Raw genomic sequence first — 144,179 nt, forward strand, 5'->3', positions numbered from 1 at the left:
TTCACTTTAACTTGCACTTATATTAAGACACCGCAGAGCAGACTGCTGACTACAACAACTGGAAGGGCAGTAAATCATTTCATAGAAGTCAATAAAGCAGCTGTGGTGAGGATATTAAATTCAACAACTGTTGGTTTACTCACTGCATCACTCACAGGCCTGACTTTTAATGCAAACATTAAATTCTGATTTAACCAATATTCAGCTCAACATTAGGGTTTAAGGGCTAAACACACAGAGCACTTTGGAAAATTACAATAACAAAAGATGAAGGGTAGACCAGCTGTTATACGTGCACATTTCAAACCATTAAGTCTGACAGCTTCCTGGAGGTTTTTGAGGAAGCTCAACTGGGAGCAGACCCAGAAGTCATTGAGATCATATACCTCCTCTACGTAGCCAAACCGCAAACACAGAACTGCAAGTGCTATGTAACTTTTACAATAATAAAAACTGTGCTGCATTCAAATGTTTTAGGAGCATTTAGTGTTGTTTCATTAATCTTAACCAGCTCGCAATGTGTTTTTAATAGACACTTTGCTTGTGTGAGTTTTGCAAAGGAGATATTCCATATAGTAATAATAGATGCTCTGTCTATTAGTGTAAAATAGAAATACTTAGTACCTCAAATTCTAGTCTTTTTTGTTTGCTGTTGTTTTGTTTGTATTTGAATATCTTGCTAAAATCAAGAAAATGCACAACAATGTCAGTTTACTGGACTGTTTTTTTCTTATTACAAAGTACTGAGTTTGTACATTTTTTGTGAGCCTGTAAATAGAACCAATAAATTTAAAACTGCAAATGAATTAAGATGAGAAATAAGATGAATCCATCTCCTCAAACACCCTTATATATAGTGTAAATTTCAGAATACTATAAGGAAGATAACAGGAAATGAGAAGGTGACGACAGTGGGTGATAACATTTATTTGCAAACTTGTACAGGTGAACAGGAAATAAGAGATATCTGATTGGCTATACACAAGAACAGAACTGCGGACAGCTGGATGTTCCTTCATGGAGTCTGTTCAGCCTTGCCTGTGTGGTGGCTCGGCGGCGTGTATTTCCCCTCCTTAATCAGCTTGTCGCGCTGCTGACGGATGGCATACAGCCTTTCGTGCTGCAGGGAAGATGGGGAGAAGAGAGAGATATATAACAGGAATTCAAAATAAAGGGTGTTCTGCATCACCTTTCAGTTCAAAGTAAAAAAAATTTGTTCTTCTGCCACCATCTTTTACTCCTTGCAACATGCGTCACTGTTAAACACCACAAGCTTTAGCTCCATTGGCTCTACAGTCCCAACCACGGTTCTGTAAAAGCAGCATCTTCCTGTCCACATGCACTCAGCAGAGATGCAGGGATTCCTCTGAGTGATGTTCTAACATCTCAAACGGCCTGTTTTAATGAATGCTGATGTTAAAATTTGGCATGAAGATGCCGCACAGTTAATCTTTAAAACATGTCCTCAGTGGAAGCAAATCTGACGTGAAACCTTGAGGCCGAAGCGGACATGCATCTTGAATCAGCACTTCATCCCGCTCCATCGTGTTTTCAAATGATGACACACGGCTAACAAGCAAAGAGCGAGAGTCTGAACTTTGTGCTGCTGCTGCACTTCCACCCAGAGCTGTCAGTCTGTCCTCTGCTGACTCCTCCACTCTGTCAGATAGGCTGACTTCAGTTCAACTACATTACTTTGCAGATTTGAAATGGACGCTAGTTTTTCTTTCACTTTTTAAATAGTTTTCTTATTATTCAAACTCTGCATGACAATCAAGTCATTTAATGCCACAAAGGTTAACAGAGATGCCAACATGTCAAATACTCAGGCAAAATAGGCTGGTTTGTTGAATTAAGTAAGTAAGTAGAACTTTATTTACATAGCACCTTTCTAGATAAAAGATCACAAAGTGCTTCACACAAGGATAACAAAGTATAAAACAAAACAGACAACAGTTAACAAAATGCAATTCTAAAAAGATGTGTTTTTAGTTGTTTTTTTGAAAGAAGCTACTGAGTCCACAGATCTTATGCTCAGTGGGAGAGAGCTCCACAGCCTGGGAGCCACAGTGGCAAAAGCTCTGTCTCCCTTCACTCTCCACTTTGTATGGTGAATGATAAGTAGACCCTGGTCACATGACCTAAGAGACCTGCTAGGAACATAAGTCTGTAGAAGTTCAATGATGTAGGAAGGTGCTTGACCATGAAGAGCTCTATAAGTCAGTACTAGAATCTTGAAGTGGACCCTGAATTCGATGGGGAGCCAATGCAGCTGTATTAAAAACGGTGTCACATGTGAGTACTTCGATGTTTCGGTCAGAAGTCTTGCTGAAGCATTTTGAACAATCTGCAGACGCTGCAGGGAGTTTTTATTTAAACATGTAAACAGTGAATTACAGCAGTCCAGTCTTGATGAAATGAAAGCATGAATGACAATCTCCTGTCTTTGCTCCTACGCAGAGATTTATATTAATATTCCAAAAGGAGTCAAAATGAGGACAAATAATGAGAAAGCAGATGGCCACGTCACTGCAAGCATAATTGACTAATCCCCCCCAATATAAAGATACAGTGGGGCAAAAAAGTATTTAGTCAGCCACCGATTGTGCAAGTTCCCCCACTTAAAATGATGACAGAGGTCAGTAATTTGCACCAGAGGTACACTTCAACTGTGAGAGACAGAATGTGAAAAAAAAAAATCCATGAATCCACATGGTAGGATTTGTAAAGAATTTATTCGTAAATCAGGGTGGAAAATAAGTATTTGGTCACCTCAAACAAGGAAAATCTCTGGCTCTCACAGACCTGTAACGTCTTCTGTAAGAAGCTTTTCTGTCCCCCACTCGTTACCTGTATGAATGGCACCTGTTTGAACTCATCATCTGTATAAAAGACATGTGTCCACAGCCTCAAACAGTCAGACTCCAAACTCCGCCATGGCCAAGACCAAAGAGCTTTCGAAGGACACCAGGAAAAGTATTGTAGACCTGCACCAGACTGGGAAGAGTGAATCTACAATAGGCAAGCAGCTTGGTGTGAAAAAATCAACTGTGGGAGCAATCATCAGAAAATGGAAGACATACAAGACCACTGATAATCTCCCTCGATCTGGGGCTCCACGCAAGATCTCATCCCGTGGGGTCAAAATGATCATGAGAACGGTGAGCAAAGATCCCAGAACCACACGGGGGGACCTGGTGAATGACCTGCAGAGAGCTGGGACCAAAGTAACAAAGGTCACCATCAGTAACACACTACAACGGCAGGGAATCAAATCCCGCAGTGCCAGACGTGTTCCGCTGCTGAAGCCAGTGCATGTCCAGGCCCGTCTGAAGTTTGCCAGAGAGCACATGGATGATACAGCAGAGGATTGGGAGAATGTCATGTGGTCAGATGAAACCAAAGTAGAACTTTTTGGTATAAACTCAACTCGTTGTGTTTGGAGGAAGACGAATACTGAGTTGCATCCCAAGAACACCATACCTACTGTGAAGCATGGGGGTGGAAACATCATGCTATGGGGCTGTTTTTCTGCCAAGGGGACAGGACGACTGATCCGTGTTAAGGACAGAATGAATGGGGCCATGTATCGTGAGATTTTGAGCCAAAACCTCCTTCCATCAGTGAGAACTTTGAAGATGAAATGAGGCTGGGTCTTCCAACATGACAATGATCCAAAACACACCGCCCGGGCAACAAAGGAGTGGCTCCGTAAGAAGCATTTGAAAGTCCTGGAGTGGCCTAGCCAGTCTCCAGACCTCAACCCCATAGAAAATCTGTGGCGGGAGTTGAAAGTCCGTGTTGCTCGGCGACAGCCCCAAAACATCACTGCTCTCGAGAAGATCTGCATGGAGGAATGGGCCAAAATACCAGCTACTGTGTGTGCAAACCTGGTAAAGACCTATAGTAAACGTTTGACCTCTGTTATTGCCAACAAAGGTTATGTTACAAAGTATTGAGTTGTATTTTTGTTATTGACCAAATACTTATTTTCCACCCTGATTTACGAATAAATTCTTTACAAATCCTACCATGTGGATTCATGGATTTTTTTTCACATTCTGTCTCTCACAGTTGAAGTGTACCTCTGGTGCAAATTACTGACCTCTGTCATCATTTTAAGTGGGGGAACTTGCACAATCGGTGGCTGACTAAATACTTTTTTGCCCCACTGTAAACTGTAGTGAAAGTGCTCTGTCCAACAACACATGGGCTGTCATGCCAAGTGTGGTGTGGAGGAGGTGAGATTCGGGTGATGTGTTAATTTTTAACAGTTTGAGAGAAGATTCATCCTCTTAATGGAACTAGATATAACTTACGGTTCTAGCTTATTACAACTATCCTCTATAATTAGATTACTTTAGTATCTAATCGTTATTTCTGATAATGCAGCAGCCGTTAATTAAACCAGTGCAATTTGCACAGAAGCAGTCGAGTATGAGGAGTCAGATTACCGTCTTCTGCCTGTGCATGCACTCATAGAAGTCCTCAAACTCCAGCTGGCACTCCTTCTTGGCACGGGTCTGCCCGATGCCATGAGAACATTCGATCCACTCCTTCTCGAAGGCGTGGCAGCGTGCCGCCCGCTTGTTGGGCTGCTCTCCGCTCTGCAGCAGCAGCCAGCGGTCCAAGTTGATACCGAGCCGCGACTGCAGATCCACGAACGGCATGATGCTGAACGAGGAGAGGCACAGGACCGAGAGAGATTAAAGTGAGGCAGGACAGGGCAAATTTTATGCTTTTAATTTTAACTTAACAAATTAAAACTGGAATTTGTAAGCTGGTCTAACTGAACTCTAGACATATCAGTAACTGTAATCACTGAATAACTTATATCAGTATAAGTATACAGGTATTTGGATCTACGGTATTTTATATCTATAAAGGCAGAAGTAGGGATTTTAATAAAAACTAAGCACTCATGAGTTTTTAAATATAGCAAGCAAAAAAAAGCAAAAACTCAAAGTGATACAATAAAAAACGAGTTCAACTAAATCAACCTAAATTCTGCCCAAATCAGGGGGTTGTGATTTAGTGGTATTAGTGATGAAACTTACAATTACATTTCAAATGTAAGAATAAACTATAGTAAATAACAAGCTCCTGTAAAGTCTTTTTTATATACTTTTGGACATCATCCCCCTTCTCTTCAACTTCTCTCAGCCAAACTATTAAAAAATATATATATATACAGAAAAATGAATAAATTAAAGGAGAAATTAAAAAACAAAAAATTTAAATCCCAAAATTTTGTATGTTTGATTCTTTTGGCCACAGTTATCTTTAAAAATCTGCTACTATGACAGCACTACCCAGTTTAAAGGAGGACAGTAATTTAAGTATTTTATTTCTATATCAACAACAAAATAAAAAGCTGGCTATTTAACTTTTAGTGTTTCATTATCTTTCAGCTGTTGGATCATCTGTCTCTCTCTCATACAAGCCCTCTACATGTCCTCCTTTTACTACATTCGAGCTCCGTCTTCAGACAGCATATCCCCTCTCTCTTCTCTGCACATGCCCAAACCATCTCAGCCTTGCTTCTCTAACTTTGTCTCCAAACTGCTCGAACTGATCTGTCCCTCTGATATACTCATTTCTAATCTTCAACTCGACCACCTGTCTTTTTGATTAACCAACCATCGTCCAGTCACAGCAGGTCTCACTACATCTTGCAAACTTTCCTCTTCACTCTTTCTATCACAAATCAACCCCCGACACTCGTCTTCACCCACTCCACCCTGCCCACCTTAAAAATATAAATGCTCAGACTCACTGCCTACACTACAAGCAGACTAATCATCCTCACATCTCCACAGAGCCATGAAAAAAATCTGGACTCTTAGTAAACGCCAAACTGTCTGCTAACAGCTAACCGTAGACAGCCCGTCGTAAACATTACAGGAAAAACACATAAAGACGAAAATATTCGTATCTGTAATTAAAGTTAACAAATGTATGAAGTAGTTATGGCTGTTGAAATGAATCCGTTACATTACGATAATATAACCCGCTGCTGAAATCACCCTTCAATGACAGCCACCCATGCTAATCACGGACCGCATTTATTTCACAGTATTTGCTCACTGACGCAATTTTCAAACTTCATTTAAAATCTGCGGTGTAGCAAACACGTCCACAGCCTGTTTACGTGTCGCTATTTCCCGTTAAATGTTTGTATTTACCGTGTTTTCTTCAAGGCGTTTTAACCTTCCTCCGATTCTGCACGCCCCGCTTTACGGCTGCTGAACAAAAACACTGCCGTAAAGTGACCGACTGGGGTGGAAACACATCTGCCCTTCTTTTGCACCACCGCCATCTGCTGGTGTGGCCTCAAAAGTACAGTTACATTTTATTTAGCAATTTAACAAAGCTGTGTTGAAGCAGCACCAAAGTTTAGCGATTTTCAGAAAAAATTCGATGATTTTGATAATGTGTAATATTAAAGTATAATAAGATATAATAATCCCAATGCAATGTTGCTTTTAAGAGAACTATAGAGAAGATTATGAGGAGTTGCACTGTTTTTCTGTGGCTGTAGATAAAGCATATGATAGGGTTACAAGAGAGAATGAAGCTGCATGAGGAAGTAAGGAGTGGCAGAGAAGTATGCGAGGCTGGTGCAGGATGTGAATGAGGACAGTGAGACAGTGGTCAGATAAGCGGTAAGAGTAACAGATGAGTTCAAGGTGGGGGTGAGATTTTGGTTTGCAGTGGTGAGGGACAGGCTGACAGATGAGATCAGGCAGGAGGCTCCGTGGACTGAGAGTAGGGAGCAGGTAGAAGAAAGCCTGGCGAGGTGGAGGCATGCTCTGGAGAGAAGAAGAAGAGTGAAAGCCATTAGAAGCAAGACAGCATACGTGTCTGTGAATGAGAGGAAGACAGATATAACAGGAGATGCAGGGAGAATGAGTAGATGCTGGATAACAGTATTTTTTAGTTTTTCTACATAATAAAGAAATGTGGTAAATGAAAGAAATGTGTCAGCACAGCTCTTAAGGCTTAAATTGTAAGAAATAAATGCATAAAATGACAGAAATAGTTATGGGGGCTCATTGCCCAGATTGCACTTTAATTATAATTATAGTTTCTGGTAATTCACAGAAGATTTCCTTGTTTTTGAAACTTTGGACTCATTGTGGAAAAACAGAACTTTTTATAGCCAATAATGATCTGTTACTTAATTACTTTAGTGTAGTAGGAATGGCCGTGGGTTACGTCTCCTTATAAACAGGAAAAGCTGTAAAACTTCAAATAAAGGCTGAAATCTATGCCCTCCTTTACATTTTTCAAAGCCGTCCAGTGGGTTAGATTGGAGTCTTTGCCGGGCCGAGTCTGGCCCCCGGGCCTTATATTTGACATCCTCGATGTACGATTTGGACAATATAAAGGCAGGATGGGGAGCTCGAGCCAGAGCTGAAGATGGTGAAATTATAGTTGGCTTGATCAGAATGGACAGGATTAGATTCAAGTATATCAGAGACAAAATTAGAGAGTCAAGTGCATTTGAATAGCAGCACCTGGGTGCTTATCTTAGTCCCATGGTAGTAGCAAACATGAGCTTATTAATGTATAAAGTAAATAATGACAGGGTATATTATGTCATGTGGTGCTTGTTTGAAGTTGTATTTATTGATTTTAAGACCTGCTGAGGATCAGATTATATTTTACTATGTCTGATATGTAAATCTTGCCACAAAACGTCTTTAGTGATTTCACGTCTGACACATTTTTAAAATAAGTTAATTTGCTCTAATTGATTCTAATTCATAACAGATCAACAACAAGTCGCTGCATTGGTGCAACATCAGTTTGTGTTTATTTATTTTGTCCCCAAAGGTCCACAAGTTGTCTTTCACAGTCCTGCGTGTCGATCCCCACACAATTTCGGGGCTTTTAACAGTGACAGGAAATACACAAACAGTATAATAACACTTAAATATTGCTATCTATAAATGCTAACCTTTTCAAATAAGATCAGGACCACCTATATCCATCCTTTAACACTCATTCAGACTCTTTCAGGAAGTTGGGGTTTCCATCCGTGGTACATTCATGTGGTTTCTTACAGGCAGGCAGGCAGAAACTAGTGATAAGTGTAGACCAAACAAAGCACTGCCAAATCACATAAGCAGCTAAATCCATAAAGCTACTCTGAGATGAAAAGGCTCCCGGGTTGATTCCTCACAGGTTCAAGGAAAAACCTGGTGGGGAAACCTTTTTTTTTTCTTTTTTTTCTTTTTTAAGAAAACAGAAGCACAGAGGTGATACAAAGCTAAGAAACAAGTCAAGCTATGATTAAGAAAAGCTTATCGGCATCAGTATTTAAAGTGTTTGGCTCCAAAAGTCACAATGACTTGTATGAATGATTAGAACAACATAAATTACAGAATATTAAAAAAAAGAAACTAAAAAACTACAGTATTTTCATCACAAAATTGATTAAAAACACCTTAAATGTCATTGAAGTTAAAAATACTGAATGACAAATAAGACAATGAATAGATTTTTTTATGTTTTGGAGCCAAACTCTTCTTTAGTTACATCCAACATAAAAGGCCCTCTGGTAGGTGATTTATTTTGGTTGTACCACAGACTGAAGTAAACTCACTTTATCGCAACAGATCATGAATAGCAAAAAAGAAGATAAATACAATAATTCAGATAAAGTGCACAAGTGCTCGTTCAAAGAAATAAAATAAAATAAAAGTGGGACACACATATACATTCATCGGGAGTTCATTCACACAGACGCACAACACACAACGTTCAAGTGGGCCAGACAGCCAGTTAACACGTCAGAAACCAAAACCTCCCAAACGGGTGTGTGCTGTTGTGTTGGTCAGCGAGTGTCGATAAGGCAGGCAGACAGCCAATTGTAAAACACTAACTTGGTCATGTGACATACCTCAGACCCGACAGAGTTCTGACAACGACAGGAGAACGCCTTTTCAAGTGTCTGAAGTGAAGGTGAAGTCTTACCGATTAATAAAGTTATTTAATCATTTTTAGGTAAAAAAAAGTTCATATTATTTTGTGCTAGCTTTGACACTGTAGCGTTCTGCTGTTAGCTAGCTGCTAGCAGACTGTTAGCTGGATTTGCGTCGCTGCATTAGCATGTGTAACCTTAGAGACAACTTATCTTTGAATAGGCAGCCTGGAGGCAACTGTATCGCTTTCTGCATTAATGTAGCTTATAAATAAATGTAACTGAAAAAAAATGAAACCAGCAGGACTTTTTGGTTTTTCCATTTTTCCGATACATAAAAAAAAAAAAAGCTTCACAGAGCTTTATTCATGAAATGCTCAATGCTTTAGTGCTGATGTGTGGAAAGCAGACAAACCTTCACTCTGGGTTGTCTTTTTTTCTGCCCGTGCTTTTCACAGTCCTTCCAGGATCTGTCATGTCATTGTCAGAACTCTGTCGTTTACTTCTGTAACAGTGACCCTTTTTTAAAAATCTCTATGTCCATTCCCCTCCTCCTCCTCCTCTGTGCAGTGAAAGCGAGATTCAAGTGCAGCTTCATCCTCCAAAGTAAACTTTAACTTTCACAAGTGTTACAGAAACTTGCTGCCCTTTTACGACCGTCCACACAAGGAATGGCTCATGCAGACTCATGCACACTGCAAATAATACAATTTCAAGGTCGTCCGAATATAAATAGAGGAAAAATGTCAAAATAAAGCCACAATAACTGAGTACAAAGTCCACATTCATTCACACGTTTTTAAAAACACCCTCCTCATCCTCGGCAAGCATCCTCGGCAAGCATCCTCTGCTTTCCCAGCAATCACCATCTCTCTTGGTGACGTTTCACCGTATTTCATAATTTCAGTTCTCGTGGAAAATTTGTACCTCTTGTGTTTTTTTTTCTTGCTCTCTCTCTTTTTTTTTTCTTTTTTTTGCTTAAGTAGCCAAGGCATTTTGCACCAAGGAGTAAACATAAATCATCATCTTATAAATCTCAGAGGTAGAACCCTGACAATTTGCTCAGAGAGTAGATTGGCAGGTAGAAAGAGAAGACAGACCAACGTAAACAGATGCTGTCTGTGTTTAAGACGGTGTCTGTGAGTCGCAAAAGCAGCAAACGAGAGATGACACGAGGAAAAAAAAAGCTGTTACAAGTTTAAATGTAAATGTTCGGGGTTGTTTCTGTGCAATCCTGAGAGCTGCTTTTCTCTCAGACGTAGAGGATGACGTTGCTGTCTGCAGGACAGTGAAGGCCTTCGGCGGAGGGGTTCACAGCTCGGCACGAGGGGGGCTGGGGCTGCTGGCCGGCCGCCGGGTGACAGCTTTTCGGGTGAGGAGAGTCACAGTCGTCCGACGTCAGCTCTGCGATGTCGTCTGACTGAGTGTCTGACATCTCCAGGTCGCTGCGGATGCTCTCCGGCTGAGCCAGGGTGACGTCTCTGAGCCCCTCCCTGATTGACGTTCCCGGTGACAGCCCCAGTGCCGAGCCAGACAACGCCCCGCCCCTTCTGGAGCTGCAGTCCTGAGGCTCCTCCCCTCCTGAGGCGGTCGCCATGGCAGCACAGCCCGGATGCGGGGTTAAGTCCTCTTCGCTGGTCAGGCAGAGATGGCTGGGTTTGGTCTCAATGTCCACCTGGATCTCCAGGTTGGTGCACTCCCTGCAGAGTCACATGATTTAAAACACGTCAGTTGGTGTGAAAGAAGAAATATCAGATAAGACAACATCTACTGCACAGATTCAGCTCAAATAGGAAGCTAGTGGTAGGGTTCACCTGTAGATTGTAAATAAGATGGAAGTAGCCTCTGAAAAATGAAGCCCCTTTATGGATGTATGGTGAACCTGAAGTTCTTTAAACAGCCAGCAGGGGGCATCTAATCAGTTTCTTAAAAATGTGAGAAATTAGCTGCGCCTATCAGTTGATTTATGAGCTTGGTAAAAAAAAATTTATGAATACATCTCACCTGGTAAATTAAATCAAAATATGATTGAAACAGATGATAAAGTAGGGTATGCACTAGGAAAGAAAAGTGTTGCTCAATAACAATGAGGTTAAAAAAAGTTTTATTCTTTTCTGCCTTAAGATGAAAGACAATTTTGCAAATAACTTGCTGTAATTTTCCATGTTTTAGAGGCAAAATCCATCAGGTTACATCACCAGCTACACAAAAACGCCCGCACATAAATGCAAAGCTCAATTTCACAGAACCTGCATGCATGGGTTGTTAAAGAGAAAGATTAGAAACAAAAGGAACACCGTTGACTCTCTTTAAGAGCAGCTGCAGACCTTTCTGAAGCGATAAGATGTCATGATTCATTTCATGTTAGTGCCTGTTAAAGTAAAGCTCTATATAATCTAGAGAAAGATCGACACAGCTTTAGAAGACGGCAGCATGATATCATGGTGTAAAACTGCCAAGTCCACAGATTAGTTTTAATGCTGTTATCTCAACCACATCAAATCCCACATCTGCTGGAGCAGCAGAAGGAGAGAGAAGAGAAGTTTCCTCTCCTACCTGTCAGGTAGAGTGTAGGAGGAGATGATGGATCCGGCCATTCCTCGGGTGCTGGCACAGTCGCTCCCGGCTCCCAGGCTGCCCGTCTCTCTCTGGGCTGATTCTTTGGCAAGTTCCCCTGCTTGAACCTCCAGCCTGAAGCATTAAAATGCCCACATTAGCATTAAACATCAACCAGCATTTGCACAGCATAAATATAAAAAATTACATCCATTGGTACCAAAACAAGCCTTGTACTCTTGAACTCTTGAGCTTTAGTTACTTCATCCCTTATCCTCACCTGCTGTACTTGCTTGTGCGAGTCCCCAGAGCGCCACTGGCCAGGGTGTTAAAGTGTGGCGTGTCGCCCAGAGTCCCTGGGGCTACGGAGAGCCCCTCGCTGGGAGAGGTGGTGCTAAGACCACTGACCGCCCCTTCCAGACTGCTCTCACCGAGGCTCGGAGACTTGAGGGCTCGCCAGGCGTCCGCCACTGCGTGATTGTACAGGAAACATTAGCTTTAGTTTAAAGACGCCAGCAGCTACATCCACTTTGCTGAAAATGTTACCAGCTCAGCGTACCCACCTGTGATTGGCCCATCGTCCTCATCAAAGTCGATCCGCACACCACGCCCTTTTCCTCTGCTCACACCACAACCACCTCCTCTGCACAGAGAGATGGGCACGACTCCGTACACGTAGGCCAACATGATGGGCACACCGATGCCTGTGAGAGGGGCAAAGCCAAGCAAACACACGTCTAACACCCGTTTGTCTAATTTTAATATCACTCGACGTATAAAATTTCACAAAACAAAAAAAATGTGATTTATTGTGTCTTTTTCTTGGCTGTTATTTTGCTTTCACATACGATGAGGCACAAAGAATCAACTGTATAAACTGCAGAAAGACACAGATTATGCTGGTTTCTTCAAAACAGCTCTTGCTTGTTGTGGTTTTGTTGCTTGAATTATGACTTATGCAAGAATAAAGAAAGAAAAAGAGAAGGTGAAATAACACCTTCCATTATCCAGAAACATGCAGTACTTTTCATTTCGCATCAAAGCTCTTTCCTTGTTTGAGGCTATCACCAGTGATGTGTCTAGACAAACTGTCCTCTTTCCTTTTTTTTTTTCTTGGCCATCATCTTCAAACGATCGTGACACATAATATCTGACGGCCCCGTCGGGTTTCTTACCCACGCTGACGGCTGCGATGACAGGAGCGGTGATGATTGACAGGGCCACGCCCCCCGTGATGGCCAGATTCCTTCGGTGACGAGACGTCTTCTTCAGCTCGTAGTGGGCGTGGATCTGTGGGAGAGGAGAGGGACGCACGCTGTTTAACACAAACGCTTCATGACAAAGGAGGAGGTGGTGGTTAATGGATATCTGGCGTTTTGGTGAATCGAAATGACAAGAACGTAAACACAGAAATTATCGAATTCACTGTGATTATTTAATTAAATTTCAATTCAATTCAATTTTTTTCTTATATAGCACCAAATCACAACATAAGTCGCCTCAAGGCACTTCATATTTACAGGTTTTATGATCAACTATAATAACAGTGAATATGTTTTGGGATGTGTGCTGCTCATTTATCACTGTTTCTGTTGTTTCCTACTTATTTTCTTTATGTTTCAATAGATTTGTAATTGATTTTTAGCTCATAGAAGAGCTTTATTGTCTATGTTGCCATTGCTTGACTGGGATACAAAACAAGCAGCTCTTATTTCAAAATTATGTTGAAAAAAGCCGATCTTTGCCTTTCACTTGATATCTTTAGTTCCTCCTAACTCACACAGGAACTCGGCTACGAGTCAAATTTCCCTAGAATCCCCCAGATTTATGTTTCTACATCTACGTGCTTTTTCAGTGTCGGTGGTGTAACCGAGGACATGGCTCTTTTGTATTTTAGGCAAATTCAAAGTATATGAAATATCAGACGTGTAATTCTTGTGTTGCTGCCATGCTCTTCTTGTGGGACAAACACTTCAATCTGCAGCTGCTTGCTAACACAAACACAGAAAAACAACTATGAGCCCATTTCGCTAGGCCTCATTGAGTGACATTAAAGCAAGTTTTCCCTGCAGGGATTTGCCCCAAATTACCACAGAGGTAATATATTACTCTGAAACTTCAAAGTTTCCTTCTCAAGAACTGAATCTGTGTCGCGACTTGTCGTAGAGGAACAAAGACTTCCTGGAAGGTTATTAACTACCTGAGATGGCACGCCTGGAGAAATTTCAACACGAGGGAAAGAAACAGAGTGGGTGAGCCGCTGCGTAGCTCTCAAACAGGCTTTCATAAGTTTGCAGTTTCATTGTTATCCACAAGAGAGCGCTGTAGTATGTTAATGCACCACAAATCTCCTGACAAACGCCCACTGTCAGTTTACTTCACTCTAAATGAGGGGCTGTTGTCTCTTACTAAATACAATTTTTTCCTCTGACAATAGAAAAGTATAGCCATCTGTGAAAAAACATGACACAGCTGTGATTTACAGGAACAAAAGGAGACTTTAGAGGCTTTAAAAAAGCTGTTTTCTTTTTTTTTTAATATAGAATGAATGAGGTTTTTACTAAGAATAGAAAGAAAAAACAAAAGAAACAGAGTTTTTCTACATAAGAGGGAAAGCTTTGAACTAAATAGGAAGCAGAAGGAAATGAAATTCACAGTGTTTCTGTTTTACATCGTATGACGCTTTCACACAGCAGCCTAAGTTTAACTACATCTATCAAACGGGGACAGGACCGAGGTCTGTGTGGAGGTCAGTGTGAATGGAAAGTATCTGGTGATTCTGATGGGATCTGAAAGTGCTTTTCGTCATTTCTAGAAAACTTCTGACGCCGCGCTGAAACTTAGAAAAGATTTTGGTTCTGCAACGCTGTACATTCCAGATCGTCACTGAAGCAGGATTGTGAAAGAGTGACTGCAGAAGTGCTGCTAACTGTTTAAGTGTGTCGCCACATCTGTGTGGTTTGTGCTTCTGGTTTCTTTAGCTGTGCGGATGGTTGATAAACGTCAAGTGGCGAGACCTTACAGATTAAAAAAAAAAAAAAAGGTGCCGCTTGGCGTGAAAGACACTTAAAAATCCACTTTGTAGACAAAGTGCAGCTTTAGATTATAAACAGTTTCACAACATGTTGAAGTTTCCATTTAGAGAGCTTCTATTTCCTTTTATTGACTCGTCTATGAAATACTTCAAAACTGAGTGAGACATAAACAGGAAATTAATTTTATTTTGTAACTTTTAAAAAAGTATCTAAAATTAGAATACACGTTAAATACTCTGTAATTATTTTCTCAGATAACTAATTAACCATGTGTCTGAACAGTGAAAAATGCCAGCCACACGTGCCTGAACCCTCCTGGGCTGTGTAAGGTTAGCACTTAGTCCTGGCTGATCCTAGCCTCTCCCTGTCTGAGGAGTTCAAGTTGCGTCTGTCTGGCTGCCAACGTGCAAAACAAACAGACTTAGAAACTCATCTGTCCCAGCTGTCATCAGCCCTTGAAATGACTCACTATGTTCTTCATGTTGCCTTTTTATTCTGGATTCTGGGACATTTATTGTTTATTTAATATCATTGATACTTGAAAATCAGGTTCTGTAAGACTGCCACTGCTGATATAAATATATATATTAATTCAGGTTAAATACACTGTGTAAAAACCTTCTTCACAGTGAAGCTGAACGAGCACAAAAAAGTAAAAATCTAAAGAAAAGTGACCTCATTCATATTTCTGCAGGTTTCTCACCTTACGGCCGACGTAAACTGGGATGCCGATGACCATGGCGGGAACAGCGATGCCTGCAATGAGAGTGATGCCAACCGGAGCGCCGATCAGAGTTCCCAACTGCCACAAAATCTTCTTCTTCCTGCTCCACGGCTTCTTGCCCCAGAAGGTGCAGCCAGATGGACTGATGGAGGGAAAGAGGGAAGAGAATGCACAGAGTTAGGTATCTACATTTGAAGGATCAGACGCAGGTGTGTAAAGTCGAACAGGACGTGTGAGTACCTGAGGTAGTGCAGATCGGAGATCTCCTTCATGCAGAGCCAGCAGAACTCGCAGCCGCAGACGGCACAGGTCATGTGATTGCAGCTCCCGTCGTTCATCTTGATGATGTAGGCGCCACAGCGGGGGCATGGCTTGATGTCATCAGCTGGAGACAAAGAGATGAAATATGAGCTTAAGAGGTGCAGGGACGTTTTGTTTAGTGTGAGAATGTGTTTTTATTCAGTCTATTGCGAGAGGAAATTTTTTTATTAGAAGATGAGCTTCTAAGCATTTCAGCCTTTTCTAACGCTTCAACCATCAGTTAACCTTTAAGGGAAGAAACTGTGGCACCACAGGTGTGGATGCAAGTGTTAGCAGTTCTCTGTCTCTTTGTGTAAGCCCCGTCCATATCCCACTAAACTGCTAAGAAATAAGTTGGATGGACACCCATCCTGCGTATCAAAGTGTCCTCCAGTCGCCAGTCTTTTGAAGCTATTACAGGCATAGAAGGATTAAAACAATAAAACACAATATATGTTTCGCCAATAATGATGTGAAACTCTTGATCTTTGTTTTTACTTATTATTGTCTCTGAAGGAAATGACACTACACCCACGGTGTGGGTAGTGTCTGTATTAAAACAAAAATTCCAGTAAATCGTTTTAACACAATGTCAGGTGCAGTTTTTAACAGGAAGTGGAGCTGGTGTGTTGTTGTGGAAAACACCCTGGGAGGAAAACAGCAAACGGGACAAACTGAACGTAACACGCAAATGTGAGGTGGAAAACACAGACCTGTTTCATCTCCAAGCAAATAAGTCTCACTGGGATTACTGACCATCATCAAAGAAAGCCAGAGCAGTAGGACAGAAGCACCCACACAATAGCAGGAAATCACAAACGGTACTCGAGCTTGGCTTTAATATTCTGGCTTCATTTCATCATAAGGCCAAACTAGGAAGCCTGTGTGGGTGTCTGCTTCATTTCTGCCTGTCCAAACTAATACATAACCCTGGAGTTTCCAAACCAGTCTAAACAAGTCTCACTTTTCCACATTAGTTTCTCACATCTTTCAACTTTCTTTTTCTTGATGAAAAAGAAAAATCGAATTAGAACTTAAATAACAGAAAAACTCCAAAAGTGCTCTCTTTGGGTCTTTTCCTGAGGGTAATAAGCTCAAACCTCATTAGAGTAATGGATCATTAGGCTCGCTGCGGCACTTTGTCCTCTAATGCATTTTGAGTCAATTCGCTGTGAGTTTGAATTCTGGTTGCAGGGAACGCTCTCTGCTCTTTAAAGGGCATTTTGGCATTTTAACTTGAAGTGACTCTGGCAGATGTGGTTGATGTGTGCGTGTAGGAGTAGTTGTTATTGCTGCGCTCTGTATTCTGCTGACATCACTCTGCTGCTCACTCCTTCTGGTATCTCGCTTTCGTCCTCTCTTTCTTCCCCTCCTCTCTCTTCATCTTATCTCTATATATTTCCCTCCTTATCATATCTTCTTTTTCTCCTCCTCTCTGTGTTTGTCTGAATCCCGTTGACTAAGCAGCAGGTATCAGCAGACAGACAGACAGGCTGACACAGAGGGAGAAGCCTGGAGTTTTTTTTATGAGTCAGTTTCGGGTGCTTGGATTGTTGTCCGTCCTTCTGAAGCGTTGGCACAGAGAGGCGAAACTGGAAGTGGCGAATTAAAGAGAGAGAGATGAGGGCAGCTGGAGAGATTTCCCTAATAAATGTTTAATCAAAACAGGATTAAAGGCGCGCATGCAAGTAAGAATGTTTGCACACGAAGGCTGTTGTTTGTCTGTAGAGATTTTCATGATTGTATCTATTATCACTACAACAAGTATGTTAGGGGACAAAATATACAGTTTTCTTGCTAAGAGCTGGATGAGAGGAGGGAAAACCAGTTAAATATGAACCAGCAGCAGCAACGGGAATTAGCTTAGCACCGAAACTTCAAATTGACCAATTAGCATGTTCGTTGGAATATTTCTTTATTCCATGTAAAACAGAACAGCAGAAGTGAGTCTAAAAATAGAAAACTGGGAAATGAGCTAGCATTCAGCATTTCTAGTTCCCTTTTAGGACCAAATACGCAAGTAACATCCATTCTTTCAATGCTTTAACAAGCTAAATGTGGCTGAAAAAGCTGCTCTGAACATTCGGTTCAGCAGAGGAGTTACGCTGCACCTGTGGCATAGGTACACATTTCAAACATACGTCCTAAGGGCTTCGAAAAGCTCGCCAAAGGCTACAGATCGTCCCACTGGACGGTTTTAGGAAATGTGACAACTGGAAAAGAAATGGAGAACACTATTGCTACAATATTTAGTTATTTAAATATAAAAAAGAGACATGTTCTGTTTTTATTCACAGTAATTATGAATTAAATGAACTGCCGGTATATTTTAACTTGGGATTTCTTTGCTACAGCTATTTTGTTTTATCATGTAGAAAAACTGAGACTTTTCCTTGAATTAATGAATAATTGCGTAGTTAAACCTCTAGGGAAACAGGTGTGTCTTTTTATATAATGTTAGTATTAGGCAACACTGTAGTTTCACTGGGCTACAATATAAAAAAACCTAAAGATAAAAAACTTACTTCAACTTACAGCTGAACCGTTTCTGAGTCTTAAAAGAGAAATTATTCCAAAACTTTGATCTAATAAAGTTTAGACTGAGAAATGTTTTGGTGTTGTTTCAAATGCAGGCTGACAGGATGCACAGCACCGCAGTCTTGAAACTATCAAGTGAAGAAACTGTGATATAAATAGTGCCTCATGCTTGATTGAACGCTGAACACTTCCTCCAGCGGTGGGAACACTGAGAGCCTGGTACGACTGACGCGAGACGAGTTTGACTCAGCGCTTTGACAGACTGAGAAGAGATGTGACAGAGACAGACAGAGACAGAAAGTTCTCAGAGGTGTGAAAGTATTTTCAGGATGGAAACGCTGGTGAGAAGATTTTATCTGCCTGCACAAAGCGCGCAGACATCTGCACGGCGAGGGTTAGTCCCTCTTTGACTCTGTGTTGTGTCTGTGATTGACACTGGTTTGTGAGGCTTCAGGTACTCACCGGGTCCTTGCTCCTGCGTGTAGCTGGGCGAGTGGTTGCTGTGGGTGTGCAGAGATTGCGCCCTCTGCTGGCGGGCCGAGTCGCAGGTCTGGTTGGGGTGCCAGGCCTGTTTGCAGTGGTAGCAAAACTCCGCGCCGCAGCCTTCTCTGCGACAAACCAGCCGGGGACAGCTGGCACAGCCCGAGGCGATGACGGCGAACCTGAGAGGAACAGACGGAGGAGGGACGTTCAAACAAATGAGTCAAATGACAAAGTCAGAAAAGTTTTGAGGCCCTAATTGGAAAATAATAACGCTCAAGGCGGTGTTAAGAAGCTCAAACTGATTAAATGGGTTGCTGGTGCTGTTGATCCCACTGAGAATTAATGTCCCAAAATGCTGGGCCATATGTTTGAGTCTGAGCAATTCCCACACATACCATCCACACCTATAACTGAACAGCCATGCATAACCTGCAGAGCACAAAATCTGCAAAAACACAACATTAATACTGCAAGCCACACTTATCCCTTCGCACACCCATCCACACTTTAAGCTCTTTATCTGTCGCTCACAACAACACATTGAGGTTTATTTGGGGTACAGGATGTTACTCAATGACGCTTCAACTTTTGCAGACTGCTCACAACATCTCTTCGTGCTATCTGTGAACATAGAAAACTTGGTGCTAAACTTTGCTAAAAAAAGAATTACAGTGTGTTTTACAGTCAGCAGTAACAAGTGCTAAATGTGGCCATTGTAACACGTCACATGCGGTTTGTGCTCTTTCTGTCTCTTTCTGATGTGACAAACAAAAACGGGGACTCTGACTGAGAGACACTGCACACATAAGAGTCTGTTTGACACTAATTTAAACCATTAGGCTTTAATAAAGAATACTCCTGATTAGCAACTGAGGTCATAAACGGGTAGAAAGGGGATAAAAAAAACCTTAAAGAATCACACTTTTTGCAACACAAGTAGTCGCCCCCTGCTGGCCATTGAAAGCAGTGCAGATTTAACTGTCACAGAATCGCCATCAGGCTTTTCAATACAGTCCGAGGTCTTGATGCGCGAGCCATTGGTGCATTTTATTTTTGCAGAGATGATTTTATGTCTTATTGATCTAATTTAAATCTAATCTCTTAACAAAAAGAGCTTAACTTTTGCCTTTATTCTGAAATATTTAAATTGAAGTTGGCAGAAAAATCAAGCTGCAATTTCGCAGCGGCGACTAATGGACACATTACGTAGCCTAAAAGCCCTCTGTAGACTGAGAGGAGAGAGAAGATTTGATCAATAGAGCAATCACTTACTAACATCACTGAGAGAGAAGGGAAAAAAGATGGGATGAGGTCAATCGATACGGATTTCACAAAGTACGATAGTGAGAATAGAGACAGAGAGCAGCAGAGTGCTAACTGGGAATATACAGCTGTATTGGAGTAATGACACAAATGTGTTTCGCAGTAAGGCGGTCAGATTGGGAAACCAGCCGTTGCTTTGCGCTAATCAAGATCGGAACTTGAGGTAGAAATAAACCTCCTAACTTCTACAGCACAGTGCAGAAAACTTAAACCACTCTTCATTTCTTTATATCTTGCTAAGAAAAATGGGAAAGATGGTACAGAGATGAATCAAAATGTGAATACATGAATGGAAATACAGTATATGAGGCAAATTTTTCAGCCCAGCTCTTGTGCAGTTTGGCACACCTCAGCCTTTTCTCTCTGTTCCTTCCCTTTCCTTAAGAATGGCTTCCTAACAGCTAACCTCCCCGAACATCATATTAACTGAATAGTGAGATATATCACTCAGATGCTGTGTCGTTTTTTAGACCTGCTACTTCTTCTTTTTTACACCACTTGTCTAGTTTCCTCAAATTTCTTAAGGACACACTGCACACCCTGCTGAGATATGCCTACTTTTCAGCCAACAGCACCTCATTGGTCCAAAAATACTATTTTATGCCTGTCAGACTGTTTTTTTTGGCATTTTATATAGATTCAACTAAGGAAATTATAACATATTTTTCTTTTTGTTGAGTTTTGGGCCTTTTTTGTATTTGAATGATTCATCGATTAGTTTTAAGGAAGCTTAAGAATCATAAAACATTCCTCTAAAAACAGTCAAGTACAAGGATTGGACTGAAAATGAGTGAAAAAGTAGCCAATGTACAAAGAAATACTTTGATAAACTTTCAGAAAACCTGGAGAATTGTTATTCAAGACCACTTCAACACTTTATTCTAACTTAACCTTTCCCTTTTTATGTAATGACGGTTAAGCAGCACACGTTTAAGGAAATAATGTTAAATATAGCCAAAGCACGGCACGTTGGAGATGATGAGGACGGAAATGAAAGAAGAGTGAGATACTGAGATAGGAGCGAGCGTCAGTCACAGGAGAAATCACAAAGGATGGCTGTCATAAAAGACTGTCAAACAGAGAAGAGAAACATGTTGGGGGAGTGCAAACAAAAGCAAGCAGGGATTTTAAAATAATTCCCTCCCTGAGAAAAACAAAGGTTCTGCCACTTTTCCGCATGGTAGCTGTGCTTTTACGTCCCTCTATCAAGAAGAGGAAGAACGTGGAAGAAGCGATAATGCGACAAACTTGTAATTGTTTTGGCATGCCTCCAACACGCCAACTTCAGCGTGTCCCTCGTTACCACCTCTGCAAGCGGTGTGACAGGCCTGCTCTCAGGACTGAATAAATTAGCAGATATCTGAGCCGACAACAGCTCGCTTCCCCGGACAAGATCAGACAAGAAGTGGCATTTCTGCAGAACCGCAGAGACACTTCAGCCTGCATCTGTTGAGACGTCGGCAACGCTTCCATCTCCAAAACATTTATCCACAAAGATTATTCAGAGTTCATCTATAACAATAGTGCAATATCTTAAAAACTACCCACATTGATTTCATGCTGGTCCCTTAACTGGCTTAATGTTTAAACAAGTGCATAAACTTTGGATCTAAATCAGGGGTGCTCAATACGTCGATCGCGATCGACCAGTCGATCGCAAAGGTAGTATTGGTAGATCGCATGGCATTAAAAAAATAGATGCCAGCCTATCATCCATCCCGTCACTTGATTGATACAGGGAAGCCAGTCAGATGACAGCAGATTTTTTCTGACGCTTAGGTCGCTGCGCATGCGCAAACAGCGGCGCGAAGTGTAGTAAAACTGACAAGCTAGTCAGCGAGTTAACTCCAATTTTTAGCTCTCGGTTTTTTCTCTTAAACCTGGCCGTCAGCAGCTACTGTCCGGACTATGCATCCCTGGCTGATTCAATTCAGTGCAAGTCATCAGAGTAAACTCAGGTAATGACAAAAAATTTACATAGTTAATTGTGTTGTGAAATATTGGATATTGCGGTTATGCATGTATACATTGTAGATATAAAGAATCCTCAATATATTTATAAATAAGTATATGTTTTGGATTTTTGTAGTGGGTAGATCATTTTGACTTGGTCATTTTATAAGTAGCTCACATGCGGAAAAAGTGTGAGCACCCCTGATCTAAATGATGCAAATAAAAACACAGACATGCTGATTTTGCATTTCTTTCAGTAGCATCAGGACTCTGGTTCGAGGTCTCCTAAACAGCAGCAGAACAGCAGAGAATCACATGAGTAATAAACAAGCTCGATTTGTTTACATTTTTTATAACTCAGTCTAGTTGCTGCATGAAAAACCCCCATTTGTCCTCCACTGGGAACCTTCCTACCACTTCTATAATTTTCCTGTGTATTTTCAGTGGTCATACACAGAGACGTGTTTCCAGGAAGACAAACAGTCCAGAAACAAAGACCTGCTTTCACCTAAGTGCTACTGCTAGCAAGTATTTACAAGGACAAAATATTCCAGTTTGGAAATTTTTTTTTTTTCAGGCAACGTGATGAAACTGGGAAACGATTCCTGTAGAACCAACAGGTGGATGGTGGGGCGGTGGTGGAGTTTAAACAGCAGGCAGCAATGCAGGCAGGGGGAAGGATCGCCAAATTGGAGGGGTGTGATGTAATGTTATGTACTTGAATTGCATTGCAGCGATTTTCTAGTCTCATTCAAAAGGCTTTAACCGTACACTCGCACAGCTCTTGAAATACGTCATCTAGCTCACACCCACAGACTGTTTGAAATCAACATGCAAGTGTTCGGACTGTGGGAGGAAGTACCAGGAGGAAACCCACGTAGGCTCAGCAAGAATGTGCAAACTCCACAAGGAAAGGCCTGGAGGTTTGAGCTAGGAATTGTCTTCCTGTAATGCAACAGTGCTAACCGCTGTGCCGGCCCAGAGGTGTGTTTTGATATTTGATGTGAGGAGAGTGAGTGTGTTCAAAGCTATGCCGCTTGAGTTGACTGCTTGAACTAGCTTTAGACTTGCTCACATTAGTGAAGGAAGTAAGGTTGCTCGCTTATTTGCAGGGGTCACCACAGCAGATGGACGCATGTTTACATTTGGCACTTCCAGACAGCACGCTCCTATTTATCCAGGCTTGCATCCGGCACCAGGAGTATACTCTCCTCCCAGGGAACTTTCACGTGTAAGGGAAGTGTATTAACCTGCACACCACAGACCCATTGCAACAGGCTAAAATTGCAGTGGCAAGTTACTTTGTTGCCTATCAGTACATGAAAGGCACATGTACAGAGGTTACATGAACTCTGGATGATAAACTACATTTTGGCACTAGATTACAAAAGAAAGGCGTTGTGCGGATTTTTTTTAGTAGCTTGAGGCTTGTGATTTTTCATAAAATGAGAAATATTAACCTTATGATGGCGCTACAGTAGAAGGCAGAGCATCACCAAAGCTTTTGAACACAGCGAGCGTGTGTGCACGGCCTATAAAGCGTTTCTTTTTACAAGTAATTTGTCCTCGGGTAAACATCTCGTGCTTTAACTGCTAAATACAGCACAAGTCTAAACCTGTCCTTGACTCAAACAAGCCTACAAAACTGCTCTTTTTCTGGCTAACTCTGGACAGGCTGTGGCACAAAGTGCAATTTCATTTATGGGACAGATGCCACGCCAGCGCCGTCTTTTTATTGGTGTATTCTGATGCAGCGCAGTCAGCGAATCAGGACTCATGTTTCCAGGGTGGAAAATGGTTGGGTGGGGTTGGGGGGAAACCACAGACAGAATGGGACAAAAATAAGTAAAACAAAAAGGAGACGTGAGATAGGTTAAAGGGGGCATGTAAGATCACGAGCTGAGATGTAAATCTGTAATAACACATGACGGAAACAGAGGAAGAGAGGGAGGAGAAGCGGGGGAGTCATAGGAGTGCTAACATGCTGAAAGGAAACGTGCTCAGACACTCCTGTCAGTGTTCGGCTTCAATGGGAACCACCTGGGAGTGAAACCCTTAACCACACACGCAGACACATGCACAGCAGGAACCGGGATAAACCGACACCAGCATGAAGTCATGGCTCATCAGTCTGACTCACACAGATACACGAAAAACACGAGTGTTCGTTACATCTCAGTCCGAGACGAAGGCACAGAAATTCAGTCCGGCGACTATGTATTGATCGGTTTAATTAAGTCCCAACTCCTGTTACCCTTGGCAACGTTCCTTTTATGCCGCATCGATAGTCACCATGGCAACTGACAGCCAGGGACAGTCTTTGTTCTCACTGGATGCTGAGGTCTGACAATCAGACGGGTCGGGACCTCATTGGCCAGATAAGAAGAGCGGGTCAGAGGTATCCCACTGTGATATGACGGTTATTTAAAAATAAAAAAGATTCACTCAAAACCACAGACTGTGTGTAACAGACGGGTGTAGCCACCATGACATCACCCACTGATTTTAAAGCTTCAACATCAGCATTATAGTCACCCCCATCTTGGAGTTTATTAACCGGACCTGACACTGGAGGATGGATCCGCCTAAGAAAGGAAAGCGTACCCGGCTTTGTAAATGGGACCATCATTTTTTAAATTAACATCGCACCATGCTTATAAGGGCTTCAGACAAAAGCGTCACTGATGAGAGCTGCGAGACAGAAGATATTAAAAGATGTTAAATCAGTGCTCCATTAAAGCTGCCGAAACACTTCAGAGGAGAGGAGAAATTCAGGGTAGGCTTATAATTTCTCTACTGATACTCCTTCCTGTTACACGCTGTCATCTGATGCACTTTCATTTGCAAGTATTGATCAGTGCAGTTAGTTTTACTACCTTAATAGTTCAGAAAGACAAAACGGAAAAATCCCCTCTAGCCCAAGAGAAGAGCGAAAGTGAAAGCTCTTTTTTTTTTTCCTTTGTTGGTCTTCTAACCACAATGGTGACATTTACCAGCATTTTACTCACCTGCAGGGGGGTGAGGGAGGTTGTGAAAGTGTTAGCTGCAAACAACTGTCCCTTTTGACGAGGGTAACGGTGCATAATTTACACAATCCACACTGATTATTTGTTCACTTGTCACTTAGACCGTTAACTCCGATCAAATGTCCAATAGAGAAAAAGATAAGATAGAAAAACCAGGTCACATTTACATAACTTTCCCTGAAGACATAAACTCTCTCACACACACACGGTGCCCATTCTCAGTTATAAACACTCGATTAACAGCTACGTTCAAGAACTTCACACTTTTTTTTTTGACCGTTTTCGGTTGACGCCTCGTCTCCAGTGAGCAACAGTCTGAAACTGCCTTTATCTCTCAGGTGTGTGTTTGCATGTGTGTGTGTGTGTGTGTGGGTGTGCGCTGCTTTCTCCCCTCTCTCCAGCCCTGCTTGTTTGTGGTGAATAACAATTTGATCTCGTCTGATGTAAAGAAGAGGCTGAGTCACTGCTGCCGTCAGACAGCGGACTGTCCCTGTAAATATGTAGGTCAGCAGCAGTCGACCTCTCCTTTAGTGATACTGGTAATACACACACACACACACTTTGGTTTTGGTTTATTTTTACCAGCAAACTGGACTAAATTACGTCTGTCCCAACCTCCGTTAGCTCCTGCTGTTCTTTTTTCCACCAGGGCAGGCCAAAGTGTTCTGTCACAGCTGTCTGCATCCAGAGATACTAACAGGTCTATGCAGGTCTTCTACAGGAGACATCAGCCTCTCCTTTACTTTCAGAGACACAGTTTGAACAGGTTAAGCTAACAGGAGAGGCATGTTTCAAACAGACCCAGAGGGAGCCAGGAGACTCATTAAAGAGCTCTGCTTAAAAAGACATTTGCAATATCGATCAAAAAATGCCCGTTGAGGTTCATTTACATCCCCATAGAGAGTAAAACCATCCCACTCATGGATTCAGGCTCAGAGTTGAGCAAACAAGGTGCTTTGAAAACCTGAAGTGGTGAAGATGTGACAGCAGAGCTGTGACACGATATAATTATAAAGCAATTAATTCCCCACAAAGCAGCGGTGTTTCATTTGGCTGATAAAACTTTCCTTGAATATTTATTATAATCAGAGGGTGATTCATACACGTTTTCTGCTTTCTTAGCTTTTATAAAGTTCCCCAAGTTTGAGTTAAAATGTGTTATTCTGCATTTATGGTCCTCACAGGTTTTTATCTCATATTCTAATAACTTCCTGTCTGGGCAAAAGTAAAATCATGTTGAGTTGAAAGGCACAATGTGTGGCTGCCAGCAATCATGGATCTGCTTCCTGCACCAGCACAGATGAGCTATAGATTTACTAAAGTAAATAACATCAGTGTGTAATGGTCATGAGGTCATTCCTGACTGTAAAAGTAAAGCAAACAGAGCGTAATGAGAAGAGAAAGGGTGAAAATGAGTTCATTATCCTTTTAAACGCCACAAAGATTGATTTTAAAGATAAATGTTATCCCAGCTTTGTAATACATACAATTACATTACATATAAATGTAAGAAACAGCCAGTGAACTGACTGATTTCATGATGAACGCACAATATATATATATTTATAATAGTCTACAAGTGCTTGATAATATAATCCACCACATACTGCTCTAAAAGCTGCAAAGTCTGGATGAAAGTGCATGCAACTGCTTAAAATCTACTTTTAAAAAATTGGAAAAAGAAGTTTACATATGCCATTAATCCTTGATTATTTTACCTCTTTGAAACAATGCTATACTTGAACTTTATGCACGTAAACACACAGATTATGTGCATTTGCAAACTAAAAAAGGACATTAAAAAAGTATTAATCGTAGCACGAGATGCCTCATCGTTACAAATGTAATATTTCTGCCTTCAAAAGAATAAACTCGTTTTATATAAATGACTCATGACTCCCATGCACAGCTGTACTTTCACAGCCCACAGACTTTCTAAAGCTACTGAAATGAATACAAGAGTGAAAATACTGCATTTTGTTTTTAGATTGTGCCAAATCTTCATTTATTGGGACAAAAATCAGTAACTAATAAACAAAAACCAAAGAGAAACAAATGCACATAAAGGCCCATATAATCAGAGATTTATATAGCTTTGGCTTCCCTCTGTAACAATACCTGTGTTACTATACAAAACCAAAGCAGAAGAATATCACTGAAAATCTGCGTTCTGTCTTCCCACATACACAGACACGCACTCACGCACACAAACACAAACACAATGAATCACTCCTGCTTTCTATGATGAAACAAACGCCTCTCATTTGTTCCAGAAACCTAACCAGAGCAACGACGCTACCTCTAAACCCATCTGACGCTCCCCTCCTCTGACCACAGGGCCACCTCTCAGGCCTCTGACCCACTTACAGCTTCTCCTCTACTTTGAAATTTGAGCCCTCGCTCTGCGTCTTTCCTTCTCCCTCAAACTGGTCGGCTCAAAGCAGTTCCTGTTTAGTTTAACCCAGACAGAAAACTGACGTGAAATCTGAAGTAACACCCTTTATCTGAAATTGCAGAAGAAAGAGTGAGCAAATAACGTTTAACAGTAACCGACTGGGCAATCTCGCACGTCAGCTGTTGGCCGGTAATTATAGCGGAAATCCTTTCGTTGGAGATGCTAACGTACTAATATTTATGTATGCTTATCTGATGACTTCTTCATTCAAAACCAGACGTTAACTTGAAACTCCCTAAGTTTCGTTATGCTTCCAGCTTTGGAGAAACTGATCTTCAATTTATTCTCTTTCAGATATAAAATGACTTCTGGCATTACTCAAGCACCTTCACCAGTAAACTGAAGTGCCTCTGGCTTCACTACATTTTCACTTTGAGTCTCACTCACAGCCTCGTAGTCTAGTTTCTCTTTCTCACTCTGACTTTGTTTGTTTTTTATAAATTACGCAATGTGAATTCCCCCAAAGGCCGCACAGACTTTACCACAAACGGACCAGGGCTCTAAAGCTTGATTTGTATAATCGCCTTAATCCCCCAATCAGATAACTTGATAATATTACATAAACAGGAAGACGGAAACAAAGCTGAAACTGAAGCCGGAATTTCACCTTACTGTAACTGCTCAGTCTAACCATTAGAAGAGTCATTCATTCATTCAGTGCTATAAATGTTGGTTTTCCAACCCATTTTTCTTTCCACTGGTATCAGAGATATACGCATGGTATCCTTTGCCATCTGTGCTGCCACACTCCGGGTTATCACAGTAGTGCTTTACATCTCATACTCCCATTTCCTAACATTAAAAACACTATTATGTCATTAAGAAATCCATTTGAACGCAAAACTCAGCTTCTTCTCATCCTAACCAAGTAGATTTTAGTGCCTAAACATAACAGTACAGCGAGTACAAACGATACTTGTGTGCAAAGTGGAAAAAAGTCCCAAACTAGATGCAAATTGTGGTCTCCGGGTTGACAAAGTTGGGTGTTATGTCATTGCCACTCCTCCGGTTTTACAATGTGGACTTTATTCTGTCAAAAGGGACCGTTATATGTGGGCTGCAGACAGTGACAGCAAAAAACAAGTCATGCATATCTGTAGGACAGTAGTATTTGACTGCCTGGCAGGAGAACGTGGTGCATTTTACTATAAAGGATGGCACAGTGACCCACAATGACATATAGCTGAAAAAATACCATGACTGAGCGATTAGTTGAGGGACAGAGCATTAATGGTAACCACTTACTAATAAGTGAAAACTGTGGTTGTTAATTTGTTGGTTTTTGATTCCCAGTTTAAAGATCCCTGCTTCTTTATGACTGTACAAATATTTTGGGTTTTTGCTTATTCAAGAGAGAAAATAGGCCACTTAACTATGTCACCAATTTTCTGATATTTTTTCCGTCTACGACAAGAACATAGAGCTCATGAAGTGAAAGAGGCAGGAAACTGGTGATAATATCACATGAACAGTCAAACAAAAGCACCCAGAAGTGGAACCAAGCAGCAGCATCAGAGCAAAAATGCAGATTTTATCAGTGAGACGGGGCTGAAAACACAATTTGCAGGCTCTTACCCGCAGTCGGGCGCCGGGCACCATCGGCAATCCGGATCAGAAGCGAGGCACCTCCTCAGTAGGAATTCCTCATACTTCTCCATCAGGGCCGCATCATCCAAGATGTCGGCCACCTGCCGCGGGGCCAGCCTCTCGGCACACTCGGGGCAGCTGAGCTGGACTCGGCTCTCTGTGATTTCAATGCGGAGGTACTGGCGCAGGCAGCAGAGGCAGGATCGGTGGCTGCAGCCCAGCAGCTCGGGGAGCTGGTCAGCAGGCTGACGCACCAGGCACAGGGGACACTCCAGGAGATTGGTCTCCCCGGAGGAAGCGCCTCCACCCAGAGACGGCTGGCTGGAGGAGAGTGGCTTTGAGGGGGTGCCGGAGGCTGCATCCTGGGGGGTCGTGGCGGTTGTGGCCGTGGTGGTTGTGGTGGGGTTAGCAGCAGCTGCAGCAGCTGCAGAACTCAAGGCGGAAGGATGCAGCTGTTGTTGCGTGTGGTGATGATGAGATAAAGGGGTGGCCGCTCCTCCTTTGGGGGCCCTGGTTCCCCGAGAGCTCCGTTTACCGTGGAAGAGGCTGTGGAAGGAGATGCGGCCCGGGCGCTTGCCTGGCGCACGGCACTTAGGGTTGGGAACGCCACTAACTGAGGAGTGAGGTGACTCTGAGTCCTTTTCTGATCCCATTTTTCCTCGAAGAGACAGACAGGGTCGGTTATTGTCCCCTTGTACCGAGGGACTCTGAACTACTCAAACACACACTCTATCAGACACACAAGGGTGGATTTGTCCACTTGTGAAGCCAAACTGGAATGCAAATGCTACTCCGGTTTGAGGCTGAGAAACTTGAGAAACAGTCTCCCTCCTCTTTTTTGTTTGATTGGAAACAAAACCTTATCAGCAAAACAGAGACTGAGATAACAGATAACCACAACAGAATATGAAAAGTGAAAAAAAAAATCCACTTAGATTCCCACAGTACTTTTCAAACTTGGCAGTCAAAGCACTCGCGAAGAGAAAAAAGCCTCCAGCCTTTCATCTTTTAGGCAGATGTTAAGGTCCGACTTTAGTGTGACTCTCAAAAGATTAATGTCAGTTTCAATCAATTGCTCTCCAACAAAAACAGACAGGGCAAAAAAAAAAGATAAGAGAAGAATCCAGGGAGCCTGACTCAGTCCAAATGTTGAAATAATTCCTCCGTTTTCATCCGATTCTCTTGAGCTGTATTCAGAGCGTCTCCTCCGTTCACCCTCCTCTGCTTCTTGTTGAGCACCGGCTTCTCTGAACGCTCTTTTTCTGTCAGGAAGAAGAGAGCAGGAAGTTAGTACAAAGAGCATGCTCAGTATGACACACACCTCTCTTCCCCCCGCCCCCCCCGTCTCTGTGACTCTGCTTTGCTCTTCCTGGGTTTCGATCTGATCATTAACTCCTTAGATAATCTGAACCGAGTATCTATCTGTGCTAATTACATTTAAACCCACAAACACACACACGCACATTAATGAAATCAAATGTTTTTCTGTATGTGTTAAGTAACCATAATTGAGAGGTTAAACAGGACACATCTGGATGAGTTAAGCCACCAATTAAATCCATGACATCATCATCCAGCCCGGCCAATGGTGTGTCCTTGTGAAACCAGTCTCTCTATCGCTCTCCATCACGCTGAGCATCGCAAGCTCTTCCTCCACTTCACACTGCGCTGCTAGTGCCGTTGCCATGGCAATGCTCACTATGAGCGAGGCAAACAGCGACCCACTCTGTGGCTCTGGCACTTATGTACGCACACACAGAAACACACACGCAGCTGAGCATGAACTGCTAAATGGATTCACATCGAGACACATGTGATTGCGCGCGGGCACACACACTCAAAAGATGTTTTTTAGCTGTAATGCAGGTACAAATACACGTTGAAACACGTATGCATTCAGACTACACACAGGCACACATAAACAAGTAAATTTTTCCTATTGTCTAAAGACATATACAAACACACACACACTCATACTTAAACATCAGATATGAAAAAGCATGGACTCACATGTTCAGTCTTGTAAAACAACAACACACACACACACACTATAAATGAAAAATGATAATAACGCATGCACACAAACACGCAGAGTAGTAATGTAACTGCAGTATATACCAACACACAGGTAAACAGTTTTACACCCAATAAAATCCAACACAAAGATTGGCAAACTGGAGGGTTGAGAAATGAAAGCAGAATGGAAGTGATTGCACGTGAAGTTCCTCTAGTGGCCACTTGAGGCATCTAAAAACGAATTAATTCCCCGTGACTCCCGTGATCGATGCGGAAACAAACATGTTTACGGCCTTTTTGGGCTCTAAGACTAGATTCTTCCTTCATAATAACGGTGAATTTTTTTTAAACACAGCCAATTAAAATGTGTTCAGGCTTAAAATTAGTGGCACGGCTGCCTTGACCGACAGACAGAGAATCCCTCCTCTTCTGGATTGATTCAGGTCGCAGGAGTTTGTAATGGTAGCTATACCTCTCGTTTACACTGAGCTTGGAAAAATTGGATTTAAATACTTTTCTGTCTATAAACAGAACGAGTGACAAAAACTCTCTGATTTCTCTGGAACTTTTTTAAAATAGATCTTTTTATTAGCATTTTGTTCATGTAGAAAAAAGAAAACATATTGCAAGTAACAGGTCTAGTGTCCTTGGATCAACAGACAATATGTTTTTTTGCAATACTAAAGTCCGTTGACATCGATAACAATCTAGTAACTAGCAAAACAGCTTCTGACGATGTCTGCTGAGCCTGAATTATGCTATAGCCCCTCCCCCTCCATTCCCAACAGGAAAAAGAAAACCGGTACATTTTAAAGGGCTGTATTTATCTATCTGCAACGACCATTGCATTTCTCATCATGTATGATGTGCTGTTTTGTTATGTAGTTCTCTGACTTAGATTTTTTATTTCTTTTTTTGCACATAGGTGAAAAAAAACCCTCTGATTTGCACTCATATAGTTTATAAAATCAGCTTGCTAAACAACCTTGCTAGCATTAGGTGGTAACTTAGCACTTCACTGTCTTAAATATTATCACTTCCAGCTCTTCTGGCACTGAGCAAAATGTTAATACTGAGGTTTCCAAAAAAAACGTGAGCTGTCATGATGGGTATTTCCATCTTTTGCGTACAGTCTATGGAAAACACAGATATGCAAACTCATAAAACTCCCCACAAGCCTATTAAAGAAACACAACATGTATACAATGTCACACTCAAACCCGTAAATGAACATACACTAGCTCACAATCTAATCACCTATATGTCTGAATAACTGCCGCAACCTTAAACGTGATAATTATGTTCAAGGCGCACACACACACAAGTGAGCATACACCACCATCTGAATACACCCATTGTAATTATGTTCTCACTACAATTGCAGGCTGTGTGAGCTTGGATGTGTTATCACGTTGCAGATTTATTTGTGTGTTTCTACGCGTTTCTCTGTAACTACTAAAAGCTCCTGGAAGCTCTCCATGAGCTCCATGGAGCTGGGCATGGTTGGAAATGTCATGTGGCATTAGAGATAATGGAACAGACAATAAAGTGAATTAAAAAGACTCAGGAAGCACGGTCACACTTCCTCCTCAGCAGTGCAGACATTTATTGGTTTTCTCTCTGTTATCAGCAAATGGCTGACCGGCATCTCTGATTGCCTTAGCGTTAACAAATGTGATTATGAACACCAGTTTATAAGCTTTTAACACACACATAGACCCATGCACACACGCTTACATGCACTATATGTTGACCCAGTAAACATCACACCGTTCAGGATATTGAAACCTGTGGTTCTCTGTGGGAAGAGTGTGACGCAGGAGTCACGTGAGCAGCAGATAAGCTGATCAATCACAGCTCAGCAGACTGGCTGAGGGACGTGTCTGTGGAGCTGCTCCTCCGGGCTAAGCTGAAAGGTCTGATCCCAGAGTTTCCAGGTCATAAGCAAAACACAACTGATTATACGGGCCTGTATTGTATCTGCATTTTAAATGCAAAAAGCTTTTTAAAAACAAAACAAAATCATTTAAATATGTTTTGTTAAAGATATAAACAATTCTAAAGTTTAGTGGTTACATTTTATAGTCAAAACAGATCAAATGTTAATGATTATTATTAGACGTGGCGTGGACTTTCTGATACTGGCACGCATGACCGACACAGACTGAAGGTGAACCTCAGCAGTTTTGCAAACCTCTTACATATTTTTTCTTGTAAAGAAACTTATATAGTCAAACAGTCTGACCAACAGCTCGGAGCATCAACCAATCAGCTTCCTAGCTCTCTTATTCTGGCTCAGGACACTTTAGGAAAAGAGATCCTGAATCTCTGTTTCCAAGTTAAGTAAAGGTAAAAAAATCTGACTCCAAGAGTAAACTGTTAACAGAGAGTTGGAGGTCACATGTATGCCAGGCTTTTACAAAAATGTCCACATACATGTAATGAAAGTGATGAAATAACTGATAATTATGGTGTAAATGCTTAAGTGTTACAAGAGTTGAAAACCTTTTAAATATTCAATGTTTCTACAAATTTGCAGTGCACATTCATTCAGTCACAGAGTGGATACAGTGGTGCTAAAACACTGTTTTATTTATTTAGATGACTTCCTCATAATCTGTTACTGCAGCTGTTATACTGGTTTTATATTTAGGGAAATAAAACGGTACTATAAGATAGGTTAAGGTCAATGAGTGTCCTTGTTCAAATCCAGTACTAAAATATGTAAAAAATACAGGTGTGCATTAACCAGTGGACTGTGGAGGCTTTAACGGTAAATAACTGAGAAAGTCAAATGTAAACTGTCATGGTGGGAGTTTTTTGAATAACAAACAAGGAATAAAACAATAAAATGAGAAACTAGCTATGAAGTTATCAAACCGGTAAATGTCTGCAGAGCTTTATAGTTCAAAGCATGAACTATAAAGAAAAAAAAACTTACATGGTAATGGAAAAGGAAAGAAAAGGTCGGTTTCAAAGTGCATATGAGGGATTCATTTGATTTCCTACAGTATGTTTGGACATTGGAGCTATTTTAAGCCTTCTCTGCAGCAAGTGCATTCATTATCAACGAAACCATAACCTTCACAGTAACTTTCAGTTCCACAGCCAATCTGATGATTCACTGTGATTCTCTCAAACACTGAAGAAAAACACTCCTCAGACATTTTTCCAAGAAATGAAAAATAAAGTCTGGCCAGCTTTATTGTAGACAAAGTAAACCTCCATGTCCAGATGACGAAACAGGTGCGGAAACCAATTTTTGGTTTAATCTGATATGATCTGAACTGGCCTCGCCTGTCAGCACCAATCACTCTGAGAGCAGTCACTATAAAAGCCTAAATGTCACGCACTGTTGTTTTATCAAAGGAAGAAACAATGCAACAAGAAGCACACACGTTCGGCCAGAAGAATTACCTCAAAAACCAAATTCTAACAAACTGCAAGCTGCAGGAAGAGGAGGAAAATACTTCTGAGCTGTAGTCAGAAACCAAAACCAAAGGAGGATATCTACTATCAAAGTACATCATTAAACTTTTATGTGCATTTTTAACACATACCTACACGCAGTGTGCTAACAAAAATAAATATCTGCTGAAAGCGAGCATGGCGGTTCATCACTCGCCATCTTCTCTGGGTCAAACTGGGTCTTTGTGGAGATGTGTATAAAAAGCCAGCAGTTTCTAAATATACACCCCCAGCAGCTCTGCGTGTAAGAGCCCTCTCCTCTGCGGCAGCCTGAGCTTCACACGCTGTTTTTTTTCCTCTAAATGTGTGTTTTCATCCTCCAATGCAGGGTTCCCATTTGGCCCAGTGATCAGGGCTGCTGGAACTGGAATCAAACTGGTTAAAGTTTTATCATGCGCCTGCTCAGTGATGCTGTCATCATTATCAGATGTTTTTGATGAGAACGCACAGACACCCACTATCTGGTTTTCCTTTCTTTTCTTTTCTTTTTTTAGGAGATTCTCCAGAACTGATAAAGATTGTTTCACCTCTCAAAGGAGGAAACAACAAAGATTTCTTCATCTTGTGTCAAATCTCTTTATCTATTTGCTTCTTTGCGGAATTATCAATAACTGAAGACTGGTCTCCAAGATTTTTAAAATGGGCAATCAGAAAATTCCTACCTAAACAAACCACTTCAAAATTTGCTTGTAAGTTATAAAGATTTCAAACACACCTCCTGCCTCTATAAACAGACTTTAGGGGAGCGCCCTGCCTTCAAACAACACGATAACCGCAATAAAATGCAACATTCAAACAGCGAGAAAACGAAAACGATTCTGTTGAGAGGTACGAAGAAAGAACAATGTGTCACAAACTTGTTTGTTTGTAAAGTAACGCCTAGATTATCCTCTAATGCAGACGTGGACACGGATGGCTGGAGACACCGCAACGCAGCGCTCGTTCCTGTTATACTCTTAAAGATTGCTGCCTGGGGTGCGTGTGCACTTGTTGCATTTTTTATGCAAAGTCTCTGCTTACGAGCCTGCATGGTTTTCGTGCCCTCCCCCCCAGCAGGCAGGCACAACTTATACTATAAAATCTATAATTATAACATTTTCTGTTTATAATATTCTATTAGATTAGATTAGATTAGATTAGATAGAACTTTATTAATCCCTCGGGTGGGTTCCTCTGGGAAATTCGATTTCCAAAAAGCACAGCACCGACAGAAGTTACAGAGTTACAGAATATTATATATATATATATATAATACACACACACACACACACACACATATATATATATAAATACAGAGACAATATAAATAAAATATACGAAGGGGATAAATAGAATAAATAGGAATAAAAATAAAAATACAAGTGAATTGCACATTTCAAGTATTGAGTCTATTGCACTGTTGACTATTTACAAAAGTATTGCACAAAAGTTATTGCACAGTGAAGTGAAGAGGCACTACAGCTTAGTTGTTCCCCCCTCCTTTGTCCTCCTGTTTCCCCTCCCTCTCCCCTCCAGGGAGGAGTTAAACAGTCTGATGGCGTGTGGGACAAAGGAGTTTTTAAGTCTGTTAGTTCTTGTCTTTGGGAGAAGCAACCTGTCACTGAACAGACTCTTCTGGTTGTTAATGGCCGTGTGCAGAGGATGCCTGGCATTGTCCATAATGTCCATCAGTTTCTTTAATGTCCTTTTCTCTGCCATTGTCACCAGAGTGTCCAGCTTCATGCCGACCACAGAGCTAGCCCTCCTGATCAGTTTCTCCAGCCTGGATGAGTCCTTCTTTGCTGTGCTGCTCCCCCAGCACACCACAGCATAGAAAAGTACTCCAGCAACCACCGACTGGTAAAACATCCTCAGGAGCTTCCTGCAGATGTTAAAAGACCTCAGCCTCCTGAGGAAGTACAGTCAGCTTTGGGCTTTTTTATACAGGTGCTCTGTGTTGCATGACCAGTCCAGTTTATTGTCCACCCACAGCCCGAGGTACTTGTACTTGTTGACCACCTCCACCTCCTCCCCCTCTATCTGAACCGGCAGTGGACCTGCTCTAGACCTCCCGAAGTCCACAACCAGTTCCTTAGTCTTTGAGGTGTTGAGTTGCAGGTGGTTTGTGTGACTCCATGCGACAAAGTTCCTCACCAGACTTCTGTACTCCTCTTCCTGATCATCCCAGATACACCCCATGATGGCTGTGTCGTCTGCAAACTTCTGAATGTGGCATAATTCAGAGTTGTAGCAGAAGTCAGAGGTGTACAGGGTGAAGAGAAGAGGGGACAGCACAGTTCCCTGTGGTGCTCCTGTGCTGCTGACCACTGTGTCAGACGTGATGTCCTTCAGCCTGACGTACTGTGGTCTGTCGGTGAGGTAGTCGGAGATCCAAGCCACCAGGCAGGGGTCCACCTCCATCCTGTTCAGTTTTTCCTGAAGCATACAGGGCCGGATGGTATTAAAGGCACTGGAAAAGTCAAGAAACAGGATCCTGACCGTGCCTTTTCCCCCATCCAGGTGTGAGTGGGCTCTGTGTAGGAGGTACAGGATGGCATCCTCCACTCCGACACCCGCCTTGTATGCAAACTGTAGTGGGTCCTGGGCATGTTGTACCTGTGGTCGGAGGAGGTTGAGGAAGAGCCGCTCTAGAGTCTTCATAAGATGTGACGTCAGTGCCACCGGTCGGAAGTCATTCAGCTCATTGGGCCGGTTCTTTTTGGGGACCGGGACGATGCAGGATGTCTTCCATAGGGCGGGCACTCTCCCCAGTCGCAGACTGAGGTTGAAGACTCGTTGTAGCGGCTCCCCAAGTTCAGCAGCACACGCCTTTAGCATCCTAGGACACACCTTGTCTGGGCCTGCTGCCCTTCTGGGGCGAAGCTTCCTCAGTTGTCTCCTGACCTGATCCACTGTGACACTGGGAGATGTTTGGGAGGAGGGGAGGGGGGGAGATGTCTTGCTGCTGAGAGAGGGATTGGAGGAGGGGGGTGTCATGGTGTCAGGAAGGGGGGGAAGCGAGGGAGGTAGGAGAGTGGGGATTGGACTCTGTAGTGAAGGTGAGGGTGGGGGGGTTGTGGGCTGGTCAAACCTGTTGAAGAAGTTGTTAAGTTCGTTTGCCTTCTCCACAGTCCCCCCCCCCCCACTGTGCTTTTCTTGGTGTTGTGGCCTGTGATGGTTTTCACACCATTCCAGACCTCCCTCATATTGTTCCTCTCCAACTTCTGCTCCACCTTCCTCCTGTAGGTGTCCTTTGCTTCCCTCAGGCAGCGTTTCACCTCCCGCTGTGCTGCCTTCATCTCCTCCTTCACTTTGCTCCTGAAAGCCTTCTTCTTCATGTTGAGGACAGCTTTGACTTCCTGTGTTACCCACGGTTTGTTATTAGGATAACACCGTACCGTCTTAGCAGGGGCGACCGTGTCCACACAAAAGTTGAGGTAGTCTGTAAGACAGTGTGTCGCCCCCTCTATGTCCTCACCATGTGGGCTCAGGAGCACATCCCAGTCTGTGTTGTCATAACAGTCCCTCAGAGCATCCTCCTTTTCTGGGGTCCATCTCCGGATGGAGCGCCACAGTTATTAGGCGACACAGTTACATATTAGGGATTGAGGAATGTGCATTTATTCTCATTTAAATTTCACACAATTTTGGCTTCCACAGATTATTAAAACAGGATAATTGAGATAAAGCGATCACTTGTTGTTCTCCTAAATCACTTCCCAATAATGCGTTATTACTTCATTTTTTTGGCACAGACGGTAGAGTCGGGTGTTTTCCAGTCGGCAGGTTGGCGTTATGATTGGTCTTGTCGATAAGTCTTTGGGAAAGTTAGTAAACCCCAATCTGCCCCCAATGCATCCATCAGAGTGACTGAGTGTGTGTGAAAGTTCAATAGCGTTTAAAGGAACAGAAAGTGTATTTGTGTGTGTTTGCAGTGCTTTGAGGCACCATGTATTTGGTTATTTACAGTTACACTTAACAAAACAGTGCTCCTTTTCTTCTAATTGTGTTAAACAATTACAGAATTAGAAAATAATGATTATAATCGTGCCTGTTATTTTGCTATAATTGAGCAAAAAGGCTACTTACTAATACACATTAATTTAACCATTACGTGAAAATCAATACGCAGCTCCTTTGAATGACGACACAAACAGATGATGAGTCAGTGTGGAAAAAACATCTCCGCAAACAAAAAAATGAATGAGGAACTGATCTGAAAAACGGCCATGGCATTAACAGAAATGAGTCCGCGCACAGAGTATCTGCAGCCTCACCCAGAGCTAACAGCGAACATCATTCCCAGCATTCCCCACCTGGCCTCAGAGTCAGGTGGTGCACTTCTTTCAATAGGTGGAGTCCTACTCAAAAAACAGCCAGTTTCTGTTTGAAATGTTGATTTCTTTCTATCTACTTCTTTAAAGCACTCATTTGTGTTCTTCATCATTGTCACTGGTTTAATTGGTTTGTTTTGCACTGCTACCATCCAATTTCGTTGACATTATGAGCCAATAAAGTTTTAATTGGAGATGTTGTGAGAACGCACTGTTTTAATGGATGCACGCGTTTCACTAATTATTTATGAAACTCGGTATCTGGAGTCACGACAACTCTGCATTTCTAATTTGTCATGCATTTTTTAACCTCTTTAGCAAATGAAGTATTTGAATAAAACAAAATAAAAACAATAAAATGCAGTTTTTACTAGTGGGAATTTTATCAGTGTTACATTTTTAGATGATGTGAGCATCTACAGATCTGGTTGGTTTGGTCCTTGGAAGCTTTGTTAGAATGATGATGGGGTAAAGGGGACGTGCTGCGATGTTATGGTTAACTCAAAGGTAAGGGGTGTTGGAATAATTGAATGTCCTCACAGAGATAGCCAAGCAAACGTTTGTGTGTGTGTGTGAGTGTGTGTGTGTGTGTGTGTGTGTGTGTGTGTGTGTGTGTGTGTGTGTGTGTGTGTGTGTGTGTGTGTGTGCAGCGTTCGTGTCGTGCTTTGGCAGATGGGCCTGAACAGCCTGAGAACTTCACAATCTGGACTTGATTTGTTATCAACAGGCTCACACGCACTTTGTTCTACACTTGTCCTCCTACTCCACTGCTGCTCAATTCAACACACACACACACACGCACACACACACACACACACACACACTGCAGGCTGCTTTAACATGCAGCCTTCCAGGATCTACATGCCTGTAATAATATTTCTCTGCCCTGCTTTAATCATCAAAGCTTCAAAAACACGAGGTTAAGTAACTGTTTCATCTGAAAAAAAAAAAGAACTAAACTTTTTCTTTTTTTTTGTGGAAATTATTATTATAACCATCATGCATCCTAACTGCAGCCAAGCCACCTGACAGCGAGGGTCATTCCCACAGTGCACTCTTGTTTTATAGCAACAGTTCTCAAACTCGATTCTCATGACAAGCAGAGGTTGCTTTTCATCTTTGCCAGGACAGTCAGGTGAATGCAATTACCTGCCCGGTGGGCTGCATTTTTGCGACTGCCAAAGCCCGCTGCTTTGTAGAATGATATTTATTTCTCCTGCTCGCCTGTTCGTCTCTCCATCTGTTCCACATTTTTGTCCAAATTAAGGTTTTGACAGCTACTGGCCAAATTCCCATGAAGCTGTTCGTGGTCCCCGGAGGACTTTTTCTGTACTGCAACAACTAGATTCAAATGTCCTTCTGCATGAACAATTCCAGAGTTTTCTATGTGCTCTGGCTCAGTTTTGAGTTTCAGAGTGCAAAAACTCCAATGCTCATAACAAAACTGGTATGCTGACATACTGCACATTAGATTTACTAACACAAAGATAGCTGAATCAATGCATCACATATGTGTTTGTGAGCCTTTATTCTTATTTTATTATCACGACCCAAACATTTGAACATACATCCTGATGATACACATACATGCAGATTATACTAAAGCAATTTGTTTGTGGAGGCAGACTCCAGGCTTCGATAACTACTGCACAGTTACAGCAGTGTAACATCTTTGTTTAATGTTGATTAACTTTCTGCTGCAGATATGGTTTTGATGACAATCTGTGGTGACAACCGCGTTCATAAAGAGGACACATTATACTAATTTAGAACACCATATTTTGAATCTTGGACTCTAACAAAAAAGCTTTCTCTAACTCACAAATTAAAATAACCTTTATTCATCTTATACTGGGCCTTTGGGCCCCTCAGTTCATCTTCCCAGTTGTAGTTTACTTTAATCTAATTGGCTGTCACAAGATCAAGGTTGTAACAAGAGGTGGGCGGGGCTTCTGTGCTCACAGCCAGGATGCCCATATTAGCGATATCTTTCAGTCTATGACAACATACTGAGCCAAGGAACAAAATAACAATAATAATAATTATGATGATGGGGATTGTTTCTAACTTTGGACATGTTTTCTTTGAGTATTCAGCACTATGAAAGGTCTAAAGAAAAAACAGAGAGGTATACAGGAAAGTCTTAAAATGTAAGAAGGATTCAAATCCTTTGAATATTCTGATAAACTCACTTTAGTGCTTAATGTGACACAAATGTTTCATAATGTGAGATTTCAAAAATTCAGAGCATACTAATGATTCCTCTTGGTGTCAAACATATTAATGTGAATCTTTTCAAAATGTGTCATTCCACATTTTTATATCGATAATTTAATGTGGACGTGTAAGCTATGCTCTTAATTTAGATCCAGCGTGTCCCAGCAGGCAGCTTTAACCTCATTGACTCCACGGTGTCTCCTGTAGCTTCCGGCTCTCGTGGATTAACTAAAAGGAAAAATCATCCACGTGTTCTTCATTTAATTCAACATGATGTAATAATAACTGCAGCCTGTAAAGGCCACTAGTAGAACTCTTAATCATGTAGTTTACAAGACAATAAAACTATAATAGTCCAAGTTCCTAAACCGCCACAATGAGTCCTCACAGCCTAATTCTGGACTCGGTTTCCTGAATCAGAGCGAGAGACAAACAGACAGACAGAGTGAGGCCGGTGCGATCTGCAGGTAATCCGTCCTCAGCAGCTCGCAGACACAATGTTCTGTCTTAGACGGTGAATCTACACCTCAGCACTTTGGGATCCTCCAGTTTCTCCCTGCAGGGCATGAACTGCCTAAACTGCTGCAGCTCAGAGCACATACTCGCTACACCCATCCTACAGGAACATACGTTCACACAAAAACACTTTGTATCCAAGTTCAACTGGGTTTAAGTATAGTTAGAAGTAAAATCCAGTTTTGAGTTCTACTTGCGTGTATAACAACGATTTGATGTTTAATACTCAGGTGTCCTTGTGATCTTCCTTCTTTTTTATGACATCTAACTCAATATACTTTGGCAATAATCCTAGGACAAATTTCCCCTAAGGTACAATAGAGTTTATTTTACCTGCTCTGACTTGACTTGTTGCCTTTTACTGAATATATTTCTATTCATCTTTTTGACTCTTGATGAAACGGTGCAGAGGGAACTTTGGGATGGACATTTTCCAGCTAACTCACCATTAGTGCAAGCCCGGTATGCAACATGGATTGTAAGACTGAAATGATTCAGCTAGTGTGGGCCCTGCTAGCAGGTTACTCCACATTAGAGGCCATGATGAAGGATGATTGGACACACACACACACACACACACACACACACACACACACACACACACACACACACACACACACACACAATGACACGCACACGAACATTCACACCAACATGCAGTTCGGAGTAATCAGCTGTGCGCTACAGGTGTGCAGCTGTCAGAACTAATTGCTGTTATATAACACGACTCGCCGCCTGCCTCGTCATTGTCCGCACAGGGTTCACGCTACAACACACACGTACACACACAAACGCACACGAAGGTGAGGTGAACATACATGAACAGCTCACAGATTCGCGTTTAATGAAGTCCCTGTGGAAAAATCTGATACGATATGTGATAATAACACACCACTAGCTCTTTATCTATTAAAAATGATAACACATAATAGATGAAGCGGCTGAAACTGAAACTAATTATACTTTTTTGCTCGGTCCTGCTCTTTTCTCTTTGTACATGTTGCCGTTGGGATTAATTTTTAGAAAACATAACATCTCCTTTCACTGTTATGCCGATGATATCCAGATTTATTTACCTTTGAAATCCGATGTGACTGCTTCTTTGCAACCTCTGTTCAACTGTTTGCATGAAGTAAAAATTTGGTTATCACATAATTTTCTTACATTGAACGAGAATAAGACCGAAATCATAGTCTTTGGTAGTCACACTCCGCTAGACCAGTTAGCTGACGCCCTAGGCCCTCTCGCTAGCCATCTTTCGTCCACTGTAAGAAACCTCGGAGTGTTCCTGGATGGCTCTTTTAAACTCGAGAAACAGGTGTCCACTGTGGTAAAAAACAGCTTTTACCAGTTGCGTCAGATTTCCAAAGCAAAGCCGTTCCTTCCTTTAAAAGATCTTGAAAAGCTTATCCACGCATTTATTACATCCAGATTGGACTACTGTAACTCCCTCTACTCGGGCCTCCAACACTCCTCTCTTTGCCGGCTCCAGTTAATTCAAAATGCAGCTGCGCGTCTTTTAACAGGTACGAGAATTCATGAACACATAACTCCAATTTTAGCCAAATTACATTGGCTCCCTGTTAAATATCGTATAGATTTTAAAATTCCTTTGTTCACTTTTAATATTTTGAATAATTTAGCGCCCAGTTATCTTTCTGATTTACTCCATTCATACAATCCCAACAGGGCACTTAGATCATCCAACCATAGGCTCCTAGCACAACCTAGGACTCGAATGAAGTCGAGAGGCGACCGGGCCTTTGCATCCGTGGCACCCAGACTCTGGAATAACCTCCCCGTTCATATTCGCACTGCCGAGTCTATCCAGTCTTTTAAATTACGTCTTGAAACTTATTTTTTTACTTTGGCTTTTGATTCTGTCTAGTTGGCTGTTTTAGCTTGTTGCGTTGTTACCTATTGTTTGTTGTCCTCTTCTATTGTTTGTTTTAACTGTCTCATGTTTTTATTGACTGTGAAGCACTATGGTCAACACTGTTGTTTTTAATATGTGCTATATAAATAAATTTTGATTTGATTTGATTTGATTTTTGTGGTTTCAGTAGTTTAATCTACAACCGGGGGCAAACACATATACAATTAGGGAGCTTTGTACATGAAGGACTTGTATTACATGATTGGGGAAGTGTTCCCATTTAGAACATGTTGTGCACACATTTTCAGACGATAATTTACTTTAAAAAAAATCCAAATAAACTATTAGCCTGCTGTTGTATCACTAAAAAAACTTTAACTATAATAACTTTCAGCTGCTTTCTTAGCTCCCAAGGCTTCGCCACAGTGGATGGATCTGCTTGTTTGATTTGGCACAGATTTTATGCCAGATGCCCTCCCTGATGCAACTCTCCCATTTATCTGGGATTGGGTCCGGTGCTGGGAGAGCATTAGCTTGCAATCTCCTGAAGCTCATTATAATATCAAACACACGAGCTTTATCAACAATACAAAATTAGCTTAGAAAAAAACACTTAGTTTAAATGAGTCCTAGTGGTGTACGACGGCATGCATGCATGGGGAAAAAGCCGACTATTCAGCCCATGTTTATTTGTTAAGTGGGAACAAAATGAGTTTCTATACAGCACTGAGGTAAGTAATGATCTGAGCATGGCCAGTAAATTAATATCTACACAAACAACAATGGTGATGAAGCAAAATATTAATTTGACTCTATGTAAAGTAGTATTAAAAACCCTCCATTATTATATAAATTACCTTACTGCAAACCTAACCGCAGAGCTTTCTAAGTAATGACGTGACAGGCTGCAGCCTTTTGTGTTTACAAGACACATCTCTCCTCCACTCTGGGTTTCAGCCAAAGTGCCTAAACCCTCCCATTCCTAAGAACTTGACTGAAGTTTATTGTCTTTGCTGATTCCAGAGAAAAATGTCAGGCTGCTTTGACTCTGATCTTTCTTTTTCTCATTGGCTCATTCCTCTTGTGCAGCTGCAGATCTGCCTGAGGAACAGAGTTTCATCCTCTATGGATTAAAAATTGTTATATAGGGGCGATCTTATGGCAGCCCCTCCTTTGACCTTTGATGGATGTTTTCCTCCTGCTCTCCCAGATTCTAAAATATATAAACACACACATGCGGCAGATTCAATATGCCACCAAGCACAACCTCAATAAAGCAAACGCCACTTAACATTTCTTTCCAGTCTTTCACGAAACACATCAAATCAGCCTAAACTGATTATCCTGTTGTTGCGCTCAGCTCATTCGAAGGCATCTTATCGGTTCGGATAAAAGCGTCAGCTAAAAGGCTGCAGTCTAAACCGACTGATGACAACACGAGAAAGTCCGCAGAGAGCAAACAGCTCGGCTCAGGCTGTTATCCTGTTTGTAGTGATACCGAGTAAAGCCCTGCTAATCTGAGAGCGAGGTCCAGGAGTGGAACAGGTGGTCCCCCTTCTCAACCAGCAGCTAATAATGCACGATGTGTGTGTGTGCCTGTGTGTCTTCAGAGAAGACAGCTAATTAGAATCAATCAGCTAATAGGCTAGCTGGCCCTGTTGTAAAAATGCCTCTGTGTGTTTTTGCAGAGCAACTGCAGCACAACGCTGAATTTCTGTGAACTTGTGCAAGAACTTCTAGGAGGAACTTACGTCTTCATCAGTGTCTTCGAAGAATGCAGCTAATAAAAGCATGTGACCCATTATTTATTGTTTCATAAATGCTTTGTTGAACTTGGCAGTAAAGTGGTCATTCTTCTGTTGTTATGCACAGTTTGACCCTTATTGTTATTAATGGTTTGCACGGGCCATCTCGGGTCCCGCTTCACATGCCAAAATTTCCCAGGGTACTGGTAAGACAGCACTTTGCATGTCAGCTGCACAGCTGTATGGGCGAATGAGCGAGTGAGAGATCAACTGTAAAGCCCTGATGTCGAAAAAATAAAACACTTTAAACGTTTAGACCTCCATAGTAGCAGCACATGCATACCACTGTGGAGGGCCATGAGTGCCAAAACAAATTAAAGAAATACATCATTAAAAAATTAATTCAATGTGTTATTAATTAATAAAACTGGTAAATAATGAATTTAATTTAAGACATTTTCTATTCAATATTAAATCATTAAAAATGTATTATTTAATTAATTTTGGCGCTCGTGGCCCTCCATACATGACTAACGTCTAAATGTTCCTTCACAAGAAGAAGTCAAGCAAAAAACACCGTCACGGTCGATCGGCCAAGGCTGCTTCTTCGGAGCACGATTAGCACGATTAGATATCATGGCTGCTCATCAGGGTTATAATAATAACGACCTCATACTTTACTGCTGAATCACGGCCATCTGGTCATACTCAACTTCTTTCCGCTGTTTGCCTCATTGCACAAATCATTTCTTTATAGTTATTCACAACGGCCACTACCTGTTGTTCCCAATGAGCGTCAAACATTCAAGTATTCACACCTGCAACCTGCAGGAGGACGGTCATGGGAAATACAAGAACTAGTTTTGGTAACGACTAAGTGATTCCTGGTTGATGTTTTAAATGCCAACCATTTCTCTTTCATTATGAGCTTCCTGTCATTCACAACTATAAAAGTGTCTCATAAAATTCCAGTTAAAACACCTGTAAAAGAAGAAAATTATGTCTTTATCAGCGAATAGAAGTTAGCCTCACTGAGGTGAAGATCTGGATGTATTAAGGAGATGGAAATTGTTGGGTACGTGAACAAAAATATCACGGGGCAGAGCAACCATGACCACAAGGTGGCCGAGATAAACCCGTAAAACCTTTTTGCACAAATCGATTAACTTAATTGTGATAGCTTAGAAATATAACTACATATAAAAGATATAAAGGTTACGTAATATAAACTGACTTATATGGGTCATTACCATTTTACTTCATGAAAGTCATGCCAGGAAATTTATCTTGTTCCATGCTTGGTATGTATATCAGGGCTGGCAGCCTCCAGGGCTAAAAAACCAAGCCAACACGGAAGTGCCAAAAACTGTAGTGCCCCTGTGGGCCCTGGAGGCTGTCCCCAGAAAGAAGTCAATCCCCAAGATTCCCATGCTAACATGGCCAACTGTACAGCATTAAAGCGTGTTTACACTCCGGTACATAAACTGGTTTCGGGCCGTATGGATGGTCTCTTTTTTGTCTTTAAGCAGTTAAAGCACTACAGTTTGGTTCAGCCTCTCCAAGAAGTCGGGTTCAGGTTTTCCTGCGTGAAACTCTAGTACGTTGTTTGTGTGTTGAACAATAAGAGACTATAAATGTAGCTTGTTAACCAAGCATACCAGCAGTCACTTCTGACTGAAAAAAGCCAACACAGCGGTGTTGAAGATGGAGACTATCCCAGCTGTCTTGGGGCAAGGGGAGGGTCCACCCTGGACAGGTTGCTAGTCTGTCGCAGGGCTAACACATAGACACAGACAACCATTTGCACTCACATTCACACCTATGGGCAATTTAATGTTTCCAATTAATCTAACCCCACTACCTGCATGTCTTTGGAGTGTGAGAGGAAGCCGGAGTACCCGGAGAGAACATTGCCGCCACACAGAAAGACCTCGAATTTAAACTCAGGACCTTCTTGCTGTGAGGCAACAGTGCTAACCACCATCCTGCCCTCTTTAACTGTTAATGAGAAAATCATGCTTAAACCTAAAGGATCTGGAACTAGACAGTCTTGCTTTTAAAATCCTAGCATGTTTTGGCTTCATATATAGTACAAAAAAACCCTGAATATCATTTAAAAATGTACTAAAATGTTAACACCAATAAATTCACTGCTGCCAAAACTCTAGTCTGTCACATTTAGTGATTATTTCACACTGTTAATTTTATTTATGTGCAACTTTGTATCACTAATCATACTTTTATTTCACAATCAACCACGCCTCAGCAATTGCATACATCTGAAAGAGATTGTGCGCTGATAAGATTAGCTGGCAATTTTTTTCAGCGTGGGCTGAAAAAAAATGAAACTGTTTCGCTTTCATTTAAGTTGCGTTCAAAAGAAAATGAGCGCTTACTTTAAACACCTAGTTTTACTGTAAGGGTTTTAAGTGCAAAAAGGTCTGCAGAGAGACTAAGTCACATTTCTCTAAAAAGCATTTTCTGATGAAGATCACATGATTTTTATATCAGTTTTATTTTGTAAGCCAAGCAGAATGAGCTGGGCGATGATGCTGATAATGGATAATATTCTGTGGAAATGCAGCTCGTACAGCCTCTTCCTTGGAAACGAGCACACACACAAGACCTGCATACTATTAGAGTGTGCGCGTGTGTGTGTGTGTACACGTGTGTGTGTGTGTGTGTGTGTGTGTGTGTGTGTGTGTGTTTATATAAGCCTCTCCCCTGAGAACATTTACAAACAGCTTGTCAAATTTGGCTCACCCTAAGCTTGTTGCTTTCTTTTTTAATGACTGATATTTTTATTGAATTTTGGATTAACACAGAGAGTCAGAACTCTCAAAGACAAAGAAAGGAAACATCTTAAAACAGACGACAAACTCTGCATCCCGTGAATAACAGAAAGTCTGATTAATGAAGAGAGCTTCAGGTAAATTTTAAAAAGGTCATCTATTCACATGGCACCACAACAAGAAGCAGATTAAAAAGTTGAGCTTCCTTCCCTGTGAAATGAATTTGAATAGAATAAAATATTTGAATCACCCGCATGAAGCTGTGCCATCTATTTATTCTGTTCCCACTCCCTTTTTCTCTGGAACTGGACAACGCTGTTGGCCACTTTCCATATCAGCACTTTACTGCTGCTGCATTCACTCTGTGCCTCTAATCTTTCTATCAATCCGTCTCTAAGGCCTGTTACTGATTACTGAAGATGCAGAATAATTTGTTTCAGGAACTATTAGTGTCATACATTTGATAATTAACGTTAGGCATCAGTTTGGGACTTTGGTGCAGACATAACCTGATAATGAGAGCAACCAGGCATGAGATTCATTTTAATAGCTACTTGGTTTATTATTCTTTGTGGTTAAATGTTTAGATATGGTTTTAAGGTTAAGACTGTACAGTAAACCTGAATATTTAAAGCTGGTGTTTTAGCTTCTTTTTAGCTGCTGTTTTGGATCTGAAGCCTTCAGAGTCACTGTTTTGGTTTGACTTTAGTTGCAATTGGCTAGCAAACTAGCTAGCAGCCACACTGCTACCCATTCTCTCAGGAGGTGGTGGAGACCAAAACAGAGCCAGAAGGAGAAACGTTGCGAAATACGAACCAAGAGTGTTGGAAATCAGAGTTACTTAGTTTATCATTAGTTTTATGTCTTATATTTAGATTTGAGTTACTTTCCAGTGTGGGTAGTTTCAGTTTAGTTTTGCTCAGTTTTTAGTCTTTGTTTTAGCTTTATTTGCAAAGTGGGTGGTAAGATTTCTGAAGCTCAGATTAGACAATACAATAGAAATAAAACACTTCATGTAGATATTCCTGCAACAAAAAGATTTGTGCTTGGAATGGTTGACTATTCACCCTATATGACAAAAAATAAAACTACATTTTATTTTTGTTAGTTTTGTGAGTACATAGTAGTGTTTTAGTTAGCTCTCACTCTTTTTTTAAATTGTAGTTTGTGGTTTTATCTGTTTTGGATCTTTGCAACCAGACTAATGCCAAGGTGTGTGAGCACAGTCTCCCATTAGCACTCATAGGTGTGGCTAGTTTTACAGGTGAGTTTCAGAAGCTGCGCTGCTTTGTTGGCATTAAATATCGGCACAATTTGCAGTTGTAAATGTTAGTAAATCTTTTTGTGTGCTTGATTTAAATGTTCTCCTCTCTTTATTTCACACCTTCAGAAAGGAACGAAAACAAATCAGTGGCAAAAAAATCTCACAGTTTCCACCTCCTATACGCACTTTTTTTAAAACACCAAAACCCAGCTTGTGCTTCCACAACGTGCTAGAAAATGTGACCTATAGTGCCTTAAGGGCTATAGTAACAACGCTTTTCTCTTTATCTGCAGTATACTGTACAAATTAAGTGATTGATTGTTTGGCCATTAAATTTTTGCATTTTGATTTGATCATTTTTAAAATATTTGCCAGTTAGATTCTCTTCATGGACAAATTTACTAGCTAGCTGACTAACTTTGGCTCTACTTCACACTAACACCGGATATTTTCTATAAATCAGTCGACAGGCAAAGAACAGAAATCAGCAGTGATGAGTAATAACTGCAATTTATAAGAAATGACTAACGAAGAATTTGCCCTGCTCGATAAAGTTACCACAAATACTGTCTTAGTGACTAATATCTATCTATCTGGAAACACATAAAATGATATTCTTAAGGGATTCAAGCAGGGGAGGCAGATGGGTACACAAATGGAGAGTTTGAGTTTTCTCTCTCTCCCACTGACGCTCATTAACACCTCTCCCACACACACGCACACACATAAAGTACACTGAGAGTCCAGAGCGATGCAGTGGAAGGTGGAGGTAGAGAGAATCAGGCTGGGAGCTTCTATAATTAGAGGAGCATTCAGGAGCCATACTGCTGAGTTGTTGAATGTTTAATGTGAGGCCGAGAGCCGCTGCAGTGACTGAGAGGAAACCTCTGAGCTCCTATGCATCTCCTCATAACACACAAACTGAGACACGCACAGCGAGGGACGGGGCGAGCGGCAGTAGTAGTAAACTGAATGAGTGGATTCAGGTTTCAGAGAGGAAACAACAGCTCACACACACACACACAGTCCATCTGAGGGTGTAATTCCCGGCTATTGTCTGTAACCTGAAACTCGTAATGGCACAGAAACTTGAAACTCCTGTGGATGAGGTAATCCTCTACCACGTACTCCAAATATAGTCACTTGTAACACTTTTTAACTTCACTTCTTCGTACAATATGCTGTGCTTAATGCAGTTTGGTTCAGATGACATCATATTCCTTACCTATTGCTTTGAAAGGCTTTTTCAGTGAAAATTTTAAGACTGTTAAATGTTTTAATAATGTTCTATAACTGATTTTTTTTTTACAGCTGCACCTGTCCTGTAAAACGTCTCTGGAGATGCTTCCAGGCAGCTCAGTATGCAAATAGATTTGTTAAACAAAACATTTAAAGCTAACAAGCTGAAGACCGAGACATTATGGATGGAGTCACACAAACCACCTGCAACTCAACACCTCAAAGACTAAGGAACTGGTTGTGGACTTCGGGAGGTCTAGAGCAGGTCCACTGCCGGTTCAGATAGAGGGGGAGGAGGTGGAGGTGGTCAACAAGTACAAGTACCTCGGGCTGTGGGTGGACAATAAACTGGACTGGTCATGCAACACAGAGCACCTGTATAAAAAAGCCCAAAGCCGACTGTACTTCCTCAGGAGGCTGAGGTCTTTTAACATCTGCAGGAAGCTCCTGAGGATGTTTTACCAGTCGGTGGTTGCTGGAGTACTTTTCTATGCTGTGGTGTGCTGGGGGAGCAGCACAGCAAAGAAGGACTCATCCAGGCTGGAGAAACTGATCAGGAGGGCTAGCTCTGTGGTCGGCATGAAGCTGGACACTCTGGTGACAGTGGCAGAGAAAAGGACATTAAAGAAACTGATGGACATTATGGACAATGCCAGACATCCTCTGCACACGGCCATAAACAACCAGAAGAGTCTGTTCAGTGACAGGTTGCTTCTCCCAAAGACAAGAACTAACAGACTTAAAAACTCCTTTGTCCCACACGCCATCAGACTGTTTAACTCCTCCCTGGAGGGGAGAGGGAGGGGAAACAGGAGGACAAAGGAGGGGGGAACAACTAAGCTGTAGTGCCTCTTCACCTCACTGTGCAATACCTTTTGTGCAATACTTTTGTAAATAGTCAACAGTGCAATAGACTCAATACTTGAAATGTGCAATTCACTTGTATTTTTATTTTTATTCCTATTTATTCTATTTATCCCCTTTGTATATTTTATTTATATTGTCTCTGTATTTATATATATATATATGTGTGTGTGTGTGTGTGTATTATATATATATATATATATATATAATATTCTGTAACTCTGTAACTTCTGTCGGTGCTGTGCTTTTTTGGAAATCGAATTTCCCAGAGGAACCCCGAGGGATTAATAAAGTTCTATCTAATCTAATCTAATTAGAGATTAAAATTTAAGCACAGTTCCTTAAACAGATGTGTTCAAAGTACTATTTTACATCTCTGTGTTTTTAGTGCTGCACTAATCAGGTGCTTTGGATTCGACTCCATTCTACTGATCCTATTAAACATAGATTACATTTGGCACATTGGTCCAGTCCATTAAATAAAATGATAACAGCCCAGTTCCACTTATCCACAACCACAGTTAAAAACAGCACTCGGCTACACTACCCATGTACTTTTTTTTGATGGACTCTACATGTGAGATCCTGGAGAAAGCCCACGCAAACATAGAGAGAACAGAATGTGCTTCTCGAGGTCAATACAGATCTTTGAAATTTTAAAAACAATTAGACTGACTTTAAAACGTTTTACAGAAGTAAAAATACATTTGTCAGCGCACTCTAGTGGCCTCAAACTATGTCAAACATGCATTTTTTGGCATTTTCTCCTGCTATTAATTTTACAGGTTCACCGTAATAAACCTGTTATTAAATGATATTAACTGATATTTGGCCCTTTTTTTGGTTAACTGACAAAATTAATCTGATATAACATAAGGATTAAAAAAATCCTGGCTATATTGCCTTTTTCTAGGATGGGGAAAGGTATTCAAAATGTGACCTTAAAACAAAACAGCACTGGCCATTCAAAGGTATCATCACGCTCTGGGAGAGGTAATAATTGACTATTAATTGACTTTACGCATCCTCTTTGTTTTTATGCTTTTCCTTATTGTGTGTTATAAATATTTCGTTGCATAACAGACATGAAAAGAGTACAACTGATCCCTGTGAGCCAAAAGCTCAGGCTTCAAACTGCTCTAAATGCTCAGTTTATCATCCCAGCAGCTTCACCCACCTGCTGGTAAAACCTTCTGTTTACGAGGGCTAGCCAATCACAAGAAAGTTGTCTTAAAGGCAGATGATGGATTGAGGTGAAGCACAAAGGCTGCGTATTACGTGAAAATCATTTTGACATGTGAATCATACACGCTGAGAATAAAAACAATGTGCAGGAAATAGTTCCTGTTTAGTAAAAGGCCCGGTCAACACTGATAACAGGCCTACTTTACGAAAACCAGCCAGACAGATTTACAGACTGTGTCACGTCTATGCCACATTCAAAGAATCAAAACAAACTCATCATGCTGACTCACCTGCACTCCAGTCATAAAAAGATAAATATTAGTATTGGTTATTTAAGGGGTGACTTGGAATAAAAAAGAAACACCATCACAATCTGTAAATCTAAGCAAATCTACTATTTGATGTGTCATTCACCAAGACCAGTACGGCAGTTAAAGAGTTTTTCTTTAAGCCTTTAAACACTATTTACAAGGATGTCAAATAACTATATGGAAACGTGACACAAACGGGAACGCCTCATTAAGCCTGAGCTCTCATCCCAACATCAGAACTGAACCATGTCATTATTTACAACTCATTTCAACTCCTTATCTGATTCATAACATCTGCAAGGGCACCGGTTCGTGCTGGCTCGCTTGTATTTGGTTGTGCTGCTTTTAGTTTGAGCGTTTCAGAAAACCCTACACTGGGGTGCTGGTGATGGTCACCACACCCCGGCGGTTCAGAAAATCTGGCCTGAAACAGAAGTAAAAGCCCCCAAAACATAAATATTCATATTCCTGTGAGGAGTGTTTGAGGAGCTCTAAGCTTCTGTAACACCTCCTCTAACACTGCGTTTTATTATCATGTAAGGCTTCTGCTGCCAGCTTCGTTTTCACAGTCATGTTTAATGTATTTTTTCCCATCTTTTATGGAAAATACACAGTGTCCTTAGAGCAGAGTGACCGGGGAGTGGCAGAACAGACAGGAATGTGTTTTAAAGGCAAAGACAGGGCAGCGTTTTAACTCTCAGGATGACTTGGACATTCTGCTTCTATAGTTTAGGGTTACACTGCAGCAGCTGGGCTCGTCCTCGCTGTATTTAAACAGCCTACATGACTGAGATTTTTCCAAAAACGTGGATGGTTTGCTTTGAGCTCACCTGTGACTATCAGGCTTTTTGAATGACCATTCAGAAAACAGTTATTTTAGTGGCAAACAGATCTACGGCCAGTTTTGTTTTATTTATCTCATACATTCAAATATAAAGAGACACATTTAAATCCGTGACATGTCTGTTAAGCAGCTCATGCAGCAGAGGGTTCATCACCGGACACTCACCCTGCTCAGGACCGGATTTCTTCCACAGGAGAGGCTGGGGAGCGATGCGGCGGCCGTTTCGGTGCTCCTGTGCTTGGCTCGCTGATCTACAGTCTGGGTGTAAACCGTCCTCCGTTACCGTGCCAGCCTCTGTCTCTCTTCTCGGGCTCGGCGGGGGGTCTCCTGGCAGGTGACGGCGGACTCTGATTTTCCTGCGCCCCAGGAGCGCAGCGCAAAAACTCTAATCTCCGCAGCTCGCTCCGCGTCGCCTAGCGCTCTCTGGTTACCGCCCCACCGCCCCCTGACGTCATGGAGGAAAGCCCTGGCCGGTGACGTCACGTCACCGTCAATGTGGAAACCCCTCCCCGTGGCGCAAGGGCTAGTTTACTGTAAATGTGCAAAAATAAATAAATAAAAAGGACAGATTTGCTTTAGCTGCTTCTTAGATTACCACCTCTAACACAGCAGCACCATGTTTATCTATTAAGATATCTGTCGGTAATACATTGGGTCCAAATCCCAAACGATGGTGAACTCATTTTTATTAAACACATCAGTGATCAGAAGCAGAAATCCCTCCGAGAACAAAAGTTTATTGTGCCAAAATGTTTCAGATAAGACATATTTACAGCGCCTTTGAAGATAAATACCACAAAGTGCTTCACAACACAAAACAAACATTTACCCAAAACTAAGTGTAAAAAGATTTTAGGCGCTTTTTAAAAACAGATCATGGAGTCCACACATTTCAGAGTTTCTGCTGCTATCAAAGCTCAGCCTCCTAGTTCTCAGTCTTGTGCTGTACAGCCAGCAGGCCCTGGTCACATGACCTCTGCTGGGGATGAAAATTTAAAGTGTTGTACAGTAGTGCTGTTTCATGCAGGGCTCTAAAAGCCAAATCCGAAATGTTAAAGTGGATTCTGTAGTTAATGTGGAGCGTCAGTGACCTTTAGGTGCTTAGAAGACTCAGTGAGAAGTCTCACAGAAAATATGTCTCAATGAAGCTTTGCTAAGACAAATGAAAAATGAATCAATAACCCAGATGTGATGAAATATAGGCGCGACACGATGCTATCTCTATTAGTCATAAAAACAACACCAAGCCAGATATTTAACACAAGCATTCAAAGTGAAGACTGAGTCTAAACCTACACATAGAACTTTTAGTAAAGTAATTTAGTGGTAAGGAAACCTGAAGTTTCCATGAGCTTCGCTAAGTTGGAGAAAAGTGGCAGCCAGCCAACCTTTAAGTCTAGGAACACATTGTGGCTTAAGGGAGATATATATAGCGTAGATGTCATCTGCATAGTAGTGATAAGAAAGGTCTTTATATGTTCTCAAATGTCTATGTTTCTTATCACTCAAAATCCAGCAGATATAACAGAAACAGTACAATCAAGATGTTGCTGGAGACTCCAAGTGATAAAGTGGCGCTGCAACGCCTGCCTGAAAAGGATCAATTATTAACGGTTTTTAGGAATACTTTTGAGATGGATCTATAACTGCCAAGAAGAGACGGGTCGAACTTGGAGTTTTTAAAAAGTGGCTTAAAATTACCAGGGACCTGATCAGAGACCAGGGAAGGATTCATTACAGTGAGCACACAGGGAGCATTTAAAATGTGAAAAGAATAGGAGGATGCTTTCATCGAGTCACCTCAGATAAAGAAACACGTTAGTCTTTCTAACATAACAGACGGAGCGAGAGGTAGAAAGAGACACGATGAAAGAAATGATGTTGAAGGAAAATATTTCCCCAGACCCTGAAATGATTCCACTTTCATTTTAGAACAAAATACTAATAGTGAGTAATCGTTTCACCTATTAATAAACACAGCCTTGAATTCCAGCCACACTTCTTCACGTAGGAAACATGACTGGAATGTCATGTCTTAAATAACATCTTATACAAACATATATCATACACAAGCAGTCTGATACCAGGAGATAACTATGACATGCTTTGTTTGAAGGACACAATAGATATATACGCACAACTATTCAGAAATGTTGCAATCCCACATTACATACGTTACCTTACAAGAGAAACTACAGAGTAAACATAAATAATATAAACACATATGGATCTGTGAGGAAAAAATAATGTTACAATCAATTTAAAGCTTACAGTTCAGAAGATTTAAATTCCTTTCGATCCAAAAATAATTTGACCTTTAAAATACAATTTAGACGTTACCCCATACAAGTTAATAGTTTGTGTTTTATTAAAAAAAAATCCTAGATCCAACAAAGAGCAACCAAAGCAATGGCAAGAACATATAATACCAGGATAAAAATGCAAGAAAGTGTATGTTGAGGGGTTAACCGTCACTGCTTTGAGCCCACGTGCTGCTTTGCAATAATCCAGGGTGACTACTCTGTGCTCGGCTTTTCTAAAAGAACCTCTTTGTTCTTATTGGTTACTCTCCTTTTCCTACAATTAAAGGAGGAAAGGTTTTCAGTATGAGTCATGCCAGATGCGTGTCATCTTTTCCTGTTTCCAAAAAAAGTCTTTATTTGAGTAAAGACCAAAAAGAAAACCTTTTTCTTCTTTTTTTGTAATTCACAAGTTAAAGATATTTGATGCTTAGTCTAAATGCGAAGGATCAGTAACTGAATATTTTCAGTTTACAACAATACAAAAGGAAAAAACGCACTTTCACATTTGAGTTACAAGCAAATCTCAGAAACAGTGACCTCTAGAGAGGGTTAGGTGACTTCTGCAGGATGCAGCTGCTGCTTCAGACTAAGCTGCAGGTAAGCTGCAGGCATGACATTTGGGTTAAAGTGATCATGTGATTTTTATGCTCAGACAAGTTCACATGCCCTTATCTGCTGCTTATCACTGATAAAGCCGACTTCCAGGCTCTTTTTATTTTATCTGGCTGATAAAATAAAAGACAGCTTTGTGCTTCTTATCACTAGTTTTACTGAAAACCAGTAACATATACACAAAAGCTCCAAGACTGATACCATCATTGTGCTGTCTTTAAACCTCCAACTTATCCAGACATGTTCACACTGCACCAGTGAAATAATCTCAGACAAAATAACAGGTTACATTAAATATTTAAGACTAGAATCAATTCAATTCAATTCTTTATTTATTTGTCACATGTAGTTATAACTAGTACAACACACAGTGAAATGTTTTTTCCGGCTAAAAAGTACTCCCCCCCCGACTGTGCATCTTACTAAACTTATAATAAAAAAATATCTATATAAAAGTATAAAAATGTATAATATCGTGCAAAATATTACGCTGTAATAGTTAAGAGCTATAGTGTACGTATTTACATAAATACAGATGTAAATGATAATGAAGTCTCCAGTTCAATCTTTGTTCAAAGGTCATGTAAAAAACCTTTTTTTATGTGTGAGGTGTACAGGCTTCACGGTTGAGGGTTAAAAGGTAAACAGAAACAATTTGCTTCAACTTTTAAGTTTAAAATTAATTACATTTTAGCTTTGATCATGTTTATTGCTACTAACTTATGTGTTTAGTATTTTTTTGACATCTCAGTCAGACAACTCACATTTGGGATGATTCATGACGGCTGCGGATTACTATTAAGAGTTTGGTGTCAAGGCTCTGAGCTCATCACTCCCTACAAATATGATGACTAAACATCACACATGTGCAACTTAAATAGACCAACAAGTCTGGTATGTTTTGGGTGTAAGACGCAGTGCAGCTCAGTTAACATTTGCCTTAGAAATAGGGCTGTGTTAACCATCTCTGGGAAAAGTTTCACCATGCTAGCTCAAAGCGGAAACAGTGTAGTGACAGCAGCTTCATTATATTTTACACGAAGACTCGGAAACCTGTCATTTCCTTCCTGTGTTAGAAAAAACATGTTTTATCGCAACAAAAACAAATGGAAAACTTAACTTCAACAGTTTCCTGCTTAGATTGTGCAGCAGTGATAGGATCCAGGCATCAATCTCCATCTTAAGCAATCTTTTCCAGAATGAAAAAGCCCCCATCTACAGGGCACGAAAGGCCACTGAATGTTTTCATTCTTAAGAAAACCACAGTGAAATAATATGCAATGACTCAGCGGATCAACATGTTAAGGCAGTGCTCGCTCAGCACCTCGAGTAGAGTTCAGGGATTCAGACAAACCCTTCTGGCTGCAAGCAAACACCTTACAGTGATTACAATCCCTAAACAAATCTTTTAACCTGTTAAGGCCCCAGTGGTTTCATGATCTCCTCCCTTTTGCACCCATCTTTGGGTGCATGGGTGCTTAAGAGGTTAATAATCATTATCTTTCCATTTTAGATAATGCTAGTTCCTGTTTTATAATCTTTCTCTTGGATAATTGACAGTTTTATGATGAAAGCATTCTTGCTCGTGGAGATCGACTCGTTCACAAGTTCACTTTCTTGCTAACGTGTTGCTCTAAAAGATCTGTTAGTCTTTTTTTAGTGAGAGATGTGAGGCCGATGTTTCAAACCAGATTTCAAAGGTAAGAGGCAAACCTGAAAGGTTATTCAACACGGTTAGTGATATTATTATTCCTAACCCGCATGCTTACGTTCGTAATTTTTTCAATAACAAACAGAAACAGTAATGTGAAAAATATAAATTCTCCTTCACCATCTTTGGTGTCTGTTTGCTTTGTCTGTTGTTTTAGAAAGTTGGTAAAAATCACTCATTCAATAAAAACATCCTCGTGCTCTTTTGACCTTGTACTTGCACCTTTGTCCTGTTTTGGGACCTTTATCGTTTCCTCTTCAGCACATTTTGAGCATTTATCAAAATTTCCAACACTGCTATGCAGATGACATTCAGATATATATCACTCTTAAGCTCCAAGATGTTTTCAAGCAGCAGATGTTGCACACATACTTTAGCTCTATTAAAGGTTGGATGGTAAGTTTCATCCAACCTAATGAGGAGACGTCTTTGATGTGTCCCTGACAGATTTGCGCCTATGGTCATGGAAACTGGCTCCTCTCACCAAGCTGAGTTCCACTGTGCTGTGCTCTGAACTGTGGGGGGTGATTATTTATGCCTTGATTTCATCATATTTGGATTATTATAAGTGTTTCTGTCAATCACTTTTACGCACAAACTCACCGATTCTTACCAGATTTGTATTTCTTTTAATAAAAATAAGCCATTTTATGCAGTATTTAAATTTATTTTACTTTGACTTGTGGTCATTGCGCCGCTTTAAAAACAAACAAGCTTTTCCTCTGTTTAACTGAGGTCCTTTTACTGTATTGAGCAATTTTGTCATCCTGTATTTATTTTACTGAACTACCTTTAGGCTATTTTCTATATGTTGTTTTCAATTTCTGAACTTCTGAGATAAATTGAAAACATCTTATGAGCAAGTCCAATTTAGTGTATTTCTCATCATTCATATAGATCCTCGATCCTTCAGACATCAGTGTGTGATATGTGGAACTGTTAAATAGGAAGTCACTTCATTCCTCACTGCACACCATTACTGATAGCCTGACTTTAACCCTAACCTTTTTATGTGTCACTTCAGGTTATGATATGTCAAACGACAAGCAACAAATGTGCGGACACTCGATAGAAAATGTGCATGAAATGTCACGGTACTCATACACGATATTTTATGATTTTATTTCTCGGATTAAAGGCCAAGTGAATTTGAGACTGGAGTGAAAAACAAAATGCACAACATTTGATGATTGTAGAAAAGCAGGAAATTTATTAGAAGGGAAAACATGAGGATTGTGACAACAAGATGGCTTCGTTTATTCCTGTCATGATCTACTTGAAATAGAAATGTGCAACAAAAACCCCAAAACAACCTTAACTTATTCAGTCTAAGGAGTCCCCTCTTATTGCCTGCCCCTCCCCTCCGTTTTTCTGCCCACCTGAGCTGTTTGCCAGCTCCAGTCCTTCGCCTCGGTGGGCATGACGCAGCTCTGAACTCAACCAGCTGGAAGACAAGGGGGAGAAGGAAAGAAAAGTTTTGAGTGAATTTCTAGAGAAAACGTAACCAGGCATGACTTCAAAAACAAAGCTTCCTCGGTCAAACAAAATGTACCTGCCTATCTCACAAGCCCATAAAAAAATGCATTTAAGGTGGACAAAAACATCCAGACTTCGAATCAGATTAAACTATAGCACGTGTACATTTACAGCTTTCAAAGAGTGACAAAACGCATTGGAGGCATCACAAAGCACGGCATGGAATATTAAGGTAAATTTAGCATGAAATAGTCTCATTGTGTTGAGTAACAGTCTGAAATCTGCCTCCCGGGAGCGCCGAACATCTGTTGTCGTTTTTCATCACAACAGCCGGGAGAGACTAAAAATGCATCAGCATTCAAGGGAAAGAGGAAGGTAACACAGTCTGCATGCAAGAAGCTCCTACTGAACACCAGGTGACTACAGAGGAAGGAGGCGGCTCCAAAGGTCAAGGAGGAACAGAGGAGTGAAGGATGAACGCATCCACTTAACACACTGTTTGCTGCTACAACTACACATGTTTCTTTTCCAACTATTTATTTATGAGTGACTTATGTATGTATGTATGTATGTATGTATGTATGTATGTATGTATATATATATATATGTATATATTGTACTATTCTTAGTTAGTGTATTGTCTGTCTTGTCTTAATGTTGGTTTAAAATGGAGCACTGTAACAAAAAATAATTTCCCCCAGGGATCAATAAAGTATTCTGATTCTGATTCTGAACACACAAAGAGGATACAACAGGAAAACCTAAAGGCTTTGTTGTTTGTAGAAGAACATTTTTAGAAAAAAAAAATGTTTTACAGCTAAAACTGCTTCAGCGAACATAAAAATAAGTGGAAACTACAGAAACAAGATGAGATGAAACGAGATTAAACAGTATTCTTTGGAAGTCTCTATTTAGTGTGAAGGCGTTCGTTTCTTTTACTGGTTTTCCTTTTAGATCACAACTGTTTGATCTGAAACAGCCACCATCAAAACAAAAACAAAAGGTTAAATATAAAATACACCTTTTGGGAGCTGCAGAAACAAAAAAGACTGAACTTAAAACATTTCTTTGTAGTATCTACTGTTAAGGTTTTTGCAATCGTCCTTCAGCTTATGTTTGATCTTTGTGACGTCACACAAAGTGATGTCAGTGCTGAGAGCCTGAAGCACAGCAGAAACACAAGTTTAAAAAAAATAAAGTTCACAGTTAAAAATGTAACTTTTGATCTCCATTTTCAGACCTCTGAAGTAAAAAAAATAAAAATAAACAGGCATCTTTAGAGGGGAAAAAAGGAGCTTGAGATGGCTTCATTGTGTGTGTTTAGCTCACGACTCTTTAATGTGGAACTGCATTGTATATCAACCCTGCAATAAGTGATTTTGTGCCACTTAGGGGCAGCAGACCCAAGCTGAATCACTATACACACTGACATACAGTAGTGTCTTTTCCTCATTTTCTGTCACATATATACAGCACACACTGTTGCAAATACACACAGCAAGCTCATTAAATATGGCCCGAATTTCAACTACTGCACGCATGTTTCTCCACATACAGCACATATTCATATCTTTAAAAGTCCCCAGACTTCACACAACTCCAATTCAGAGATGTTTCTTTGTACTCCTGGATCTGTTTGAAGCCATTGAGAGGAAATGTGTTTCATATAGTCTTCTCAGGCACGCAGAAGCCCCACAAAACTGATGCTCAAGCCTTGATTATGAGCTGATAAAAAAAGCAGGAGATAAACCGGCTCAGTTCATTCAGTGGATGAACTGAGCCCAGTTTAAGGTAAATATGAAACTGGAAATTAGCACAGCACGTCCCCTTTTAAGTCGATACAGTGACAGTAAGAAAACACTTGCTTCTTTACACATCTTGCAGCCAAAGAACATTCAATCATTTTTTAAACTATATTTTGGTCTCGACCAACTCTAGAGGAACCATCTTGCTCTTTATCTGCTAAACATTTAATTCCAAGTCTTAGTTATCTGTAGCTGTACAGGTAGTAGGTTTTGCATGAACAGATCCCTGCTTTGGCTGAAAAATTACACCTCAAGAGTGGCAAGGTGATTGTGTTTTATCATAAAACCTAATCATAGCCGCTAAAAGTCTTCATGTCTTCCCAGAACTCTTAAAGTTTGGTCACAGTTATTTTAGGAACTAAACACCAGAGAAAAACCCCAAGAGTGCTTTTTTCTAATTACCCATCGGCAGTAAACATGCTGACTAAACTGAAATGTCAGTTATCTGGTTGCGAATCAGTCATCACGGATTCAGACGTGAAATTATCCGACAGATTCTTGGAAGCGGTTCGAACTATTAAAATTCCAGGATCAGCGTCAAGGAAACAACATGTTGGAACCAAAACTTTGTAAACGCTGCAAAAATATTACTGGTATTAACAGGCTGAGCTGACATCATGCCAAAAAGTGAGCATCCTGTTTCACAGTTAAGTACATAGTGATTAAAAAATTAAAGGTATTACGACGTATTAAAGATGAAGTGTGTTCTGGGAAACAACTTGGGGGAAGGAAGTGTCCACTTTCCACTCCTGATTCATCACTTCTGTAGCAAACTATATTAGGAAACACAAATGAGTCTTGTTCTACACTTTCCCACATATCAATAGATCGCTATTTCTGGATCCACTGTCAAGCTGTTTCCCAGCTACTGCAACCAATTTCTCTAGACCAGGGGTGTCGGACTCCAGGCCTCAATGGCCGGTGTCCTGCAGGTTTTAGATCTCACCCTGGATCAACACACCTGAATAAAATGATTAGCTCATTACCAGGCCTCTGCAGAACTTCAAGACATGTTGAGGAGGTCATTTAGCCATTTAAATCAGCTGTGTTGGATCAACGACACATCTAAAACCTGCAGGACACCGGCCCTCGAGGCCTGGAGTTCGACACATGTGCTCTAGACCCTGCCTGATAGTTGCATTCCTCCAGGCCTCTATCTTTAAGAGGGATAGGCATAACTACAAATCTTAGGACTACTGCTCATCAATCCAGTATTTTTATCATTACTTCCAACCACCAAATGATCCAAAACTGATAATGGTAATTTCTGAGCTGCAGATCAGATGATGGTTTCAGCATCTCAAGAGTTTAATAATGTATACACCTTTAAGACCTTTAAGGCTTTTAATCAGTAATCACATTTATATATTAGATAACTGATCATTTAGTTAGTGGTATGTGTGCCTCAGGCTGCTGGTATAACACACCTGGAGCAATTCCAAATGAAATACAAAACGAAAACTGTGCATTTCTCCGTGTGTGATGGACTTCTACTAAACATTTTGATAGGCTGCTCATGTTTTTGCCTTTAAAGGCAAAAGACTTGTGGTGACAAGTACTTTCCAATATCACCTCTAGTGAAGTGCAATCATACTTTTGAGCTTTTCTCTCTGCCTGCGTGCTGCACCACACCCACCGCGGGCAGCAATGTGCGGATGGGAGGCCAAAACTGAGAGAAAACGATGGTGTGGACGTAGCCTTAGGTAAAGCACAATGTCTTCTGCATCGAAAACAGAAGTGCATTAAGGATCTTTATCAGTAAGTGTGAAGATACAAGCTATTTTTTTCCTTTAAGCACTGAAAGCAATACCACTAATATGAGAGCAAACCGATGTTCCAGTCTTGATCTGCTGACTCTGTTTAAAAACATTTTAAGTCCGTGTGTGTCAGACTGAGCAGATTTGTGACTGGTTCAGCTAACATGCTGGTGTTTTCACAGTTAGCGACGGAAAAAGGCCCTCTGTGGAAAAATACGCTGACCTGACTGAAGTACACGAGGGAAAACAGCTTTAAACTCACACATAGGTGCATAAATTGTACTGCAAAACTCATTTTTGTATTTTTGGCAAATGTCGGCATTAAATTGATGCTAAACAATGACGCAACTTATGTCAGGTAAAGCTCAACTTATAAGCAGCGTTTATTTTTTTGCCATTAGAGTTAAGTGGAAATCTGATTACCAGCGAGTCTCAGAGACACAGATGGCCTTGACAAGTTAAAGCAATACTAAATATAAAAGTAGACTTTCAATCATACCCGTGTTTAGATCTGAGCGAGTTGTGAGTATCGCTGTTGATGCAAATTGCAGCAGTTGGGCACTACGGGGTTTTAAAGTACCTTAATTGTCTACTTGAGTGCGTCATTGGCCACGGGGCCAATCTGTGGCCAAGAACTCACCCTCCTGTTTTCAGAACACACCTGAGGCTGTTGCCACAAACATTACTGTGCCTCAACTTTCCCCCTGCACCCTGCTGCAGAGGTTCAGTCTGCAGACCTCTAACATCAGAATATAATTCATACTATGACACACTCCACTTCCGGTTTTGCTTTTTCTTGCACTTCAGATGCATTCAGAGACAAGAAGGAGCAGCAAGTACAGCTGGTTTGGAAAAACAGAAGATCTAATCTAACATTAGGAGAAAAGGTGAAGAAAAAAAGGCAAAGCCATTGATTAAACAAGAGCAAACCTGTCCAGCAAAGGCAAACAATATGCAACAAATGTCAATATTTTCAAAATGCGCTCTGGTGAGGAGCATCTATACAAACATGCACGGCGTTCTGCACTGCTTAAATGTCAAAACCTTCTCACATCTCTACGGTGAAAAGCAGCAGTGTGGTGCTAATCGATGAGCTCTATTTTGGCTTCTTCTGTGATGAAGAGTAACGAAAACGATTCTACATCCGCTCTGTTCCTGTAACATTGATGATGCATTGCTGCTGAATTTCTTGAGCCGTGACGGCACACCGAGTCTCCATCTTCCCCGTTTACACTTCAAAGTTACATTTTGTTGCCACTCTGACACTCGATCCACTCTTGTATAATCTCCACCACGCGGGGGGAAAGAAAACAAAACCAAAACATGAAAACAGTCAGGTGAAGGGCAATGCGGCAAAGAAGGAAAACTTTAAATGAAGAACACTTGGTCTTTACAGGCTGTGGCACGAGCGGGCATTTCCGTGGCGGCGGAGAACGCGGCTACGATGGAGGCGAAGACTACGTTTGGGTTCTGGGCAGCGTCGACGGCCGTGTGCAGACCCCTGGCACTGTAGTACTGCACCAGAGGGGACGTCTGCCGGTGGTAGGCTTCCAGGCGCGAGCGCAGGGTGTTCTCGTTGTCATCGCTGCGGCGGATCAGGGGCTCACCCGTCACCTGAGTGCAGAGTAAAAAAAAAGAAAACACATAAGACGAATCAGAAACTGTGTTCTTCTGAGTTCGCAGATCTTTATCCCTTCTGCCTTCTTTCTTGCATACACAACGGCTTCTTCTTTGTTTCTACTCTGTAAGCGAGCAAAACAGGATTTTTTGGAAATTTTTGCTTTATTTAAAAAAAAAAAAATAAATAAATTGCATACAAAATGTAAAGCACGTTAAAAGTAGAAATGCCCGACAACACGATCGGTTGTGCAAGAACTGATTAAAAATAAAATAAAAATGTAAATATCACATGACTAATCCAAAGTGCATACAATTTTACTTTATGAGTTATATTATTGTTTCAGTCTATTTTATTGTACAGTCTTTACCTTCCAACATAAAGTGAGTTGATGCACATGTTGTTGTGATTTGGTGCTATACAAATAAAATGTAATTGGAATGTAATTAAAAAAAGTAATATCTGATTTAATATAAAATGTCCTGTATTTAACTGTAAATTGTACAAATGAACTGTTGCATCGGAAACTGAGCAGATAGCGTTCGACAGTTTTCAAAGCGAAAGTTTTCTCAATTTGTGCTTGGTACAATATTTCATCAGGGGAGAAACCCCCCCCCCCCCACCTACCTTGTGAACACTTGATTTGTTGTTTCCGTTTCAATAATAAATATAGTGTTTCACCAAACATCTTTCAATTAACTATAAAAGGCACAGCACCAATGAGTTTTCAATCCAAATTGGTTTTTTTTGTCAATATAGAGTTAAAGGCAATGCATGTGCATGCACAAATAGTGCAGTAGGACTAGCATTAAGCCCTGGTCACTCATTGACCATTAAACATTGCTTTTGTGCACCAGGACGTCAACATGGCAACATGATCATTCGCAGTCAGGTTTCTACCACGTTGCCATAACTACAAAAGCTGTTGTTCCTCAAACTAATTTTTTTTAAAAGAAAAAGAAAAAAGAAAAACAGCAGAAACAGGAATCAAAGCACCGACTTAGGATCTGATGTTTTTCTGCAGAATCTCTCCTTTAAGCTATCGCATTAATCTCCCCCTGTGCTGGCTGTGAGTCCCTGTGCTCTGGCACTGATGTACGACAACAAACACTTGCAGAGACAGACCTGCTTGCAGACTCAGACTCGTGCCTGCTGTCAGCACCTGATTACAAAAGCTGGGAGTTGAACGACAAGCCGAAACAACTCCAAGGTGCAGCAGCAGTCATGTCCCACTTTTGAAACACTCGTGTTACACAGTACTTGTGGGTCCAGTCACACCTGACATTCATTACATGTAATGTTTCATGATTACCACATCACAACAGTGCAAGGTGCAAAATGTGTGCTCAAACGACACACACACATGAACCAGCTTGGTGCTAGTCTCTGCTACATTAGGTTCAACAGCACCTTAAACATCTGCACACACAGACTGAATTGTTGCAATTTTCACTAAAGCATAAAACTGTACAGTCGTTGGAACGTCAAGTATAAAACTCAAAGGAGATACTGAATAATTAAAATTAAGTCTCTCTGCTGCACATTCCTTAATCCACAGAAATCTACTCATGGAAAAAACAGGAGACAATCTCAGGAAAACTTCAAAGCTCTCTACAGTTGTTTCTCCGCATCTTCAACAGCAGAAAGAAACATGAGATTATAACTTCCAGTTGTATTGCTTCCCCTTTTTAATGCATGTGTGCAGACGGAGCACGGTTAGACTGCCAAAAAAAAAAACAAAAAAAACCAAACTTCAACTTGAGTTTATTTGAAGAGCAGACACTTCTAATGTGACTCATGTCACTTTATTAGTAACAGGATGTGTGAAAATGAACATCGAATACTACATTTCAAAGAGGAAACATGCCTCATGTATGCAAACACAGTTTTCTACACATTAGTGGTTCTTATCTAACATTCACACACACTTATACTCCAATGAATGCATTGGAGAACAACTTGCCCAAGGACACTTTTGGCATGCAGACTGAAGCAGCCAGGTATCGAACCACAAACCTTAAACCCTCCATGCACATAAACACAGGTAGTGTTTGTAATTTGGTAGTCCTTGTTCTGCCCTACAGCCACCTGAACTTGTTTTCCACCTGCAGCACATTCTGATTAAAGAAGCCCTCCAGTCTGCTGAAGAGCAGACAAACAATTACAGTCACAGCTAAAGTGCAGGTGGAATCTGAGAACGGTGGACTGTTGAATCAGAAACTCTTTGTAAAGCAGCCAACTGATATCATGGACTACCACAATGGAGACGTAAAGAGTGGAAAAGTGTTTAAGGAAAACGTGAGAAAGGACACACTGGCTGGCAGGCAGCGACTCAGCTTTTGGGTATCGGTGAAGACCTGCTAACTGTTCATCAAGTTTGATTAAATTCTGACAAACACTGCAGGAGTACTGGTTCTTGTGACGCGTGGGTGGATGACAGATAGCTCATTTTATAAGCTCATCAGTCCTTAACATAGATGAGCTAAATATAAGTCAGCAAAGAGACTTGGGGAGGTGTTAAGCTACCCGAGCGGTCTCTGTATGATAAACCCGGACATGGTCAACGCCATGTCTTCGTCTACTCACACACTGGTTGAACTCTACTTTGAAGCACACCACCATCTCACACTATTAATATAATTAAAGAAATGAAACTCTTTGTTTAAACCATTATTATTAGTTATAATCACAATTTCTACCGTCATGTTTCTAGAAAGCTTCACACTGACCTTTTTCCAAACTCATATTAAAACAGCAAATGAACTTCAGGTCTTTTTTGGTAGGCGCATTTGTGCGTGAAATGTGTTTTTAATCATCATAAAATGAACTTTTGCCATCTGCCAGGCTGAAACAACTTGTTAGCATTTTTAAAAATCAAGTTAGTAGATGGCCTAATACATGACCTTTGGTCTTTTATTTAGTACATGTGTCATAATCTCCTGTTGCAATAGCGCAGACAAGAAACTTCTCGCCGTCGCCACACAAATTTTATTCAGTTGCTGCCAGCAGACAAGTTCCCACATGCAGAAAATAAAATGAAGGAGTGAAGTATTCAACCCAATACTGAGTAACAGCCAGTGAAAAGTATTTGCCCCCTAAACCTAATGACTGGTTGTGCCATCAGCAGCAGCAAGAACTGGATTTAAGTGTTTGTATAACTCGCAATCAGTCTTTCACATCGCTGTGGAGGATATTGACGCACTCTTATTGTTGCCACATTGGAGAGTACAAGAATGAACGGCCTGTTTATGGTCCTGCCAAAACATCTCAATCAGGTTTATGTCCGGACTTTGATCAGGCCACTGCAAAACATCTTTTTAAATTTTTGAGCCAATAAGAGGAGGACTTGTTGGTGTGTTTCAGATCATAGTCCTCCTGCTTAACTCAAGTAACCCAGGGCACAAAATGATGGCTTGACATTCCAGGATTTTCTGGTCAGGAGCAGAATTCATGTTTCTATCAGTTACAAGTCATCCAGAGCCTGAAGCATGAAAGCAGACCATCACACTACATCATGTTTGTCTGCTGGAATGGTTAAAAAAAAAAATAATAAAATGCCATGTCCATTTTACTTCACATGTAACAGGATTCAAACCTTTACAAAGTTTGACTTTTGTCTCATCAGGCCACAGGATATTTTCTCTAAAGTCTTGGGGATCATCAAGATACATTTGCTAAATATCAGACGAGCCTTTTTTGTTCATCTCCCGTGGATGCCACTTTTGCCCATTCTCTTTCTTATTGTTAAATCGCTATGTTGGTGCACCACTGTTCCAAATTTGCTCCACTTTCGGATAATGGCTCTCACTGTGGTTTGCTGGATTCCCAAAGCCTTAGAAATAGTTTTGTAACACTTTCCAGACACAGACTTTGTTTCTCGGTTGTTTCTTTAGACGCATCTTTAGGCAAGACGTGTTGCTTGTGATCATGATGCAATCTTTTAGCCTACTTTGCTTTATCAGAGAGGTTGAAGAAAAATCTGGTTTATCACAGTTAATTCATGATTTTGGGGGGCGTCATTTACTTTTCCACACAGGGTCAGGTAGGTTTGGATAGCTTTTTTCAGGTAATAAATGAAATCATCATTTAAAAACAGCATTTTGTGTTTATTCTTGCCATCCTTGCATAACATCAACATTTGTTCCAGTTGATTTGTTTGCTCCACTCGTTTGTGATACATTTTGTTCTTTAAGAGCAGATTAGTGGCTCTATTTAATTGAGAAAATGTACTGAATAATCTAAAATGCATGGAAACACTGATCTAAATCTTTCTGCTGGTTTCCAGGCTGGCAGTCATTTTCGGTGGGTGGCAGTTTAGCCAGAAATGGTTTCTAAGTGGGTGGAAAGTACTTACGTCATCCTTCATGGACTCTTTGGGGGGGTTGAACTCCTCGTGGTAGGAGCGGCCGCTCGGCTGATGAATTAGTCTGGGGAAACAGAGGGAAGATGGTAAGCGGAAGCAGAGCACAGGACAAGGACGTTAAAGAAATCAGAGCAAGAGCAAAGGAGGTTTGACAACCACGGTGACTCATTAACTACTTAACGGTCCTTTTTTTCCATCCCACATGATGCCCTTGTCCTACTTGGGCTTGAAAAGGCAGCAGTCTCTTCAAAAAGGACCCCCACAGACAGAAAGATGACTCTCTGTAAACTAGATATGCTTTCTACTCAGCGTGACGTGTGAATAATGTGGAGTGGGTATAGTGAAGAAAGGGGACACCGATGAATGTCTGAAGAGACGTCTGCGTGTGGGTCAGCTTCAATTCAGGGCTCAGAGTCTCATACTGAGTGTTCTGAGACTTGTTTTGTAGATCATTAGACGTATTAATGTACTGCATAAGAACAAAAGTAAAAGGAGAGAAACACACCAAAGAAAACAAGAAGTAACAATTATAACTTATTTTCCAGTTCTCTCTCATTTCAACATGTACAGCTTATGCAAACATTAGGTCAGACCAGAAAGTAACACATTTCTGTTTCAGTTCACCAGTGCTGACTTTCTCAACAAAAGCTGAATGCAAATCTTGTAACAGTATGTATAGCAATGTAATAGGGATAGAACGAGGAATGAATAATGATGAATCAGAATTCAGAATAACTGATGCATTGTTTTGAAATGTACCAGAATAAACTCCATTACTCGCATGCATTTCCAGTTTACTTAGATGTGAAGGTCACCGAGGTTCAAAGTTATACAGCAACACCACAGGAGTTACGTGTAACCGCACAACCCTGTGGTGTTGGCGACATACATAGGTGACACGCCACCAAAGTTCACTGCAGAAGTCTCAATCAGACATTGCAGCTTTCAGCAGACTAGCATTCTGAATATAGCTAACTGACAAACCCATGAGTGCATGGCTGATTACCAAATTACTACATAATCCACATTAAAGATGTTACTTTAGTAAACTTTCATTTATAGTTACAGAAATACAAAAGGTAAAATTCACAGCACATTAATATGAACATCACAAAGTGCTTCACAAAAAAATGATAAAACTTTAAAATGAAATGTTACCACTTTGAATATAATTTGTTCTACTGATATTCAGTTCCTAAACCATGTGCGGACACTTATTGGAGCTGATATACTGACTATGGATGCCCTATTACACATTCAGCAGATGCAGACTGACATTTTGAATGACGTGGCCACTCTGTGAATGCAAGCATTAAAATCCATTCTTTTGTTAGCTTCTTCCTATGATTACAATATCTGCCTCTTCAGCTGCAAAATGCTGTGTGTTCATCACCTAGTTGCCAACTAGGGCTGTGCGATATGACCAAAATCTCATATCCCGATATAAGACATCTATCGTCCGATAACGATATAAATCACAAAAATGTAACATTTTCTGTAAATTCTGTGAATCTCGGGCAGCTCGACTTGTGTGAAGTGTTTCCAGCTGCGTGTCGTGTACCTGGAGTCGAGTGTTTTAACTGATGTATGAAACTATACATTTTTAGACATAAGTTGTAACGGCCGACGTTTTCTTTGTATTTATTACACAGCGTGCTGCGGGGAAAAGCCTGTTCTAACGTTTGAGTAAGGTTTATTTTTTAGCACCTGGCGGCTCTTTTTTGCTTCTCATCCGTAAATACTCTGCATCTTTCACGTGATTCTGTTTATTTTGAAAAGTCTCAACAGGATCTTGAGCTTTATTGTGAAAGGTTTATGTGGAAAATACACAAGCGGACACGCGGTGGTTTTACCGTTGTTGTTGCTAACGACAAGGCATAAAAACAAGCGCTTGTCCGTCTGTAGTGTGGTTATATAAGCGCTATATAAGAGAAGGAGAGAACTTTAAGAAATTAATATAGCCACTACAGTGACCATCAAAACGATGAGAAAATATTGCCGTAAACAGTTTATTTTGCGACACCACAAAACAAACGATAGCGTAAAATGAAACGATAGACGTTTTTAAATCGTCATCTGATATATATGTTATATCGAACAGCCCTATTGCCAATCCTATTTTCTGTTTAGACACAGGCTTATTAGCGGTTAGGGAATCAACAAAATCAAGAGACTACTCTGTGGGCTCATCACCTGGTAAATAGTAGCTGTGTTTACATTGAAAATCTTAATTGTGGCTGCTTGAGAGCCATGAATTAGATCAAAGTTATTCAGATATTAGAGTATCATGTTTTTTCTCTGCACACGTGTCTCTTTAGAGTTAAAATCTGGAACCAGATCATAGAACCTAAAGAAGGAAAGAAGGTGACTGGACTTCTCGGACGTTTTACGTCTCAGTCGAGAACGTTCTTTCGTTCTAAAACCAAAATGGTGGAGAGTACAAAGCATTTAAAATCTAGTTGTTGACCCACTATTGATCATGTGGCTCATCACATGGGTCAAAGTGTAAAAAAAAAAAAAAAAAAAGGCATAAGTCATTATCAGCAGCTGATACGGACACAGGCTTTCTTTCTAAGCTCTTTAGAGTATCAGCCAGGCACTGAGCAGCTGTGGTATTCAACATGTCCCATCAGGGACGGACACGTCGACTTCTCCAAGAATTGAATCTGCAAACCTTCTTGCTGCAGATGCTCAATCGCCTACAGGCTACTTTTTGCTAATCATGTGCGTTCATGCTCCATTTCTCCTTAACATCATCTCACTGTCCCAGAACCTCCCGTCCGCATGAATCAATCTACTCTACCTGAGTAGGTTTAACACGCTGACAGAATGAGGAGCTGCTCACTCGAAGGAAAATCACCAACTTGCCCTTATTGTCCACTTGCTACCCACCTGAGAAATAAACCACACTCTTTCTCTGGTCTTGAATAAATCATTTTCTGTCATATTTCTGTCAGTGCGCCCCGGGCACTGACGAGCCAATGGTGAGACTTTTCTAGTCATCTTACTACATGTAGAAGATTCCTAAAAGAATCTCTGAAAAGCTGTTTATATTACATCTTAGGTGTGAGTGTAATGTGAATACAGTGATTTATTTTACAGCCTCTGTCAGTGCGCCCCAGGGTGGCTGTGGCTACAATGTAGCTTGCCATCACCAGTGTGTGAATGTGTGTGTGAATGGGTGGATGACTGGATATGTAAAGCGCTTTGGGGTCCTTAGGGACTAGTAAAGCGCTATACAAATACAGGCCATTTACCATTTACCATACTGACTCCCACCTGCCACAGATCCTGCGAACCAGCAGAGAATCATCGACGGAGAACTCGATCACAGAGTCCAGCTTCTCGTCTCTCTTGTCCAACAAGTCGTCCAGCTTGAAGAGACAAACACAGGAAGTCAAACATAACAAATCTGCTGTAAAGTACAAACTGACTTTTTTGACAACCGACTGTATAACACTACTGTTTTCAGGTTTATGTAATTAAACTTTAATAAAAGCTTTGTTTTTCTCTGTGAAGTTTGAAGAAACTTAAAGTAGATAAGGACAATGTTCACAAAACCCTTTTAAACAGATTAATTATGCCACCTAAAACTATTTGCATCCATTAATTTTAGCCTGGTTATTCTGAGTTCTAGGTTTAATATATTTGAGAAAATAGTTTTAGAGTTTGTGTGTGTTATCAGTTTGTTAGGAAAGTTGAAACTGAAAAAAGAAAATGAAATGTAGACACTAGAAAAAGTTGCATTTCCTGTGAAAATGCAGTATGAATGCCGTATAGTGGAATCTGCTAAAAACAGCAGAAGAAGCAGAAGTGTCTGCTGAAAAGAGGCGAATAAGCTGAAATTTGTGCTAAAAGAAGTGAAGAAGCTGAAATTTTTGATGAAAAGAGTTAAAGAAGTTGAACGGTCTACTGAAAATAAAATGTTGCCATGAGTAGGATTCGAACTAGGGCCTCCCGCTCTCAGAATGGCTGTCCATCTCACTGAGCTAAAACACAGCTCACCTCGGCGAGCTAAACTGGTGATCACACTTGTAATAAAAAAAAAGTATAAAAGTTGTGAGCACCAAAAGCTGAAAAAGAAACCTACCAGCATGCTCAGTTCTCATGAATCAACATTAAAACTAGTTTGTTTAATCTCTTCATTAGCCAATCTGTATTTAAAGTAAAGCAAACTGCACGATGCTCAAGAATTATTAAATCAACATTAAAAACGCACCAAAACACTAATAAATTAAGTCCTCACCATCTCTGCTTGTTTGACCGTTCGGGGGAATCCATCCAACAGGAATCCGTTCCTGCAGGCCGGCGACTCAAGGTTCTTCTCTATGAGCTCCACAACCATCTCATCGCTGACCTGCAGGGACACAAAAACTCCTCTTTATCAAGCAACAATATTTTGGCCTTATACATTTATTTCATGTCAATACAAAATCTTTTTATACAGCAACAGGAAATGGATATTAAAGTGCACAAATATGAGCAAACAGCACCAAACTGTGAGAGTCAAACAGATGGCAGAAAATCACACCAGGAACCTCGGTTACATGCTGGGAGATGAAATGGAAACAAAGAGCTCTGCAGCAGCTGCACAAACATGTGTACAGCGCTGGACACAAATATAGAGGAAAACACACAGACGCCTAGAAATGTTACAGAAGTGAGTTTTGACATTAAAGAGACTTAAGAGGCCACAGAATCACAAACAATTTATTATGATACAGAATAAAATGGCTTTAAAAATCAACAAGATTCTCATCCCAACACCATTTCCCCCTTCAAAACAAAAAAAATAAAAATCTTGGGGTTCATTGTTCTGTATTAATTTGTGCCTCTCATATGTAAACAGTTATATACACAAGTCAGGTCAGCAGAGCATGTCCACCATAAAAGTATAACATGATTTTATAGGTGAATCTGATCCAGTCTCAAATTTTAAAGTAGTCATTATAAAGTTCATTGAACTTGATTTAATACAACTCGATTTGAATGCTACATACAGATCATGGATTGGAGTGTAGTCTTGATAGTGATCATGCAAGAGCATAAAAAACTGAACTGGAACAGACATCCGCCCGTCCACATCGTGCAGACTTCCGGGGATTTAAAAAATGCTTTTTCACTTCATGCCTCTCTTACGGTGCGTGTTCACACCGAATGTGATACACGCGACCAAAAAGCGCCAGACACCCCTAGCTGGTTGCGTGCACATTCGCACCTCGACGCGTGACCAATGCGAATTGGTCACGCTTCAAAATATGCAATTTTTTACACACGTGAAGCGGAAATGTGGGAGGAAGTAGTGCCAGACGGTATGTTTGGAAGATGGCAGCTGTCAATCTAGCGTTTGAAGAGAGTCTCCCTTCTCTATTTACTGTGGAGAGCAGAGCAGCAGCTTAAAGGACGTCCTCGCCGTACCTGGGACCATCAGGTCCTCCAGAAGAGTGAGCAGTTTGGTGAGTTTCACCATTTGCTCCCGGAGCTGCGCCTGGATGACGGCCGCTTTCGGCGGTACCACCGTCTTTCCCTCGCCCAATTTGAGGATCTGCTGTCCCGCATTGGTCCAAGCGTCGCCCGTCTAGACACCAACTACAGGCGCTCAATCCCACCTTCAGAGCGCTTCAGAGTGTTTTATACGGTAGTCCTTTATTGATACCCGCTACCTGATATATTCTCATTTGAAGTCCCAGCGACTTCCCCACAACGACTCTTTTAAGAGCCACCCATAAACCTCTAAAGAGCGATCCTGCCTTTTAAAAATGTTCTTAATAAATGGAGCTTGCCTCCAAAATAAACTAACCCCTTTTTATTCTCTTAAATAATTGGTCTTCACTATGTTCCTATATAGTAGTATATTTTTTCTTTAGTATAATATGAAATAAATTCCACATGTGTCAAGTTGTCTGTCAAGTTTGCTGTGTAGTAGAACCGAGACATTAGTCATTACAAAAATTTCAAAATAATATTACAATTCTCGGTAGAGAAAGCAGCTGGTGTCATACAGCTCCGGGTGGTTGGCTACGGCGTTGATGAGCCTTTCCTCCATATTGAATGAAGGGCTTTGGCTAGACCTGCCCCTTTGAACTAGGTCAGAGAATCACATCACCAGGTTCCTGATTGGTTGTCGCAGCGCGACTTGACACTGGAGTTCAGATCTTCCCAACTCGAGCGCGATACGCGCGAATGCACAAAATGCACCACACAAACTGCCATGCATATTTTTATTCGCGCTTCAAACGCGTCAGTTGCTTTTTCGCGACGCAAATCTGCTTCTGAATTTCGGCAGGACCCACAGTCACAATCATGCTCCTCCATTGACTTTACATGTATACCTGACATTCTGGTCGTGTCTATCACGTTAGGTGTGAACGCACCATTAGTTTTGTTTTAGCATTATTGTTGATACAATTATGTGGTTTTAATCAACTCTATTGGAACCATCACTGCAGAAAAGGAAGGAAGCAAGTAATTGTAATATAAGGAAAACATGAGATGTCATCAAAGACTCGGGATGACGAGCTGCAAAGTCAATAAAAACCTCAGAGGAGACAAAGGGACAGGAAGAAAAGTTTATAGAGAGATCATGAATAGAAGAGCAGTTACCAGTTTGCCAGAATCCATCGTCTCCTTAAGCCTCTTGCCGAGCTCGGAGCCTGAAGCCACCATGGCCCTCAGCATGTCTCCAGTAGCCAGGTGGCAAACGCAGTATTTCTCTGCTAGCCGAGGGGCCTGCAGGGGAGAGAGTGTTTTTTAATATGGAACTACTATTCATCACTACCAAACACCAACTGAAGGAAATATTTGGCTGTTGACCTAAACACTGATGAACAAATACTTCCTGCACCACTGACAAATAAAACCATGATGTAGGTTTCTGAGCATAAGGCTCTGAAAAGAAAGTTTTCAGCACCACAGACTGATCTGTGGAGCTCTCGACCTTCTAGACGGCGTAGCTTTCACTTTTTCAACTCATCTGAGGATTAAAGATTAGAAGACATTCTCTTTATATGTTGCAACTAATGAAGTCAAAGGTTATAATTTATATAAGCTCATTAAAATCATAACAGAGTGAAGATCCTTAACCAACAAAGGTGAGCTTAATTCATTTAGACAAGGCCTCAACTGCAGTAGAGCATATGCTGCATAGATGCCAGCAATGTCCAATACTTCAACATCTCCAGCTAACAATTATTTTCACCACTGACCGATTCATACTATTGATTATTCATTTAGTAAAAATTGATAATTGAGGGAATCTTGACATATCCTGAAGAAAAAAAAAAATTACATTTTTAAATGAGCCAGAACCAACAACTATCATTCCTGCTTGTGCACAACATAATTAATCATTTTCCTTTTTATTTTCACATAACGCTGTGTTTTAACTCTGTGTTGTTGTTTTTTTAAATTCTCTTAATGCATTGCGAACCTTTAATCTCTTTTGGTAAGCACACTGAGTGTACATGTAACGAAACGTGTTATAGAAATAAAATTGACGCTGAAGCTTTATTTAAAACATTTGATCGCTCCAATATCGGTGATACTAAAACGGGGTTTGCAACAGAGTGCTTTTGGGTAAACAAAGCACTCAAAACAAATGACAACACTAAACAAATCAGAGAGCAAACACATGGATCTATTCTGACAGCACGTGTCTGTGCTATCAGACACGTCCATGTGCCTGAGCAGAGAGGACTGCACAGTGAACCGCAGGACACAACGACGAAGGTCACACTGAGACAGACATCTGGGTTTCAGCGCTCTACACAGCTGCAACAGAAATCCTACCGAGTTATGTAACTGCGACACTGGAGCCTTACATGCCAATGAAATGCTGAAGAAATTCCAGTTTTGCACAATATAATTCTAAGAAAAACCCACTGATATGCAACTGGTCTTCTCAGACTTCCATCTGAGTTTTCTCCACACTAGTATTTCTGTATGACTGCTGCAGCTCTGGTTGCAGGCTCCCGGGAGGTTTCTCAAGTACTAAATGTTGGCTATTGTTTCTAATTTACAATTGATGTATTTATATGTAAAGATGAATTAGTAAAATCTGAAAAAATTAGAAATGAAGTACTATTCTGAATGATAAAGTTAAAAATAAAAAAGGCAACTGTCTTACCTGGTAAATATTTTTATTGATCATTTAGTTAAGGAATATGAAACTAAATGATTTATTTTCACCACAATTTTACAACAATAAATACAGTCAAAAGAAAATATTTACATGTAAATATCAAGAACTGTTTTCAACATTATTGTGAACAATTCACCAGTCAACAACAACACGTTATTTAAAATAAACCACAGATGCTCCGGGTTTTTAAGGAGAAACAATAGGCAAACTAATTTTAATAACAAGGTATTAAACTGAATCAGCAGGTTTTTATAAATATGGGTTTGTACTTTTCCTGCTGCTTCATATATCATATAAAAAGTTTTTCAGTTGTGAACTTAAAACAATTTTATGCTTCTGTAGCCTGTAAACAGCACAATATACTCAATTTATAATAACAAATGTATAAACTGCTTTTGGAAGGAGTCCAGTATTAAACTTATTTCGAAATAGCACCAACAGAAAAAAAAAAGACAAACACATTAAAATAGCTGTCACAAATTTGGCTGGTAGAGGTTTCGGTATGCACTTCACTGTGAAGCTAAAAGCAGATAATGCATTGAAATTTCTCAGAAACTCAGACATTAACGGGGTCGTTGTGAGAGTAAATTTTATTATTACATAGAGGATTAGAACATATACCTAGAGATAAAGAGACTGACAGCTGGCTCTAAAGCCTGGCAGGCTAGCATTAGCACCGACCATGCTCCTAGAATACACTACTTATATTTCAGGCTAGCCGCTAACAGCTAATGCTAGCTCATTAGCTCGTCTGGATATTTCTGCTCTCACCTGAGTCCCCTTCCCAGCTCCAGGAGGTCCAAGAAGGATGGCACGAATGCCGTCCTGCACATCGGCTATCGCCTCCTTCAGCTGCGTGCTGGGGGCCATGTCAGGACCTGGGGGGGCACCGCGGCAGAAACTTTAATAAAGTCCGTCGGTGAAGTCCTGGGTAGACTTCAGCCAAGTTGGCTAGAAAAGGAAGGACCGCCGCATTCTCTTCCGCTACAATGCATAAACCCCGCCCCTTAGACTAGTGCGCTTGATTGGCTGTCAGACTGCTCTATCACCAGAACAGCTGAATGACTTGCTCAGGGCTCTGTCTATCGCTACCTGTGCCAGCTGATTGGATAGAATTCGTAAAACACCTTGTGTAACTTACGAACAGGGCTTCAATAGAAAATGCCAAATTGTAAAACAAATAAACAAAGCAGAAAAAACAACAACAGAAAAGTATGATAGTTACTTGAAACTGACGTTGAATTAAAAAAAAAACTTACCAGAATGAACACTAAACTAGAGTGCCACATAAAATAAAGGTTACACATTTATTTGTTTTATCCTTCATAATTAAACATTTCCTTTTGTTTTGCGGATTGTTTTTTTAAAAAATATATATAATTAGTATAGTATTGTTTAATGGTATTTTAAAATTGAATGACTGGTTTTTGTGACTAAATTGACATAAAGTTTACACAAATGTTCACTGTTAAAACTTTTAACATCAATAATTAATATATGAATATCAATATATTATTCCATAATTTATCCGACCATCCTCTTCTTAACCAATCCAGTGTTGCTGGGGCATATCCCAGTTGCCACATAGTGTGAAGCAGGGTACACCCTGGAAAGGTTGCAATCTGTCAAAGGGCTAACACATAGAGATGAGGAGTGTCTCTGATCACCCCAACCAGTCGTGGCAGATGGCAGCCCCTTCATGGGCTTGGTTCTGCTAAAGGATTCTTCCTGTTAAGAGGAGTTTTTCCTTCCCACTGACACCAAGTGCTTGCTCATATAGGGTCATCTGATTTTTGGAATTTTCTTTGTGTTTCTGCAGGGTCTTTACCTCACAGTATAAAGTGTATTTAGGCAACAGTTGGTGCAACTTTTGGTGCTGTATAAATAAAACTGCCAAAAAAACGTTCAACACGTGAATTATACTTCTGCATCTGATCTAGGCTGTAACTTATGCCCTATATCAAACTTTTGCTTAAAATTCTTGAAAAAAAAAGTAAAAAAACAACAACAAAACATTTGTATAAGTGTTCTCAGCCATTGTTCAATAATTTGTTAAAGCATCTTTGGAAGCAAATAGATCCTCAGTTCTTTTTGAGAATTATTTCACAATCTTGGCACAACTATTTTTGGGCGATTTCGGCCCAGCTGTCATGTGCCTTTTAATGAAAACTGTCTTTCTTCTACCACACAGGCCTGAATGGTGAAGTTTAGAAATGGTTGTCCTTCTGGAAGTTTCTCCTCTATCCACAGATTAATGCTGGATCTCTGTCAGAGCGACCACGGCAGTGGCGGAGCGAGGGGTGGCTTACTGGGCTTAAGCCCAGGTTGTTTTTTCAGAAGCCCGGGGTCTTTTGGAGTGTAATTCTTTCATAGTTAGATGCCTGGCTGACAACTGTATAAAATTGTGTAGAATTTTGAGGTGAAAAGGAATTTAATGCATTTTGGAAAAAGGCTGTAACACAAAATGTGTATTTAAGACACGAGCATTGGAAACAAAACATGCGACAGAATCAGTAAAAAGAAAACAAAATGTAGAACAAATAATTTTATATGTTCCAAAACAATTTCTGTCTGTAATAAAATTTAAAAAAGAAGGACAAAATGTGCGCAACAAATAGCCACTCTAGCTTCACAGGTCACACACACACACACACACACACACACGCACGTATATATATATATATATATATATATATATATATATATATATATATATATATATATATATATATGTATGTGTGTGACCTTCCTGTGAAACTGGATGTTTTATGGCACATTCATCACAGAGCTGAAATGGAAGATTACTTCATTTTATCCCGCCAAAACAGGAAGTAAATTACCACAAGTTAAAAAAAAAAAAGAGATTTGGGTGGGTTCTTGTGAGGAAGTTTTTTTTTTGTCTGCATGCTGTGAAACTTCTCTTTTAGAACTGCTAATACACAGCAGCCACACACACACACACACAGCAAAATGCCTGAAGCTGAGGTAGTATACTCCGATGTGAAGCTTGCAAGAGGAAAAAAGAGAGCCAATGGTGAGACTTATCTAGTCATCTTACTACATGTAGAAGATTCCTAAAAGAATAATCTGAAAAGCTGTTTATATTACATCTTAGGTGTGAGTGTAATGTGAACACAGTGATTTATTTTACAGCCGCTCATTTTATTGGCAGCCATTTTCAGTGGTAGCTGTGCAACAATCCGGTTTCATCTTTCATTACAGAGGCCGTTAACACATGGACTGACTCGACTTACTCTGAAATCAAGATCTCAAAGACTCAGCCATCCACAGCAGAGCTGTCTGGTAGGAAAACAGCAGTAATTAATAAACCGGAGGATTAACTGTGAGCTCCAGTTAGTGTCTGTTATTAAGTAAACAGACAACAGAGGAAGCACTTTTTCCTAAAATAAAGCATAAATGTGTTTTTTGGTCAAACAGAGCTCTGTCGTTGAAAACAAAACATCCATCTGAATCAGTAAAAAGAAAAAAAGCAGAACATTTGTTCCAAAATTGTAGCTTTATGTAAATTTTAAAAAGAAGGTCAAAATGTGTGCAACACATAAACACACCAAACTTTTACAGTAGTACTGGTACACGATTTGTATTTTTTACACCTTAACTTAAGACAAAAAGATGACAATGATGAATATGAGATAAATGATAGACATTACTGCAGCATCAGAGGCTGTCAGTATAAAAAGTAGCTGAAATAAAATTATTAAAGAACAAAAACAAAATTGTAGTTGAGTTGTCACCACACTTTATTCTAAATTTAATGTAAATTAAATTTGACAACATCAGACCCACTCGTTTTTTTAAGTGTCTCATTTACAAGTTTCCCCATTTTTTAAAAAAAATTTGGGGTTTCTTTTTTTGTTTATACTGAGGAAATTATAAAGAGACGTAAAAGTTAATTAAAAAATGAGGAAGTGGTTCTGAAGGAGTGGTTCCTTTAAATAAATTAGTTTCTGTGTGTGTGCATGTGTGTTAATGTCGATGCAGTTTCTTTACATTTCTCTGAAACCACTGGTCCGTCTTATTGCAGAAGAGGAACTACGGTGCTGAGCTTGAGGTTGTCTCGAGGAGCAGTTCTCTGCTAAAAGATCATTTGCATAAAATTGGTCAATTTTAGTCCCCAAAAGACCGACTCTGACCAGACACTCTGCTCATTTATCTAAACGAAACTTGTAGCTCCATGCAACCCGTTTTTCTTTGTCCCTCGGTTCCTCCTCACTCTCTACTTCATTTTAAAAAAAATTAAAATTGTTAAACATTGTTAACATTATTTTTTATTTTTCCTTATTTGTAGTCCACATAAGACAGTTAGTGGATGCACAGTTTCATCCAGGAGATTAGTTTTCATATCATTTTTGTTTTAATTAGTTTACCAGTATATTTTTGACTTGTAACTGTTGTCCTCATCCACCGTTTGGTTAGATGTATATTGACAATAAAATTTTACGGGGTTAGTTGAGTAAAAGGACATACTCTGGGTTAAAATGCACCCTCTTACACCTTTAACCATGTAAGAAGCATCTCCTTCATTTTTCAGGCTTGTTACAAACATGTTTGTGAAGTTTACAAGTATGAGAATACAGTTGCCTGGGAAATAGCTCATCAGGCATCTGCAGTACAAAAGATCTTCTTTACTAAAAGTCCTACTTCCTCTTACTGACATGTTATTTATTGTACACTAAATTTCATAAGGTTAAATAATTTCCTTTAAAATTATTTCATGCAAACTGCTGATATGTGTTTATTCTCGGCTAAAGATTTTGTCCTAATTCTCTCCACATAAGCACTCAGGATAACAAATATATATTTCTTTGATGCTGTAATTAATGCAAAGCCAGCGTTCTCCTTAATCTTCATCTTTTTTCGACTGCTTCCTTTAGGGGGTGATGACAGGGGCCGTATTGCTAGCATCCTCCTTTTACAACATCCATGTATCTTCTCTGTGGTCATTCTTATTGGCAGCTCCATCTTCAACATCCTTTGTCCACTTTAACCACTGTTGCTTCTCTGCACATGTCCAAACCATCTCAGCCTCACCTCTCTAACTTTGTCTCTAAACCACTCGACCTGAGTTGTCATACTCATCTGCCTGCACTCTTTTCTTCATCTCTCTTACGCGCTGTCTTTGGAAGGTTGACCTGCACTTTACAACGTCATCCTGTCCAGTATTTTTTTTTTTTTTGCCTGTCCCATTTGGTTCTTTAGCCATCAGAATTGTTGTCTGAAGACCAACAAGGATACCCAATGGATTTACTTTGCCAAATGGATCATCGTGGCATTGCCGTATTGGTCCATTTGATCGACCTTTGTTTTTATTATTTATATATATATTTATATTTTATTTTCAGATGTTACAGACGGGACAGACATGAGTGAGGGATAGGAAAGGGAGAGAGAAAGAGGAAGGAAAAGAAAAACAGAAGGGGAGAGGGACAGTGAGAAAGGGGGGGAGAAAAAAAAATCTCCTGGATCACCTGTTGAGAGAAGAAGAAGAGAAAACAAGCAAAAAACAAAAAAACAAAGCAACATACTAAACACAACACCATCACATTAATCTAGCTAAGTGTAAACAGCAATAAATACTAAATATTCAATGTTGTTGTGCAGCACGCAGGACAGACAGCGCACATTGTGCTTTGAAGTAGCAGCCAAGAAAGGTGTAATTTAAGTCTATGAACAGTGAACACCCGTGTGCATACCTGTGTGGATCAGCTCGCTTGTATTCAAATGGTTTCCACATGTAATGGTCTGCAAGAGGATGTAGCGAGCCATAGCCCCAGGGCATGAAGCAGGCATAGAGGAGATCCAGGCCCCAGACATCCAGAGGCCCCAGAGTGCGAGAGCCCAAGGAGGACCACTGGAGGGGCATCCGTGCCACCCTCATGGGAAGGGCTGAGGATCCCCAGACGAGGTGTCACCCAGTAGCCACCGAGCAGAAGCTAGAGGTGGCTGCACCGGCGTGCCCGCCGGCTCTGCTGGCAGCCAGCTGTGCCAGAGTGAACCGAGCCGCAGGCCCAGAGGCTGGAGGTCCGAGGGCCCCCCGCACCCCGGAGGAGGCCTGACCGAGCAACAGGCACCAGGCCCCGCCAGGTAGTCACCGGGAGTGAGCCGGTACATACCTGAGTGCCCAGCCCCGGACACCAAGAACCACCAATGCACCGACCCCTAAGGGCATCAGTCACCGGCAGGGAGTGTGGTGAGGGGAGATAGGCCTTGGAGGGCCTGGGAGTTCCCAGAGAGGTGGAGTCTAAGACCCAACCTGACATATAGACACAGACAAACAGGCACACACAGACACAAACATGCATTCCCACCCTCATGCACACATATACAAACACTCAGCACTCACCCAACGTAAGGATTGACATAAATGGACATGTACACACAATCACACTCCCCCAAACATACTCTATACCCCGGGTCCAGGTACCCTCGCCCCCCTGTCCAGTATTTTTAAAGACAGGAATGTGCAATGAATATACGGTTCAGTCAAATACGTTATTGTTTGTCTTGCTTATAAGTCATATGTTTACCTTTGAGGTTGGTGTGTTTTAAATCTGTGATTCTGTGCTCGAAGAACAAGCCAGTGAATCGTGTTCTTTGTACAAATACAGTGAGAACATTAACATCTAAAATCTAGCTCAATAAAATTCTCAACCACATTTACACCACATCTCTAACGTGTTTCCTTTTCTCACTATTCAGAGGATCCTCAACAAGCTGTGGTGAGGAAAGGGTCAAAGGTCACCTCAGAGAGAGTGGTCCTGGTGGTTCTCGGTGTTCTCCTGGCAGCTGCTCTCATTGCTCTGTGTTTTACCAGTGAGTTAACATTAGAATTTAATAAGACTTAAAGTAAAATCAATTATTTTAAGTAATGTTAAGAAGAATAATGCTTCTGTTTAATGTTTCCCCAAAATACTGTCTTTTACATTTTCAGAGCTATAAGAATGTTTTCAGTGTAAAGAAAAATGTTTACTGACTAATTTATTTGTTTGATCTTTTTTAAATCAGCATTTGAAATAATTAAAACTAACAAGAAGGTCAAATATCTGGAAGATGACAAAATGAAGTGTGATAATAATCTCACAAGTAAGAATATTTAAGATACACTTTGATATTTGGTCAGACATTCCTGATGAATGACTGATGACTGTTTTATTCTTTATTCTAACAGAGACTCTCTCTAAGATAAAACCATGCAGCACGGTGCAGCCGACCTGTCCAGCACCTAAAGTAATAGGTAAGTTATGGATTTTGTCTCTGAGACACAAACTTCAAGCTAAGCTCACACAAACATGAACAGTGATTTCTTCCACCTGACTGAAGTCGTTGCTGTAATCTCTTCAAAGATGATCCTTGTTATAAATGTGAAGAAGGCTGGGAGCAACATGGAGGAAAGTGCTATTACTTCTCCACCAGTAAATCATCCTGGGAACAGAGCAGAGATGAGTGTAGAGCTAAAAGAGGAGACCTGGTTAAGATAGACAGCATAGAGGAGCAGGTATGAAACACTGCTGCAGGTTCATGTTCTTACATGTTATATCACATCTTTATGTTTCACCTTCTCAGCACAGAAAAGTCTAACAAAGTCATTTTCATCTTCTTTTCCTGATCAGAGGCTCCTGGAGAGAAGACTGAGAGATGTAATGACTGAGGATGAGGACAAGTTCTGGATCGGACTGACAGACTCAGCATTAGAGGGCAGATGGGTGTGGGTGGACAGATCACCACTGCATCAAAGGTTTGATTGTTGTGAAAATATATTTTTTTCATTTCCAGAATTAAAGTTATCAGTTTTTACTAAACCAGTTATTTTTGTTCTTCAACTCTTAGTTTGACGTTTTGGAGCAAAGGTGAGCCAGACAATTGGAAAGGTGAACATCCTGATGGAGAGGACTGTGCGAGGATGGGAGAAAAAGGTGGAGCTGATGATCTGAAGTGTTGGTTTGATGCATTTTGCTCAACGCCTCACAGAAGTATTTGTGACAAAGCAGGAGTAAGAGGAAAGTTTAAAAAAGTATGTGACTGAAATTCACATATGAAACACCAGGATGAAGTGATGCAATTATTAAAATAATGCCACAAACAGAAACAAAATGAACACAGTAAAATCAACATGAGTAATATTTTGCATCTGATACTTTTTAGTTTTGAAGCGATTAACACGAACAAGAAATGTGGGAGCTCCTGTGAAATTCATTAATTTTTATAATAAAATAATAAATTATCCTGTTTTGTAAACTTAAAGCCATCTAGAAAGTTAAAAAGTATTTGGGATACTGAATCAATGAGTACATCATATAACAGAAGAACCTATGAATTATTTATTATCACTTTTACAGGAAAAAGAAAGGAACGAAGAAAGAAAGACGTGAAGTGTTACAATGGAATAAGTAATTCACGTCAGTGTTATTAAAAATAGGAATGCAACATTTAACATCGATTCATCCAGTACAAGAAAAGGATGCTGTGGTTCTCAGAGTTTTCAGTGTGAGAAGCTGTTTGTAAATGTGGTAAATGATACACATTTCTTAACTCTCACATCTGTGACTCCTGAAAAACCTCTGACAGTGTGGTACTGCTGTTGTTTTTTTTTTTTCAAATGTGTGTTTGAATGACAAGAAATTAAACGAGCAACAGAACATTTGCTGTTGTTGTAAAATCCTGTCGGCTTCTTGTGTTAACCCACTTTTTTTTGCGGGGGGAGGGGGGCATCCAGGATCTGAAGCAAAACCAGCGACAAATTATAAATCATTAGATATCATTGCATATTATTAATAGATATTAATCAATTGATCAATTGTTAAAGAAGGATCTTAATTTTAAGATTTCAAGTGTATTTTTAATTTTAAGTGGAGTGCGATCCTAAGTTACACCACAAGAGGGCGCTTCCAGGTCTGGCACAAAGTTCTGCCCATAGTATCCTAGACATTCAGACCTGTAGATACTGTACCTTTATACAGATGACTGGGAGATCATGCACATTAAAATAAAGCATTTTAAGATTTAATAATGAATAAAGATAAATGAATAAAATATGTTTCAGTAAATTCATTTCCAAATCACTTTAGTTTATTATACATTTATTATACTTCTTTAGTTTGAAATTACTTTGATTGTCTTTTATTGATTTATACATTAATCAATTAATTATTACTAATAAATTGTTTGATAATTCAAATAGTGGCAAAAAACCCACTGTCTAATCTGCTAAACACATCTGTAATTCTAAACCTCGACCATAGAGAAGAGAGGACAGAAAAATGTCTCATTATTTATTTATTTTAAGTTCCAGCTGATCATCGTATCACTTTTTTCCGATGCTGTTCTAAGATCTTTTTGTTTTATTATGTTGTAATTAACAAAATCTTTGTTTATTAAATTTATTAATCAGCATTTGAACACATGAGAGACAAAGAAACATTAAAACAATTGGAAGGTCTCAAAAATAAAGCTGTAAATAAAAAACTGTAAACTTGTACAGTATTCACATTTCTTTACTGTTTTTGATCAACATTTTAATATAAGTTGGGGAATTTCTGTTACAGCACCAAATTTATTAGAAAATACAACTTATTAAGTCATTGATAAATTAAATAGAGCATTTTTACATAATTTGAAAGAGTTTTGTTATATTTGTGGTTGGATGGTTCAGGACTGTGTAAAAGGCTTGATTGTTGAGAAAACTTTAGGCTGTGCCAAATTTGTGAAACAACTATTTTAACAACGCCCTAAAATATCACCTCATCTCATGGGCAGTTCCTCATTTTGTTCTGCTTTAATACTTTTTATTTTTATCTTCCTTTTAACCGCCTGCAAATGTGATACAACTCATAAAACTGTTGTTGCATTTGTATGCAAGAGATCAGCACAATGTACCACAGGGTCAGACATTTCAACAATAAATAAAGAAACCTTGCTTCAGTTATAATAAAAGCAGTTATTCTGACAGGAGGAGTCTCAGTCTCAGTCTTCAACAGCAACACAACATATTTTGTCTTGTCTTCCTTCTCCCACCCCAACCGGTCGCAGCAGATGGCCTCGCCCCGAGTCTGGTTCTGCTGGAGGTTTCTTCCTGTTAAAAGGGAGTTTTTCCTTCCCACTGTCGCCAAAGTGCTTGCTCATAAGGGGTCATATGATTGTTGTGTTTTTCTCTGTATATATTCTTGAAGTGTGTAACTTATAATATAAAGCACCTTTGAGGCGACTATTTGTTGTGATTTGGTGCTGTATAAATAAATTGAATTGAATTTCAGTGTTGATTGTTTACATTTTTTCTCATGTTTCCACACAAACGGACACTGGAGAGCAGGATTATTCAGCTCATGCTTTGAGATGTTTGAGAATGTTAGAAATAAACAAGTGTTGTTAAGAAAGAAACACTCCTTGGCGGCCGCTTGTCGGGGCCTGGGGCCTGGGGCTCGCTCGGGCCCCTTTGGAGGTGGGGTGCCCCCGGCCTCTCGGCCTGGGGCTCGGTCACTCAGGCGCAGCTGGGGGCCGGCGGAGCTCACGGGCGCGTCACTGCAACTCCCCCTGACTTCTGCTCCGCGGCTGCTGGGCGAGCCCTCATCTGGGACTCTCCTCAGCTCTTACTGGAACAGTGGCGCGGCTGCCCCTCTGTTGGTCTTCCATGGTCTCTTGTGTTCTGGGGGCCTCTGGATGTCTGGAGTTTTGATCTCCTCCATACCCGCTTCACACCCTGGAGGACGGGGCTGTGGCCCCCCCACACTCCCTAGCAGATCATTACATGGAGAAACCTTTGGAATGCAAGCATGCTGATCCACACAGGTATGCACACATGGGTATTCACAGACGCGGACTAAAGCTTTCTTGGCTGCTACCTCAAAGCACACTGTGCGCTGTCTATCTTGCGTGCTGCACAATATCGTTTATTATTTAGTAAATATTGATATCTATGGCTAGCTAGTTTATTGTGATGGTGCTTTGTTTTCTCTATTATTATGTTGCTCTTTGTTGTTTGCTGTCTCCTCTGTTTGTTTTTTTTGTTTGTTTTTTTTTTTTCTCCATACAGGTGACCCAGGAGTTCTTTTTTTTTTTTTTTTTTTTTCTCTCTCTTCCCCCCCCTTCTCACCGTCTCTTCTCCCCTTTGGTTTTCTTTCTTTCTCTCCCCCTCTTTCTCTCATTCATTCCCCCTGTCCTACTTATTAAAAAAAAAAAAAAAAAAAAAAAAAAAAAATGACAAAGGATGAACTGAAGCTCTGCCATCACGTAATGTCGCATACTGCTGTTTCTGATGTCATTTATAAAAAAAAAAAGAAAAAAAAAAAAAAAAAAAAAGAAAGAAACATTTCCATGAAACTAATGTTTTTTGATGAAAGAGTTTTCATAGTTGACAGTTTAGTTTTTACAATGGGTTTTAGTGTTTTTGCAATTCAGAAAACTGTAAAATAGTTTTGGATCAAGTGTTTGGTTTTGAAAGACAAGTCGAAGGTTTTGTGTGTGTTTATCACACTTGTGGCTAATGATGTGAGGGTACATATAAGCCAGAGCACTGGTTTGTGAGGCACTACAATGGATAGAAATCCAAGAAGAGGAGTACGTGTGAGAGGAGGCTGAGCAGGTCAAGGTGGTTGAGGTGGTCAGAGAGGAGAAAGAACAGTAAAATCAGATGAAATCAGAGCTACTGTGATTGACCATGTTCTTGTCCATGGTATGACAATGAAGGAGGCTGGACTAAGGGTACAACCAAACATCAGTAGATTCACCGTGTCCACCATAATCCGAAGATTTGGAGAAGAGAACAGGTAGTTACCTTTTTTGACATCATATTATGTAAATGTTGAAAACAATTACACATTTACAATGACTGTACTATATACTGTACCACAGTAAACATGTTTTAGTACATCACTATGCCAGTGTACTGAGGTACTGTAATAGAGGGTTAGTCTGACTGTTTGTAGGCCTATTCCATGTATGTATTTTTGTAAGTGCATTTTCTCTTTTGTAGAATTGAAAGACTGCCACATGGGGGTGGTAGGACATCTATGTTCTCCCCACACAATTACAGTTTTTTCTGATTGCTTAAGCACATTTTTTGTAACTATTGGCTATTTTTGCAAAACTCTACACACAAATAAGAAAACCTGTCACCCAATTATCAAAACATTGTAGTTCTCTTGCAAAAGCGAACACAGCTATATTAACTCTTCACACCTTCGTAAAAATGGTGTTTTCGTATCAAACAGTACACACAAGCCATCATCTACTAAGCACACAATGCGCCAACTGCAAACTGATGGTATGAATACAAAACACATCTGGCTTTTGCTTTCTCTGTGTACAGATGTCAATTTGAGGTCACACTTTTGTCACAGTGTCATGTAAACATACAAGGATCCAAACTTCAAGTATTGGTGTTTATTCACACTCATCAAAACCAAGACGAAGTCAGAACACAAAATAGGAATTTCACAAAAAAAAGGGGAAAAAAAGACAATCAGCCTACATCATGTCGTCTTTCTGGGTCTGGCCACAAAATTTCGTCCACATCGCATGCGATATCCTCCAGTCCAAGGCACCGGCGAAAATATCTCCTTGAATGCCGTATCCAGGCCTAACATGATGCCTGGTCAATATCTCCACATGCCTCCTCCATTGCCTCCAGGGCTACCTGTTGATGAGGGTGACGGTCGTACACTTTCCAGCGCCAGGCAGAGAAGAACTCCTCAATGGGATTTAAGAATGGAGAGTATGGAGGGAGGTTGAGTGCCATGAAGGATGGGTGGTCTGTAAACCAGTTGCGGACCAAAGCAGCCCTATGGAAACTAACATTGTCCCATATGATGACATATCGGGTCTGCTCTGGTCTCTGAACAGTGAGCAATAATGTGTGCAGTGTTGTATGGGCCTATGGTTGCATGATGGTGAACAACACCATTTTGGCTTATAGCTGCACACATGGTTATGTTACCACCACGTTGTCCTGGGACATTGATGATGGCACAGTGTCCAATAATGTTCCTGCCACATCTCCTGGTTTTACTGAGGTTAAAACCGGCCTCATCTACAAAAAGTAGCTCATGTCCCATTGCATCTGCTTCTAGTTCCATCACTCTCTGGACAAGACAAAACAAATGCAACACATCAGGCCCATGCACAGCACTACAGTATGCACTTCCAAATTCAGAACCAATGACACTAGCTTACCTGCACACAGTCATATCGCAGTTGCTTTACACGTTCTGTGTTTCTCTCGAAAGGAACTCTGTAAATTTGTTTCATTCTTATTCTGTGGCGCGTAAGTACACAACTTGGTGCAGAAATGCTTGCACTGTGTATATTTTGAAAGATGGTGTCATTATCAATTATGCGCTGCTGTATTTCGCGCATTCTTATTGCATTATTGGCAATCACCATGTTCACTATATGGGTCTCTTGCTCTGGAGTGAACATTCTGCCTCTGCCCCCAACATCTGGACGTCTAGCAATTCTGTAAAGTAACAATTTCAGTATTTTTGCATGTATGGTACTGTTGTGTTTCTCTGGCAGTGCTACAAAGTACTTACCGATTCTCATTTCGAAATGTCCTAATGATGCTTGCCACAGTGTAGTGGCTCAGTTTAGGCTGAACCCGTTGGCCAGCTTCCCTCAGGGTCATCCCATGGTTGATGACATGGTCCACTATTGTAGCTCTGATGTCATCAGTTATTCTGTTTCTTACTCTTCTTACCCTCTTTCCCCTCCTCGTCCTCTTCTTGCTCCTCCTTGTCCTCTTCCTCTTAACTTCCTCTAACCCTCTTGCTTCTTCACCTCCACGTCCTCTTCCTCCAACTTCTTCACCTCCATGTCCTCTCCCTCGGCCTCCTCTGATTCTCACTCTTCTAAAAATCTGATATTTTTGTTTACAAGGTTACAAGAACAAAATATTTATCACCACAAATTGAGGCCATATAAATGCTTTCATACAACATATTTTGCAACACAGAAATAACTGAAGAAAAAAACAGTCCCTCTGGTTGATTAGTGGTGTGGTTTTTTTTTTTTTTTGCTCTTTACTTCTTACTAGTTCAGTCTGAATGCATGTTGTGTTTTTTTTCTCAGCGCAGAAAGGGAAGTGAATTACCCATAGTTTAAAAAAAAGTCAGATTCTGAGGAAGTGAGGCAGTTTATAAGCCCTCCTCATTTTTCAGTGTTGTCTATTGTCAGTGATGCTGACAAAGCTGTAAAATGTCTGAATGTCTGCAGAACTTTGCTCTGGTGTGAACTTTACCAAAGGAGACAGAAAGGTAAATGGAGACTGTAATCTTTTCTGTTTGTGTGTCTATGAGAGAAAAGTTTTGTAAGAAAAATCTTATAAAATCCTTTTATTCTGTTTGCTGCATTTTAGTTTAATGTGAATATAGTGAAGTTATAAACACACATTTTACCAGCAGCCATGAGTATTCAAACCACACCAGTCTGCAATCTAGTTTTGTGTTTTTGTTGCAGACGCTGTTACTCTGAAGTTAAGACCTTAAGTGTGATTTGCCACAGTAGAGCTGCCTGGTAGGTAAAGAGCAGAAATAAACATGAGTATGACCTATGAGTCCAGTCAGCGTCCATTATGAGAATGCTATTATGTCTCTCACTGTTGTTGTTGTGTTTGTTAATTGCTGAGAGAAACAAACTGAAGACAAGATTTGCCTTTTTACTGAAGAGTCAAAGTGAGGAAGTGGCTCTGAAGTCTGTCATCTCCTTATTTGTATGTGTGTGTTTGTGCATTGTCTTTGTGTATCTACTTCATACTCCGCAGGCGTATTGCTGACGAGGAAGTGCAGTGTCTATTTTTAGCTTTCTTGTGAAGTTCTCAGTTAAATTTTACTAACTTTTAGCTGAGTTAGTGGTCTTTGAGCCATTAGGAAAAATCCAAGCAAAGCTTAAACAAAAGCAAAGCATAAAGAAAAACTTATTCATGGCTTCATCCTTTCTAGACTGGATTACTGCAATTCTGCACATCTTTTAACAGGTGCTAGAATATATGAACAAATCACTCCAGCTGTAGCAGATTTTTGAGATTTGATGAGATTTTAAGATTCTTGGTATGGCACTCAGTTATTTAAGCAAACTCCTCAACATGTATAACTCTAAATGAGCACTGAGATCGTCTCGCCAGATGCTCTTAGTACAACTGAGATTGAATCATAGAGGAGGTTGGGCCTTCGCAGTTGCAGCGCCTAGACTCTGGAATAACTTGCCAGATGATATTCGTACTTCAGAGTCTTTCAGTCTTTCAAATCGTGTCTTAAAACTCACTTTTTTACGTTGGCTTTTAATTCAAGTTCACTTTGAGTACCATCAGACTTTTTTTGTTACGTTTGTTTTGTTTTTATGTTGCACGTTGTCATTGCCTCATCTCAATTATCTGTATTTGTTTTTCGATTGTTTTCTCATGTTCTTAACTAATTGTGAAGAACTTTGGTCAATGCTGTTGCATTTAAATGTGCTGTAGAAATAAAATTGATTTGATTTGATATTTTAGTATCAATGAACACTGAATGAGATAAAAAGTAGCAGAAAAAACATCCCCAACTGTATAGCTGAGCTAGAAAGCCTGTGCCAGGCTATAAACATTTAAACAACACTCAAACACCTTAATGCTTAATGTTTCAGTAGGTAGCTGCTCATAGATATATACACATCTATGTATATTAACATTAAAATTGTTTGTGTGTGTAGCACTTGGCACCTTTTGTGATGGTAAAAAATTATGAGTTGGTTCATTACATTTTGAGTTAAATATATTTTCTATCCAACAAATTTAAAAGGCAAAGGAACTTTACATAAGTTTTTTTTAGGGTTAGTAATAATACTTTATCATATTAAATAATAATAATAATAATAATAATAATAATAATAATAATAATAATACTTAAGTAATGTTCTTGGCAAAGTATTTGATAAAGTTAAAAAAAATGACCACAGCTTTGTTCAAACAGATTTACAACCATGTAAGAAGTTTCTCCATTTTTTGGATTACCAGGTAACTAAAAGTAAATATGCACAGTGCCCTAAACCAACAAAGTTATTTACTAACACATTGTAGTAAATAATTGCACAACAAAGAATCCCTGTGTGCCCTGATTCCCCTTCTGTATCTCTGCTCCCGTGATACTCGTGCTCACTGCCTTCTCGTTCCCGCACTCCTGCTGGAAAATCCACAGAGGCAGCTGTTAGCACACACCTAATTATCAACAGACTAACACTCACTGATTATGCTGAAAACACTGACGGGTGGTCACACAACAACCCAGCGTCGAGGAGAACTCAGTCACACTGCTATGTACCTCTGTCGACAATCCTGGTCAGCTGCAGGTGTGTGTGATCATCCTCCTCAGGTGTGGCCAACCTCCCAACGGGACACACCCACCAGGCCTGATGGTGCCTGAAAACCAGACCTCTGGAACGCGCACACACGCACACACAAATACCTATACACACAAACCTGAAAACCAGGGACACAAGCCACAAACCAGCAAATATATAAACAAGTCCAAACTGCTCATCGACCCTGGGTCACTCAGACCGAGGTCCTTGACAATTTGTATTCCAGACATTCAGACCTGTAGATACTGTACCCTGATATGGATGACTAGGAAGTATTTCAAGATTTATTAATAAATAAAATTAATTGAATAAAATACGTTTTAGAAAATTCATTTCCAAGTTTTCTTTTTTAGTTTATTATACATTTATTATACTTAATGACTTTAGACTGTGATAATTATAGATAATTATAATCTGCTAAACACATCTGCAATTCTAGACCTCGACCACAGAGCAGAGGTGTCAGAAAAAAAAGTCTTATTATCTAGTTATTTTAAGTTCCAGATGATCAGCATACCATTTCTGTTTATCCAGTTTATTAATCAGCATTTGAACAAATGAGGGTCAAAGAAACATTTAAAAAACGGTCTCAAGGGTCTCAAAAATAAAGCTGTAAATAAAAATCTGTAAAACTTGTCATGACTGACCCCCTAAATCAGGGGTGTCAAACTCAAATACACAGTGGGCCAAAATTCAAAACTGAAACAAAGTCGCGGGCTAACGTGAATATTTATTGAAATATATTTATTCCTCCAAATATAAGAATGAATCTTTTCTTATGGACTCAAACACGTTTTGCTGAAAAACTGAATATGGAACAAGCAAAGCTTAATACTAAACAATATATATATTAGCTGTATAATACCAGTAGGCCAGCTCTAATAGTAATTTGGTATGGCTTCACGGGCCAAATGTAATTAGGCTGCAGGCCAAATTTGGCCCGCGGGCCAGAGTTTGACACCTATGCCCTAAATGGTTGTTTTGACAGTATTCACATTTCTTTAGTGTTTTTGATCAACATTTTAATATAAGTTGGGGGATTTCTGGTACAGCATCAAATTTATTAGAAAATACAACTAATTAAGCCATTAATAAATTAAATAGAGTATTTTTAAAAATTAAAAATTTCCTAAACTTAAAAAACTCCAGTCGCTTCTACCACGACCTGTGTGACTCAGAACCTACACAGATATTTCCAGTGAGGTCATTTCCTCAACTGTTTCTGTTCAGACATTTCTGGAGAGAAGAATGAGAAACATCATGAATGAAGATGACAAGTTGTGGATCAGATCAGATATTTGTGGGTGGATGGTTCAGGACTGTGTAAAAGGCTTGATTGTTGAGAAACCTTTAGGTTGTGCCAAATTTGTGAAACAACTATTTTAACAACGCCCTAAAATATCACCTCATCTCATGGGCAGTTCCTCATTTTGTTCTGTTTTAATACATTTTATTTTTATCTTCCTTTTAACCGCCTGCAAATGTGATACAACTCATAAAACTGTTGTTGCATTTGTATGCAAGAGATCAGCACAATGTACCACAGGGACAGATATTTCAATAATAAAAAAAGAAACCTTCCTTCAGTTATAAAAACAGCAGTTATTCTGACAGGAGGAGCCAGACTGTAGATGAAGCCTCCTCCCTCCTCTTTAGGAACAGACCAACAGGGCTTTTTAAGCTGTAAAACAGAAGCCACAGTGAGTAAGGAAGCAATTAAATTAAGCATCAAAGCTAAGCTACATCTAGTTTCTATTAAATGTATAAAGAATTGAATCTATGATAAATAATAAAGGAAACATAATTTCAACATTTTGTTGTGTTTTGTGATTGAGAGACTGTTGGATTACGTCTGAAGACAGGATCTTGAAGTTTCAGCATGATGAGTCGTCCGCAGAGCTTCATAGACGGTAAGAACATTAATGTGGTGGTAAAACAACAGGAAGGTGACGGAGCTTCAGTCACATCTGAGTGATCATCATCAGACTTTTGATTAAAGTTATGATGTTTGTGCTGGAACAGAACAACATTATATGTATATGACTTAAAAATATGTAGAGCCCACATTCATTGTCTAATCATATCAATTATTTTTCTTTATTTATTGCATAAATCAGAAATGTAACAGTCAAAAGTAATTGATGAAGAAAGAATGTTTAAAAGCAAAATGAAGATGTGAAGAGCAAAAACAAAAACAGGAACTGACCAAAAGGATGTGTGACATGTTAACATGTTTTAACTCAAGTGTTTCCTGTTCAAAGCATCTAAATCATCTTTAATGTTCTTGTATTGACACTCAGCTACAGTTCAGTGTACTTTAATAGTACTAAAATATTGTAGCATGACAAACTGTTTAAACTGTTGTAACTGATAAATACACACTTTTCTGAACTCTCACATTGTGTCTCCTCTAAATGTTCATCAGGTGAAGCTCCTGACTCTCGGCATGAAAAATCAAACAGAGGGTCAAAGGTCACCACAGAGAGAGTGGCACTGGTGGTTCTCTGTATCCTGCTGGCAGCTGCTCTCATCATTATTTATCGTCTCTGTGAGTTTGTGTGGTTTCCTTCGTCTTACTTAACTTAAAAAAATCAATAATCTGATGAGAAAAATATTTACAGTGAAGGTGTAAAACACTGCAGATTGGCACACTGGCTCCGTTTTAATCATGTTGCAGCAAATTAAAGATGTGTCCAACTTTTCAGTGTTTTTCTTGTTTTCTGAAAAATCTGTCTGTTTCTCTCATTTTTAAATCAGCAGTAACTAAAGAAACACTGAAAACACAAAGCTACAAAAATCCTTTCAGTGTAAACAAACCTCACTGACTGACTGGTTTGTTTGTTCTTTTTTAATCAGCATTTGACAAAATTAGAACGAACAACGAGCTCGAAAACCTGAAACATCACAAAATGAAGTGTGAAAGAAATCTGACAGGTAAGCATATACAGCTGATTGTTTCTAACCTTCAGTCTAAATCAAACTCATGACACACAGCTGAGTCTGTCTTTTTTATTCCATGTGAATGATTATTTGTTTTTAATTCAAACTTTAGATAAAAATAGATGATGAATGACTGATGACTGTTTTATTCTTTATTCTAACAGAGACTCTCTCTAAGATAAAATCATGCAGCACGGTGCAGCCGACCTGTCCAGCACCTAAAGTAATAGGTAAGTTATGGATTTTGTCTCTGAGACACAAACTTCAAGCTAAGCTCACACAAACATGAACAGTGATTTCTTCCACCTGACTGAAGTCGTTGCTGTAATCTCTTCAAAGATGATCCTTGTTATAAATGTGAAGAAGGCTGGGAGCAACATGGAGGAAAGTGCTATTACTTCTCCATCAGTCAATTATCCTGGAAACAGAGCAGAGATGAGTGTAGAGCTAAAGGAGGAGACCTGGTTAAGATAGACAGCAGGGAGGAGCAGGTATGAAACACTAGTCGTGTTTCCACATGTTTCAGCACAGAACTGTCAGATAAGGTAATTTTCTTCATCTTTTTGTGATCAGGCATTCCTGGAGAGAAGAGTGAGAGAACTAATGAAAGAAGGTGAGGACAAGTTCTGGATCGGACTGACAGACTCAGCAGTAGAGGGCAGATGGTTGTGGGTGGACGGATCACTACTGGATGAAAGGTTTGATTGTTGTGAAAAAATAAAAATAAAAAAATTCAATTTCCAGAATTAATATTCCCAGTTTTTACTTCTTTCTGTTCTTCATCTTTTAGTTTGAAGTTTTGGGCTGGCAAAGAGCCAAACAACGTGACAGAGGGAGATCCTGATGGAGAGAACTGTGTGAGGATGGGAGAAGAATTTGAAAATAAAGATCTGAAGTGTTGGTTTGATCAGTCCTGCTTAAAGCCTCAAAGAAGTATTTGTGAGAAAGCAGGAGTAACTGTGTAACTTAAATGTATATCTTTCTGAAATACAGTTCACCATGTTGAACACCAGAGTGGAGTGATGCAATTTTTTTAAAAGAATTGTTGCAAACAGACAAACAGACAAAAAAAGAGTATGATTAAATAAATGAAAGTAAAAAAAATTTGTATCTGGTATCTTCCTTACTGCTCTCATTATTTTTGTACAACGAATGTGAGAGCTCCTGTGAAATTTTCAATATTTTTTTCAATTATAAATTGTCCCAATTTTTACAACTTTTAAGCAATGAAAAAAAATCCACCACATTTTGGATTTCACTGAATATATAAATATGCAAAATAGCTATTGAAGGAATTATTAATTATTATAACATTTAAAGCAGAATGGAAGAAATGTTAAGTGTTAAAATGGAGTAAGTAACAGATATCATTGAAAAAGAAGTGGAATTGACCATTACAGTGTACATTACAGTTTTTTTAACCATTTCAAACTATTTACAGAACAATCAGCTGTTCTGCATTCAATAAGATGCCACACAAATTATTTGTGCCACTCCAAAACAATTATTTCTGTCCACTATAAAGGAGAACATCACAGCCTGATACCTGCAGGTCTGACAGCAGCAGGTGTATCATTCCTTTTTCTACCTGGAGACAGCAGTCGTCTCATTGTGCTGACACACAACACAAAACTATCCACAACACTACACAAAACAAAACATTAACTACACACTCCAAACACGCTAAACGTCTCAAATCTCTCACATCTCAATACTCGCTCTCTCTCTTTTTCTGCTCTCTCTCTCTCTCTCTCTCGCCGTCACTCCTAAAACTTCCCCCTCTACCTAAACAACCAAATGTTATGTTGCCATATCATTTTTCAATTTGTCGATATTGTACATTTTTCCACCAACACGAAAGGTTTTTTTTGTTTTTTGTTCATAAGCACAGGGTGCTTGCGAGCACTGTCGTTAGACAGTAAACGTGAAGAAAGTATTCAGGAAAAAACACAGCATATATATTGTTTATCATGACTCTGGTTTTACTCCACTTGTTGACCGAGCGAATGAGCCCTGTTGTAAACTGAACCTGTGTCATTACAAATCGTGTTTGTGTATGAGTGTTAAATTTGATTTAGTGATAGTCGAGTGTGTTTATGCTTGTTTGTGTGGAGAGTATTGATTGGAGTTGTGATGATGATGTCTGCTATCACTGTCAATTGTAAGTAAACACTTAATCTGGCTGATGAATCTTCACGTGACTTCCCCAACACTCTGTGAATGGTACTTATGGCCATTGATCAGTGGTTGTTGATCAATGGTCATGAGAATTTGCATAATCATGATGAAGGAACTGACCTCCCAGCCCATTGTTCCTTCAGTGGGCTGGTTTCAGTCATTATGCAAATGTACTGTTTATAAGATTGGGGAAACCTGCAGTCAGCTGAGACTGAAGAAGTCACTTGGCTGAGTGATGAAACGTTTCTCCCACTGAAAGTGCTACGTCCAGATGAACAGAATCAACTTTTGGAGATTTACTTACCTGGATGATTAAGAATGCATCAAGGCAATGATTATTAAAAAGATCTGTTAATAAATCAACATCGTTAGAGACAGGCAAGACCACATTAAAAACATCAGGAAAAAATTTAGCAGCAGTGGAGGAGTTTAAAATATAAGAATTAACAAGATATCGAACAGGAGAGAGGGACAGATGGAAAAGTTAAATATAATAGAATGATGGCCCAAAATGAAAATGTCCTCAGAACTAATAAAGAACTGAGAATGGTGTGAGATAATTAGAACAGTATTGGAGGTGAGAGTGAGCTCATGAGGAGGGGCAGAACCCACAAACTGAGTGGAAATGCAGCTAAAGTAAGCATTCCAGGTGAGGCTGGAGGCCACTGTCAAGAACAAAAACAACATAAGAAATCTATAAACAGGAATGCAGGTTAATAGTAAGGTGAGCCTGATTACCACCACAGAGATCTGTTGGTCATTCAGCCAAATACTTCAGGGGTTGATTGCAATAGTTCAGAGCAGGTGTGAGAATGACAGACCAGAGCGCTCCACCTTGATTTGCATCTTGAACTCAGAACCACCACAGGAAAAATTTAAAAAAGACATAAAGTAACCCAATCTGACCGAGCCATGACAATAAGCAGTATTTTTGTATTTGTATTTTTGTTTTTTACAAAGATTAAGTGAAACCTTAACTGTTACTGGCATGTATGTGTTTCTTATTTTTAATTTTCCTAGTATTTGCACTCATAAGAACCATGGGAACCCTCAGAAACCTTGAATTGAAGCTGGAAACTGTAAAAAAAAAAAAACCTCTCCTATAGGTAAGAATATGGAGCTCATACACTGCAGCATTATATTAACCTTGAACTGTGTGACCATCAGTGAAATTTAATCTTCTGAGACACAGCTATTATTATTATTATTATTATTATTATTATTATTATTATTATTATTATTAAATGCACATTTTCACTCCTGCTGTCTCCAACTCCTAAAATATGAACAGTAAATTCTTATTTGCTGCAACCCCTCAAAGTTGAGCCCTTTCTAAGATGTGAAGAAGGCTGGGAGCAACACAGAGAAACCTGCTATTATTTATCGACCAGGAAGTTGTCCTGGAGCAAGAGCAGAGACGATTGCAGAGCTGAAAGGGGAGACCTGGTTAAGATAGACAGCACGGAGGAGCAGGTATAAAACGTTGCCGCAGGTTCATGTTTTCTGATTCTTACATTTTTGTCATCTTGGCACAGAAAACACAGAGTAATTTTAATCAAAATTTCCCTTTAGGAATTCCTGGTTGAAAAAATAAGATACAAAATGCTGGATTTGGAGGACAAGTTCTGGATCGGACTAACAGACTCAGCATCTTAGGGCACATGGTTGTGGACGGATGGCTCACTATGAATTCTGGGATAGGTTGGACCACGAAGGATATTTACCTCGCCTTGTTTCTTGTGTTTTGGTATCAGCCGCAATAAAGGCTCGTTTTTGGTTTATTCAAGTTACTTGCCACGTTCCATTTTGTCAGCATTTAAATCCATTATTCACTCTTCACAAAATCAGCTTCAGCCTGGCTGTTCAAATATTTTGTTTTTTTACTTCCTCACATGCATACCTAGACTGTAAAAACAAACAAACTGTACTGCCCTGCACACTGAAAACTAACAGTTAAGGAGGATCAAGTGACAGCAAGTGATCCTTACAGTGGCCTATGCAACAAGTTGGATGTGACACGGTTTCACAGCACTCTGAGAGTTTGGAGAAGGTGGCCAAACAAGACACCATAAGCAGATGTTCCAATTCGGACATATTATATAATCATGGGAGTTGAGCAGGTTGTGTGGCCAGTGTATTGTTGACATAAAGCTGATAAGTCAGCCTCTAAAACATCCTGAACAGCAGGTAACGTGGCGAGAGACAAGATCAAGCTACAGGTAAGAGTTTAGAACTGCTTCTTGCTTTCTGCTCAAATTAAAAGTCTACAGTGTAACGCTTTCCTTGTTCTAATCCAATCAGAATAACATGTGCTCTAAAATCCATTTGTGACCCTCTGATTTACTAAGATGGATCCAAACTCATAATTCCCAGATGAGTTAGATCATGTCGTTACTGTTTTTAGTTGTGCTAAATGTTTTATAATGTGAAGACAACAGAAAACATTTTGCTTTGAAAAATTGTAATGATGGTCAGTGTAATCAGGTAAAGACCCAAAAACTGGATAAAAAATGAATTCATGAAGAATATTTTCAATAGTCTTCAATTTATCACTTAGATCTATTTAAACAGTTAAATTGTTTCCTATATTTTTTGCTCCCACTGTATGTTTTAATAATAATCTGATCACATTATGTGGTGAATTAACCCTTTTCATTTGTAGTATTTCACATGACTGAGTTCATTTTATTACCACATCGCGTTAAACATTTTCCTTAAATTAATCTGCTGCCTTTTTATTTTCCTACATAAAATATTAATTACAAATACTATTTTAGACCCTGAACTGGTTAACGTTTTTTTTTTGTTGTTGTTGTTGTTGTAATTTTTACATAGAGATTCTTGAGCTTTTCATCCTTTCATCAGTGTCGGTCACATTTATGGAAAAGATCCCATTCATAAAGCATGCAATAACACCAAAGTGAACAGAAACACAGTCCAAACAACACCAGCTGTTAGCACACGAATCTTTTCGCACACATTACCTTGAAACCTGAGGGCTCAGTCAGTGAATGATACTGTGAGCTTTTTGGCACCGACAGTAAGGACATGTATGTGCACAAAGTATTGCAGCTTTTGCCTGATGTTTGATCTGATGTTAGGTATTTGTGATTTTATATACTTTTTTGTTATGTTGACTGTAAAGGTTGTAAAGGTTGTAATGGTGGCTTATTTTGCTGTTTCCAGGCTAGTGGAAGTGGATCACTCAGTTTTACTTTTACCAATAGATGCATTTAATTTTAAGAGTGGAGTCTACTGTGAAGTAGTTATGAGAGAAGTAAAGGAGAAGAGAGTTGACATGGTTATAAAATCTGTGCAGGGAGGAGGGTTTGAGTAAACAGGTGGGATAACAATACAATGTGCTTGACAAACCACTCAATGACCCTGGAGCACTGCATTAAAAACATACACAGTTGTTTAGTGAAAATGTCTGTACAGACTCGGGAACACCGTTCACTGCAATGTCCACAGAGAATATATATGTAGACAATGCTGAGGATTGCATAAATGTGTTCCAATATAAAATAGACCCTCATAAGGCTGACTGTGTCGATCCAGGTATCCTGGCTAAAATGTAAATCTACTTTTCCTTCTCCACAGCCTCCAGCAAAGCCATGGACTCTAGTGTGCCTCTCGTCCTTTTGCTGCTCATGTGCAGTTCAATCATGGTCGAAGCCCAACTCAAGGTGTATGATCTGCGAGCGACTGATCTTCCCACCGTTGTCCTGTTAACCACAGATGCCTATGTCAAGGTGTCCTCTGGTTTTACTTCTCTGGGTAAAACATCTGTTCGCTACAATGACGCGAACCCCTGGTGGGAAGAGAAATTCTCGTATTTCAACATTAAGGAAAATGACACGCTGACCCTCAAGGTTTATGACTTGGACTTGGTCTTTGATGATTTGCTGGGAGTCTGCAAAAGGAAGCTGAAGGTGGGAACCTATCAGCATGACTGCTTCCTGACCAAAGGCGGGACTCTCCATTACACTTATACTCTTGGTTGAAACAGTCAGTAGGCATGCAGAGATTTGTATGACATCTGATGTCCACAGGCAGCCTTCATTTACCACAGCTTAACAATGTAGACTGTTATAGTAGATCTGAAATCCATTTTCAGGGTTTTGATCATCCTCACATTAACCCAAAATATTAAACCTCTTAAAACCTGTAAAGTTTTTCTACTACACTTCAGTCCTTGCTGCCTTGTTTCACCAATTGAAATAAAGTTTCTTGCAATGAAAACATGAAAAAATAAAAGAATGACTAAGCAAATATTCAGAGAATGTCTGACATGTATGATTTAATAAAAGAAACATATTGAGAATATTGTGACTGACAAACAGATTTTTGAAGAGAAAAAAAATTTCTATCCATTTGAATTAAAAAGAAGTTATGTTGAAATTGTCCAGTGCCTACTGGGGTAGGCATAAAATATGGCTTTGCGGGCCATATTTTACGCCTACCCCCTCATCGCCCAGCTAAGATTGCCATGACATGGCGTCCACGCACTGGCAAGCGAAAGCAAGGCCGACCAAAGACCACATGGCGTCGAACATTCATGGATGATCTGAGAACTGTTGACATTGCCTGGGACGAAGCTGTAGCAGTCGCTGCTGACAGACATCGATGGAGACCACTAGCTGCCCGATGCGCCGCCCGGCGTAGGAGGAACTAAGTCTAAGTCTAATGTTGAAATTAATGTTTATATGAGAATAAGCCTATGGTTACTAGGATAAATTGAATGAAACACGAAGTGACTGTATGTTCATATACATACATGGAATTAATAATAAGTCACTTGAAGAATGCCTGACCATCGGTTTGTGCCTTGAAGCTCAAGCAAAAATGGGCAACAGGGCAATGATCAAAAACACAGCAACAAATCCACCTCTGAATGGTTAAAAAAACAAATTCTGGAGTGAAACATCAAAGCCCCCAGTCCCCTCTGAGGTTCCAGAAACTGGGACAATCCTTTTTGTCCTTTTTATGGCTTTATAGTGGGAGTAAGGGCGCCCTCCGTTTTCGAGGTGCGCCTGCTGCTTGCGGCACAGGGAGGAGAGGGCGGGGCAGTCCAGAGGGAGTCTTCGCCCAGGGCGCCAAACAGGCTAGGACCGCCACTGCGTGACATTTCTTCTCATTGTGTTTGTTATTTTTCATATTCCAATGAAGGCTTTAAGTGTTTCAGAGTGATCACATACAAGAAAATAAACCTTCACAATAAAACAGGAAATGATAAGACACACATACTAAACATATACGGAAAGATGCACACTAAATCTATCTGTGATATCAGGATTCACCATGGTAACAGGTAAAAATAGAGCAGCACCATCGTTTTAATCCAGTGAATATGTTTCATTGTTGACTGTGATGTTTATCTTCAACAGAGAGATGAAAATAGTCATTGTCCTGTTGCATGACTTAAATTGGGCCAAGCTTTTATGTTGTAATAAAAAACAAAATGTCATGAATCACAAAATGAAAAGCCAGCCAAGAAACACCAGAAACCATTAAATAGTAAAGACTGGCCCTGGATATGCAAGCTGTCCAGGCTGCCCAAGTTGCAAATGATACTCGTGATACTGAGGTTACAGTGAGGCTGGGGCTGCACGAGGCCCACATTCAACTCTGGAGGCTGGGGTTTAGGTTCTTGCCTGAGTGATGGGTGCAGGATGATCAGCATGCTCATGATGTTCTACATTTTGAGAATACACAGGATTTCCAAGGAACTCAAAATTCTCTCAAAATGATGATCTTGATTCTCAGCCAGCTGTGGAATGGGTTTCACTGACTGCTTCTGAACCAAATATCACAACCAAGCAACTATAAAACCCAGCAAGTCAAAGGGAAATTATTAAAAATACATATGTGTGGCAGTTTGGTCTGCAGCTCGGCTACAAGGGAGGGGCAGTCCAGTGTGTTCAGGGGCAGTGATAGGGGAGGCTGGCCGAGACAGCCGGGATCCATCATTCTAATCATGCCTGCCCTATTTCAGTATTTCAGTAGCTGCTGGGGCCCAGAGAAGGAGTTGGATTTTGAGCAGCTGACTGTGAGGGTGAAAAGTGACATCAGCAGCCAGTAAGAGGAAGAGTGAATGAGCAACAGAGACAGTGACAGTGATAGCAAGACACAGACTACCAGTCAAAGGTTTGGACACGCACTAATTTGATGGTTTTTCTTTATTTTCATGAATATTTACATTTTAGATTCTCACTGAAGGCATCAAAACTATGAATGATCACATATGTATTGAACAAAAAAGTGTGAAATAACTCAAAATGTTTCATATTTTAGATTCTTCAAAATAGTCACCCTTTGCTTTGATTCCTGCGTTGCACACTCTTGGCATTCTCTCAGTGGTCACCTGAAATGGTTTCCCAGAGATGCTGAGCACCTGTTGGCCCTTTTCCTTCACTCTGCCGTCCATCTCATCCCAAAACATCTTGATTGGGTTTAGGTCAGGTGACTGTGGAGGCCAGGCCATCGGGTGCAGCACTCCATTACTTCTTGGTCAAATGCACAGCCTGGGGGTGTGTTTGGGGTCATTGTCCTGTTGAAAAATAAATGATGGTCCAACTAAACGCAAACCAGCTGGGCAGCTATTTGACCATGATTCACACAGTCCCCTCTGAACAGTTGATGTAGAGCTATGTCTGCTACTGTAACGCCGTGTGGCATTTATCTGGGCTCTAATCTGAGGTTCTGTTAACTTGGGATTTCTGATGCTGGTGACTCAGATGAATTTATCCTCAGCAGCAGAGGTGATTCTTGGTCTTCCTTTCCTCATGTGAACCAGTTTCGTCCTAACACTTGATGATTTTTGCAACTGTACTTGGGGACACATTCAAAGTTTTAGCAATTTTCTGGACTAACTGACCTTCAGTTCATAAAGTAATGAAGGACTGTTGTTTCTCTTTACATAGCTGATTGGTTCTTGCCATAATATGAATTCTAACAGTTGTCAAATAGGGCTGTCACCTCTGCTGCCCTAGTTCACAAACTGCAGCTTGTTTAAAATGCTGCTGCGCGTCTCTTAACTGGGACTGGTAGGTTTGAGTCTATTACTCCAGTTCTTTCTGACATGCACTGGCTCCCATTAAATATTGTATTGATTTTAAAATCTTATTGATCACTTTTAAAATCATAAATAATACCGTGCCCAGCTATCTTACTGATCTCCTCAGCTTTTATACCCCCAGGAGAGCGCTTAGATCAGTAGGCCAAATGCTCCTGGTGGGACCTAGATCTCTGCTTAAGACCAGAAGTGACCGCACATTTGCCTCTGTTGCACCCTACCTCTGGAATAATCTCCCTCGAGCTATTCGCGCGTCTGATCCAATTCAATCTTTAATATCTCAATTAAAAACGTGTTTATTTAGCCTAGCCTTCCCGGCTGCCTAGAGCCCGCATTTGTAAGTGTACTGTATTTTATCGTTTTGCTCTGATTAATGTTTATAATGATTTAACCTTCAGCCTTTTGGCTTGTGCCTGCTGTGCCTGTTGTATTATTGGTTAGTTATGTCTCCCACCTGTCAGTGTATTTGTACCTGTTATTGCTCTTAATTGGTTCTGTGAAGCACTTTGGCATACCTCTTGTTTTTAAATGTGATATACAAATAAAATTGTATTGTTGTATTGTGTACTAGCTTGACTTTTTCCACAAGACAAGTGATGTTCCCAACCCCATTAAGAAGGCAAGAAATTCCACAAATGAACCCTGACAAGGCACACCTGTGAAGTGAAACCATTTCAGGTGACTACATCATGAAGCTCACTGAGAGAAGGCAAAGGGTTTGCAGCGCAGTCAACAAAGCAAAGGGTGTCTACATTCACGAATCTAAAATATAAAACACATTTAGACTTATTTATCATTTTTTTCTTTGCTACATAATTCCATATATCTTGCTTCATATATCTGATGTCTTCCGTTTGTTTCTACTATGTAGAAAGTAGTAAAAATATAGAAAAAACATTAAATGAGAAGCTGTGTTCAAACTTTTGGCTGTCAGTGTATATCTATATGGTAACGTGTGGATTTTAAATCATTTAATATGCATCTGTTAATCCTACAACTTCAGCTGCTTGAGTTGAATAGTAAGTAAGTAAGTAAAATTTATTTATGTAGCACTTTTTAAGACAAGAAACTATAACAAAGTGCTTCACATGAAAATGTAAAAGCATATCAAACAAACAATATAACAATATAAAGGTGGCACATGGTTGTGGACGGATGGCTCACTATGAATTCTGGGATAGGTTGGACCACGAAGGATATTTACCTCGCCTTGTTTCTTGTGTTTTGGTATCAGCCACAATAAAGGCTCGTTTTTTGGTTTACTCAAGTTATTTTCCACGTCCCATTTTGTCAGCATTTAAATCCATTATTCACTCTTCACAAAATCAGCTTCTGCCTGGCTGTTACAATTTTTTGTCTTTTTTACTTCCTCACATGCATACCTAGACTGTAAAAACAAATAATAGATAGTTAGAACAGTATTGGAGGTGAGAGTGAGCTCATGAGGAGGGGCAGAACCCACAAACTGAGTGGAAATGCAGCTAAAGTAAGCATTCCAGGTGAGGCTGGAGGCCACTGTCAAGAACAAAAACAACATAAGAAATCTATAAACAGGAATGCAGGTTAATAGTAAGGTGAGCCTGATTACCACCACAGAGATCTGTTGGTCATTCAGCCAAATACTTCAGGGGTTGATTGCAATAGTTCAGAGCAGGTGTGAGAATGACAGACAAGAGCGCTCCACCTTGATTTGCAACTTGAACTCAGAACCACCACAGGAAAAATTTAAAAAAGACATAAAGTAACCCAATCTGCCCGAGCCATGACAACAAGCAGTATTTTTGTATTTGTATTTTTGTTTTTTACAAAGATTAAGTGAAACCTTAACTGTTACTGGCATGTATAGGTTTCTTATTTTTAATTTACCTAGAATTTGCACTCATAAGAACCATGGGAACCCTCAGAAACCTTGAATTGAAGCTGGAAACTGTAAAAAAAACAAAAAAACCCTCTCCTATAGGTAAGAATATGGAGCTCATACACTGCAGCATTATATTAACCTTGAACTGTGTGACCATCAGTGAAATTTAATCTTCTGAGACACAGCTATTATTATTATTATTATTATTATTATTATTATTATTATTATTATTATTATTATTATTAAATGCACATTTTCACTCCTGCTGTCTCCAACTCCTACAAATATGAACAGTAAATTCTTCTTTGCTGCCTTCCCTCAAAGATGAGCCCTTTCTAAGATGTGAAGAAGGCTGGGAGCAACACAGGGAAACCTGCTATTATTTATCCACCAGGAAGTTGTCCTGGAGCAAGAGCAGAGACGATTGCAGAGCTGAAAGGGGAGACCTGGTTAAGATAGACAGCACGGAGGAGCAGGTATAAAACATTGCTGTAGGTTCATGTTTTCTGATTCTTACATTTTTGTCATCTTGGCACAGAAAACAGAGTAATGTTAATCTAAATTTCCATTTAGGAATTCTTGGTTGAAAAAATAAGATACAAAATGAAGGATTTGGAGGACAAGTTCTGGATCAGATTAACAGACTCCTCACATGCATACCTAGACTGTAAAAACAAACAAACTGTACTGCCCTGCACACTGAAAACTAACAGTTAAGGAGGATCAAGTGACAGCAAGTGATCCTTACAGTGGCCTATGCAACAAGTTGGATGTGACACGGTTTCACAGCACTCTGAGAGTTTGGAGAAGGTGGCCAAACAAGACACCATAAGCAGATGTTCCAATTCGGACATATTATATAATCATGGGAGTTGAGCAGGTTGTGTGGCCAGTGTATTGTTGACATAAAGCTGATAAGTCAGCCTCTAAAACATCCTGAACAGCAGGTAACGTGGCGAGAGACAAGACCAAGCTACAGGTAAGAGTTTAGAACTGCTTCTTGCTTTCTGCTCAAATTAAAAGTCTACAGTGTAACATTTTCCTTGTTCTAATCCAATCAGAATAACATGTGCTCTAAAAGCCATTTGTGACCCTCTGATTTACTAAGATGGATCCAAACTCATAATTCCCAGATGAGTTAGATCAGCAGTTCCCAACCCCCGGGCTGGTACCGGTCCGTGAGTAGTTTGGTACCGGGCCGCGAGAGTTGAGGCTCAGGTGTGAAATGTATAGTTTTCAGGGTTTTTATCGGTTTTCAGCGTTATTTTGTTATCATTTTTATCGTTTACTTGGTTTTCCTGGGTCTTTTCATGTGTGTTATGAATACATTTTCTTTTTTTCAGTACCGGTACTAGTTTTATTTTGTTGTATTTATCCGCGACACCTTAAAGGCCGGTCCGTGAAAATATTGTCGGGCATAAACCGGTCTGTGGCGCAAAAAAGGTTGGAGACCGCTGAGTTAGATCATGTTGTTACTGTTTTTAGTTATGCTAAATGTTTTATAATGTGAACAACAGAAAACATTTTGCTTTGAAAAAGCTTTTTTCCTATAACACACAGAATTGACTGTGAATAGGCAAGAAGACATGTTACACATAGCATGAAAAATCCTAAAGAACTTTCCTGAAACCCAAAGAATACCTGAACTGTGCCCATGGAAAAAAAAAAATTGTTTAATATTAAATAACAAAGGAATAAGCTTCTTTCTTTTGGGGGATCAGGACTATACATAGCATTTCTACAGGTCTCTGATTTGTCAAACCTTTTTTTCCTGTTTAATGTTAGGTATTTGTGATTTTATATACTTTTTTGTTATGTTGACTGTAAAGGTTGTAAAGGTTGTAATGGTGGCTTACTTTGCTGTTTCCAAACTACTGGCTAGTGGAAGTGGATCACTCAGTTTTACTGTTACCAATAGATGTGTGACGTATGCTATGCACAGATACACCCACACACAGGTTGTTATCATCAGATTCCACATTTATTGAGAGTGTCCACGGAATTATAACAGAACACCGTCTGACAGCGGTCGGTTCCCGCAGCGTCTTCCTCCTCCGCTCCTCTCCACCTCACTATATAAAAGGAAGGAAAACCACCATCAGTCCAAATCGCCATCAGCTGTTCTCACCAGCACCGCCCCGTTGAGCTCACTGCACCACTTCTCCCCTGCAGCCGCGCCCCGGACCACACCTCCGCCACAAGATGCATTTAATTTTAAGAGTGGAGTCTACTGTGAAGTAGTTATGAGAGAAGTAAAGGAGAAGAGAGTTGATATGGAGCAATGCATTAAAAACATACACAGTTGTTTAGTGAAAATGTCTGTACAGACTCAGGAACACCGTTCACTGCAATGTCCACAGAGAATATATATGTAGACAATGCTGAGGATTGCATAAATGTGTTCCAATATAAAATAGACCCTCACAAGGCTGACTGTGTCGATCCAGGTATCCTGGCTAAAATGTAAAGCTCTATTGTTCCTTCTCCACAGCCTCCAGCAAAGCCATGGACTCTAGTGTGCCTCTCGTCCTTTTGCTGCTCATGTGCAGTTCAATCATGGTCGAAGCCCAACTCAAGGTGTATGATCTGCGAGCGACTGATCTTCCCACCGTTGTCCTGTTAACCACAGATGCCTATGTCACAGTGTCCTCTGGTTCTACTTCTCTGGGTAAAACATCTGTTCGCTACAATGACCCGAACCCCTGGTGGGAAGAGGAATTCTCCTATTTCTACACTGAGGAAAATGACACGCTGACCCTCGAGGTTTATGACGTAGACTTGGTCTTTGATGATCAGCTGGGAGTCTGCCAAAGGCAGCTCAAGGTGGGAACCTATCAGCATGACTGCTTCCTGACCAAAGGCGGGACTCTCCATTACACTTATACTCTTGGTTGAAACAGTCAGTAGGCATGCAGAGATTTGTATGACATCTGATGTCCACAGGCAGCCTTCATTTACCACAGCTTAACAATGTAGACTGTTATAGTAGATCTGAAATCCATTTTCAGGGTTTTGATCATGCTCACATTAACCAAAAATATTAAACCTCTTAAAACCTGTAAAGTTTCTTTTACTACACTTCAGTCCTTGCTGCCTTGTTTCACCAATTGAAATAAAGTTTCTTGCAATGAAAACATAAAAACAATAAAAGAATGACTATGCAAATATTCAGAGAATGTCTGACATGTCTCACCTGCTCTTGTTCCCTTGCTGTTCCTCTCTCTCCCTCTTTGTGCTGACAATCAAGCCAAACACCAACATCATCAAATATACAGTTGAAACCAGATATTTACACACTCTTCAGATAAAAACACACTTTTTTAATTGTAACATCAAATCAGACTGTTACATTACATTAATAAATATTTTAAGAAATTGTTAAAATTAAGAGTAAAGAGAGAAATTGTCTGTATTACCCAAATTGTATTCACAATTGAGCCACACTTATGGAGCTCCACAATTCTTTTCCTGGTGTTTTGGTTGATATCGCTTGATTTTTCCCATGTCAAAGAAACAGGCTCTGTGTTTTGCCTTATATGCATCCACAGGTGTGCCACCAATTTACTCACATGGACTCTACTAACCTATCAGAAGCTTCTTAAGCTCAGAATGGAATCGTCTGGAGTTTCTTATTAATTACCAATAAACTTAATATATATGTACTCCTTAATTTGATGAAAGTGATTAAAATAGACAGCTCTTTCTCTCGTTATTCTGACATTTAACTAATTCAAAAGATGTTTCAATATTTATTTAACCAAAACAAAACGAGTTTACTCTAAATTGATGTTTAACAGTAACAGTAAAAAAAAAAGTGTATGTAAATATCTGGTTTCAACTGTGAATATACTGATGTATGCTGAAAATGCTCTTGTTTTGCATAGAAATATACTAAACAACATACAAAGCATAATATATAAAATAACATCTACCTGAGTTTTTTCTTGAAAGAAGCCCCTTATGTCCATTGTTGTGTTCATCAGTACATACCTGAAACCGATTTAGAGGGCTTTATTTAGCCGTGGAGGGTAATAACTGAAAATATGAAATAAACACACATGTAGGCCTAAGCTAAGACTCTCTAAAAAACAGTATTGTTGTTGTTCGGCTTTTCATTTCGCCATTTGTTGATTCACTCAAAGAGCAAGTAACGTAATATGGGTCAAGTGATCAGTTTGATATCAATCTTTTGTGATAAACCGTCGTATTTACATTATTTGTCCAGTACGGATGATTTGCTTCCTGGTCAAACTGAAGCTCTCCTCTGTCTCCCTGGCTGCACATTTCCAACAGCACACTCGCAGGCAGTAGCTCCCCCCGCCCCCTCGCTTAGTCGCCTAGTGCCCAAGCTCGGATCATACCAAAATTAGGGGGAATTTACGCACAGTCGTAAATTCCCATAGTGTGCGCAATGTGCTTCGAATATTGTGTGTAGTTTTCGTTTTATACAGTTGTCAGTCAGGCATCTAACTATGAAACAAATTACACTCCAAAACAGTCAGAGCTGAAGAGAAACTGAGGGTTGTTCTTATTTTCTTCAATCAGTGACGAATAGTGAGATGTTCTGGCTTTGTGGAGGGCTTTCTTATAAAGCAGCAAACTATTTCTCCAGGCTAAATGATGATCCTCTAAATTTGTGACACGCCATTTCCTCTCCAGCTTACGAGTCATCTGCTTTAGGGTACGTGTTTGAGAATTATACCACGGAGTCAGGTACTTCTGATTAGAGACCTTAGTTTTCACAGGAGCTACAGTATCCAGAGTCATACGTAGTGAGGAGGTGAAATTATTAACAAGATAATTGACCTCTGTTGGGGTAGCGTTCAGATAGCTGCTCTGCTCTATGTTGGTACAGGGCATTGAAGATGATAACAGTGGGTGGATTATATTCTTAAACTTAGTTACAGCGCTTTCAGAAAGACATCTACTTTGATAAAGTCTACTCTCCACTGCTGTGTAATCAATTATTGTAAATGTTATCAGGAAATGATCAGACAGGAGAGGGTTTTCAGGAAACACTGTTAAATGTTCAGTTTCTATGCCATATGTTAAAACAAGATCTAGAGTGTGATTAAAGTGGTGGGTGGGTTCTTTTACATTTTGAGAGAAACCAGTTGAGTCTAATAACAGATTAAATGCCATGTTGAGGCTGTCATTTCTAGAATCTACATGGATGTTAAAATCACCCACAATAATCATCCTGCTGCAACCAGGTTTCTGTAAGGCAGAGTGAATCGATTTGTTGATCAATTGATCACCTAATATTTAATAATCCACATTTCACTGTTTTACTCTTTGGTTCAGATGTGGATACTTTATTGTTCTTTCTTTGTGATTGTTTATGTTTAAGTTGTTTGTTGCTGGTTTTTAGTTTGTTTTTGTCTGTTTGGGAGCTGGCACAGTCTCAATGGAGATGGGTTTTTGGGGGGGTAGCAGGAAGAGAGAAGCTGCAGAGAGGCGTGTAAGACTGCAACTCTGCTTCATAGTATCTCTATGAACAATATTTTTCTGTCGCGGTCTCTAAGTACACATCCCTGTCTTATGGTGTGCCACAAGGTTCTGTGCTGGGGCCCTTATTGTTTTTAACATATCTACTTCCTCTCCAGCATGTTTTGAGCCCTTTGAGGACATTTGCTACTACTGCTACGCAGATGACATCCAGTTATATATTTCTTTTGAACCTGAAGATGTTTCTAAGCTGCAGATTCTAAATGTGTGCTTAGAATCCATCAAAGGCTGGATCGCTGACAACTTCCTCCAACTTAATGAAGAAAAGACTGAAGTCCTTGTATGTGCTCCGGACAGACATGTACCTAACATAATAAATGCTCTTGGTGTCATGGTCCTGGGTCATGCGACCCGGTGTTTTGTGTTTAGTCTATTTTGATGTTTATTGATTGTTTAGGTTCATTAAGGTAGTCCAGCCATTTGTATATATCACCCTTGCATTACGTCTCCCTTGCCCTTCGTGTGTTTATGTCTGTGCGTCTTGTACTGTCAAGTTCATGCTGTCAGTATTGTCACCTCCCCCTGTACTACGTCTCCCCGGTTCGTGTCTCATGTTTCCTGTTTTACTTTGAAGGCCTGCATTCACTGTCAGTGTATTCAGTTTCACTCCTCCTGTCCTGTCGTTAAGTTCATGTGTGTCAGCTGCGTTCCCATGTGTGGCCACTTCCCCTGATCATCCCTCATGTGTATTTAGTCTCTGTGTTTCTTACAGTCTGTGTTGCGTCGTCTGTGTTCCCACCCTCCGTGTTTCCATGCCTGGTCTGTTGTCTTCCAAGCCATAGCCTCACCATCGTTTGTTCCCAGTTTAGGTTTCTGTTTAGCCACGTTATCCCTGCTGTATTTGTACACCTTGTTTTCAGCCATATTAAAGGCTCGCCTTCTGTTAAAGCTCACTCCCGTCTGCTCACTTGTGTACGCACCTGGGTCCATTACACGCATTCTCCACTCGGTCCGTCACAGCGGACCGTGACACTTGGTCCTCTTTCAACATTTGTGAAATCGTCTATCGGGAACCTCGGGGTAACCTTTGATTCTGCTCTTACTCTGGATGTTCACGTCAAATCTCTGGTTCTTTCCTGCTTCTATCATTTAAGAAACGTCTCTAAATTGAGCCCTATAGTATCTCATACTGAACTGGAGATTGTTATTCATGCATTCATTTCATCACGATTGGACTACTGTAATTCACTGTTTACATGTCTAAACAAAAACTCCCTGGAGCGTCTGCAGGTTGTCCAAAATGCTGCTGCAAGGCTTCTGACAAAAACATCTAAGTAGTCCAATGTGACACTGTTGCTTATACAGCTGCACTGGCTCCCCGTTGAATTTAGAGTCCATTTTAAAGTACTGGTTCTGACATTTAAAGCTCTTCAAGGACAAGCACAAGCGTACATCATTGAACTTTTACAGCCCTATGTCCCTAGTAGGTCCCTGAGGCCTTGTGAACAGGGCCTACTTGTTATTCAGCATACAAGGCTGAAAACCAAGGGTGGTAGAGCTTTTGCCACTGTGGCCGCCAGACTGTGGAACTCTCTTCCTCGGAATTCAAGATCTGCAGACTCAGTGGTCACTTTTAAAAAACAACTAAAAACACATCTTTTTAGAATTGCATTTTATTAACTTCTGTTTTTGTTTTATACTTTGGGAAGCAGTTTGAGATCTTTTATCTAGAAATGTGCTATATAAATAAAATTGTACTTACACCAGAAGAGGGCAGCATGCCCATCTGTTTTAAAGAAATATCTTACTATGAAACTTGACACATACCTCTTCATCAAAACTCAAGACACTGTAGTAGAAGATTTAGACATGACAATCTCTGACGAAACATGTGCCTCCATATTCAAACACGTAAACACAACATCATTATGTGCCCGCCCTGGTTTAATCCAGTTTGCAGTGGTGCAAAGAACCCATTTCTCAAAATCCAGATTAACTTGTATCTATCCTAAATTCTCTCCATATTGTTTGTGACAGATGCAAAACTGCTGAAGCCTCACTGATCCACATGTGCTGGTCTTGTCTCTTGTCCCAGTCTCTTTCAGTTTAGAGAAAGTGTGTGAATGTGGCATGTTGTACAGAGCACTTTGAGTAATCTGGGAGACTAGAAAAGTGCTATATAAGAGTCAGTCCATTCATTGAGTTTCATCATGTTACTTTTGCATGTTCTGGCACATATTGTTATGACATGGCTTGATTAAAGTACACAATAGGCTTACATCTGGGCAGCACAGAACAGTGTGTCTACAACTGGTCCGTGGCTGCACACAACTTACACATGGCCCACATACCGCAAAGAATGACGGCCCTTTGGTGGCCAAGATTAGGTTTGCCAGAGGTAGTCCACACATGGGCCAACACAGAACCACCAGTGTGTCTGCAAGTGGCCTTGTGCTGGCCCATGTGTGGGGTCACATCTGGCAAACCAGATCTGGGCCACCAAAGGGCTGTCATTCTTTGCGGTATGTGGGCCTTGTGTAAGCACATTGTGTGGGCCAGATCTAGGCCATACCAATTTTGCTAAGTGGGAAGTGTTGGGCTAACTACCCCAAATGTATAGATCATATGTAACCCTTTTCTTCTCTCTCATTTGACTATAGAAAAAAAGAGAGAACTCAATTAGCTTTGAAAGTTTCAAGCATTTAAGGCAAAGGTCAACAGCAGAACAAACTGAGGAACTGTTGTTAACTATGTGTGTGTGTGTGTGTGTGTGTGTGTGTGTGTGTTTTTTTTTTTTTATTTGTTATCTGATGCAACAAGTCTTGTGCTTCCTGTCTGGTTGGTTTTAATTTCTGTGTCTGGCAGCTTCATGTTGTAGAGTTATTTATGTTGTTGTGTCCACTTTCTGCACTTGAATATGCTGGATTTTTGTGGCTGAATGGATCAGTGGGAGATTGTGTCAAGATACCAGTGTGTGTCAGACCATTTTGTTAGTAGTGAAAGCTGAGCCCAAGATCAAGGTGGTGGACAGGACTCTTTCTGTTTCCATTAGACAGAGTCAGCCTGAAACGTCTGTGACACGAGACCAAGACTGGACAATGTGAAAGTGTCTTGTCATAGGAATTCATTTTGGATTATGTCTGTTTGTGAATTTAAGAGACCGGGAAATCATTTTGTGGCAGGAGGTTTTTAAAGCCCTCCTCTTCTTTCTGTTTGACAGGAAATGCTTTCTATTTTGAATCTTGTGAAAAGTTTCTTTCAGACTCACTGAAAGTCACACAACAGTAAAATGTCTGAAGCTGGAGTACTATACTCTGATGTGAAGTTTACAAGAGAGAAGAAAGCTAATGGTGAGTTTATCTCATCATTGGAGAAAATCTCCTAAAAATTGTTATTTTTCTTTTTTTTGCCTGCATTTAATCACCAGGCTTCATCACTTTGAGCAGAAATCTGGTTTCATATTTTTGTTACAGTTGTCATTTCCTCGTTGCCTGACACCACTTACTCTGAAGTAACAATCTCAAAGACTCAGCGGTCCACAACAGAGTCACTTGGTAAGTATGGAGCAGTAATGATAGATTTTCTTGATTGCATAGTTATATCTTGTGTTATATAATACGCATATGCAGATTGCAGACTGTGTGTGTGTGTGTGTGTGTGTGTGTGTGTTTGTGTTTTTGCAGCATGCTTTCAATCAGAGTTAATTAATAGAGTGAAGTAGTGTGACTTTACCGAAAAAAGAAACCCAGTCAAAATGTTTTTCACCTGTCAAAATACAATATCTCAGAAAAATATTGGTCAATCACTCTTTGAAAAATAAATAAAAATCTTTTTCACCACTAACACTAAGACATCAAATTCTTTCTACTTTCATCAAAACCTTGAGGACGGACTGTGTTCAGACACAATCATGAAATGTGGCTCTAAATAAATAAATAACTAGAACTGAAATTAAGAAAAGTAAAATGTGAGATATGATAAATGGTGATAAATGTTAAACTACTTGCATCAGACAACTGAACAAAGATAATGCAGTACAGTAAAGTCATACAACATATGTAGTGGTGAATTTCTATTCATATAGTTCATACTTATTTCTAATTAGCAAGTGTGAAAGAGAAGTCGACATTTAAAAAAAAGAAAAGAAGAGGAAATTGCTCTGAGGAGTGAGATCTCGCTTAGCGTGTGGGTGGGTGTCTCTGTGTGCCCATGTCTGCAATTTATTTTGCATTTTAAAAAATGTTGATCATATCTGCTTCACACTTGCTTACATTTTTTTTACTGAACCTAGAGACTTTCTTTAATAATCAGATTTCACAGTTTAATCTATTTTGCACTGACATTTGAACAAGGCTGTAAACATGGGGAATGGCTTTCTTTTGAAACAAGCCTCAAACAGTCATTTGAGGAACATTTTTGCTGTTCACTAATGTGTCAGCGGGTGACTTCTTGTTAAAGTGCCAAACCACTGTGGTCACTGTTCTTTTTCTCCTTATAGTAGCTGATGTTTACTTATAATTTTTCAAACATGTTGAAAGGTCATCGTTGTCTTAAATCAGTATGATTATTTTATATGTGTGGTTTGTATAAACTATACATTTATTAACTTTTTCCACATCTCTATAACATTTCTTTCTCTGCTAACTTTTCAGAGGGGTACCAACAAGATGTGTTGAGCAAAAGGTCAAAGGTCACCACAGAGAGATTGGCCTTGCTGGTTGTCAGTGGTCTACTGGCTGCTGCCGTCATTGGTCTTGTTGTTACTGGTGAGTGGATGCGATGCTAGTTCTTCTTACTAGTAAATACACATGGTGTATAATTTATAACTAGCCTTTATAATGTGGGTTTTTTTCCAACTTTTCTTTTTACTTTTTAAGAGCTGTTTTTGTAAAATTGTGAACATTTTGAAAGAATTCAAAAAGAGAATCTGTCTTATTTAAGTAAAACAAAAACAAAAATGACACAGAATAATTTGTATTTTTCTTTTTTAATCAGTGTTTGACAACATAAGATTGAAGCAAATGTTCAAAAAACAAGATGATCTCCAAAACAGAAATGAAAGTGGAAACACAAATGTCTCAGGTAAACGTATGTGAATGTTCTCAGTGATCTAGGCCATTGTAGTTGAAGGAGCTTGGATGTAAGCATTAGAGACTCCAACGTTGCAACGCTGGATTAAACTTTTGGACTGCTGATTGACTCGCCCTCTATAGTGTACACATTGTTTAAAAAGGTTGGCCTCCTGCTGCCTCCAAATCACACAAACATGAACAGTGATTTCATCCACCTGACTTAAGTCGTTGCTGTAATCTCTTCAAAGATCAAGCATGTTATAAATGTGAAGAAGGCTGGGAGCAACATGGAGGAAAGTGCTATTACTTCTCCATCAGTCAATCATCCTGGAACAAGAGCAGAGATGAGTGTAGAGCTAAAAGAGGAGACCTGGTTAAGATAGACAGCAGGGAGGAGCAGGTATGAAACACTTTTCACGTTCTCAAATGTTTTAGCACATCTTTATATTTCACCTTCTCATCACAGAAATTATAACAAGGTAATTTTAATCTTCTTTTACTGATCAGACTTTCCTGAACAGAAGACTGAGAGATGTAATGACTGAAGCTGAGGACAAGTTCTGGATCGGACTGACAGACTCAGCAGTAGAGGGCAGATGGTTGTGGGTGGATGGGTCACAACTAAATCAAAGGTTTGATTGTTGTGAAAATATATTTGTTAATTTCCTGTATTAAACTTTCACTGAACCAGTTCTGTCTGTTCTTCATATCTTAGTTTGACGTTTTGGAGGATGAAGGAGCCCGACAATTGGAACGGGACACATGGAGAACATCCTGATGGAGAGGACTGTGTGAGGATGGGAGAAAAAAGTGAAGCTGGTAGTCTGGAGTGGTGGTTTGATGCATTTTGCTCAAAGCCTCACAGAAGTATTTGTAAGAAAGCAGGAGTAAGGGGAAAGTTTAAAAAGGTATGTGACTGAAATTCAGTTCAGTCTAATAAACACCAGAGTGGAATGATGCGGTTTATTTTTAAGTTGTCTCACAAACAGAATAAAATCAACATATTAAAATAAAATTTGAGTAATATTTTGCATCTGATATTTTTCCTTTTTGAATTGTTTAATATATACAAGAAATGTGGGAGCACCTGCACAACTTGAAGGAATTATAACATCCCAAAACTTTTTTGATACCCCTGAAATATATATGTTATAAGGAAATATATTTGTTGCAAGGAAATAATATTTAGATATTAACTATATACGTATTTTTATTTTGTTACTTTCTTTCTTGGAGTCCATTTTACAGTTAATCTATAGTAAGGGCTATAATTTTGGACAACTACACTGTTTTTCTGTTTGTTTGTTTGTTTTTTGCCTCCATACACCGCCACAATGAACTATTAAGATGTGAGCAAAGAAAAAGTCAAAAATCATAAATCCAAGTAGCGGGTCTACAATGTGATTATTTTCCTGGTAATTGTTGTGGAAAATTTAACAATAACCTGCAACACATCCAGTGAGCTTGATTTGAAGTGAGCTTAATAAACACATTGCAATGTGTTTATTAAACCACACCAGGACCATCTCTGAATTGTGGCCACCGCCCTTACATCTTATATACGCAGACACAGACACTCTTAAACAAAGAACATTCCACAGCAGATCAACTATTAGCAGATCCTTAACTGTTCAGTCTAAGAAAAGCTCCGACCAACCATCACCTCATCTGCAACAGGATGTCCAGAGCCCTGAGTCTGATGTGGAGGTGCAATAAAACTTGAGCCCCACTTACGATCACATTCCACATGCATACAAACTGGTGACAGGAGTGCTCTTACTATACTAAAGTGATATGGTTGAAATATGTGATTAATACATGAGAAAAGAAATCTGCCACGACATTACTTTCTTGGTTGCCAGAACTGAATCTTCAGATGATTTCTTCTGCACATTGAAAAAACCAGAGGAAGAAATAAACTGAATATTCCTATGCACCCGTCTCTCCTCCTCTCTGGACATCCAATAACCATTGCTGACCTGATGTCCAGCCACATCTTATCATACCTCACTTTTTCTCGTCAAAACTGTGTTTGTCAGCCACTGTATACTCAATGTAATTTCTCTTATTAAGTCACACATTTGCTTAGTCATGCTCTTTTGTTGCAAGAAACTTTATTTCAATTGGTGAAACAGGCAGCAAGTACTGAAGTCTAGTAGAAAGAGTTTACAGACTTTAAGACGTTTGATTTTTTGGTTAATGTGAGCATGATCAAAACCCTGAAAATGGATTTCAGCTCTACTATAACAGTCTACATTGTTAAGCTGTGGTAAATGAAGGCTGCCTATGGACATCAGATGTCATACAAATCTCTGCATGCCTACTGATTGTTTTAACCAAGAGTATAAGTGTAATGGAGAGTCCCGCCTTTGGTCAGGAAGCAGTCATGCTGATAGGTTCCCACCTTGAGCTGCCTTTGGCAGACTCCCAGCTGATCATCAAAGAGCAAGTCCAAGTCATAAACCTCGAGAGTCAGCGTGTCATTTTCCTCAGCATAGAAGTAGGAGAATTCCTCATTCCACCAGGGGTTCGGGTCATTGTAGCGAACAGATGTTTTACCCAGAGAAGTAGAACCACAGGACACCGTGACATAGGCATCTGTGGTTAATAGGATAACGGTGGGAAGATTGCTGGCTCGCAGATCATACACCTTGAGTTGGGCTTCGACCATGATTGAACTGCACATGAGCAGCAAAAGGACGAGGGGCACACTAGAGTCCATGGCTTTGCTGGAGGCTGTGGAGAAGGAAAAGTAGATTTACATTTTAGCCAGGATACCTGGATCGACACAGTCAGCCTTGTGAGGATCTATTTTATATTGGATGTAACACATTTATGCAATCCTCAGCATTGTCTACATATCCTCTGTGGATATTGCAGTGAACGGTGTTCCTGAGTCTGTACAGATTTTTTCACTACACAACTTAAATTGCTAAGCTCATCTGCTTAGCAATTTAATTAAAAACTTTTAAATACATTATTTTTTCATAGTATAATCTTCACGTGCTTTATCCGAAGCACACTTTCTGTGTACTCACTACCTAATTTATAGCCAAAGTATTCACTCACTGTGTTTAGCTTAGCTTAGCTTGTAGCCGACTCGTTAACACCATGGCTACTTCACCTGTCCCTCCTGCACATTGTGTCAGATGTTTAGTTACTCCTCGACCTCCTTTAACAGTAATGATACTTGTAAGAAATGTAGCATATTTGCAGCTCTGGAGGTCAGGATTACTGAATTGGAGACTCGGCTTCGCACCCTTCATTCACCCGTAGCTATCCAGGCCCCTGTAGCTGGTGCAGCCGAAGATAGCATAGGCCCCGCTAGCTGTTCCCCGGCAGACCTCAAGCAGCTGGGGAAAGAGGGTGGCTGGGTGACGGTGAGGAGGAAGCATAGTCCTAAACAGAAGCCCCAGGTACACCACCAACTTGTTCATGTGTCTAACTGTTTTTCCCCACTCGGCAACACACCCGCCGGGGGTCAAACTCTGGTAATTGGGGATTCTGTTCTCAGACATGTGAAGCTAGAGACACTGGCAACCATAGTCAATTGTCTTCCAGGGGCCAGAGCAGGCGACATTGAAGGAAATGTAAAACTGCTGGCTAAGGGTAAACGTAAATTCGGTAAAATCATAATTCACGTCGGCAGTAATGACACCCGGTTACGCCAATCGGAGGTCACTAAAATCAATATTGAATCGGTGTGCAACTTTGCCAAAACAATGTCGGACTCTGTAGTTTTCTCTGGTCCCCTCCCCAATCAGACCAGGAGTGACATGTTTAGCCGCATGTTCTCCTTAAATTGCTGGCTGTCTGAGTGGTGTCCCAGAAACGATGTGGGCTTCATAGATAATTGGCAAACCTTCTAGAGGAAACCTGGTCTTGTTAGGAGAGACGACATCCATCCCACTTTGGATGGAGCAGCTCTCATTTCTAGAAATATGGACAAATTTATTAAACCCCCCAAAATATGACTATCCAGAGTTGGGACCAGGAAGCAGAGTTGCAGTCTTACACGCCTCTCTGCAGCTTCTCTCCTCCTGCTACCCCCCCAAAAACCCATCTCCATAGAGACTGTGTCAGCTCCCAAACAGACAGAAAACAAACTAAAAACCAGCAACAAACAACTTAAACATAAACAATTACAAAGAAAGAACAATAAAGTATCCACATCTGAACCAAAGAGTAAAACAGTGAAATGTGGATTATTAAATATTAGGTCTCTCTCCTCCAAGTCTCTGTTAGTACATGACTTAATAATTGATCAACAAATCGGTTTACTCTGCCTTACAGAAACCTGGTTGCAGCAGGATGATTATGTTAGTTTAAATGAATCAACACCCCCGAGTCATTCTAACTACCAGAAACCTCGAAGCACAGGCCGAGGGGGCGGTGTGGCAGCAGTTTTTCACACCAGCCTATTAATTAACGAAAGACCAAGACAGGCTTTTAATTCATTTGAAAGCCTGATGCTTAACCTTGTCCACCCCAGCTGTAAAACTCATTGTCAAAATTGACTGAATTTTCCATGTGCATATGTGTAACATGTCATCGGCTTTGCGTGCTATATGGAAAAAACAACAACAACAGTATTGGACAAAGTATTCCAGGACAAAAGCTGGAATACTTTGTGCATCTACATGTCATCATTGTTAGTGCCAAAAAGTTCACAGTATCATTTGCTGAGCCCTCAGGTTTCAAGGAAATGTGTGTGAAAAGATTAGTCTGCTAACAGCTGGTGTTGTTTGGACGGTGTTTCTGTTCACCTTGGTGTTATCACATGCTTTATTAATGGGGTCTTTTCCATAAATGTGACCAACACTGATGACAAGCATCTCTATGCTCTAAAACAAACAAACAAAAAAAAAAACAGTTAACCAGTTCAGGGTTGCAAGGGTCTCAAACATAATATTTTCTATTAGAATGCTGAGTTTAAAAAGAACAAGGCAGCAGATTATCTTTTATATTTTCCTCAAATTAATGTGGTAACAAAATGAACTCAGGCATATGAAATAGTACAAATGAAAAGAGTTGATTCACCACACAATGTGATCAGATTATTATTAAAACACAGGAAGTGTGAGCAAAATTATGGGAAACAAATTTAAAGGTTTAAATAGATCTAGATGATAAATTGAAGACAAAAAGATCTTCATTTTATAATATTCTACTATCATTACAATTTAATAAAATTAAAAAACATTTTTCAAAGCGACATTTTTTGTTGTCTTCACATTATAAAACATCTAGCTTAGGCAACAACAGTAACAGCATGATCTTTTTTTTCTTTTTTATTCTCTTTTATCTTTTCTTTTAAAAGAGAGCTGTTTAAAGGTTTAAAGTTTTTCTCCTAAATAGAGATCATTACAGAACGCCTAGTCCTACTTAAAATCCCATTCATTTTTCTTTTCTTTTATCATCTACTCGAACTAAGGAAAACGTTTGACTAACTCAAAGACAATTTCCACGCCTCCCCTGCCTGTCTGCAGAGGCAGTTTTGAATTTAGGAGCGCCAAGATGGCAGCGGCAAACCCTGGCGATTCTCCGGTAAGTATATTGTTTTTTTTATCTTCAAGTTTGTCTTTTGAAACGTTAATTTTATTTAAATCCGTTGCTCACGTATAAAGTACACAGACGGGGTCTTTGCTCAACTCGTCTGAGGCGTGTCTCACTAAGCGCTACATGCTAGCATCTCGCTAACCGAGCTACCCTTTACATGCTGTGCTTTAGAAAATAGCATACTCGGTACAAAACCATACTCCGCAGATATTGATAGATAGACGAACACTGCAAATATAATGTTGGAAACGAGAACGGCCAGACCATCTTGATTGAATGTAACTTCGCTCCACACAAGTTTTGTGGTGGACATATTCATATTGGTATCTAATAAATGATTAATTCTTAGATTTTATCAAACGTTAATTTATAAATTGTTTCTGTCTTTATGTGTTTGTTTCAGATTATGCAAGATGAAATTATTCAGTCAGCAAGACACTTGCTGCAGTTGCTGACATTCCAACCGAACTGCTGCTGTGATGAATCAGAATACAAGGTACTTTAGCAAGACTTGTGAGTTAATGCTACATTTAACTAAAATGCTATATTTTTTGTGTCCAATATTGTCTCCATATGATTTTGTTTTTTTGCAACATCTTGCAGAGAACAGAGTCAAGGTGGCCAGGGTACCAGCTTGGTCAACCCTGAAAGACCATCCGTTCATCAAGAAATGACCAGGTGAAAAAGTCATAAACTAAAACGCATGAGCATGGAATTTAGGATGCAACTTTATATCTTACCTGCTCTACACTCAGGGCTTGAATTACAACAACAGTCAATCACATTAAAAAAAAAAAAAATACTTTTGGTAGTTCTGTGTCTCTGTCTCTCTCCTCCAAACCCAGATGGCTGCTGGTACTGAACCGGGTTCTGGTTCTGCTGGAGGTTTCTTCTTGTTAAAGGGGAGTTTTTCCTCTGCGCTGTCACTTCATGCTGCTCAGTGTGAGGGATTGTTGAGGTTGAGTCCATATGTCCTGGGAACAACTGCTGGGCAATGACACCATGCAATCTTCTGGGATTCCTTAGATACAAAACCTGTGAACTGCACTTGTCCTTGGTCTCCACAGCTCACCTTTATACAGTTTTTTTTTTTTTTTTGCAGAGGGAAGAAATTTTCCTTTTTGACTGAAGTGTGTGGCTTGTGTATTGTGTTTTTGTGATGTTAAAGACTTGTTGCTGTCTACAACATAGAAAGTGGAGTTACAATCTCACCAGCGATTAGAGCATTGTCTGTATGAGATGGTTGTGTGCTAAAATCGTAGTAGATCATCAGTGTGTGAAATAGTTATTCCCCGTTCTGGTGCTCAGTGTCAACGTCAGCGGGTTGTTTTGAGTTGCTGCTGTGTGACTGGCTAATTAGATTTTTGCTTTAACATACAGCTATACCTAATAAAGTGGCTACTAAGTCAATCAGTCAATGGCCACAAAGTCATCAGATCTGACAGATGTGTAGTAGAAAAACAAGCAGTTGACATTTTAGAAGAATAAATACATTTACATATTACAGAAGTATAAAAAAAAGAAAACTATTAATGCTCCCGAACCTTGTCAGTAAATGCAACATTTGTTTTAAACATTACTGCACTGTAAGTGTGTCCTATGGCACGTGTGTACTCATGTACTTACGTCCTTGTAGCCGTCTGCAGATGGACCTTTGTTGTACACGATTTTTCTTATTATTTTTTTCTATTTTTAGTTTTCTAATATATAATATCTCAATTTCACATTTGTGCTGCTGTAATAAGTGAATTTCCCCAATGTGGGATTAAATAAAGTCCATGTCTATGTAACAGTATGATCTAACTCATCTGATTATTATTAGTTTGGATCCATCTTATCTTTGATGCACAAATTTCTTTTACAGCGCAGGCTACTCTGATTGGATTAGAACAATGAAAACCTTGTAATGTACACTTTTAATTTGAGGAAAAAAGCAATAAGGCAGTTCTAAACTCTTACCTGTAGCTCGATCTTGTCTCTCACCACATTACCTGCTGTTAGGGACGTTTTAGAGGCTGACTTATCAGCTTTATGTCAACAATACAATGGCCACACAACCTGCTCCACTCTCACCATTATATAATATGAATCTAACAGGAATAAAAAAAATTATATTCTCATATTTTTGAGCACTTCTTTGTATTTTTTTCCAGTACAGAAGTGTCATAATTCTGCTTCCTTTTGACCCAGCATTTTGAGTTTCTTATATCCTAGTGATGTTTTGGTTTATGTTCACGTTTATTTATAGTCTTATTCTATTTTTGCATTTCTTTTAGTCCCTGTTCAGTTCTTGGATTATTAGGTTTTATTATTATCATGTTCTCCTGTTTCCATGTTCGGTGTGTCTAGTTGTGTTTCCCCTGTGGCGTCATGATAATTTGCTTCAGCTGTGTTCTTATAATTTCCCAGTCTAGTTTTGATATTCCTGGAGAGAAGACTAAGAGACATAATATATTGTGTGGAAGTGTAGAAGCAACACACATCCATCCAAGGTACAGTCTGAAAAAAAGAGCAATGAGGATTATGAATAAAACCACTTCAAGAGAACCATCAAATCCGCTTTTTTAGTAAAATTAATATTTTCAAATTTAAGGATTTGGTCAACCTCAAAACTGCACAATGTACAAAACAGCAAACATCTTTTCAGTAAATGACACTTCCATTTTTTTGTTGTTGCTCCCTCTCATACATACGAGGGGCAGTTGAAGATATGAACATTGATGTGGTGGTAATTCAACTGCAAGGTGAAGAGAAGAGAGCTTTAAATAGATCTGAGTGGTCATTATCAAACAATAACAAGACTGCAAAATGAACCTGCATGCGTTTTTACACACACACACACACAGTGTGGAGGAGGTTTAGTCACTTTGTGGTTTCAGCGGAAGTTGTGACGAAGGAAACCACAGATAGAAAAAAAAAATGACAACAGCTCTCTAAGGTTGAAGTGTGGCAAATTTGCTTCTCTTTTGTGAAACGTTTCCCTTTATTAAAAAAAAGAAAAAAGAAATTGCCACCACAAAGGTTTAAGCAACGACACAGTATGTACTTTTAAAGCTGAAAAAAGTGGAAAAGGAAATACTTATGAGTGTAGACATTAAATAAATAGCTCTCAATACTACAAATATATATTTTTTATGTTTATCCGAACTGTTATGGGAAGCAGGGCACTGATTACTGTTAATCTCCACAGACTCAAGAAGTCAATTTTCACAGCTATAGGCCAATTATGAGTTGATACTGTTGATATTTTTATTCATTGATTTAGCACACAACTAGGCTAGGTTATGTAGATCCTTTTCTCTTTACTTATGTTGGTAAAATGATCATTGAAGCTACTGCAATTTTGCCTGACAACATTTTTATGACAGCTATATTTGCCTGTACTTTCATATATATCATAATACATTGACACTCAATTCTCTGTTTAAAGAACACTGGTTAGCTAATGCTGTTGTCAAGTAGCCTATCACTAGCAAACAAACAGCAAGCCAAACGATTAATTCATATATGAAATTCCAATGTTACATGAAAATATGTATAATGCTTACCGGCTATTAAAGAAAAGTATCTTGAAATCCAAAGAATTCAAATTGCTGGATCAGCGGATAGAGGCGGTTTCTCACAAGTGCAGTTTTAAGGCGTTTTTTTCCCGAAGTTGCAAAAGTTTGACGTCACAACAATGAGCTCCATCACTTGCAATGTTGAATCTGGAACAACATTAATTATGACGATGTGGGAACAACACCAACATGAGGATATCAGATCATGTGGTAACTTCAGGTTTAACCCTTTTTTCTGTGTGAAGGTAGTTAACTTCTTCCTGGAATAGATTTAATTGTAATTGCGGTTTTCTTTTGTTCTGCTTTTTAGCTTAAAAGAGGAATGTTTGAATACTCAAAAGATTTTTTAATCAAGTTCTGAATACAGCCAAGAAGAATATGCTACTAATGCAAATTCAGCTACAACCTTTGTGAGGCATCTGCTCACAGCAGTCTTCCCTGTGGAAATACTGCTAGTGAGCAATCTTCGAGGGGGAAAACGAGGCAGAGGAGATGCACGTTTACCGCTCGACAAAAATAAATTGGATGCCATCTACAGTAAGTTTTTAGCTTTTTATGGCATGTTTTCGCAGTTGTCCACACTTCTGGCATTTAAAGATAACAAAGGACCAATGAAAAACAAGGGCCACACATATGAAGAATATCTTCTTAACATTTATGCATATATTATTGTTGATGAAGAAAGGCCTCCACCAAATAGAGGATTCTAGTTGATCTTTTTTGAGTTATATCCAGATGAATGAATGGTCTTTTCGTGACATACTATTGTAGGCCTTAGATTTCTCTGGTGTTTCATTTCCTTTATGGTGCATTTTGTTTGTCCAACTTCAAAGTAACAAATGATGGTAGATAAGTATTTTACATTCTGAATGTTCTTGCATTGGATGTATTTCAGTGACTGCGTTTACATGCAGCCGATAACCCATTCAAAACTGGAATGTTAGCAATAACCCGGTCACACATGGCTTTAAAATACTGGCAAAAATCCAAATATAAGTTTTGGAGTTACCAAATATTTTGGTGAGAAAAGGGTCATGTAAAACCTCTATCGGCATATCGCCATCAAAATGAAAATGGATTTGTGTTTTGAACATGTTCTATTCCCACGGAATCCTGGTCTTTTGAGTAGAGGAACTTTGCGTATGTGCCGTCTGGCTCTCTGTGACTCTCTCATCTCATGCATGTGAATGAGTTATTCCGAATGTTTCAGAAACCTGAATAGTGAGCCTCACTCAACCATAACCTGAATATTGGCTGTATGTAAATGTAGTCAATGTAGTGAACCTCTCCATGCATCGTCTGCAAATTTCAAAGCTGGCACCATTAGATATTAAGACTGATTAATGCAGGATCATTGCACTATTGTTTAAGATCATTGGGTTCTTTTACACTACTAATTCAGTTCTTGTCATCACCCCCCCCCCCTGCATTTTTGTACATATACAGTGGGGCAAAAAAGTATTTAGTCAGCCACCGATTGTGCAAGTTCCCCCACTTAAAATGATGACAGAGGTCAGTAATTTGCACCAAAGGTACACTTCAACTGTGAGAGACAGAATGTGAAAAAAAAATCCATGAATCCACATGGTAGGATTTGTAAAGAATTTATTCGTAAATTAGGGTGGAAAATAAGTATTTGGTCACCTCAAACAAGGAAAATCTCTGGCTCTCACAGACCTGTAACGTCTTCTGTAAGAAGCTTTTCTGTCCCCCACTTGTTACCTGTATGAATGGCACCTGTTTGAACCCATCATCTGTATAAAAGACACCTGTCCACAGCCTCAAACAGTCAGACTCCAAACTCCGCCATGGCCAAGACCAAAGAGCTTTTTACCAAGAAAAGTATTGTAGACCTGCACCAGACTGGGAAGAGTGAATCTACAATAGGCAAGCAGCTTGGTGTGAAAAAATCAACTGTGGGAGCAATCATCAGAAAATGGAAGACATACAAGACCACTGATAATCTCCCTCGATCTGGGGCTCCACGCAAGATCTCATCCCGTGGGGTCAAAATGATCATGAGAACGGTGAGCAAAGATCCCAGAACCACACGGGGGGACCTGGTGAATGACCTGCAGAGAGCTGGGACCAAAGTAACAAAGGTCACCATCAGTAACACACTACAACGGCAGGGAATCAAATCCCGCAGTGCCAGACGTGTTCCGCTGCTGAAGCCAGTGCATGTCCAGGCCCGTCTGAAGTTTGCCAGAGAGCACATGGATGATACAGCAGAGGATTGGGAGAATGTCATGTGGTCAGATGAAACCAAAGTAGAACTTTTTGGTATAAACTCAACTCGTCGTGTTTGGAGGAAGAAGAATACTGAGTTGCATCCCAAGAACACCATACCTACTGTGAAGCATGGGGGTGGAAACATCATGCTATGGGGCTGTTTTTCTGCCAAGGGGACAGGACGACTGATCCGTGTTAAGGACAGAATGAATGGGGCCATGTATCGTGAGATTTTGAGCCAAAACCTCCTTCCATCAGTGAGAACTTTGAAGATGAAACGAGGCTGGGTCTTCCAACATGACAATGATCCAAAACACACCACCCGGGCAACAAAGGAGTGGCTCCGTAAGAAGCATTTGAAAGTCCTGGAGTGGCCTAGCAAGTCTCCAGACCTCAACCCCATAGAAAATCTGTGGCGGGAGTTGAAACTCTGTGTTGCTCAGCGACAGCCCCAAAACATCACTGCTCTCGAGAAGATCTGCATGGAGGAATGGGCCAAAATACCAGCTACTGTGTGTGCAAACCTGGTAAAGACCTATAGTAAACGTTTGACCTCTGTTATTGCCAACAAAGGTTATGTTACAAAGTATTGAGTTGTTTTTTTGTTATTGACCAAATACTTATTTTCCACCCTGATTTACGAATAAATTCTTTACAAATCCTACCATGTGGATTCATGGATTTTTTTTCCCCACATTCTGTCTCTTACAGTTGAAGTGTACCTCTGGTGCAAATTACTGACCTCTGTCATCATTTTAGGTGGGGGAACTTGCACAATCGGTGGCTGACTAAATACTTTTTTGCCCCACTGTATATAGGTGCAACCCTTGAGAAGTGGCCTGGGACCCATCCTTCCAGCATTGGTACTACAATCAATGCCAAGATCACAGAACTCCGGGCCAGAAATAAAAATGTCTCTGTCACAGCATCCCCATAACTTGACTTTCAATGTCTCGTTTGGCATGTTATTATAATGCCAATTCATGTTTTATCTATTAAAGATAGATTGTTTGTTTTGTTTTGTTTTTTAAGTGGGCAGGTTTTTTGCCCTCCAAAGTTTTACTTATGTTAGCAGGTAAAAGTTCCACAAATTTGCAGCAAAAAGGTATGCAGCTTAGCATGCTCTTTAAACAATAGAGCTTAGATTTGGTTAAATATTTCTGTGAAATATCAGTATGTGACTGTTATATCAGAATAATAAAAGTTAATTGAATTTAAAGATTGCCCAGTATTCATGTTTTTTGTTTTTGTTTTCTTCAGTATTACAATACATTGACTGCCGACCTGTCAAAGAAAGTTATGTTGGCTTACGAGTTTGTCTTTGCATTGCTAGTTTTTAACTGATGTTGGTCAAGCAGGGGCAAATGATACTGTTGTCTTTTTCATATGTGATAGATTTTTTTTTCTAGTAATGTTAATTTGTATAAAATTAATAATTAAGTTTATAGGTTTTTTATGAGATGAGATTTAAGAATTCTTAGAAGAAAAATGTAAAAAAAAAAAAAATAGTTTACCATAAAAATGTATTGCCTGAACATAAAGAGAAAACATATGTAATCTAACATATTCTTAGAATATATGTATAAAAAGCATTTAAAAAAAGAGATTATTGCCCTGCAAACTACATTTACTTTACATATAAAAAAAATGTATCTAACAGATTTTGTTCATATATGTAAAGCATATGTCTTTATGACAAATGTACTAAAAAACTATGCAAAAAATTATATGGAACATCTATGGAATACATACTTTGACATGTACTTTCCTTATATAACTTATGTGATCCTCTTTATTATCATGTATGAAAGTAATCCAAAAGTGGCCACTTTCAGGAGTAAATCATACAAACCTTATATGATTCACTATATATGGAGCAAATTAAAGCTGATGCAAATCTTTTCTAAGTTTTTTCTATTTCTTTAACATATGGGTATGTTCCGACAGTGACAGTTCAGCAGAAAGTACAAGTATGAGAAAAAGTAAGAGGAAATTACACAACTAAAAATATAAACCCATCTCTCAGGAACATACAAAGAGAAGCTGTCTTAAAAGGCACTCTCAGAGAACGGATGCAAGTTCTATAACAGCAACTACTACTAGAGATAGTTTTGAATCACGTGATTTTGAAGAGCCCTTGTCTGGGTTAAATAAACCTGGAGAAACCATCTCAGCTGTAGATCTGTTATGGTCATGACACTTCAACAAAAAAAAAAAACCAAACAAAAAACATGGTGGTGGACTGTACAAGAAAAACATTTTATTGTTGTTTTTGCTTTAAACCATAGATCAAAATGGCACGCCATTTGGGATCCAAACAAAGATAAACCCAAAGTGTTGAGAGCAATCAAATTCCCCAAGGAATCCAAAGAGCCAAGATTGCAGTTTACTTTACTGACTAACAAAGGTAACCGGGCCCATAATAATTGTGTGCTTGAAAAAGGAAAAGGTCTAGTGATACCACCTCAACAATGTTGTGCATTAGTGAAGGCCAGTGACTACCTAACTGAGAATTACCTGAAGAGAAAATCCCTTTGGAGGTATATGTAAAGATGTCATCTGAACGAAATAATCAAAGCCATGAAGCCTGGAACATCCAGGGTACAGTCTATTTGTTAATATGCTGAACCACTCCCAAGTGGTGTAAATGAATAGTTTTGGAAACTGGTCCTTGATAAGACTGGCGATGAGATCACCAATGTTGTCCACAGTGAGAAAAACATACTGAAACTTGGGGAACACCTCTTCAGTAAGCTTTGACACGATGTTGCAAAACATGAATCACAGGGCGACCGAGGCTCAGGGGATAGTAAAGGTATAGTAATCATTCCCAACTATTTTCAGTTGAAGATGATAAAGGATTCAGAAAGTTTATTCATGCAGGCCTATATGACAGAGAATGTGCATCTTCTTTTTGTTTTCATATTTTAATTTATATTTAAAATATTTTTTGTGTTCACTGTAAATTTGTTTAAAAGGAAAAAGCTGAAAATTTAAAAAGTTATAATGTGAAATGTAAATAGTTGGTTTTTGTATTGTATGATTTAATTATTACATTTTATGTGGAGTGAATAAATAAAAGTATATTTACGGTGGCCCCTAGAGACAAAGCACATACAAACTCCAAAGCACGTGAAAACTCTATAGCACGTACAAACCACAACATTAGTGCTCCAGGATGCTAGGCGCAGTGTTGAGCATTCGTTACCTAGAGGCTACACAAGCTAAGAAGTACCAACGATTGGATTTGGTGTGTGGTAGTAACAGGTAAATTAACTTTTTTTTTTTTTTTTAAATTATTTGAATATATAGGACTGCTTGTGTATAAGTACACAAACAATACACATATGCTTTCAATTGTGTAATTTAAGTGATCTAGGTAGCGCTGTTTTGGAAGTTCAGTTAACTCTAGAAATATATTTTGGACTTTGTACGTGCTTTGTCTCTAGGTGCCACCGTAAATATTTATATATAAACATATATAAATAAAACTCCTTTTTTACATTAGTAATTCCTGTTGTGCATAATTTTATATTGTTGTTAATAATAAATTAATTAAAGTAACAAAACAACCCGAAGAGCTGGTTGGGAGCCGAAAGAGCCGGCTCTTTTTAGTGAGCCGAGCCGAAAGAGCCGGTCTTCTAAAAAGAGCCGGAAATCCCATCACTAATGTGGACGGAGATATTTTTTTCAAAACTCCACTTGTGGACAGAATGTTTTTTTTTTTTTTTTTTTTTTTAACTAAAACGGACAATCTCTGTTTTCAAAAATACCCGTGTACGTAGCCTTAAATAACAGAAAAACAAACTATCTTTATGGCGTGATTATTTTACACGGTTTTTCCCCCCTGTGTAATAATATTCAACATTGCTATCAATACATTTTTCAAAAAATGCCTCTTTGTGCAAAATGGGTTTAAAAACGTAACTGTGGGATACTGTTTGTCCGTGATTTGGACAGCCCATGGACTAATGCCAAGAGTGTGCAAAGCAGTAATCAGAGCAAAAGGTATTTTGAAGAATCTAAAGTATTAAACGTGTTTTGAGTCATTTCAGACTTGTTTACTACAGAATTCCATATTTCATCCATTCATCTACAATGAACATAGGCATGAAAATAAAGAAAAACAATTAAATGTGAAGGTGTGTCCAAACCTTTGACTGGTAGTGTATGTGTATGATTCCTGATACATCAGAGATAAGAATGAACTGTTTTAGTTTGCTTTTAAAAACACAAATAGCAAATATTAGTTTTAAAGTCATCTGAAAAATTGGTTTACAGGTGAATCTCTGGATTACAGAAGAAATGCACTAATGTTGGAGAGCAAAAGGACCCACATCCAGTTGATGGTAATCTGTTAAATTAGGGGAAATATGTCTGGGGACATTCTGCAGGTTTTAGATCTCACCCTGGGTCAACACACCTGAATCAAATCATTAGTTCGTTACCAGGCCTCTGGAGAACTTCAAGACATTTTGAGAAGGTAATTTAGTCATTTAAATCAGCTGTGTTGGTCAAGGACAAATCTAAAACCTGCTGCTTAGTTTTCTGTCTTCATTTATGTTGGAAGTGATAGCAGAGCTGTACGTTTTAATTTTTTCAGATTGGACCTAGATTACTCCACGAGGCTCCTGACTACGGTAGCCATAATGCTCCGACAATCCATCAAGTGCAGCTTTGTAGCTTACCAAAGTCCTACTAAAAGATTTGACAGATTTGAGCGCCATATACCTCATAAAATCGGTTCGAGGTCAGTAAGCACAACTAATTCATACATAAAGCGTACAAGATTATAAGGCACACTGTAGATTTTTTTTAGAAAATTAAAAGGATTTTAAGTGCGCCTTGTAATGGGAAAAATACGGTACTTAAATTTACAACACAGCAGAATCAAATGGTTAAATCACCTCTTAAGCATGCCATCAAGTTTGGCAAAGGCCCAGCAACAGGCCATTTATTTGATCAGGTGTGTCAGAACAAGGATGCATCTAAAAGCTGTAGGACATTAGAGCAGGGTTTTCCAGCTCCAGTACTCTAGAGGTTGTGGTCTTCCAAACAAAAGGATTCTCATTCAAACATCAAGGTTGCGATGTGTCTTAAAGGTCTAAGTGCTTGCTAGTGATGTGTGGATCGATACTGAAATATCGATTCCTCCGATACCAGTCATTTATGTTCTAGAATCAATTCTCACATTAAAATATCAATATTTTAATAATTTAGGGTAAATTTGTAGTTTATCATTAACAGGAACACAGTGGAAAGAAGGGTTAGGATCAACCCTAAGTAAAGTCTCTGTGGTCTCAAATTGTAAAAATTCCAAAAAATAATTTAGAATTCTTAAAGACTGCAAAGCTTTTCTTCATTCAGTGATGTAGTTTTGTGCTGTTAGGGTTGAAGTTTTAGTTGGCTACACAAGTGAAAAAGTCTCACTCAGGTACATGGTTATAATAAAAATAATAATAAAAAGTAGGCCTTTCAACATAGTTTTTTATCCTGTTTTCCCCATTAGGTATGCTGGATTAAAAGACACCACTGATGGCAGAGGGTGAGGTGAATCACAGAGACTCACGGGTAAACTCCTCAATGATTTTTACATATTTCCTATAAATCATAAAACAGTCTCTCTGAGATGAACTACACTGCCAAAAGTATTCAGTCACACATCTAAATAATTGAATTCAGGTGTTTCAGTCACTTCCATGGCCAAAGGTTTTATAAAATCAAGCACAGGTATGCAAACTGCTTCTACAAACAGTGGTGAAAGAATGGATTGCTCTCAGGAGCTCGGTGAAGTCCAGTTTGGTTCTGTGATAACTCCTTACGCTTTCCATATGCCCCTGTCACGTGGCGTGTGCTAACCATTTCAAAGCAAGAGCCATAAAAAGCATGTAGCAAATTTGTTGTGGAAGAACTTGGGAAGCCTGTACAGGATTGTAATATGATCTGATACAACACTTTTCAGGTGAATTGGGGGACAGACTGCAAGCCAGGCCTTTTTGTCCAACGTTAGTGTGTGATCTCACAAATGTGAGAAAAGTGAATGCGTTTGGCATATAGTGTACGTAGTCCTAGCAGAACATGAAATGAAATGCTTTTAATTTGTTCTCTAAGAACAAACAGACCCCAGGGTGAATTTTGAAAATAATCTATTCACTGCTATCTGGCATTTACGTGACATGAACACCAGGGCCTTGTTTAAGAAAAACTTCAAAATCAGAGTAACTATCCGAACATGTAAATCAAAACCAGCACCTCCATTTTGGCGCTGATCTATTCGTCCTGGGCTAAAGAATATGAATGTATATATGTTAGTACTGACCAAGAAGGTCATTTTAAGGAAGAGCAAATAAAGAGCGATTTTAATGTCATTGCTCCACATGTGCATCTGCTAAAAACCTAAAAGTTCAAATCTGTGAATTTGTTCACAGATTTGTTTTTTGTTTAAAATAGCAACATTAAGCTAAACAGGAAACTCACAGAAACATACAACCAGACACACAGACGACCCAATACTGAATAGAGGAAGACAAAGGACTTAAATAAACAAAAGGATAATGAGAGGCTGAGGAACAGATGGGAACACAGCTGGGACAAATCAGACCTAAGGAGACAAGGGGAAGCAAAATTAGACATACTGCACACAGGACAGGGACTTTCACAATAAAACAGGAAACAATGTGGAACATAGACATGACAACACAAGCTTGACAATTAGAACATGGAACACGCAGACATGAAATACCTGAGGAGACAAAGAACACAGGAAGAGACTGAAGCATGGGCATAATAGAAAGTAAAATACAGAGGAAAAGACAGACTATATAGGCGACAGGAAAAGACTCGTAAATCGTGGAGACATGGATGAAACAAAATCCTAATTAAATAATACTGCAAGAACTATATATTATGTTAAACTAACGTAAGAAAAATTAAAAAAAACTAAATAAACTCAAAACACTGGGTCACAGACCCAGGATTATGACAATTCCAGCATTAGATGACTACAATGACTCTATCTACTGTTTTAAGCTAAACATAATGGTTTAAATTGACTCAGAGTTTCTTTCCTCATCTCTGAATTAACAGGTAGGCATAATTTGTTAAGTGAAAGTGCCAGGTTCATGTGAATCATCTTTAGATTCATCCTGTGTGGGTCTGCTATCATGTGTCCCATCCTCTCCAGATGCTGCCGCCATCTGTTTTAAGAGAAGACAACAATATGTCTATCAATTGATAGCACTGAAACTGAGGATGAATTTCACCTCTCTTTGTGGCACAGGACGCCCAGATTTGTTTTTCATGGCTACCTTAGGAATCCTTTCACATTCTTGTTCTTCCTCCTCTTCTGAATAGCCTTCAGATTCATCCTGTGTGGGTTTCCAGTCATCTGTCCCATCATCTTCAGATGAGCTCACAGACTGCTTTTAGAGCAGAAAAATATATATTTTGCTCATTTTCCATGGATTTGTGAAAACAACATATTTACATCGTTAACTACAGGAGAAGAAACTTAGCTGGACTTTTCTTGCCCACCTTAGGAACCCATTCTCTTGCTTCATTCTCCTCCACACCTGTCCTATCGCTTTTAGAAAAGATCACCATCTGTTTTTAGAAAAGTAACAAAACAAAACATAAAAAATAAAATAATTTCCAACAGTGCATTTTGAGGTCTAAGCATCCCAGAAACTGCACAGACATATGTCAGACATAACTTAAAACCACCAGTATAGGTTTATAAAGGCCCTGAGGGGAAAAACTACGTTTCCCACGAAATATTACGTTACTTCCGGTTTTGGCAGGCAATGGCAGACATGCATCCTTTTTGTTTGTTTTTCTTTTGTTTTTTGTTTTTAATTTTGGTTGCCAACGGAGAGTGTTTGGTAGCGCTGTCCTCAGAAAACACCGTTTGTACTGTTTCTTTTGTTTTGAATCATAACTCTGGCCTATTAACACAATTAAGAAAATATCATTTGAAGTCCGCACTTTCAACACAAGTTGAAATGGAGACTGGGGCTGTCTCCCAGTTCAGAGACCACACGCTTGAAGTATGCATTTTGAGTGCAATTACGTCACCGCCACGTGACGACTGTCCCAACTCGAAGTGTACTTCAAATGCGTACTCCAAATGCGCTGTCGAATTCCCCAAATATCAAGCGTGGTCCGGTGCACGCTTCGTGGTCCCATATATCCCACAATTCATAGCGCGGCGGTGGGTGTGGATAATTTTGCCGCAAAATATAGCAGAAGGGAGCGCCGAAGAGTGAACTGTCAAAAGTAAGTACTGAATACTATGTCACTTATTTTTGTGCGAATGTTTAATAATGAAGAACATTAAAACATTACTGTTGGCCACATGTTGGCAAAGTTATGTAACATTAGTGATGTTTGTACTTTCAGCGTTAACTTGGTTTTAAAGCTTCTACTGTGTGTGTGTGTGTGTGTGTGTGTGTGTGTGTGTGTGTGTGTGTGTGTGTGTGTGTGTGTGTGTGTGTGTAGTTGACCTTAATCTTACAGAGAATGTGAGGATTTGATGCACGATTCTGCATAAAATGAGAATCACGATTTTTTTTTTTTGCTTAGAATTGAGATCACGATTCTCACTATTCTCTTTTCCAGTATAAATATTTATTGCACTTATTAACTGCACATCAACTTCGTAACAGTTGAGACTGAACATAAAAACAATAAATAAAAATAAAAACAACAAATGTCTCACATTTTATCGTTGCTGCAAAATGTTGTACTGCTTGAAATTCCGTCTCCACCGTTGCTCGACACTGCGTGTATAGAGCAGGTAGTGCAACAATAGAAAAATAGTTGCGGGACGGCACTGCGTAGCGTTTGTCTAGGGTGTTGATCATTTTCCTAAATCCCTCGTTTTGCACAGTGTTGATGGGAGCCATATCTTTGGTCAGGTAACAAGTAATAGCCTCCGTAATTTCTTTGTGCCTGCGGGAGTTCGACGGGTATAGGGAAGCGCTGTATATGGTTCCCGTTATTGATGTTTGGGTGGTTGACCGGGACGGATTTTCTCCTGTCACTTTCTCATCATCCCTGACGTGCTCGCCGTTGTTTTTTCCCTGCTAATTTTAGCAGCCAGCTTCTGTATCACGTGGTATAAGGCTCTGCCCTTGTCATTTGTTGAGCAGGAAGAGTGAGCGCTTGTTTTCATGCAGATTAGTCCCGGATCAAAATGAGGTACAGTCGTCGTCGTTTTTTTTTTTTTTTTTTTTAAATTGTTGTCATTTGGAAATGAGATCGCACATAAGTATGAATTGAGATCGCGATTTTCTAACGATTAATCGTGCAGCCCTAATATTTACATGCTTCCCGCTCCCGTACATTTTTCTTGTAAAACAAAGGGGGGCCTAGCAAAAAAAGTTTGGGAACCACTGCTATGGCGAATTCTTAAACTGGTTGAATGACACATAGTTGGACCTCAGGTATCACTGCAGCTCAGTGATACCTGGGATTCTTTCTCTCAATTGTTGTTCAGGTCTTTATTTTACAATATAAAGTGTTTTGAAGTAACTGTTGTTGTGATTTGGCATTGCATAAATAAAATTGTATTTAATTTAATTAAACTGTTCCAGATTTGGGTCATTTCCCAGGACATAATCCTTTATCTCATTAGGCGCATGCCCCAACATTGCCAGGCATGCATACACGGCTGTGAGGACATAAACTACTAAGTACCAATTTGAGTTACTGGAATTAAATTTTGGCAAATGGGCTAGCCTGCCATTTTTTCACTATGATTTTCATGTTGTCATTGAATTCAGGCCTCTGTGGGTTGATCATTTTCATTTAACAATGTCAACCAACGAGGGCGATCGTGGCTCAAAAGTTGGAAAGCCCCATCTCCGACAGTCTCAGTCGTTGTGTCCTTGGGCAAGACACTTCACCTGTTGCCTACTGGTGGTGGTGCCAGTGTCCGGCAGCCTTGCTTCTGTCAGTGCGCCCCAGGGCAGCTGTGGCTACAATGTAGCTGCCATCACCAGTGTGTGAATGGGTGGATGACTGTAGTGTAAAGCGATTTGGGGTCCATAGGAACTAAGTAAAGCTCTATACAAATACAGGCCATTTACCATTACCAATGTGGTATTGTTTCATTCTTAACACATTGCCCAAACCACATGACTTTAGATTCCCCGCATGATTTTTTTTTTCCAGTTGGGATCTGATGTGTTTTCATGGGGATTTTTTTTTAAAATTTATTTATTTATTTTTTTAAGCAGTGTACATCAGTCTTTCTCACTGACTGACACTAGGACTTTGATTTTATGGACGTTTGAATTCTTGTGTTTTCATCGGTGTTTGATATTTAGGTTTTGGTTTTGTTTGCTTCATTAACTCTTGTTGTATTTTAGTGCAAGTTGGTATTTATAGTCCGGTCAGTGTTTTCTGTCTCATCTTCCATTGTCTTTTCCTTTTTCTATTTTTACTTCCTTCTTGTCTTCCATGATCTCCTTTTGTTTATAAATCGTCCTGTCCTTGCTCTCAGTAACTGTCGCAGCGTCTTTTCACCTTCTCGTGTGTTCCTTGTTTCTCCCTTGAAGTCTACAGATTTGCTAATCTTTGCTGTTTGGTGCCATTTTGGATTTGCATGAACTGAAATAATTATTATTAAATTCTGTTTGTTTCTTGGAATCCTTTTTTACAGTAAATATACAGTTCAGGCCATAATTGTTTGGAAAACACAGTTTATGTGTCATGGTTGGCTGTGTGGCAGGCAGGCAGGAGTGGTGGACCCAAAATGCAGGACTCTTAGGAAACGAGGTTTCAAGTGAAAATGCAGCTTTATTGCTGGAACAAAACTTCAACATAAAATAAAACTCACAAAAGCAAACAAAACTCTAAACTGAGATACAGGCGGACTGGAAATCATGAACACACAGCAGGTGAGGGTGAACAGACATTAACGACGCAACACTGACATAAAGACACACTGGGCTTAAATACACTGAGGGAGTCATCAAGGAATTAGAGACAGAAGGGGGACACAGCTGGGAGAAATAAGACCTAACGAGACAGGGAGAGCAAAGCCGGAACACTGACATCAGACAGGAACAAGAACCTTCAAAGTAAAACAGGAAACAAAACACACTTTACTAAGACATGGACTAGACAGAGAGAGACAGACTTGACACTGACCAAAGTCTACTAAATAATAATCACAATCACAACAGTATCACTGATAAATCAAATCATAAATCATAATCTAGAAAAACACCAAAGCATGAAAAACAGAAAGCTGGGTCAACATGACCCAGAACCGTGACAGTATGTATTTTGGCTCCATATACCGCCACACTGAAATATTAAGATGTGAGCAGAGAAAGCATTGGTTGCTATAATTTCAAAGCTCAAACTTCAGATGATTTCGTCTGCATATTACAAGCACTAGAGGAATTGACAACCCAAATATTCCTAAGCATCCCTCTCTACTCCTCTTCTCCTTCTCTCTGGACATCCAATCACCATTGTTGACACACAATAACCTGATGTCCAGCCACACTTTATCATACCTCACTTTTACTCTTCAAAACTCTGTGTTTGTCAATCACTGTAATCTCAATATAATGTATGATTTTATTAAATCATACATGTCATACATGTCAAACATTGTCTGAATATTTACTTAGTCATTGTTTTTTTGTTGCAAAAAACAATGACTAATGCAGCTGAATGCAGCTGTATTCATCAGTGGACCTGTACCGCCGGTCAGAGGAGGAGACGAGAGATTCAGCAGGTTGTTTACACTGAATAAATGGCTTATATCAGCATGTGCTGACCACTCAGTGCACTTTATCGACAACTTTAATATTTTTTGGGAACGCAGGCATCTGTTCAAAGCAAATGGATTTAATTTTAACAAGTCAGGGGTGAAACTGTTCACCTCCAACTTGTTTTATTCCATACGTCATCCATCCGTGCTTGGTGCCAAGGCTGAGATAAACGAGGAGTTATCTCATAAAGAGGAACAAACAGTACTCCAAGAACAGACAAAGCCCAGCAGAAACCTTGAGGAGGAGCTCCATTTGCCCCCACCCGGGAAGAGCCTCAGAAAGGAGAGACATCCATGGCATCTGAGGAAGAGCCTCAGAAAGGAGAGACATCTAAGGCAAGAAGAGGGGTCCCTATTTGCCTCCAACTCTCTCAACAACACCAACGACCAGGACAAGGGACCACGACCTTCCCCAGTCCCCCAAACCCCTGACAGGCCATCACCCTCCTCCCCCTCCCTTTCTCCCTCCCCCCCACACCTGAAATTCACTGAGGAGATGATGGAGCGGGTCAATGCTGGGCTCAGATCTACCCCCCGTCCCAATCCCTTTTTGTCCCCCATAAACCCCCCACCAGAGCGGCCAAAGGTTCGCCATCGAGCCCCACCCTCAACAGAGCAATCGAAGTCACATTGCCCAGCCTCGCCCCCCTTAGTTCCTCTTCATGCCCTGTCTCCGCAGTCTGATGCGTGATGTGTGAAGGGTCCGGGCTGTGAGGATTATGGCAGTGATGACTTTTCCCAGGAGAAGCTGGGACCCTGTTTACTAGAAGGTTTTAAAATTTCTGTACTTTTAGGTGACAGGAGACATGTGGCCTGGTCAAAACACAGAGAGCTGCACTCTAAAAGATCTTTAAACATAGTAAACATACCTTGTGTGCCACAGACTGCTCCCAAACACGAGGGGACAAGTAATACCTCTAAAACACTTAAGTTGGCTTTATTAAACGTTAGATCTTTAGCTGGGAAAACATTTTTAATTAATGATTTAATCACTGAGCACAGCCTTGATTTTATGTTTTTAACTGAAACTTGGTTGGACCAAAGTAACAGTGGAGCTGTTCTCATCGAGACGACCCCTCCTAACTACAGTTTTATCAGTGAGGTCAGGGCGAGCAGGAGAGGAGGAGGGGTTGCTGTCTTATTTAATGAATCATTTCAATGTAAGCAGCTATCTCCTGGAAGTTTTCAGTCTTTTGAATATGTGGCTTTACAGCTGAAGGCCCCATCCAAAGTTGTGTTTCTTAATGTTTACAGGCCTCCCAAATACTGCACAGACTTTTTTAATGACCTCAGTGAACTGCTGTCTGTGATCTGTGTTGATTTTGACTGTGTAATTATTGCTGGGGATTTTAACATTCATGTGGACAACCCTCAGGACAAAGGGACTAAAGACCTGAGTAACACTCTGGGCAACTTTGGGCTGACTCAGCATGTAACAGAGGCCACACATAATAGAGGACACACTCTTGACCTACTGATCTCCAAAGGCCTGAGCATTTCAAAGGTTACTGTGTCTGATGTGGGCCTGTCTGATCATTACTGTGTTTTCTTTGAAAGTAAAATCTCAGCCCACACAAATATATCAACAACAGTGATCACAAAACGGTGTGAAGGTCTTAATATTATGTTGTTATTATATATTATATTGGATGAAGCACATTTATGCAATCCTCAGTGATGTCTGTATATCCTCTGTGTATATAGCAATGGACTGTGTTCCTGAGTCTGTTCAGGCTTTTTCACTACACAACTGTGTCTGTTTTTAAGTGCTCCAAGTGCTCCAGGGTTATTAAGTGGCTTATCGGTTGTATTTTTATCCTACCTGTTTACTCAAAACCTCCTCCCTGCACAGACTTTATAACCATGTCAACTTTCTTCTCCTTTACTTTTCTCATAACTACTACACAATAGACTCCACTCTCAAAATTAAATGCATCTGTGGGTTGCAATAACCTGCAAGTTTAAGATCTTGAGCTCATCAAAATGAGAATATTTCATTTCTTTTAATTTTCTTTTTTAAAACTGAGTGATCCACTTCCACTATTCAGTAGTTTGGAAACTGAGCAGTAGGCCATTATAACATGAACCTTTAGAGTAAACATAGCAAAGAAGTATGTAAAATCATAAATATCTAAAATTTAGAACAGGAAACTTAGTAAACCGGTTTTACAAATAGGAGACCTGTAGAAATGCTACATGTTAGCCTCCTGATCCCAGAAAGAAAGCTTTTTTGTTCTGTTAATTGATATTACAATTATATTTTGAATATTGACTGAATTTTCCATGTGCATATTCTGAATTAGGCCTTCTTTAATTAAAAAAAAAATAAGCTAAGATTTTATAGTTCAGGTATTCTTTGGGTTTCAGGAAGGTTCGTGGGTTAGGGTTTTTAATGTTGTGTGTAACATGTCTTCACAGTCAGCTCTGTGACCTATACCCAAAAAACAAGAAGGTATCCCAGGACAAAAGCTGGAATACTTTGTGTACATACATGTCGTCACTGTTGGTGCTAAAAAGCTCACAGTATGATTCGCTGAGCCCTCAGGTTTCAAGGTAATGTGTGTGCAAAGATTAGTGTGCTAACAGCTGGTGTTTGGACTGTGTTTCTGTTCACTTTGGTGTTATCACATGCTTTATTAATGGGGTCTTTTCCATAAATGTTACCAACACTGATGAAAGGATGAAAAGCTCAAGCATCTATACATCAAATTTTCAACCACTTAACCAGTTCAGGGATGTGAGGGGCTCAAAAAAGGCAGCAGATTATTTTAATTAATTTTA

The 144,179-nt window shown here is 39.8% G+C and overlaps 9 protein-coding genes across 12 annotated transcripts in view; 5 read left to right on the top strand and 4 right to left on the bottom strand.

The window, feature by feature from the left end:
- Nucleotides 1–910: 910 nt before the first annotated feature.
- Nucleotides 911–6,251, bottom strand: ndufs5 (NADH:ubiquinone oxidoreductase subunit S5). Its single transcript, XM_085346487.1, has 3 exons — nt 6,186–6,251; nt 4,455–4,674; nt 911–1,120 (listed from the first exon to the last, which is right to left on the bottom strand). Exons 2-3 carry the CDS (start codon nt 4,668–4,670, stop codon nt 1,016–1,018), a joined length of 321 nt encoding a protein of 106 aa, XP_085202613.1. The 5' UTR covers nt 4,671–4,674; nt 6,186–6,251; the 3' UTR covers nt 911–1,015.
- A 3,052-nt stretch (nt 6,252–9,303) lies between these two features.
- On the bottom strand, nt 9,304–53,962 carry rnf19b (ring finger protein 19B). Its single transcript, XM_085345728.1, has 10 exons — nt 53,725–53,962; nt 28,898–30,171; nt 18,545–18,744; nt 15,485–15,629; nt 15,224–15,386; nt 12,661–12,775; nt 12,049–12,189; nt 11,766–11,955; nt 11,486–11,620; nt 9,304–10,629 (listed from the first exon to the last, which is right to left on the bottom strand). The coding sequence occupies exons 2-10, from the start codon at nt 29,560–29,562 to the stop codon at nt 10,182–10,184; spliced, it is 2,202 nt and encodes a 733-aa protein (XP_085201854.1). The 5' UTR covers nt 29,563–30,171; nt 53,725–53,962; the 3' UTR covers nt 9,304–10,181.
- A 5,411-nt stretch (nt 53,963–59,373) lies between these two features.
- Nucleotides 59,374–78,291, bottom strand: ak2 (adenylate kinase 2). 2 transcript variants are annotated; one of them, XM_085346318.1, is made up of 7 exons: nt 78,116–78,291; nt 75,808–75,933; nt 73,451–73,561; nt 72,484–72,578; nt 69,196–69,268; nt 64,618–64,837; nt 59,374–59,629 (listed from the first exon to the last, which is right to left on the bottom strand). In XM_085346318.1, the coding sequence occupies exons 1-7, from the start codon at nt 78,212–78,214 to the stop codon at nt 59,622–59,624; spliced, it is 732 nt and encodes a 243-aa protein (XP_085202444.1). In that variant the 5' UTR covers nt 78,215–78,291; the 3' UTR covers nt 59,374–59,621. The 2 variants fall into 2 exon arrangements, with proteins under 2 accessions (XP_085202444.1, XP_085202443.1); XM_085346317.1 differs by lacking the exon at nt 59,374–59,629 and having other exon boundaries at nt 59,636–64,837.
- Nucleotides 78,292–80,314: 2,023 nt separating this feature from the next.
- Nucleotides 80,315–85,435, top strand: LOC146609314 (C-type lectin domain family 4 member E-like). Its single transcript, XM_085346443.1, has 8 exons — nt 80,315–80,378; nt 80,567–80,647; nt 84,065–84,178; nt 84,371–84,448; nt 84,534–84,599; nt 84,709–84,860; nt 84,976–85,100; nt 85,193–85,435. The coding sequence occupies exons 1-8, from the start codon at nt 80,315–80,317 to the stop codon at nt 85,386–85,388; spliced, it is 876 nt and encodes a 291-aa protein (XP_085202569.1). The 3' UTR covers nt 85,389–85,435.
- A 10,650-nt stretch (nt 85,436–96,085) lies between these two features.
- Nucleotides 96,086–97,590, top strand: LOC146609315 (type-2 ice-structuring protein-like; the record flags this gene model as incomplete). Its single annotated transcript, XM_085346988.1, has 6 exons — nt 96,086–96,233; nt 96,542–96,619; nt 96,790–96,855; nt 96,965–97,116; nt 97,199–97,323; nt 97,416–97,590. Coding segments are annotated over 6 exons (744 nt in total), but the record flags the coding sequence as incomplete, so codon positions are not given.
- Nucleotides 97,591–100,971: 3,381 nt separating this feature from the next.
- LOC146609316 (perforin-1-like) lies at nt 100,972–103,077 on the top strand. The gene is made up of 2 exons (XM_085346631.1): nt 100,972–101,022; nt 102,404–103,077. Exon 2 carries the CDS (start codon nt 102,418–102,420, stop codon nt 102,805–102,807), a length of 390 nt encoding a protein of 129 aa, XP_085202757.1. The 5' UTR covers nt 100,972–101,022; nt 102,404–102,417; the 3' UTR covers nt 102,808–103,077.
- Nucleotides 103,078–108,658: 5,581 nt separating this feature from the next.
- On the top strand, nt 108,659–110,898 carry LOC146609317 (uncharacterized). Its single transcript, XM_085346099.1, has 2 exons — nt 108,659–108,718; nt 110,231–110,898. Exon 2 carries the CDS (start codon nt 110,245–110,247, stop codon nt 110,632–110,634), a length of 390 nt encoding a protein of 129 aa, XP_085202225.1. The 5' UTR covers nt 108,659–108,718; nt 110,231–110,244; the 3' UTR covers nt 110,635–110,898.
- Nucleotides 110,899–116,476: 5,578 nt separating this feature from the next.
- LOC146609318 (CD209 antigen-like protein C) lies at nt 116,477–119,179 on the top strand. Of its 2 annotated transcripts, none has more exons than XM_085346096.1 (7): nt 116,477–116,537; nt 116,661–116,741; nt 117,840–117,953; nt 118,183–118,269; nt 118,508–118,659; nt 118,767–118,891; nt 118,975–119,179. In XM_085346096.1, the coding sequence occupies exons 1-7, from the start codon at nt 116,477–116,479 to the stop codon at nt 119,177–119,179; spliced, it is 825 nt and encodes a 274-aa protein (XP_085202222.1). The 2 variants fall into 2 exon arrangements, with proteins under 2 accessions (XP_085202222.1, XP_085202224.1); XM_085346098.1 differs by having other exon boundaries at nt 118,183–118,248; nt 118,514–118,659.
- A 1,187-nt stretch (nt 119,180–120,366) lies between these two features.
- Nucleotides 120,367–144,179, bottom strand: part of LOC146609319 (uncharacterized) — a 24,299-nt gene continuing 486 nt past the window's right edge. Inside the window, exons 1-2 of one of the 2 annotated variants that reach the window (XM_085346636.1) lie at nt 125,778–125,820; nt 120,367–120,995 (exon numbers count right to left, since the gene is read on the bottom strand). In XM_085346636.1, coding sequence (XP_085202762.1) covers nt 120,592–120,981 — 390 coding nt within the window. In that variant the 5' untranslated portion in view covers nt 120,982–120,995; nt 125,778–125,820 and the 3' untranslated portion in view covers nt 120,367–120,591. Of the gene's footprint in view, nt 120,996–125,777; nt 125,821–144,179 lie in introns of those variants that run through there. The other variant, XM_085346637.1, reaches the window with a different exon arrangement.

Source organism: Diplotaxodon limnothrissa, linkage group LG22 (genome assembly GCF_057381915.1).
Source record: "Diplotaxodon limnothrissa isolate DT_005_m linkage group LG22, D_limnothrissa_male_GT1.1, whole genome shotgun sequence".
In the NCBI taxonomy this organism is placed as follows: Eukaryota; Metazoa; Chordata; class Actinopteri; order Cichliformes; family Cichlidae; genus Diplotaxodon; species Diplotaxodon limnothrissa.

What these genes read in the sequence shown, in the direction of transcription:
- LOC146609318 (XM_085346096.1), top strand. Translation starts at nt 116,477, where the DNA reads ATGTCTGAAGCTGGAGTACTATACTCTGATGTGAAGTTTACAAGAGAG. An exon ending in GTCCACAACAGAGTCACTTG is followed by an intron (nt 116,742 to 117,839) that starts GTAAGTATGGAG and finishes CTAACTTTTCAG; the next exon opens with AGGGGTACCAACAAGATGTG. An exon ending in TAGACAGCAGGGAGGAGCAG is followed by an intron (nt 118,660 to 118,766) that starts GTATGAAACACT and finishes TTTACTGATCAG; the next exon opens with ACTTTCCTGAACAGAAGACT.
- LOC146609317 (XM_085346099.1), top strand. Translation starts at nt 110,245, where the DNA reads ATGGACTCTAGTGTGCCTCTCGTCCTTTTGCTGCTCATGTGCAGTTCA.
- ndufs5 (XM_085346487.1), bottom strand. Translation starts at nt 4,670, where the DNA reads ATGCCGTTCGTGGATCTGCAGTCGCGGCTCGGTATCAACTTGGACCGC. An exon ending in GCATGCACAGGCAGAAGACG is followed by an intron (nt 1,121 to 4,454) that starts GTAATCTGACTC and finishes TCTTCCCTGCAG; the next exon opens with CACGAAAGGCTGTATGCCAT.
- LOC146609314 (XM_085346443.1), top strand. Translation starts at nt 80,315, where the DNA reads ATGCCTGAAGCTGAGGTAGTATACTCCGATGTGAAGCTTGCAAGAGGA. An exon ending in TCCAGCACCTAAAGTAATAG is followed by an intron (nt 84,600 to 84,708) that starts GTAAGTTATGGA and finishes ATCTCTTCAAAG; the next exon opens with ATGATCCTTGTTATAAATGT. An exon ending in TAGACAGCATAGAGGAGCAG is followed by an intron (nt 84,861 to 84,975) that starts GTATGAAACACT and finishes TTTCCTGATCAG; the next exon opens with AGGCTCCTGGAGAGAAGACT.
- rnf19b (XM_085345728.1), bottom strand. Translation starts at nt 29,562, where the DNA reads ATGGGATCAGAAAAGGACTCAGAGTCACCTCACTCCTCAGTTAGTGGC. An exon ending in CATCGCAGCCGTCAGCGTGG is followed by an intron (nt 12,190 to 12,660) that starts GTAAGAAACCCG and finishes CCCCTCTCACAG; the next exon opens with GCATCGGTGTGCCCATCATG. An exon ending in GGACGATGGGCCAATCACAG is followed by an intron (nt 11,956 to 12,048) that starts GTGGGTACGCTG and finishes ACAATCACGCAG; the next exon opens with TGGCGGACGCCTGGCGAGCC.
- ak2 (XM_085346317.1), bottom strand. Translation starts at nt 78,214, where the DNA reads ATGGCCCCCAGCACGCAGCTGAAGGAGGCGATAGCCGATGTGCAGGAC. An exon ending in GAGCTGGGAAGGGGACTCAG is followed by an intron (nt 75,934 to 78,115) that starts GTGAGAGCAGAA and finishes TCTCCCCTGCAG; the next exon opens with GCCCCTCGGCTAGCAGAGAA. An exon ending in GTTCGCAGGATCTGTGGCAG is followed by an intron (nt 69,269 to 72,483) that starts GTGGGAGTCAGT and finishes CTGTTTCCCCAG; the next exon opens with ACTAATTCATCAGCCGAGCG.
- LOC146609316 (XM_085346631.1), top strand. Translation starts at nt 102,418, where the DNA reads ATGGACTCTAGTGTGCCTCTCGTCCTTTTGCTGCTCATGTGCAGTTCA.